Consider the following 141,332-nt stretch of genomic DNA (forward strand, 5'->3'; position numbering starts at 1 on the left):
CAGTGGCCAAAGGGGTTAATTTGAATGCGGGTGCAATATCCCCCAAGCTCCTCATGGTCCATCAGAGCCAGGTGTTGGGCAGTCAGGGCCCGACCCTGATCCCTGCTATGCAGGGGAATCTGTAGGGACTCCCCAGAGGTCCCTGGTGTAAGTGGGAGCTGAATCCAGCCCAGCTTCACACATGCCTCCATTTCCTGGCCTGACTGGAGCCCTGCAGGTGTCCCTGGGAGCTGGCTCTGTGCCCCAAGCCACAGGCCACTTTCCACTGACCTTCTCCCCACCCCTGGGCTCTCCGCTCCAGGTGTCTGTCAGGCAGAAGGTGGCGGCATACGAAGGCCTCAGGACCATGCTGCTGGAGCAGGAGATGGAGGCAGGACTCATCGGCAGCCTCATTGCTGTGGCCTCCCAGCAGATGAGGGCAGCTCCAGAGGTGAGTGACTCTCCCAGGGCAGCTACAGGGGATTCCCGCGGTGAAAGCTTCCCTCCGTGGGTCTGGGGGAGCCAACCCCCAGGCCCCGCGTGGGATACAGGCCTCTAGAGAGGGCTCCCAGCTCCCTCAGCGAGAGTCACCCGTATGGATCCTACCAGGAGATGCGCCATGCTAGGCACGGAGGCCAGAAGAGGGGGCAGCCCACAGCTCCCCCGAGAACCTCCCCTGGGCCAGAGACTCCTTCAGGAGACACAGAGTGAGCGGGTCCACCGCCAGTGGGGTCGTGCCAGGCTCCCATTTGGGCTGAGCGGGTTCAGTGCCATTGGGGTCCGTGGGGTCGTGCCCTGTTACACCAGCTCCGCTCACCCACAGGATCAGGTTCAGGGCAAAGTGCCTCTGCCCAGAGGAAAAGCCCAGGAGTTTGCTTGGAAGAGCCAAACCCCCTGCTCCAAAGAGACATCTGACCAGGACCTCCTGTCTGGGGTGGGGCCTCTCCAGGGCACATGCTGGGCTAGGGCTGAGATTTTCAAAGCCCCCTAGGGGTTTTAGACTCACAAGTCCCATTGAGTTTAGAGGAGCTGTATGTAAATCTCCTTGGTGGCTCTTGGCCTGAGACGCTGCACAAATCCCAATGGTGGCTTCAGACAGGCTGGAAGAAGGGCACTTACAGGGCTGCATGTCGGGGTGCTCTGGCCCAGTGGGCCAGCTTCACTGAAGGGAGAAGGCAAGGTGGGAGGTCACCCAGGAAGAGAAGGGGACCCATCCTAGGCAGAGGCCATGCCAAATATTCTCCACCTTGCGGGGTCAGTACCTCTCATGGTGTTCGGAGAATGCCCCTCTAGTACCTGAGCCCCTGCCACCTCAGCCAGGGCACATCCCCCCTTGGGGCTGGTGCCCTTATGCCCCCACAACTCTGGATGACTAATCGGCTCTGCTGTTCATTCCACAGGAGGCCTTGAGTGAGCTCCAGGCGGCTGCCAGTGACACCTTGGCCGCCCTCGCTGGCTGCTGCTTCAGCCCGGTGATGAGGGAGCTCCAGAAACACCTGAGGCCCTTTGTGCTGCCAGCAGAGTTCACCCTCCTCACCCTGGGCAAGGTCATAGCTGCCAGCGGTACGGGACCGCCCTGTCCCCTGCATGGGCCCAGTGCTTCGGGGATGCTCGCACCCTGCAGTGTCCCTGGGCCTGCGATTGGCTGGGAGCCGGTCCCCTCCATCTCCGATTGGCTGATTGGGTCTTCTCTCTGTGCAGTGTACCGGTGTGTCCCCTTCCTGGGCATCACCCTGACCACCATGCAGACCGTGATGCGAGGGATAGATGACAGCAGGAGACGAGGGGCCTTCTGCACTGGTGAGGGGACCACTTGGGGCAACCCTTTGTTCTAGATGGTGGGTAGAGATGGAGCTGGTCCGGCCCCGGATCCCAGCACCCCATGACCAGGATATGTGTGTTCCCACATCGAAGCCGGAGTGGGACCCCGATTTAGCAGATTGAACCATCTTTATAAAGACCAAACCCTAGGATCTGAACAGCCCTGGACTCTGGGTGTGTAACCCTGATTTAGACCCCAGCGTTGCCTCTTGACCCCGTCTCTAGTCTATGGAGGCGGAGGAAGTGGAGGGAGAATATGGTCTGGATGCCTGGGTTCTTCTCCCTGCCGGGGGAAGGGGGGACTGGCAGGTTAATTCATTAGGCAGGGAGGTGCTTCAGTTACTATGATGGTGGGAGCCATAGAAACGCCTGTACATGGAAGGCAGTTTTTAGCAGAGGTCTTGGTTCCCTCCAGTGTCTTGGGGAAAGGGTGTGTAGGTGCTGGATCTGGGCGCACTGACAGGGCACCATCATTGGCTCCATGGCATCAGGTCCAGGCCTTGTCTCTGTCATGCCTGCTGACTGCAGGGACTCATGTCATGCCCTGAGGACCCTCTTAGGGTTGCCAATTTGGTTGAACATATTCCTGGAGGTTTCATCACATGACATAATCTTTAATTAAAGATTAATCTTTAATTCCTGGAGACTCCAGGGCAATCCTGGAGGGCTGGCAACCCTAGGTCACTATCTGCAGAGACCCATGTGTCCTGGCCCTGCGGCATGAACCCCAGAGGGGGCAGAGTCTGCAGCATGAATCCCACAGGGCAGGAGGCGGAGTCTGCAGCATGAGCCCCGGGGCACAGGGGGCTACGCGGGAATAGACCCCTGCAGAGACTGAAGTTACTGAGTGTAGCAGAGTTTGAGCTGGTCTGTAATGAACCATGTCTCAGCTCTGGACTGAGCTGCCCTTTGCCCCCCACCCCTCATAGCCTTGGAGTGCATGTGTGAGGCAATCAGCACGTACCTGAGGAGCTGGGAGAGGAGCACCTATCCACAAATCACGCTCCAGCGCTTCTCTGCATACCTGCTTCCCATGTACCAGTACCTCATCAGCGTCTGGCTGCCCAGCGAGGACATGCAGGTGAGGGGCTCGGACAGGCGCTGTGACCACGGCTCACTCGCTCTGCATCTCTCCCACAAGCCCTTTTGCCCCGGCCCCTTTGTACGGAGCAGACCCCAGGGTGGAAATCTCTCCTGTCTTGGGGTGGGTAATGTCACTGGATGCTAGGGGCTGTGGGGGTGGAGGACTGAGCAATAGGCTAAGAGCCAGGATTCCTTGGCCAATGTCCATGCAAATCTAGAGGCCAAACCGGTCTCCCCGTGCCTCAGGCTGGTCCCTACCCCTCTCGGTGCCTCAGCCAGTGCTGGGAGGAGAAGTACTGGATCCAGTGAGTAGCGCTGAGTGACTGAGCCGCAGGGGACCGAGCCGGCAGTCACCCCGTACTCGTCTCTTGACAGGTCAAACTGGCTGTCCTCAAGGCCCTGGGGCCAATGCTGAACATCCTGCTGCCCAGGAAGGATCTGCAAAACCAGATCTACGGGGACATCCCCCTGCTCCTGGCTCAGTACAGGGAGAACATTGAGGCCTTTTACATAACCAAGGTGAGGAGGTGGGGGCATTCCCTGCAGGGTCCATGGACTATGGCAGCCCCCTGCAGGCTCCATGGGTCAGCAAGTGAGCTGTCAGATCAGCTGCAGTATGTTGGAGGGGGTTCCCAGGGCTGGGAAGGGGTCCCAGGTCTCCACCACATGCCTTCAGGAAAACACCAACCCCGCTCCTTGGAGTTAACCCCTGGAACAACCACCACAAATAACAACAGCACAACACTGTTCTCTGACCCAGGCAAAACCCGGAGCAGACCCAGGCCAGGACCCCCAGTAGGGGTTACACAGCACAGCTTACAGCAAAGCAGCTGTCCTCCCCTCCGGCACGCCTGGCTTGACACACACAGACTCTCTCCCCCTTGGGTCAGCCCAGCCGGTCTGTGCTCTGGGTGGTGCTGGCAGGCTGGGTGAGCTCAGCGTGGTGGGTCGGTTACTGGTCTCAGCTCCGGTCTGCTGAAGGCTGAGAGTTTACACAAATTCCTTTTTGCCACCAGCCAGTTCTCCTGCCAGCAGCTCCCGCCCTGCCCCAGCTCAGGACTCCTGTCCTGCTGCTGCTTTGTTTTCTAGCCAAATTTCCCAGGCTGCCCCACACCATTCGTTCAACCTCCCTCCCATCCAGTTAATTCTGTGTGTTTGAGTGGCACTCCCCCCAGCCAATCAGGTTTGTGCAAAGTAGCTGGGGCATGGGGAAGGGAAGGAGATCTCTCAAGTGTGCATAGCACACACCTAGCCAGCACCCAGGCTGCAAAGCACTGATGGCTCTTGCTGTGTGGGGAAGGGCTGGCTGAGAGACTGATTCTGGACCAGGATCCAGAACTCCAGCAGTCCATGTGTCAGGGCTGCTCAGATCTGGGGCTCTGGCAGCCCAGGGGCCCAATTCCCCAATCCCACCCATGTCAGGCACAAGTGACTCCATCATGGCCAGTGAGCTGCTGCACCAGGGTCAGCGCAGAATCTGGATCTCTGCACTAAGCAGAATTCCCCTCTTCACCTCCCTCCTTTCTCCCCAGAGCCTTCAGCCAGGGGTGAAGCAGACACCTGTGGCTGATGAGTTGATGTCAGTGCCGTGCTTCACTGTGCCGGCTCGGCCTGACATCTCTCCCTGTCTGTTGCAGGTTCTGGGACAGATCTTGCAGGCCTCTTCCTCCAACAACCCAATCCCAGAGGTGCATGTGAAGGCTATCTCCCATACGCTGAGCTACCAGGTATGGGGAAGTGGGGCTGGCGTGTTTGTGCTGGGGCCAGCAGATCTCAGGGACCCCAGCAGGCATCCGTAGAGTGCACAGTGCTCCCCACCCCCTGTACTGGAGACCTCCCTTTGCCCTCAGCATTCCATACAACGGGAGTTGACAGTGCTCAGCACCTCACAGGATCAGGCCCTTAGTGTCTGTGGGCCCAGTTGTCCTCTCCCGCATGGAGTCTAGGGGCGTTTCTCCTGATTTACCCTGGTAGACGTGAGAGCAGGATCAGGCCCTTTAGTTCCTTCTCAGGGCTCTGGCTGCGTCATACACAGTACGTACTGCAGGGCCTTTGCCATTAATTATTAAGTGTCTGTGATGGTCACATGGCCCAATCCAGTTCTCAGTCCTACTCACAGCCCCATCAGTGTGAATCTGCACTGGAGTCTGAGGAGTTGCAAAATCGGGCCCTGAACCCTTTGGGAGATTCCTGTTTGAGTGAGCAGGCTTCTCCGACCTGTTCCCATATCCCCGCAGGTCACTTCCAAAGCACAGAGGCCCTATCGGCTCTGCAGGGAGAACCACACGGAGATTTCCCACATCTTCCTGCAACTCGGTAAGGGGGTGGTGATGAGAGGCTGCAGCCCAGACCAGCAGTGTATGGGGTGCCTTGAAGCTCCTGCTGCTGGGTCAGGATCCCTGAGTCAGCACAGGAGAGGAGAGCTCATTCCTCACTGCCCATCATTCTGCTTCCTATTCCCTGTAGCCCGTTCCCATCCCTCACAGCTGTTGGGGATTTTCCATCGAAAACTGGAGATGGGCAGGGGAGATACCCGTGTGGGGATCCTGGCCCTGATGTCAGATGTTATCGCAGCTGAAGGTAGGAGCAGGGGGGCAAGAGCTCAGAGACTTCCCCTTATATCCTGTCAGTGCGAGCGCCTGGTGCAACACGGGGCCCACTATGCAGCTTCGGGGCCTGTGGGTCTGCTTGCAGGGCCCTGGGCATGTCCTGTTCCCTGTAGCAATGGACAGTCCCCCCGTGCTCCCATGCTATGCGCCCTAAAGCTCTGCACACTCGACCACTGACAGTGAGTCTGCCTGCACCAGCCATGGCTGGGAACAGGTGTGCGGGTGGTGCCCCTGCCTGGGCCCAGCCTGCAGGGGGCACTCAGGGATGGGGAGGAGGGGAGTGAGGGCAAGTGGGGGAGCCCTCACCAGGCGGCTTTGTTGGGTACATTGCTCCAGTGAGGCAGGAGGACTCTGTGATCCTGCCGCAGGCCACAAAGAGCTAGTCTGTGGCTCTGGTTTAGTGATGCTGGATGTCTGTCTCTTCCAGTTCCGGGGATGCCCAGCTGGAAACATCTGTGCATCAAATCAGTGAAATCAGTTCTTACTGATGGGAGTCCCAGGGTGAGAGAACGACATTGCTGGGCGCGGGAGAGGTGGGCGGCGCTGGGCGCGGGAGAGGCGGGCAGAGAGTGGGCAGCTCAGGGTGAGATTCTCTGACCCAGCATAAACCTCACAGGCCCCATTCCCCTCCCACCCACACCAGCATCTCTCCATTGACTCAGTGAGTTACTCTTGATTCTTGAATGAGAATCTGTCTCTTTGAGCCGAGGGCAGGGTCCTTAGTTAACTCTAGCTCAGTTCCCCCTCCCCATGCATCGGTGTCAGGGTGGGGCTATAAACTGGCCGCTGGCGAGGCAGTGGGGGCAGGAGGCCTGGGGGCAGGCCACAGGGATCCAAGGGGAGGGGAGCCAAGCCTCAGGCAGCGTTGTGTTCTGGTTATTCTCTTTATTTACACAAACCCAAGGAGAGACCCTGCTGAGTCCTGGCCTTTGTGCGGGAGTCACCTGCTGCCTTCCACCTGTTTGCCTTCCAGCCAAACCCGGCACTGTTCCGGTGAGTGAGGGCACCGGGGCAGGGCTGGTGTGCCTGGCTCCCCACTGAGGCTGGCTTTGAGGAGCTGTCTGTGGTGCTGAAGGCAGCTCCTTAATCATGTGCCCAGGACCATGGGACCAGGAGGGGCTTGGATCTGGGCAAAAGGTTCAGGCCCTGATCCCATGGAAATATGCCCATTGATTCTAGTGGGCTGTGGGTCAGGATCTCAGTTGGGTTCCCAGGGAAAATCCTGCTCTAGCCCCCTGGGGCAGGGACGCTCTCTGGACTCCTAGTGGCTCAGTGAGGCAGGGTCTGGACCCAGAGATTCAGGAGTCTCTCCAGTTGACTGCTGTTCTATAAGCTGTCACAGTCCTTTTGGTGCTGTTCTGAAAAGGGAGCCAGCTGAACCCTAGAGTCCCACTGAACCTTTCCACCATCCTGTGAGACTGGGGCTGGGCTGGAGGGAGTTTTGTGGATCCCTAGAATCTCACCAACCTGTTTAAAACTGTGGATTCCAAGTTTCTCCCTTGATCTGTCTGTAGCTCACCCAGGCCCAAACCCAGTAAAGAATCCAGTCAGTAGGACCCCTACTACTGTCCCAGCTTCTTGAGTTCTTATTGGGTAAGCCTCAGGCCATTTGGTGAAACAGTCCATTGCTACCAGCAGAGACTGCCTTGCCTGCCTCTGTCTCCGGCCAGGACCCAGCGCATCAATGGCAATTCATTCCACTGGTGCCACCACGAGATACTGCAGCAAAGGGGCTCTCCCGGTTTTAAAGGGACCCTTCTTTGCTATCCACATTGGTCCTGTCACAGCACAGGGGCTGGATTCAATGCCTTCTTGAGGTCCCTTCCAACCTGAGATTTCCATGGCGATTCCTATGATTTCCTGCACCAATTATCTCCTGTCTGCCTGCATTTTACCCACTAGAAAGTCTCTTTTCACTTGGCTAAGGCTTTTGCAACCCCAGAATGTCCAGCCATTTTGAGACTATGTGTCACGGAGTGTGGGGGAGTCCAGGCCTTGCACCCCTCTTCCTGGGATTCACTGAGACTCTCAGCCAGCCAGTAAAACAGAAGGTTTATTGGACAACAGGAACACAGTCCAAAACAGAGCTTGTGGGTACACCCAGGACCCCTCAGTCAAGTCCTTCTGGGGGAGCAGGGAGCTTGGAGCTTAGACCCCAGCCCTGGGGTTCCCTGTGTTCCTCCACCCAGCCCCAAACTGAAACTAACCCCTCCCCCCAGCAGGTTCTCTCCTGCAGCCTGGCTCAGGTTACAGGCTCTCAGGTCTCCCATCCCCAGGGCACATTCCCAGGTCAACACTCCCCTCTCCCTGCTGCGTCACATCACATCGCCACATCTCTCCCCCCTTCGAGACTGAACTGAGCGGGGTCACTGTGACCAGTGACCTGGGGAAGTTCAGGGCCCCCTCTCTGGGACAGCACATCGGCTATCATGTTGGCACTTCCCTTCACATGGACCACCTCCATGTCGTAATCCTGCAGGAGCAGGCTCCATCTCAGGAGTTTGGTGTTGGCTCCTTTCATCTGGTGCAGCCAGGTCAGGGGAGAGTGGTCGGTGTACATGGTGAAGTGTCGCCCGAAGAGATAGGGCTCTAGTTTCTTGAGGGCCCACACCATGGCCAGGCATTCCTTCTTGATGGCCGCGTAGTGTTGCTCCCGGGGTAGCAACTTCTTGCTCAGGTACACGATGGGGTGTCTCTCCCCAGTCCCGTGTCTGAGGCATCGGTGAACACCACAAAGGGCTTGTCAAAGTCTGGGTTTGCCAGAACTGGGCCACTGACCAGAGCCTCCTTCAGTGCCCGGAAAGCCTCCTGGCACTGCTCGGTCCAGACCACCTTGTCTGGCTTCCCCTTCTTGCATAGCTCAGTGATGGGAGTGGCTATGGCGCTAAAGTGGGGCACAAATCTTCAGTAGTATCCTGCCATCCCAATAAAGGCTTGTACCTGCTTTTTGGTGTGGGGAGCAGGCCAATCTCTGATCACCTCCACCTTGGCTGGTTCCGGCTTTAGGCGGCCGCTCCCCACCCGATGGCCCAGGTAAGATACTTCAGCCATCCCCACCTTGCACTTCTCCACTTTTACAGTCAGCCCAGCCCCCTGGAGTCGGTCCAGCACTTGTCTAACCTGGAACACATGGTCCTCCCAGGTCTGGCTAAAGACACAGATGTCATCAATATACGCCACGGCAAAACTCTCCATCCCCCTCAGTAGCTGGTCCACTAGGCGCTGGAAGGTAGGCGGCGCTCCCTTGAGGCCGAAAGGCAGGGTCAGGAACTCATAGAGCCCCAGAGGGGTGATAAAGGCCGATTTCAGCCGGGCATCTGCATCCAGCAGCACTTGCCAGTAGCCCTTTGTAAGGTCCATGATGGTAAGGTACCGAGCTCCTCCCAGCTGGTTTAGGAGCTCGTCAGGCCTGGGCATGAGGTAGGCATCATAGAATCATAGAATATCAGGGTTGGAAGGGACCTCAGGAGGTCATCTAGTCCAACCCCCTGCTCAAAGCAGGACTGATCCCCGACTAAATCTTTCCAGCCAGGGCTTTGTCAAGCCTGACCTTAAAAACTTCTAGGGAAGGAGATTCCACCACCTCCCTAGGTAACGCATTCCAGTGTTTCACCACCCTCCTAGTGAAAAAGTTTTTCCTAATATCCAATCTAAATCTCCCCCACTGCAACTTGAGACCATTACTCCTCATTCTGTCATCTGCCACCACTGAGAACAGTCTAGAGCCATCCTCTTTAGAACCCCCTTTCAGGTAGTTGAAAGCAGCTATCAAATCCCCCCTCATTCTTCTCTTCTGAAGACTAAACATCCGCAGTTCCGTCAGCCTCTCCTCATAAGTCATGTGTTCCAGTCCCCTAATCATTTGTGTTGCCCTCCGCTGGACTCTTTCCAATTTTTCCACGTCCTTCTTGTAGTGTGGGGCCCAAAACTGGACACAGTACTCCAGATGAGGCCTCACCAATGTCGAATATAGGGGAACAAACACATCCCTCGATCTGCTGGCAATGCCCCTACATATACATCCCAAAATGCCATTTGCCTTCTTGGCAACAAGGGCACACTGTTGACTCATATCCAACTTCTCGTCCACTGTAACCCCGAGGTCCTTTTCTGCAGAACTGCTGCCGAGCCATTCGGTCCCTAGTCTGTAGCGGTGCATGGGATTCTTCCATCCTAAGTGCAGGACTCTGCACTTGTCCTTGTTGAACCTCATCAGATTTCTTTTGGCCCAATCCTCCAACTTGTCTAGGTCCCTCTGTATCCTATCCCTACCCTCCAGCGTATCTACCACTCCTCCCAGTTTAGTATCATCCGCAAATTTGCTGAGGGTGCAATCCACACCATCCTCCAGATTATTTATGAAGATTTTGAACAAAACCGGCCCCAGGACCGACCCCTGGGGCACTCCACTTGATACCGGCTGCCAACTAGACATCAAGCCATTGATCACTACCCGTTGAGCCCGATGATCTAGCCAGCTTTCTATCCACCTTATAGTCCATTCATCCAGCCCATACTTCTTTTAACTTGCTGGCAAGAATACTGTGGGAGACTGTGTCAAAAGCTTTGCTAAAGTCAAGGAACAACACGTCCACTGCTTTCCCTTCATCCACAGAGCCAGTTATCTCGTCAGAGAAGGCAATTAGATTAGTCAGGCATGACTTGCCCTTGGTGAATCCATGCTGACTGTTCCTGATCACTTTCCTCTCCTCTAAGTGCTTCAGAATTGATTCCTTGAGGACCTGCTCCATGATTTTTCCAGGGACTGAGGTGAGGCTGACTGGCCTGTAGTTCCCAGGATCATCCTCCTTCCCTTTTTTAAAGATGGGCACTACATTAGCCTTTTTCCAGTCATCTGGGACCTCCCCCAATCGCCATGAGTTTTCAAAGATAATGGACAATGGCTCTGCAGTCACATCCGCCAACTCCTTTAGCACTCTCAGATGCAACGCATCTGGCCCCATGGACTTGTGCTCATCCAGCTTTTCTAAACAGTCCCAAACCACTTCTTTCTCCACAGAGGGCTGGTCACCTCCTCCCCATGCTGTGCTGCCCAGAGCAGTAGTCTGGGAGCTGACCTTGTTCGTGAAGACAGAGGCAAAAAAAGCATTGAGTACATTAGCTTTTTCCACATCCTCTGTCACGAGGTTGCTTCCCTCATTCAGTAAGGGGCCCACACTTTCCTTGACTTTCTTCTTCTTGCTAACATACCTGAAGAAACCCTTCTTGTTACTCTTAACATCTCTTGCTAGCTGCAACTCCAGGTGTGATTTGGCCTTCCTGATTTCACTCCTGCATGCTCGAGCAATATTTTTATACTCATCCCTGGTCATTTGTCCAATCTTCCACTTCTTGTAAGCTTCTTTTTTGTATTTAAGAGCAGCAAGGATTTCACTGTTAAGCCAAGCTGGTCGCCTGCCATATTTACTATTCTTTCTACACATTGGGATGGTTTGTCCCTGTAACCTCAATAAGGATTCTTTAAAATACAGCCAGCTCTCCTGGACTCCTTTTCCCCTCATGTTATTCTCCCAGGGGGATCTTGCCCATCAGTTCCCTGAGGGAGTCAAAGTCTGCTTTTCTGAAGTCCAGGGTCTGTATTCTGCTTCTCTCCTTTCTTCCTTCTGTTAGAATCCTGAACTCGACCATTTCATGGTCACTGCCTCCCAGGTTCCCATCCACTTTTGCTTCCCCTACTAATTCTCCCCAGTTTGTGAGCAGCAGGTCAAGAAGAGCTCTGCCCCTAGTTGGTTCCTCCAGCACTTGGACCAGGAAATTGGCCTCTACGTTTTCCAAAAACTTCCTGGATTGCCTGTGCACCGCTGTATTGCTCTCCCAGCAGATATCAGGGTGATTGAAGTCTCCCATGAGAACCAGGGCCCACGATCTAGTAACTTCTGCGAGTTGCCGGAAGAAAGCCTCGTCCACCTCATCCCTCTGGTCTGGTGGTCTATAGTAGACTCCCAGCATGACATCACCCTTGTTACTCACACTTCTAAACTTAATCCAGAGACTCTCAGGTTTTTCTGTAGTTTCATACTTGAGCTCTGAGCGGTCATACTGCTCCCTTACATACAGTGCAACTCCCCCACCTTTTCTGGCCTTCCTGTCCTTCCTGAACAGCTTATATCCATCCATGACAGTACTCCAGTTATGTGAGTTATCCCACCAAGTCTCTGTTATTCCAATCACATCACAATTCCTTGACTATGCCAGGACTTCCAGTTCTCCCTGCTTGTTTCCCAGGCTTCATGCATTTGTATATAGGCACTTGAGGTAACCTGCTGATCGCCCCTCTTTCTCAGTATGAGGTAGGAGCCCTCCCCTCTCACACGCTCCTGCTCGTGCCTCCTCCCAGTATCCCACTTCCCCACTTACCTCAGGGCTTTGGTCTCCTTCCCCCGGTGAACCTAGTTTAAAGCCCTTCTCACTAGGTTAGCCAGCCTGCTTGCGAAGATGCTCTTCCCTGTCTTCGTTAGGTGGAGCCCGTCTCTGCCTAGCACTCCTTCTTGGAACACCATCCCATGGTCAAAGAATCCAAAGCCTTCTCTCCGACACTACCTGTGTAGCCATTCGTTGACTTCCACGATTCGACGGTCTCTACCCAGGCCTTTTCCTTCCATGGGGAGGATGGACGAGAACACCACTTGCACCTCAAACTCCTTTATCCTTCTTCCCAGAGCCACGTAGTCTGCAGTGATCCGCTCAAGGTCATTCTTGGCAGTATCATTGGTGCCCACATGAAGAAGCAGGAACGGGTAGCGATCTGAAGGCTTGCTGAGTCTCAGCAGTCTTTCTGTCACATCGCGAATCTTAACTCCTGGCAAGCAGCAGACTTCTTGGTTTTCCCGGTCGGGGCGGCAGATAAATGACTCAGTCCCACTGAGGAGAGAGTCCCCGACCACCACCACCTGCCTCCTTCTCTTGGGAGCGGTGGTTGCACAGATACAGATACAGTGATGGCATTGAGCTTCCGATAGTCCACACAGAACCGGACCGACCCGTCCTTTTTGGAGACCAGCACCACCGGCAAGGCCCAAGGGCTGGCAGATGGCTGGATCACCCCCAAAGCCAGCATGTCCTGGATCTCTCTTTCCAGGTCCTGAGCAGTTTTCCCTGTGACTCAGAAGGGGGAGCATCTTATCGGCAGGTGCGACCCTGTCCGCACCCGGTGGACAGTCAGATTAGTGTGTCCAGGCTGGTTGGAAAACAGCTGTCGGTACGGATGCAGCACCCCCCTGACCTCAGCTTGCTGGGAAGAGGTTAGCTGATCCAAGAGGGGAATTGTTTCCAGGGGGGAACCAGCTCTGGTTCCAGGGAATAGATCTACTAAAAGGTCATCTCCTTGCTCCTCCCACTGTCCACACACAGCCAACACCACATTCCCCTTGGCATAATATGGCTTCATCATATTCACATGGTACACCCGGCGGTGGTGCGCCCGGTTCAACAGCTCCACCACATAGTTTACCTCGTTTAGCTGCTTGACGACATTGAAAGGGCCCTCCCAGTCGGCCTGTAGTTTGTTTTTTGTCACGGGGATGAGAACCATCACCTGATCCCCGGTGGCGTAGGCACGGGCCCGCACCATGCGGTCATACTAGACCTTCTGCTTCTTCTGGGCTCTGGCCAGATTCTCCCTGGCCAGGCCCACGAGTTCAGCCAGTCTCTCTCGGAAGATCAGGACATACTCCACCACTGACTCTCCATTGGGAGTGGCCTTCCCCTTCCATTCGTCTCTCATCAGGTCCAGGGGGCCCCTCACCCTCCTTCCATATAACAGTTCGAAAGGCAAAAATCCGGTAGACTCCTGGGGCACCTCCCTGTATGTGAACAGCAGGTGAGGTAAGTACTTGTCCCAATCCTGCAGGTGTGGGTTCATAAAGGTTTTCAGCATCATCTTTAGCGTCCCGTTGAACCTCTCCACCAGCCCATTGGACTGGGGGTGATAAGCTGAGGCCCAGTTGTGCCGGACCCCACATTTCTCCCAGAAGCACCAGAGCAGGGCCGACATGAAGTTGGACCCTTGGTCTGTCAAGACTTCCTTGGGGAACCCCACTTGGCTGAAAATGGTCAGGAGCGCATCGGCCACGGTGTCTGCTTCAATGGAAGCTAAGGGCACTGCCTCGGGGTAGCGGGTGGCGAAATCTACCACCACTAGAATGTATTTCTTCCCCGACCGGGTCGTCTTGCTGAGAGGCCCCACGATGTCTATGGCCACCTTCTGGAAAGGCTCCTCTATGATGGGCAAAGGTCTCAAAGCCGCTTTCCTCTTGTCCCAGGCCTTCCCCACCCTCTGACAGGGGTCACAGGATCGGCAATATTGCCGGACAGTGGTAAAGACCCCGGGCCAGTAAAAGTTCTGTAGCAACCTCTGCCGAGTGCGCCGGATTCCCTGGTGCCCTGCGAGGGGGATGTCATGGGCCAGGTACAGGAGCTTGCGGCGATACTTCTGGGGGACCACCAGCTGCTTCCTGATCCCACAGGACTCTACTTCCCTTGTGGGATCCCATTCTCGGTACAGGAACCCCTTCTCCCACAGGAACCTCTCCTGACAGCCTCTCCTCATCCGTACCACCCTGAGGTCAGCCAGGTCCCTGAGCTTCCGTAAGGAGGGATCTTTCCTCAACTCGGTCTGGAACTCAGCAGCTGGGGAAGGGATGGGGACTGGTTCCCTCTGATTGGCGGGGTCTGAGGCCACAGCCTCTCTGAGCCGTGCCCCTTGGCGCTCCCTCCCCACCAGTTGCTCCAGTACGATTACGTCAAGCAGGTCCTCTTTAGTTTAGGCCCCAGCTGTCCACTTGCAGGCATATCCCTGCATCCGGTTGACCAGTTGTAGGTAGGTGACCTCAGGCGTTTTACGCTGACTCCGGAACCTTTTCCGGTACATCTCGGGGGTCAGCCCAAACTCACGGAGCAGGGCCTGTTTGAACAGTTCATAGTCCCCTGCCTCCGGCCCTTTCATTTGGCTGTACACCTCCACGTCTTTGGGGTCCAGTAAGGGGGTGAGAAACTGGAGCCTGTCTGCAGGGTCAACCCTGTGCATCTCGCCCAGCACCAAACTGAAACTAAACCCTCCCAGCAGGCTCCCTCCTGCAGCCTGTCTTCACATTCCTGGGCAGAGGTGTTACCTCCCCCTCCTCCTGGCTCAGGTTACAGGCTCTCAGGTCTCCCATCCCCGGGGCACATTCCCAGGTCAACACTCCCCTCTCCCTGCTGTGTCACATCGTCACACCATGACACAAGCTCAGCACCTCCTTTTTCAGTGTGTCTGGTTCAAGCAGCTGATACCTGTACCCATCACCCACTGTCCGATACCATATTTCACCTTTAAACGCCATGTTTTCCCACTGTGACCAGAAAGTTTTTACTGTGGCATTGTGACAGGACACAACGTTCCAGGGTGGCTGTGTTTGCCTGTTGATTTGCCAGTCACACACTATCATGAGATCAGGATCTTGTCTGTCTCTCTCTCTGGTCCAGCGGGGCCTAGTGCTGGTCTGTGGAGGGACCGTGCCCAGCACTGCTGCAGGGACACCCTACCAGCCGTCTCACCCTGTATCTCACCACCACCTGTGACAGTGTCTCCTCCTGGCCTTGCAGGTGAGGGTGGCTGTCCTGCAGGCCATTGGCACGCTGGTCCCAGCAGGGTACCTGGATAAGGTGGAGGGATGGCCTCTCAACTACATTGCCCTGCAGCTTGCTGTGTCGGCCAACTCGCTGGTAAGGGGCAACGTCAGCTCTCTGCCCATCAGACCTGGATTCACCCCCCCCTCACCTCCCACTAGTTGCTCTTCCTGCCGCTCACCTCCATCCCCACGGCATGCGAGTCACACTCCTTTCGGTCCCCCTCCCCGCAATGCCAAATTGGTGCAAATTGCACTTTGCCACTTACAGCCGGTTTCTGGCCAGCTCGTCCCCAGCATGGAACGCACTCACCCCCAGATCCTGGCTAATGGGTTCACCCCAGAGATGCCTGCAGGACCCTCCCCCCACTCCCTGCCGAGTGTCACCCGCCCCCCCACCTCCCAGGCACCCGCATGGGAGCTCCTCCTCCACGCAGAGTGACCTTGTGCTCATCTTTTCCAGGAGCGTCCGGTGCGGAGCCTTCCCCTGGGGGGGCTGCTGGAAAAAATGGTCCAGAAAACCAGCCTGGCCACGTTAGAAATAATCATTGCCTCGGGCAGGGGGATCAGCCAGGTGAGTGACTCCATTGGCTTAAGTGCAGTTACCTGGGGAGGGGCATGGAGGGGCTCTGAGGGGGTGGGGCGGAGGGCAGAGCGGGGCTCTGAGGGAGACGGGGGAGGGGCGTAGAGGGGCTCTGAGGGGGGAGGGGCGTAGAGGGGCTCTGAGCGGGGGAGGGGGAGGGCAGAGCAGGGCTCTGAGGGGGACGGGGGAGGGGCGTAGAGGGGCTCTGAGGGGGGAGGGGCGTAGAGGGGCTCTGAGCGGGGGAGGGGGAGGGCACAGCAGGGCTCTGAGGGGGACGGGGGAGGGGAATAGAGGGGCTCTGAGGGGGACGGGGGAGGGGCGTAGAGGGGCTCTGAGGGGGGGAGGGGGAGGGCAGAGCAGGGCTCTGAGGGGGACGGGGAGGGGAATAGAGGGGCTCTGAGGGGGACGGGGGAGGGGCGTAGAGGGGCTCTGAGAGGGGGAGGGGGAGGGCAGAGCAGGGCTCTGAGGGGGACGGGGAGGGGAATAGAGGGGCTCTGAGGGGGATGGGGGAGGGGCGTAGAGGGGCTCTGAGAGGGGGAGGGGGAGGGCAGAGCAGGGCTCTGAGGGGGACGGGGAGGGGAATAGAGGGGCTCTGAGGGGGGACAGGGGGAGAGGCGTAGAGGGGCTCTGAGGGAGTGGGGCGGAGGACAGAGCGGGGCTCTGAGGGGGATGGGGGAGGGGCATAGAGGGGCTCTGAGGGGGGAGGGGGAGGGGCAGAACGGGGCTCTGAGAGGGGCTCTGAGGGGGAAGGGCAGAGCAGGGCTCTGGGGGGGGGAGGGGCATGGAGGGGCTCTGACAGGAGTGATGCATCAGTCCACCAGCAGGGACACAGGCTAGGACTGGTTGGGGGGAGCTGGAGAGGCAGGATTCACCTAGCCCTGGGCTCTCTCACCCTCGTCTCTGCAGGAGCTGTGGGCACGGCTCCTGGGGTACGTTACCCGCACCCCCTACACTGATTCCATGACCCCCCTGTGCCGCTGCCTGAGGATCCTGGCCGAGAAGCGGCAGCAGCACAGACAAGCAGCCCACGACTGCAGGGAGCCAGGTCAGTGCGGCAGCACTTGGCCCCTGGGATCACAGCCCCAAGCTGCCCCAGTCATGGGCATGGGGGCCCTGGGGTACCAGCGGGGTTCTGCTAGGGGAGGGCAGGCCCCAGGGAGCCCCTAGTGTCCTCTCCCACCGTGCAATGGGAGCTGTTCTCCATGGGATGCAGAGGCGGGGCGGCAGGGGGGTCCTGAGGGCAGTCCCTGGGGGAGAAGGCCACATGTCTGCACCTCTGCATATGCTCTGCAGTGCTGCTGCTGGTCAGATGTGCCCACCCCTACCCCCAGCACAGCTCTGCTAGTGGCTGCCCTGCTGCTCTGCCCCTGTCCAGGTTCCCGGCAATCCCCCTGTGTGGCGTGGGGGTCATGGAGCAGCCTGGGCAGCAGGGGAGATGCAAAACCCTGTCCCACTGATGCAGATGGCCCCACTCCCATCAGGAGGGCACACTGGCTCTGGAAGAGCGGTGCCCCAAACTTGACTGCTCACAGCTTTTTTTCCATCTTTTCCCAGTGGCATCTCCGACTCCCCAGCAGCTGCTGGCCCGGCTCCTGGTGAGTGACTCACTGTGACGTTATTGACATAAGCTGGGACCGTATAGATCATTGTTGCAACCAAAGTCCTGTAGTGGCACCAAATCTTGTATAAAGGGGGTCAAATGAGGTGTCTAAGACCAGGTTATGGTTTGCTGGTTATGATTATGCTGTCTATATATGTATCATTTTTATAGTTAAAAATTATGAATATTGGCTCTATACTGTCTGTATTTCAAACCTGTGCTATGCTTCTGGGGAACACTCCAGACAAGTTGGTGTCAGCTCTGCCTAGCCTGCTTGGTGGCCCATTAAGGACCATCAGCTACACAGCTGACCCAGTGAGAGAAGGCAGACATGCCTTGGGACTCAGCAAGGTGTGCAGGGACCTGCCTAAGGACAGAACTCTGAGGGTTTTCCAGGCCATGGGATGGGCAGCTTGTCTTTGGGACAAAGAAAGAAAGACCACATGGCAAGAGACTATAAAAAGCTGCTGCAGCTCCTCCATCTTGTCTTCAATCCTGCTTCTTACCTCTGGAGGGACTTTGCTACACTGAAGCTTTGAACGAAGGACTGAAAGACCCATCCCAGCTGTGGATGTTCTCCAGAGACTTGATTTGAACCTGCAGTTTATTCTATCACTGCTGCAAGCCTGAACCAAGAACTTGGCCATTACTGTATGTCATTGATTCCACTGAACCAATTCTAGCTCTCATCTCTATTTCTTTCCTTTTATGAATAAACCTTTCAATTTTAGATTCTAAAGGATTGGCAACAGTGTGATTTGTGGGTAAGATCTGATTTGTATATTGACCTGGGTCTGGGGCTTGATCCTTTGGGATTGAGAGAGATCCTTTTTTCTTTTACTGGGGTATTGGTTTTCATAACCGTTTGTCCCCATAACGAATGGCACTGGTGCGGATACTGGGAAACTGGAGCGTCTAAGGGAATTGCTTGTGTGACTTGTGGTTAGCCAGCGGGGTGAGACCAAAGTCTGCTCTGTTGGCTGGTTTGTTTTGCCTTAGAGGTGGAAAAACCCCAGCCTTGGGCTGTAACTGCTCTGCTTTAAGCAATTTGTCCTGAATTGGCACTCTCCGTTGTGTCCCACCAGAACCAGCATTGTTACAGTGGCGTAGTCGTGCTAGGATCCACAGAACTAGGTCAATTAAACTTTGGGTCAGAACCCCACGCTATCCAAATTTGAATTTTGGTATTGAGAGTTTGGTTGGTTAAAGAGCAGTTGCAATGGGTGAGCAAAGAGCATATGAGGGCCTTGGCAAAAAAGCCCTGGAACATTTGTCTTCAGAAAAGGGGATAAGCTTTAGAAAGAAAGCTACGAATCAAGAACTGAGAGATCTGTTAATGGCCAGTGATCAGAAGGCAGGAGCAAGCCCTTACCTGATGCTAAAGAAGCTGCAGAAGCAATGAAACTGCAAGCTCTGAGAGACGGCCTGCAGTTGGAACATGAACAAAAACTGGCAGAAATTCGAATGAGAGAGAAGCAAGCCTTTGCCCATCTGGAGAAGGAGGCTGATGAAAGAAAGGAAAGGGCTCGCAGGGGGCATCTGGAGCTGCTGGCTGCTGAGGAGAAAGCTCAACAAATGCAACAGGAGTCTCACCAGATGCAGCAGGAGACGGCTAGACTCCAGCTCCACATCAAAAAAGCAATGGAAGAACAGCAGAAACTGTATCCTCTTGAAAGTCCAGTTTATAACTATGTTGATATATTGTATTACTCTGAGCAGTTTTCTGTGTTTAAGCAGTTTTCCTATGGCGAGGGAGAGGGGGATTCTAACCTGGTGGGAAATAGCTTTTTGTCTGTGCAAAAAAGCTGTTTGTCTATGAATGAAGTTTCTGAATGTTTGCCTAATGTCTCAGAAGTGAATCTGGAATTAAATCAAGCACAGAAAGATCTCATTGGTCAGGAAAATGTTTCTCAGGAGCAGATTAAAGTGAAGGGTGAGGTTAAAGCCCTAACTGAGGAAGGAAAGGGTAGATTTTTGATGGGTGATGGATTGTTGGCTAGTGCAGCTTGTAAAAGTGAACCTGAAACAGGTAACTGTGATTTGCTGGAAGTAGCTCAGTGTAGTGAAGAGAGCAGCAGTTTATCTGTGCTGAGTGGCAATGTGCCTGGGAAGGAAAGTTTGGATGAGCCTAGGCAGCCTTGTGAGCTGATGGCTTTGTCTAGTCAGCAGTTTCGGAAAGCGAGGATAGTGGAAGATGAGTGTCCCTGTACCTTACCTGTTACCTGTGTGGAGAATTGGGACAGTGAAGGAAATGTGCCTGTGTCTGTCAGGGGTATTGACTTGCCTATGGAGGGAGCTACCCCAGTCTCCAAGCAATTGTCTGCAAACAGCCCTGTGTGCTGGGACAAGGGAAATGAGATCCCAAGCTGTGTGTCTGGTAAAGGAGAATGCGTCTCCCACTCTTCTTTGTCTGTGGAGCAGACAGAAGGGGCCTTTCAGCCTGTGATGGTTGAGAATAGCGCAGTTGTCTGAGTTGTTTCTGGATTCCACTAAAGCCCAGGAAGGGAATGGTCCTAAGTTTGCGTCTGTTAGGGAGACTAGCACTGTAACTAGGTTGCATCCAGTTAGTTTCTTAGCAAAATCCCAGAGACCAGACAAGTCTGGTGCTTGTATTTTGCCTATTGCTAATGTGTGGCTGGGAAAGCAACTTTGTCTGATCAGCGTGATACCCTAGCCAGGGCACAAGGAGAGCATAAAAGTGATTTGATTGTGTTACCTACTGATGGTGTGGAAACTTGTAGCAAGAAGAAAAAGATTCCTGAACTTGTGTATGGCAAAGGGAAGGAGAATGATTCTGATCTTTGACTATGAAATCTAGCAGTTTGCCTGAAAGGGGATTGTGTAGAAATCTGCCTGATGAGTCAAAGGTGATCCTGGATGTAAATAGAAAAGGAGTACTTGTGGCACCTTAGAGACTAACTAATTTGTTAGTCTCTAAGGTGCCTCAAGTACTCCTTTTCTTTTTGCGAATACAGACTAACACGGCTGCTACTCTGAAACCTGGATCTAAATGAGACCCAGAAAGAGTCTGTTGTTGCTCAGGGAAGTGTTCCTTTAGAGCAAGCCCTAGGTGAAGAGGGTAAGGGAAAAATTTCTGTGAGGGGTGAGTTGTTGCTTAAAGAAGTTCCTGAGGAAAGGAATCCTCATGGTAGTCTTTGCAAGCAGTTTGCTGTAGCTAGCTGAAGGCTGTGAAAGTGATTTAATCAAGAAAGTTTCCGTTCCTAATGGCCAGGAATTTTCTGTTGTGAATGGATCCACTGACTTTCCTGTTGAAAGATCCAGTGTGGATAGCTTTGAGAAGGTCTCAGATGGAGTGAAAGCTGTTAAGAAAGTTGAAGAGTCCTATAACCAAGTGGCTGTGTTTGGCCAGCTTGTTGGGGAGACAAGGTTGTTGAGAGAGGAATGTCTCCATGCTGATTCTTTGAGTGAACAGACTGTGTCTCGGGTTCAGAGGGAAAACTGGGTAGCTGAGTCTGCAAAGCAGAACAGTTGTGCAGTTAATATCTCGAGAATGCAGGGGATGGCAGGTATACTCTCATCTCTAGACACTTTTTGGATAAGACCTGTAGTCTCTCAGTGAACTTAACATCTGATTCCATGTGGAAGCAGAGGTTGGTAAGGGAAGGACAACAGAACTTTGAGTCTAGCTTGTTAGTGAAAATGGATGGTTTCTCTTTCAGACAGAGCCCAGCCTTGGAATTGGTAGCAATTAAGGATCTGAAAACTGGTGAACTGGCTCCTGTCTGTGGTAATGCAAATTACTTGGCTGGCAGGGAGAAGGACTTGCTAATAGCTGTTAGCACAGAGAGCACACCCAATCAGCCAGTGAATTATGTTAAGCAAGAGGAATCAGGGTTTGATCCTTCAGGACAGGGAGGAAAGAGAGACCTTAATTTTGCAAAGGGAAGCCACAGGCTAACCCTAAAAGTCCCAAACCCCAATAGTATTGAGCCAAAGGTGTGAATAACAAACATGAATGTAGATGAAAGAAAAGGAGTACTTGTGGCACCTTAGAGACTAACCAATTTATTTGAGCATAAGCTTTCGTGAGCTGTAGCTAATGAAAGCTTATGCTCAAATAAATTGGTTAGTCTCTAAGGTGCCACAAGTACTCCTTTTCTTTTTGCGAATACAGACTAACACGGCTGCTACTCTGAAACATGAATGTAGATGGACACTTGGGATGAATTTGTTATTGCTCATGGTAATTTTGGTAACTAATACAGTGCTATTACCAATAACTGTAAACAATGTGCCTAATCTTTTGGAAAATCCCTTGAACATGGTAAAAGGAATACATGAGAACACGCTTTGTGTTAAGAGGCCTTGCTATACTGATGGTTCACAGTTAATGCCTGTAAACAGTATTGGAACTTTTCGCAGGGGAAAGACATTCCAAACCTGATGTGCTGTATAAAAAGGGAAACTGAGGCACACTACCATATTGCTTTAATGGCTAACTGCCAAGATTCCTGTACTATAAAATACAGTAATATCTACATTAAGATGATGTTAATTGGGTTCCAAACATTTGCTAGAGTTTGTATGGATAAAGTAGTCATGTCCTTTAGCTCTTGGCAAGATCACATGAGACATACAGGAACCATGCTGGAAAAGCAGATCCAATCAGCTATTGTTCTAACCATGTTTTACCTTGAGTTTGTAAAGAGATTCAATCATGTTATTGAACATGACTTTGATAAACCATTTCGGTTATACACCAATACTTGCTGTAGTAAGACAGAACCAAGGATGGGGAGCTCTTGGGATGCAGTCAGTGATGGTTGTGTCATCCTTTCCTGCATCAATTTTGCGTTGGGGGTGTGACGTTATTGACATAAGCTGGGACCGTATAGATCATTGTTGCAACCAAAGTCCTGTAGTGGCACCAAATCTTGTATAAAGGGGGTCAAATGAGGTGTCTAAGACCAGGTTATGGTTTGCTGGTTATGATTATGCTGTCTATATATGTATCATTTTTATAGTTAAAAATTATGAATATTGGCTCTATACTGTCTGTATTTCAAACCTGTGCTATGCTTCTGGGGAACACTCCAGACAAGTTGGTGTCAGTTCTGCCTAGCCTGCTTGGTGGCCCATTAAGGACCATCAGCTACACAACTGACCCAGTGAGAAAAGGCAGACATGCCTTGGGACTCAGCAAGGTGTGCAGGGACCTGCCTAAGGACAGAACTCTGAGGGTTTTCCAGGCCATGGGATGGGCAGCTTGTCTTTGGGACAAAGAAAGAAAGACCACATGGCAAGAGACTATAAAAAGCTGCTGCAGCTCCTCCATCTTGTCTTCAATCCTGCTTCTTACCTCTGGAGGGACTTTGCTACACTGAAGCTTTGAACGAAGGACTGAAAGACTCATCCCAGCTGTGGATGTTCTCCAGAGACTTGATCTGAACCTGCAGTTTATTCTATCACTGCTGCAAGCCTGAACCAAGAACTTGGCCATTACTGTATGTCATTGATTCCATTGAACCAGTTCTAGCTCTCATCTCTATTTCTTTCCTTTTATGAATAAACCTTTCAATTTTAGATTCTAAAGGATTGGCAACAGTGTGATTTGTGGGTAAGATCTGATTTGTATATTGACCTGGGTCTGGGGCTTGATCCTTTGGGATTGAGAGAACCTTTTTTTCTTTTACTGGGGTATTGGTTTTCATAACCGTTTGTCCCCATAACGAATGGCACTGGTGGGGATACTGGGAAACTGGAGTGTCTAAGGGAATTGCTTGTGTGACTTGTGGTTAGCCAGCGGGGTGAGACCAAAGTCTGCTCTGTTGGCTGGTTTGTTTTGCCTTAGAGGTGGAAAAACCCCAGCCTTGGGCTGTAACTGCTCTGCTTTAAGCAATTTGTCCTGAATTGGCACTCTCCGTTGTGTCCCGCCAGAACCAGCATCGTTACACTCACACTGAGGGTGGGCCCCATCACTGGGGAGCAGCCCCTGCAAGTCTCAGGTCCTCATTGCCCTGGAGGGAGGGGCAGCCATGATGGGGTCCCTTATCTAGAGCTGCCCATATGGGGACATCCCTGTGCCCCCTCCCTGACTCCACCTTCTGAGCCCCTTGTTCAGGAGGAAGACGCTCAGCACATGTTTCTTGCACGGGTCCCATGCTGACCAGGGCCCGTTCTCTCCCCTCCCCAGTATGGAGGGGGCTCAGCTGGTGCAAGTCACCTCCTTTTCCTTCTCAGGTGCTGTCAGCATCCCCCTTCAAGGGAGAAGGGCGCGGAGTGGCTGCCCTGCTCCTGCTGAACGCCCTGCGCCCTGAGCTGTATGGGGACGAGGCCGAGCAGTGGTGGATGGAGATTCCAGCCATGGTCCACTATCTTGACGGTAACGGGTGGGGATGGGAGCAGCTGGGATGGGCAAAGGGAGAGCAGCAGACGGAACCGTCCTGCCAATGCCCGTTCCTATCGCAAGCAGTGGAGCCAGGGAGAGCACAAGGCCTCTTGGATTGTCGCACCTGCAGCCTGCTGCTGCGTGGTTAGGTCCCCGGATGTCCCATGGCAGGGGTTGGGATGGATCTGTAGAGAGGGGTCAAGAAAATACTTGGTGAGCAAGCAGAGTGAGGAATGGAGCAGGGAGAATAAGGTGTGAGCAGAGCTGAACTATGGGAGAGAGAGCTGCTGAGCACACAGCCAGCGCCCTGCAACCAGACTGGCTAGGGTTGGCTCCTGGGAAACCCAGATGGGACATGTCTTCCCTATGAGGCCATGCCACGTTGGAATAGGGTACCTCTGTCATGGGAGCAAGGGCAGGAACTCCAGTGTGGATGGGACCCCTGTGTAGAGATCCCCCATGCATGGCTGGAAGGGCAGGAACTCCAGAGCAGATGGGACCCCTGTGTAGGGACCTGCACAGTGTGAAGGGCAGGAGCTCTAGTGTGGATGGGACCCTGGTGTAGGGTCCCCTGGGAAGGACAGGATGCCAATGCAAATGGGATCCCAGTGGAGTCAAGGGGATCCAGAAGGGCATCCGTGGGGTGCTTTGTTAATGGCCAGCTTGGTACCCCTCTCTCTAGGACATAGCAAGTTCTCTCTGGACCAGACCGTGTGGGAGCACAAGCTGTTGGAGGTAACACGAGGACTTCTGTTCATTCTCCCAGCCCCAGAGTGGAGGAGCCCTGGGCTAGTTCCTCATGGAGGGACCTGGGTTAGAGAGTTGGAGTTTGGCCTGGTGTCCTTGGCCAGAATTTCCTGTTGCCCCCACCCACTGTTGGGCTGTTAAGCAGCTGCCATGCTCCACCCCAGAGGGGGTTGCATTTCACTGAAAAGGGGGTTCCCGTGTGTTACTGGAAAGAGCATTGGGACGAGCAGTGCTATGGAAGCGAGCGTTAGATCCTGGGCCAGGGCTGTCTCTGCTGGCACCCCTTGTGGTCAGGAGAGTTGCCCCAGCAGGTGATTTAGCACACTTGCTCTGCCAGTTCTTAAATGCCCAGCTCCTCAGTGCCCAGTGGTGAGAGCCCCCTTGCGTTTATCTGTGGGGGGAGTCCCTGCACTGGGAGTGGGAGCTGGAAGCCCCTGAGCTGGGCTCACTCGATGCTGGCCCCAGTGTCCTCCATCTAGAACCGCAGCTCAGGAGGGCTCTGTGGAGGCTGGAGGCCAGGATCCCTCATGCAGGTGAGAGCAAAGGTGGAGACTCTGCCCCTAAATGACCCCCCTTCGGCTCCTTTCCTCGCAGTTCCTCCGAAAGACCTTGGAGAGGAGCAAAGAGGGTGGCTGGAGCCAGGATCTGAGCCAGGAGCTGGGCCGGCAGATGGGCAGCTATGCCAGTGGCTCTGTGGAGAAGGTCAGTTCCCAGAGAAGGCCTCTCTAGCGCTGGGGGGCTCTGGGGAGGGGCAGGGGGTGCTGGGACAGTCCCACACGAGTGAGACCAAGCCCTGCAGTTCCCCCTGTGCATGTGGGGCCAGCCCCTGCCTGAAGCTACAGGTCCTGATCCTGGCCCAGGCTGGCGTGGCCTTCGCCCCAGCAATGGCACAGACCACCCTCACCGAGACTGGGGCTGGCCCCTCCCCTGCACTCTCTTTCAGGCTTTCCTCTGCAAGGTGCTGGGCACAGCCCTGGCCATGGGCAAGGATGTGGCTGCAGTGACAGGGCAGCTCCGGGAGCTGCTGCGCATGACCGACTATCTGAATGACACAGAGACGGAGGTGAGGGGCTGAGACCGCCTGCACCCCAGAGCACCCAGCAGCTCTGGAGGGCCCTTCCCCCAGGAAGAGGCCTGTGGCCTTGGTGTGCAATTGGAGCTCCTGGGAGTGACTAAGGAGTGACTGGAGCACTGGGCCCGGGGACTGGGGAGACTGGTCGTGGCTGGGAGCCCTGGCCCCGGGGAGGTGCTGATGGGTCTCAACTGACCCCGAGCTCTCACTCCCAGTGCCTTGGCTCCTGCCTGCAGCTCTGTGCCAGGGACCAGCTGGATGCCATCCTGAGAGCTCTGGGCGACTTTGAGGAGGAAATGGCAGAGGGGGAGGATTCCTGGCATCTCAGCCTGTGCAAGGTACAGCACCCCACCTTCTCCTAGCCCCCAACCCTGCCTGCATGGGGCTGTTGGCTGGGGTCCAGGCCAGCAAGGCACAGGCGCGTGGTGCAGAAGGGCTGGGCTGGGTTAGCCAAGTTTCTGATTGTCAGAGCCCACGGCTGGCCCAGCCAGAACCATGGTTCTGACCCTGTCTGGGTTGGGACATGGAGCCACTCTGTCGCCACATGGCTGGGGGGATCACCTGAGGGAACTGGTTAAGTAGGCAGGGATGAGGCTTGGGGTCACCGCCGGGGCATGTGAGGAGTGTATGGGGAGCCAGAGGTTTGTTCTTGGGTGGGGGGGTTGGCGCTGGACAGGGCCAGGGGGACGGGACAATGTTTATAGAATCTAGGGAACAATCTTCCCAGCCCGTGAGCCCCAAGGAAATGCCTGCCCAGGGCCTCTGGAGCTGAGGAGGGAAAGGCCTTTCCCCAGAAACGTTCCTGCTCTTCTCTTCCTTGTCCCAGGGCCTGGCCCCATGGGAGAGGGACAGAGTGAAGAGCGCCCTCCTGCTGTTCTACAGCAGTGCAGCAGCCCAGGCACCCCCCCAGCAGCTGCTCCCTCTGCTGGTGGATGAGATCGTACCCAAAATCCTGCACCATTACAGCACCAGCTCCCAGGTACCTGCCCGCAGCAGTTGGTCCCAACCTCCCTGCCACCTGCCTTCTGAGATTGGGCTCCCAGGACCTCACAGGATCGGGTCTCAGGCCATGGGGTGAGGGCACCATGGATTGAAGGGGCCACTGATGAGTCCAGGGCAGCCACGGGGTGAGGGGAGGGGGGGAGAAATGGATTGATGGGAGGATAGCGGGGATGGAAGGAGACAGCTGGGGCCCTGCTCACCTCTTAGGGCCCTGTGGCTCCCAGCCCAGCCCTCCTCCTTTCCCTGGGCCATATAGCTTTAAACCTGCACAGGGACCAGAGGGAGGTGGGTCTGAGGGCCCCCTGGCACAATGAGCATGGCTCCATGCTGCCCCCCCCCAGGGGGAGGTGGCTCTGGGGGCCCTGGCTTATCCCTGGAGGCTTCAATGCTGATGTCTGACAGCTGCTCCCATTTTGTTTTTCAGGCGCTGGGACTAAACGCCAGGCAGATGGTAACGAGCAGCGAGTATGATCCCAGTGTGTCCCCCAGGGCCCATGCAGCTCGGGCCGGGGCATCTGCATGAATTGTGGGAAGGCTGGGGCTGGGCCAGGCTGTGGGCTGCTGGCAGCCAGGCTCAGTCTCAGCCCTGGGGATGCTGGTGCATGGGACTAGTTTATGCTGCTGTTCCATGAATCTGGTTGAGTGTGCCCACAGCCAGGAAAGTACCGAGGGGCTGCCCCCAGGCCACTCGCTGCTGTGCGGGGGCTGCTGGTTCCATGAATCTGGTTCTGTGGGGTTGGGGTATTCATAAGCTTCTGGGCCCCTCCCCATCCGGGTGCCATATGACTTTGGGCCCTTCCTATGAGGGGCGTGATGGGGTGGCCAGGGTCCTCGCCTGGGTGGGGGGGGCCTCCCTGGATTGGGAGCCTGTACTCACCTCAAAGGGCTGGGGAGGCTGTGTCCAACTCTCATTCCCACTCTCCTCTCTGCGGGGATGTAGGACACGGCCCTTACTCTGCGCTTCATTGAGAGCATCTCCGCAGTCAGCCTGGCCGTCCAGAGGAGCGGGGAATCCCAACCCCACCAGCTTCCCCACAAACAGGTGCTGCTCAGCCAGTTGCTGGTGAGTGCGGGGATCCCCAGTCCTGGGGGAGCAACCTCATGGCCTCGGGGTTGCCCTGAGCTGGGGTCTCATTGCCCTGGCTCCAGCAGGCTAGGGCTCTGGGATAGAACTGGATAACTGTGTCCTTGAGAGTAGCTGGGGAGTGGGCTGCTCTCTGGAGGTCATCCCAACGCTGTCCAAACCTGCCCTGAGGCTGCTGGCAAGACGCAGAGGCTGGCTTGGGGTCAGGGGATGCAGTCCCATGGGCACTGGGAAGTTCCATCAGCCCTCCCCCCCCATCAATTCTGGGCATTATGTCAGTCCCCCGGGGGGGGGGAGTCCCATTGTCGCCCCCAGGGATACCATGGCCTCCCCCCATATTCTTGGTCTCTCTGTGTGTACTTCAGGAGATCATTAAGGCTGAGCCAAGGAGCTCCCTGCTCTCCACAGTTCGTCAGGAGGCAATGGTGGCCATCGGGCACCTGAGGTGGGTATTGCTCTGCCCCTAGCCCCCTCTACACCAGCTGGCACTTTGGTCATCCTTACTCATGGTGACTAGCATGGGCAAGCCCTGACATGGGCTGTTCTGGGCAGTGTATGAAGCAGGAGAGTGACCCCCATGGTGCCACTAGTGTGGGGAGAGCTGCCCAGCCTTCCTAGAGCCAGGGGCTCAGTTCCCAGGGTGGCCTGGGCCCCAGAGCTGAAAAAATCCCGTCGAGATCACTGGCACTCAGATCACTGCAGATTGCTCCTGATCTCCGCAGGAGAGCCCTATTGGGCACAGAGCCCCTGCCTGCTGGCAGATCAACCACTGCACACCCAAGAGAGCAAGGGGAGAACCCTGGGGAGAGGGGGGCAGGGATGGGGGCACTGGGGGAGCCCCAGGGGAAGGGAGGCAGGGAAGGAAGCAGGGGGAAGGGGTGTTGGCCTGGAGAGGTCTGTGGGTCTCTGCCCTGCCTCTAACACCTCCCGCCATGCTCTCTCCTGCCAGTAAAGTGAAGCAGCCACTGAGCCGTGAAAAGAATCAGGAGTTGATGGAGCAGTGCCTTGATAGTGTCTTCTCCCTGCCTCCCCAGGAGTTCACTGCAGATGTGGGGCCCATCCAGGTATGTGAAAGCCCGTCCTCCCTGCCCCTGACCGGGCACCCCCGCAGGGTCATGGTGCCTAGGCATCACTCCCCCGAGGGCTGGGCCTAGGTACCAGCCCCCTCTGCCCCTTGCCAGCCCCACCAGGGCCTCACTCCTCCCTCTGGTTTGTAGACTCTTTATGCCAGCACCATGGCCACCCTGGAGGGGCTAATGGAGATGTTGCTGGAGGAGGATGAGACGCCAGAGCGACTCCAGGGAACCTTCCGGGTGAGTGGGGGCTGGGCAGGGAGGTCTTCTGTCCAGACTCCTTGATGGCTCCTGTCACCTCAGGGTCCCCTGCCCGGAGTCTGGGAGAGTCAGGCTCAGCCTTTGCCCAACATGGGGCTCATTTCAGACAGGAGCTAGAGGGGGGAAGGACCCCACAGAAAAACCTCCTTGTCTGGGCAGAAACACTCCCTGGAGCACTGCACCCCAGAGGGAAGGGTGGTTGGACTGCCCCCACTTTCCTGGTCTCCATTGCTTTGAAGACCTGCACCGCCGGGGGGAGAGGAGCCACAGGCTGTCTGCACAGCCCCTCCCCCTTCAAGGGGCTGGGAGCCAAGCACTGCTCCGGGCATGGCCCAGGAGGTGCCATGCGGAGGCCTCTCCAGGTGCCATTCCCCACCCTCGCTGGGCCCCTCCTCCCCCAGGTGCAATTGGTGGGGGGTTTGCTCATTGCCCTGCTCTGCCCACAGCTCCTGCAGAGATGGCTGGTGTCAGAGCAGGTGTGGGAGCGTGCACGTGCCATGCGGGTCAGCACCCACCTGCTGAGGGCGTATCTCCAGATGGTTACCATCACCGTGAGTACCACCCCACCCGCCTGGCCCAGCGCCTGCCTGCAGCCAGCTCAGGCACTCTGCCTCTGCCCCAGGATATCCCCATGGGTCCCATATGGGGAAGGGCAGAGCAGGATCCCTGGGCCCCAGCAGCCCCCGCACAGCAGCGAGTGGCCTGGGGGCAGCCCCTCGGTACTTTCCTGGCTGTGGGCACACTCAGCCCCTGCGCGGAAAGGGCCTGCTCTCAGGAGCAGTCAGGCTGGTCCCTGGGAGCAGGCAACTGTTGGCAGAGTGAGGTCACTGTCTGGTATGGACCAGATCCTGGGCCGAGGCGAGGCGAGGGGCTGGTTGCACCCAGATGAAGCCCATTTGTTGTTCTCTTTCTTTTCCCAACCAGACACAGATACCTCCTGGCCAGTTCAGCGCCCTGGCTGGGACGCTGGGCCCCTACACCTGTGACTCACTGGGCAGCATCCGCCAGGGTGCAGGGGATGCCATCAGGTGCCTGCTAGACATACAAGGTGCGGAGGCCTCAGGGGCAGCGGGTGCCCTGGGGCAAATAGAGGGCATGGCCCGGGGGTGGCATGGGGCATCGCCCAGAGGTGCCCTGGGGCAAATAGAGGGCATGGCCCAGGGGTGTCCCGGGGTGAATAGAGGGCCCATTCAGGGTATGGCATTGCAGATGCCTTGGGGTGAATAGAGGGCCAGACACAAGCATGTGCCAGGCTCAATGCCATGAGGGGCTGGGCCCCCAGCCTCAGCAGCTCCGGGTGCACTAATAATGGCACCCAAGGGGCAGTGGCTCGGGCCCACAGGCCAGGCTAAGCATCTTCCCCTGGTTGATTCCTGCAGTTATCAAGCAGCCTTGGACCCTGAGGGGCCAAGATAAGGAGTGGGTGCTGCGGTGCATGTGTCAGGAGCTGCAGAGTGCAGATCCCGGCAAGGTGTGGGATGCATCTATCAAACTGGCCAAAGTAAGGACTCCAAGAGCTGAGTCAGGCAGCTACTGGACTGGGCCACCTGGGGAGGGGGCTACTGGGCTGAGCTGCTTGTAGGAGGCCGGGCGGCTGGGGCAATAAGCTGGCAACTGGGAGGCTCCTTGTCAGTAACCAGGAGGGGATTCACAGGGGCATGCTGGGTGACAGCGTGGATCTCTCATGGGCAAAAGCAAGGGGCAGAACCAGGAACTCCACTATCTGGATGCGGGATGCCCCAGCACTGAGCAGACTTCCCACGCCCCTCCCAGCACACAGGCTCTGGCTGGATCTCTGGGGCAGGGATTCTCCCCAGAGGGGCCAGCAGCCTGAAGGGGAGAGCAGCCAGGGACAGCCCTACTCCCTGCTCATGGCCAAACTCTCCCTGGGGCCCTGCCTGGCTGAGGAGTGAGCAGAAACCCCAGGCCATGGCTGTGCCCCTCTCTTTGCAGATCGTCAGCAGGGCCCTGCCCAAGGCGGAGATCCTGCCCTTCACCCAGACCCTGCTGGAGAGCCTGGGGGCCGTGAGCCAGGCCTGTGACCAGGCCAGTGTCCTGTGGTTTCTCACGCTCCTGACAGACCGCGCCAGTGACCTGAAGGACACAGTAAAGCTGGGCTGGCCGTGGGTGTTTGGGGCTGGGTTTGTGGCAGCGGGGCTCCCTGAGACTGTCTGTCAGGGGCTCTGATCAAGAGCTGCAGGGAAGCAGCAGCCCCTTCCCCCAGGCACGGGGAGGGGAGGGGACAGGGGCTGGGTGAGCAGAGGATGATATGTGATGGGGAGGAGCTGGCTGGGGGGCCAAGTGAGTGGCAGAAGATATGTGGTAGGGAGGCTTCTCCGCTGCTGGCGTTCCCGAGGAGTGGGCCAGGGTAACCTCTCTGTCACGGCCAGGTCCAGGCCATCCTGAGCATCACCAGCACCTACCTGCGCTGCACGGAGGACCCTGAGCCGAGAGGGCTCCTGGCCCAGGCAGTCTCACTGCTGGCTCAGCACCACCAGGAGACTGTGGTCACCTACCTCCTACAGCGCCCCCTGCCAATGGATAGGTGAGTGCAGCACCTGGCCCAGCACAGGCCTCCTAGCGGTGGGGTGAGCCACATGCCACATGTACCAGGGAGCAACCCAGGAGGTGCCCTTTGCCCCACATCCCTGGTCCAAGGGCTGATGTGATTCCACAGCTTGGGCAAGGTTCCTCAGCTCTTTCCTAGCGAGGGTTACCCCTCGCCCACCCCCACCCCTCCGATCTCTGGGGCAACAGCAGGGGGAACAGGTGCAGGCTGGCCCTAAACACAAGCCAGGGGTACGCCCACATCTAGCCCAACACTTTTGGGGTCCTGCTGAGTCAGCCTCACTTCCTGCTCCACATGCGCTTCAAGGTCACGGGTCCAAGTTTAGACCCCCAAACTCCTCCAGCCACTGGGGGCGCAGGGCTGGGAGAGGTCTGACCCGCTCTGGCCTGGGACTCCGGAGAAGCTGAGTCCCCTAAGCTGGGCCCTGACTGCCAAAGGAGCATGAGAGGGGCAATAAAGCCAGAGACTGGTCTCTCTGACCTCCTCTTTGAGCTGCCCACAGCCTTTCACCCCAGGGCATTAGAGTGGGCCCTGCCCACACAAAGGTCCCCAGCCGCAGCGAGGTGGTGTCTGGGCCTGGAGCGGGGGCTCCCACTGACAGATGTCTCTGGGTCTGCTATGCTCTAGGGACAGCAAGGAGCTCTGGGCAGCTCTGGCTGCTGAGGATTTCTTCCAGGATATCCTAAAGGATTTGCTAGACCGGATCCCCAGGGGGCCAGCAGCAGAGCAAGGGGCTGAGACCCAGGAGGTAGCAGTTGCCAGTCCCCTCTCGGTGAGTGCAGGGGGGCTGTGGGTATGGCAATTACAGGGAGGGGACAGCCAGCCCCCATCCTCCACCAGCACTGGGCTCTGGGACAACTACCTGAAGGGGGGTTCCAAAGAGGATGGATCCTGGTCTCAGTGGTAGCTGATGACAGAACAAGGAGCAATGGTCTCAAGCTGCAGTGGGGGAGGTCTAGGTTGGATATTAGGAAACACTATTTCACCTGGAGGGTGGTGAAGCACTGGAATGGGTTCCCTAGGGAGGTGGTGGAATCTCCATCCCTTAGAGGTTTTTAAGTCCCGGTTTGACAAATCCCTGACTGGAAGGATTTAGTTGGGGTTGGTCCTGCTTTGAGCCCCCTGGCCTCCTGAGGTCTCTTCCAACCCTAATCTTCTATGACCCAGTCCATGGGCTGCTGGATCCCGTTGCTGGCTGGGCAGGGAGTTGCTAGGTCCTTCCAGGGCAGATTTCATGGAAGGAAGAAGGCCCTGGATTGGCATAAGGCACAGACCCCTCTGGGGCAGGCTTGCCCCCTCCTCTCTCCACAGACCCTTCTGGGGCAGAGAAGGGCCCATGGGCCATGTCAGCCAGGGGAGTGGAGCTGGGGGAGGGTAGCTCCTGTTAACGCTGTGTGGGCCTGTCCCACAGGTGGTCTGTGCCATCGGCGAGGTGGTGATGGGGGCAGCGGTCGGGAATGCGCTGGGCTGGCTGCTCCCTGAGCTCTGCTGTGCCCTCCTGTACCAGCTCAGCCGCACCCTGGACAGCGACACGCCATTGCCCTCCAGGGCTGGGAGACCCCTGGCCGGCCCAAAGGGAGCTGCACCCCCACCCTCCACCCCCCGCAGGTAATGTCTGGGGCAAGGGCACCCCTCTCCCACCCCTGCAGGTAGCATCTGGGGCAAGGGCACCCCTCTCCCACCCCTGCAGGTAGCATCTGGGGCAAGGGCACCCCATCCCCACTCCTCACAGGTTAAGCCTGGGGCAAGGGCACTCCACCCTCTGTCCCCCACAGGTAGCGTTTGGGGCAAGGCATCCCTATCGACCCCAGCCCCCCACCCCTAACCAGCAATTAGGGTGACCCTATGTCCCAATTTTATAGGGACAGTCCTGATTTTGGGGGCTTTTTTCTATATAGGCACCTATTCCCCCCACCCCCCACTCCCTGTCCCGATTTTTTACACTTGGTATCTGGTCACCCTACCAGCAATGCCCAAGGACAAGGCCGCCCCCACCCGTCATAGGTGTTGTCTGAGAACAAGGACACCCCTTCCCATTCTGCACCGGCATCCCCTCAGAGGAAACACCCAGGGGCAAGAACACCCCCCAGGTCCCCATCTGTCCCATCCTGCAGTCAGTGCCCGGGAAGGATCTGGTGCCGCTAGCCCCATGGTCTGCCGCTGACAGGATCCCTCTGGCCTCTGCCCTCCCCCATCTCTGCTCTGCTCCCCCGCTTCAGCTGTGCCCCTTAGCCTGGGCAGTGGGGCTGAGCCCTGGGATTCAGCCAGCTGGGTTCTGATTTCAGTCTTGCCTCATTCTCTAGGCATTTCTGGCCAAGTCCCAGGCCCTCTCTGGGCCTCATTTTCCCCCTCTGTCCATGGGGGTTAGTGACACATGGGGGGCACAGGGCTGAGGATAGCCAGGCAGCTGGATCCTGCATCCCCGTTCACCAGAGCAGCCCTGCTGTCTCCCCAGCCTGATGGTGGTGGCACTCAGAGCCGTGCTCGCTAAGGGCCTGCAGGATGTGTCCAGGACCCTGGACAAGGAGCAAGGCTGGCGCCTTCTGGAGGATCCCCGCAGCTTCCCCGAAGGTGTCTCCCTGCTGGCGAGGTGAGGAGTGGGCCTCCAGCCCTTCTGCTGTCTCTCTGCAGAGTCCCCAGTGGTGTGCTAGACCCTGGGCCTCCACTTTCTGCAAGGCAGACTGCTCCAAGACTGGGCCCTCCCCATGCCGCTGAGTTCAGGCCCCTGTGAAGTGAGGCAGCGATGCAGGGCAGTGACTAGTGGCCAGGGATACAGGAATTCATGGCAAAGCAGAGCTCCTCTGTGGGTCTGTGCTGGACAGCACCTCTCTCTCGGGGGCCAAGACTCCTGGACTCATCTGTCCCTGCCTGGCTAGAGCTCCCAAACCCCGGTCTGCCGCATGGCAGCCCCTCATCTCCCAGCCCCGTCCCACTGTGATCACTACTCCCTTTGGCTGCCAGGCCTTATGGTGGGTCTTCCACTGCATCTCCCAGGCAGCATCTCTCTGAGAGCTCATTCCTACGCTGCAGTCTATGGGCCATTTACCCAACTCTTGCTGCTCCCCGGTCCAGAGGGGAAGGGAACCCCTTCACACCAGTGGGTAGCAATCCAGAGAGAGGGGAAACAGAGTCACACATCCTTTGCAGAAAAATATTCCAAACCTTTCTGCCTCCTCCACAGTGACTCTGCGGCCCTTGGGCGGAGGAGCTGGTTTGGGCCCACTCACCCCACGAGGTGCTCAGAGCCCCTGCAGTTGGCTCTTGCTTAGCTCTGCCAGCCCAGACACTGCCCAGACTCACCCCCACTGCTCTGTACACAGGGCTCTGGTGCAGGTGGGCGAGGCACCACTGGAGAGGATCCTGCAGCTCCTGTTCCCGTCCCTGAGCTCCCCATGTGAGGACTGGAGAGTCACTGGCACAGCCTTCTACTCTGAGGTGAGACGGGCCCCAGATGGGCTCTCCCCAGGGTGCTGCCTGGGCGGGTAATGGGGTGGGCACGGGGTGGGGAGGCAGCTGGGCAGGCAATGGGATGGGCCCAGGGGTTGTGTTCTCCCTCCATTTTACATAGAACCCCCTGAGAGCCATCACCCCCTGGCACTTCTGCTGTGCCCCTTGTTCTCTAACAGTGGCACATTGAGGGCGCGTTCTGCCCCTTCTTTCAGGGGAGCAGGGCCCCACTGCCCTGCACATGGGGGGCAGGATTTTGGGAGGCTGGGCAGAGGCTGAGCAACCCCGCTCTAGGCCCTTGCACCCCAGGGTCCCTTGCTGCACCCCTGCTTCGTTCCAGCTGGGAGTAGCCCCCGTCCATTGTGCTGGGAATCAGAACCAACACCAGGGCAGGCCCTGCTCTCCCTTCTCTGGCTGCACCCTGCTTGACACCCCGTTGGGGAGAGCAGAGTCCAGCCCAAAGGAGTTCGCCCTCCAGCCCAGGCTGCCTGGCTCGCCCTCCTCCTCGCTGGGTGGATGAGCAGCCAGACAGCACCCTGAAGTCACAGGCTGGCACTGGCCGTGGACCCAAATGGCTGCCCTGAGCCAAAGCCCCACGGACTGTGGGAAAGGAGGATCCCAGCTGTAGGACTGGCCCATTCAGTGCACTCCGCCCCTCCCATCAGGCCAGGCCAGGCCTTGGCAGACCCCGGGCAGCAGCAGAGGCAGGTTATCCTGGGAGCCAGAGAGAGCTACAGGGTCTGGCCTGGAGAAACTCCCTGGAGAGCCAGCCCAGCCACGCCCATCTCCTCTCCAGCTAGGCTGGGACAGGGGAGTGAGACTGGAGGGCTGGGTCCTGTGCCCACTCTGCCACTGGCCCCTCAGTGAGTCACTTCCCCGCTCGCTGCCTCAGTTTTCCCAGCTGCTAAGAGGACAGTGAGACACACGCACCCCCTGTGTGCAATGCGCTGAGCCCGGGGGAGAGTCACCCCACCCCATGAGAGTGCCGAGAGGCACTGTGGTGCCTGTCAGAGCTGAACCCCCCAGCCCAGAGCCGGAGGGAGCTGGGGCTGTGCTCTGCTGCCAAACTGCCCGATGAGTGACTCCGCGTCCCTGGCCATGATCGTGGTCTCTTGTCCCTCAGCTAATGAGTCACCCCGTGCTGCGGCAGAGGAAGCTGCTAAAACCTGTCTTGAAGCACCTGGTGGCAGGGGCCAGTGATGAGAGTGACACCATCCGTTGGCTGGCAGCCCGTGGGCTGGGGAACATGCCCCAGGGGGCGCCGCAGAAGGTGGGCACAGGGCAGTGTGGCCAGAGGTGGGGCAAGGGGAGCACCGCGGTCGGCGGGAGGGAGTGAGTCCAGGGGCTGCATTTTTTATTTCCAGCAACCCCCCTTGCCCTGGGCTCTAACAGTAGAGGCAGTCAGGTCTGGGGGATGTTCCCAATATGGCTGGTGCCACCCCTCCTGCACCTGGGGCAGAGACTGAAGCAGGAGGATCCCCAGCCGGCCCCTCCCCATCATATACCACCCTTAACTCACCAGGACCCCCAACCGGCCCCTCCCGACTGCACATTCCTCCCGCACTCCCCCGGCCCCCCAGCTGGCCCCTCCCCACTGCATATCCCTCTGTCACAGAGTCACCAGGCGATGCTCTGGAACTACTCCCTACAAAGCCAGTCAGGAATCTGGGGAAGCCTCCTCTCCAAGGCAAAATAGCTCACACAGCTTCCACCTTCCTGGCTCTGACCTCGGAGCATTCAGCATCCTCTGCCCCTCCGTGCGCTTCCCACCGCAAGTCCGCCCAGGCGGGGTCCTGGGGAAGCCAGAGGGCCCTGCACCCCAATTCCATAGTCAGACATGACTCTCAGCCAGCCAGTAAAACAGAAGGTTTATTAGACGACAGGAACATGGTCTAAAACAGAGCTGGTAGGTACAGAGACCAGGACCCCTCAGTCAGGTCCATCTTGGGGGGCAGGGAGGCCAGAGCCCCATCTGGCCCTCTCTCCATTTCCCCAGCCAGCTCCAAACTGAAATTCTCCAGCCCCTTCTCTCGCCTTTGTCTCTTTCCCGGGCCAGGAGGCCACCTGATCTCCTTGTTCTCCAACACCTTTAGTTGGTAACTTTGCAGAGGAGGGGCCCAGGCCACCAGTTGCCAGGAGACAGGGTGTCAGCCATTCTCTGCCTAGACAGCCTCACGCTGCCCTCTAAGGCTCTGCAACAATCACACAGCTTATCCCACCACCTAGATACTTAAGAAATGCCTAGGGGAAACTGAGGCACCCACACAGTATTCAGAGAGAAGTTTAAGAACAGTCCCACTTCGTCACATCGAACAGTTCCACTTCGTCACACTTTGTCTCTCTCCTGGGCCAGGAGGGCACCTGATCTCTTTGTTCTCCAACACCTTCAGTTGGCACCTTTGCAGAGGAGGGGCCCAGGAGAGGCTCAGGCCATCAGTTGCCAGGAGACAGGGTGTCGGCCATTCTTTGTGCAGATCCCTGCACGCACCTGCCCACTAGGGCTTTGCAGCAATCATACACCCTTATCCCACCACCTAGATACTTAAGAACTGCATGGGAGAAACTGAGGCACCCATACATTATTCAGAGAAAACATTAAGAACATTTCCACTTCGTCACACCCTCCCACTCACCCAGACCCCCAGCCAGCCCCCTCCCTCACCTGGGCCCCCAGCTGGCCCCTCCCCATCACATTCTGCGCTCCACTCACCTGGATCCTGGGGGGCACTGGGGTATGTCTGATTGTCGGGTTCCATTCAGGTGAAGAAGCACAGGCAGCTCCTGCTGGACACCCTGCGCCACCCCTTGGCTGAGCCCAGCAGCCCCCAGGTCGTGGGCGAGAGCATGCGGGCCCTATGCAAGATGCTGGGGCAGCTGAGCGAGCGTGACATGGGCCGCCTCTCCCAGCCCATGGCTGCGCAGGCCCGGGCACACTTCCCACACGTGAGTCGCCCCAGTGCACGGACAGAGCTCTCCCCCTGCGCCCCCTAGAGCAGGGGCTCAGAGTGCCGGCTCTCAGGGACACCCCCATTGCCTGGGTTCCCCAGACCAGCTCCAGCTCTCCAGGCATAGGACCTGGGAGCAGGACAGAAAATGGGGTGGATGCTTGCTGCCCCTCCGTTGGGGCATTGCCCACTCTCAGGCATGCCCACTGACTCTGCCCTCTGCTCTCTGCGGCAGGAGGACGGCGCCGTGCGCGTGGCAGCATTTGGCCTGTTTGGGGCCCTGGCCAGCTCGGCCCACCACAAGCACCGGCAGCTCTTCACAGGGGAAGTGAGGAGCAGCTGGGCCGCTCTCATGCTCCATGTGCGGGACCCAAGCCCTGAGGCAGCCACGGTGAGACGCAGGGAGAGCCCCCCCGCCGGTCCTGATCCTGAGATGCGGGCGCAGACCGTGAGAGAGCCCCCCTGCTGGGCCTAATCCTGAGACGTGGGTGCAGAGTCACTGACAGGGAGAGAGCCCCCTGCTGGGCCTGATCCTGAGACACAGGCACAGACAGGGAGAGAGCCCCATCTCAACCTGCTCGCACTGCTTTTGCCAAGGAGGGAGGCTGACAAGTGATGGGTGATCCTGGGCCAAGTGCTGCCCTCAGAGTAACCCCAGTGAGATGGGGGTCATAGGGAGCAGAACTGAGGGTGCATTGAGGGGGTATAACCCACTGGGAGGGGCTGGATCGGGCTTTGGGGGTACCTGGGTGTATCCCATTGGAGGGGTATCACAAATCTGTCTGTGGTGGGGCACCCCCTTTAGGCTACATGGGGGTGCAGATGTGGGAGTCCAGTTACTTCATGTATGAGGTGCCACTGTGGGGGCTGGGCCTCTCCAGCCCAGGGCAGCTCCTTAACCCTTCCATGCTAGGGCAGGGTTAGTGACCTCTTCACAAGGGGGTTGCACAGGGGTCACTGTGTAGCGGACACCCCTTGTGTACCTGATCTCTGTCCCAGCAGAGTCCCCACCCCCACTGTCTGCAATAGTCTGGACAGTGGAGAGCTTTGTCCCTGTGCATGGGGCCCCGACTCACCACTTCTCTGCTTCCAGGCCTGCTACGCTGCCTTCCAGGTGTGCGCCCCGTTCATAGGCCTCACGGGGCTCGCGGGAGCCTTTGACAGTAGGCTCCTGACAGGCGCCTCCGGGGAGAGGCACGAACACTTGATGGGACACGTCTGCAAACAGCTGGTGAGAGAGCTGCCGAGAATGGGCCATTCTCTGTGACTGTGCTTTAGACCCAACAGCAGGGTAGCCCTTCCTCCCTCCTGCTCCTTCCCTTGCTAAGGCCCCAGGAGCAGCTCTGAGAGGCAGGCTGTGAGCACATCCGTGTGTCCAAAGCACCTGTGTCATGGGAGCTCAGGGCTCTACAGCTCTGTTGTTTAGGATTTAGCCTCCCCAGCCCCAGGCAGGGTTTGGTCTGATTCCTCCATCCCCCTCCCCACCCCTCATTTCCAGGATCAGGCTGTGGTGAGCAGGGGGGCTGACCTGTCTCTAGGTCAGGAGGAACTCATGCCGTCTCTGTCGCTGGTCCCTCCTAGGCCCAGAAGGACCCTGTGCTGCTGGACAGTCTCGTCATTGAGACCTGCCTGCACCTCCACAGCCCCTGGGAGGGGATCAGACTGGCAGCAGCCAAGCTGGCAGGTGAGACAGTGCCCAGTGATCAGCACCCAGATGGCAACGGGGAACAGGGTGGAGTGACCCTGCCTTCGCGGCCAGGTTGCAGCTCCGGAGCCAGGCCCACGAGGGCAGTGGTGTGACTCCAGGGAAAGCCAGGAGATAGGCCCAAGACAGAGCCATTAATCTGACCTCTTTTGAATGCGGTGGGAGGGTCCAGTTTGAACCCTGGCTCTGAATCGGCCCCTGTGGCTTGGGCCCAGATTGGCTCCAGCCCAGGAGGTGCCATGTTGTGGTTCTGGTCCAGACAAGGCCAGAATCTCATGAGAACAGCCATTCTTGTGAGATCCTGGCCCAAAACCTGGGGCCATGGGTTCAAGGTGTCAGGAACCCACCCTGCCTTGCAGCACCCTGGGACAACATGCTCCTCTTGTGTCTCCAGGGATCCTGGCAGAGAACATGGAGGCCCAGCATGTCCAGCAGCTGGATCTGGGAAAGCTGCTGTGCTGTAAGTTCCCCAGACCACCCCACCCCCACCCCAGCTCCTGCCCAAGGAGCCACCCTCCAGGGCCCATCCAGATGGCACAGAGCAGAAGGGGCAAACATGAGAACTGCTGATGCCGAGGGCCACGTTTTGCTCTTGCTTGCAGCAGAGCAAATGGGGAGCAATGCCCTTGGGGTCACTGGGGTGGCTGTGCATTGACATCAGGGCAGCTGGCAGGTGAGTGTGGCTGGAAGCTCACGGGCTGGACGGTGGGGGCCAAACACCCCCTCCCAGCAGGACGCTGGATCCAGCCTCGGCAGGCAATGCCACTGCTCGCACAAACAAGCCCAGGACTGCAGGGAATGCACCTGGTGCTGTCAGTGCCTGGTCCGCATGCTGGGGGCTCTGACCTTGAGGATGCAGCCCATGGTCATTGTAGGGCTTGGCCAGTGTGGTTCTTGCCCCAGGGATCTGTGTTTATGCACAGGTATCTCATCCCAAAGGGGTTTCTCTTCCTCCCCACAGCCCTCCAGGCACTGCATGGTGACCCCAGCACTGCTGTCGAGATTGCTGTGGCAGAAGCCATCAGCACCATCAGCCAGAAGCAGCGGGTAGCCCTGCAGGAGCCAGGTCCCAGCCACACAGGTCCCAGAGTCCGAGGGAGGCTGCTCTTTGTGAGGAAGCTCTTCAGGAGGAAGGGGAAGGGGAGACCCCTGGCTGGGCCCCTAGATGCCGCAGAGTCCGATAGCATCTCCAGCAGCTGATGTTGGAAGGAGATGGATGCTGCTGCCAGTGCAGAGGATTGGGGCCTTTGGAACCGAGTGTTCCCCGCACTCAAGGGACTCTGGATATTGATGTGTGTATATATGTGTATATATTCTGTGCCTTTCCAGCCGTGGTCTGGGCTTTGCTATCTCGTCGGAGTCTGAGTCCAGGACCCCAGTCAGTCCCAGCCCTGAGTCAGCAGGAGCTGGGAGCGTGGGCATCTCACAGACTGGGCTGCTAAAGGTGCAGGGGCCATAAATATGGGAACCAATTGAATGCCCATGGGGTGAGATGGCAGCTGGGTGGGGCTATTGGCCAGGTGAGTCGCAGGCCGGCGTGTGCCAGGAAAGGAGGTTGTGATTTAGCCATGGCTTTTTATCTAGAGTGTCCTCCCCTACCTTTCCCTGCTCTCCTGGGTGAAGTCCAGCTCCTGCCATTGACTCTGAAATGCTGCTCCAGGTAGGACAGTGCTGTTGCATGGGGGAGAGCAATGCAATTCTACCGGGCGATTCTCTGCTACTTCCAGGCTCCAGGGTTTGCTTATTTGACCTGATAAAAGCTCCTTTGGGGCTGTTCTTTTAAACCCCAAACCCCTCTAAAGAGACTCTCTCAGCCTCCCTTCCCCCACACCGTCTCCCAGCCTACTCCCACCCTATCAGGCTACCAGAGGTTAGCAGAGGCTCAAGAAATGGCCACCAGCACTGCCTTGCTCTGCTGTGATGGAGAGAGAAGCAAGCTTCACGGACCTTAGGGCCTAGGGGACATTTTGACCTGGTAAAGGCTAGTGTTAGGTGCTGTGTGTAACACTGGCTCTCCGTGCACATCTGTCCCTGTGGCTGTCTCAGTGAGAGCAGCAGCCTGCTCCTTCCAGCTAAGGAATCATAGAAGGGTAGGACTGGAAGGGACCTCGAGAGGTCGTCTAGTCCAGTCCCCTGCACTCAAGACAGGACTAAGTATTATCTAGACCATCCCTGACAGGTGTTTGTCCAACATGCTCTTAAACATCTCCGGTGACGAGATTCCACAACCTCCCTAGGCAATTTGTTCCAGTGCTTAACTACCCAGACAGGAAGTTATTCCTAGGAAGTCCAACCTAAACTTCCCTTGCTGCAATTTCAGCCCAATGCTTCGTGTCCTATCCTCAAAATTTAACAAGAACAATTTTTCTCCCTCCTCCTTGTAACAACTTTTATGTATTTGAAAACTGTTATCATGTCCCCTCTCAGTCTTCTCTTCTCCAGACTAAACAAACCCAATTTTTCAATCTTCCCTCATAGATCATATGTTTTCTAGCACTTTAATCATTTGTGTTGGTGTCCTCTGGACTCTCTCCAATTTGTCCACAACTTTCCTGAAATGTGGCGCCCAGAACTGGACACAAGACTCCAGCTGAGGCCATATCAGCGCCGACTAGAGCGGAAGAATGACTTCTCGTGTCTTGCTTACAACACTCCTGCTAACACATCCCAGGAGGATGTTTGATTTTTTTGTGACAGTGTTACACAGCTGACTCATATTTAGCTTGTGATCCACTATGACCCCCAGATCCCTTTCCACAGTACTCTTTCCTAGGCAGTCACTTCCGGGGAGACCTTGTATTCTAGGTCCCAGCCTCGGGCGGTCTGTGCATGTTATTCTTCTGCAGAGACATTAAACTTCCGAGAACACACGAGAGTCTGGCCTTGGTTTGCCCCAACAGCAGGGCTTTGCTGATCTTTAACTTTAAAAACAATAAGCTAAAAAGCCATTGTGTGGTGCCTCTCTAATGGGCTCACGGGACTCTGTGATGGTCTGTACTATTATGACAGGTTTCAGAGTAACAGCCGTGTTAGTCTGTATTCGCAAAAAGAAAAGGAGTACTTGTGGCACCTTAGAGACTAACCAATTTATTTGAGCATGAGCTTTCGTGAGCTGTAGCTCACGAAAGCTCATGCTCAAATAAATTGGTTAGTCTCTAAGGTGCCACAAGTACTCCTTTTCTTTGTACTATTATGGTCACCACTTTTACAAGACTATGGTAAATTTTGTGCAAAGTAAGCCTTGTGAGGTATCATTTGAAAACTCATAATCTGATGAACATTATTGTCCTGGTAAAATATGTGACGAGGGAGATGTAAATAGGAAACAGGGGAGATGTAGACAGGAACAGCTATTCTGACAGCACAGCAGTGTAAAAGGCCCCCCAGGCTAGAGGATTAAGGAACCACAGCTGTTCAACAGGCCAGATTGTACCCTGAGGCCTGTCGCACTATAGACGGTTCAGTGCAGCAGAGGAGGGAGTCTGGAAAAGGAACCACCCCAGAATATTGCGTCTGGATTGTGAAGCGAGGCTGTAGGGATGTGGGTAGTCACTCCCCACGTGAGACGGGGCTCTGCTCAGGTTCAAAGCTTTGGCAGACAGTGCTTTCCCCTTACAGGGTGTTACCTGCACAATCATTGGTTCAGCCAAGCTCTGGGGCGGCAGCCCTGTGAGAGTTTATTGCAGGTGTCTGGGAGGAGTCTGCTCATTGAGTGGGACTGGAAAGGACCTTCCTGCAGACAGATAATATATGTGCTCCAAGATGTGCCCTGAGCCCCGGCCTCCCATCCAAGGCTACAGAAAAGTCTGGTTAAAAATAAAGGTACATGCAGTTACCCTGCTGGGGGGAGGGACAGGCAGTGCCACAATCTCTGCACTCAGGAACAATATGGGTTGGATGCTTCAGCTGTTGAGAAAGCAATTTACTGCAAATCAGTAGGTCTAAGCTGTTCTCCAGTGTGGTTAGATGTTTGGCTGTGTGTGTGTGTGTGTTCCCTCTGTGTGCCGCCCCAGCCCTGAGCAGACAGCTGGCATGGCAGACCTCGAGGGAATCACCCAATAACCACAAGATCCATTAAGGTATGAAGGCATCCAGCCAGGTTTATTGTCGACAAAGGCTGGTACTAGTATCCCGCAGACTCTATCGGACCACTAATACATGTATGCCCGTAACAATGGACCAGCTCAGTGAGCGGCAGGACTTTCCATTCCTCCCTAAGGCCAGACAAAGATACTCCCTCTGATATACATCTTTATACCCCAATACAAATAAGTTAGTACTGCCCCTTTGACATAGTTAGTTAGTTACCACCCGCGATGTGACTAGTTATTACCCATTACCTTGTACTTGTTGGTTTGATCAAAACATCCTTCTTATCTGCTGTCATCCTGACCTCATCTTTTAGGAGGGTCAGTGTGTTCCTGTTATCCTTGGGGAATGTTTTTGTACCATCCTTGATATCGGGATGTTCTGGTATCACTTGATATTGGGATGTGTTTGCGTGAGCACTTCTTAGGAATGTGTATTTCTGCAATATCAGCCCTGTTCTTGCCAAATTCTGTGAGCAGGTCCTGCCTCATACCAGGCCTCTAATATAAGGTCTTATGTCTCAGGCTCTCTTCCTACTACATCCAGGACTTAGGCCAAAGCAAACGAGCGCGTGAGCCACTAAGTCAGGCTGGCCCTGCTGACCCATGTTCCAGGTCTGTGCACAGGGCTGGGGCTGGGGTTTAAATGGGGACTTGTTCCTTTTCCAGGTCCCCTACCTTCCTCCTTAGGGAGTGTGCCTTGATCAGGTTTGGAATCCAGGCTGGTCACATACTGTGAGCTCCTGTTGTCGCAATGCTTCACCCTTTGCCCTGGCTCTAGTCTCACGGGCTCTGAGGCAGGGTGGAATGTGCCGGCTGGATCTCGGGGCGCTCTTTAGGGTATTGACTCTGTCCTGGGCATTGCTGAGTTGATCCCACCGTGGCAGAATGACATTTTGGCACCTGGTCGTGCTGCCTCATTGCTGTAGAATTTTGATGCCACCTCCTCCCCACTATGTGGTGATGACATCATGACACCTCCCATGCGGCATCGCGCTGGGTTTCGAGGACGTTTCATCTTGTGCCATGACAGCAATAGTTTGACGCTGCCACATGAAAACGTTTTGGGGATCACATCTGTGGTCACCCTGGGACTGAAACAGGGGTGCCCCAGCTCTGCCCCATGGAGCCAGTAAGTACAATGCTGGCTGGGCCTGGCCTTACCGCTCCCCATGTGTCTGAAGCCGGAACACGGCAGCAGCTGCAGGAGCAGTGAAAGCTTGCATTGATTCAATGGATATTCTGTGCCTGTGTTTGTCAGGAACGAGTCTGGGAGCCAGGCTCAGAGGCAGGAAAGCAGGAAATAGGGGAACGAAAGAATGAGCCACAACAGGGCACCTGTGATGCTGGGTCACTGGTGCCCCCTGGAGGAGAGAGTGCAGTGGTCTTGCCACACCAAGGGCTGCGGGACGAGGCGTCAGCAGGGCGTTGAGGGAAGGATGGGCTACCGTTGCAGCCATTAACGGAGCAGCGCTGCCAGTGTTTGCCCTATTCTTGTGTTGTGATTTGAGTCCATTTTTTCCAGGCTCCTTATGATGAGGTGAGACGCTGCAGCTGGCTCAGTTACTCTGGCTCAGCTGTTGGCCCCTGGACCGAGGTGAAATCCCTCTCCCTGCAGAAGCAAGCAGCCATGGTCTCCTGCCCCATCAGGGTGGTAAGGGGGTGGGATATATAATCCAGGCAGTCCCCAGGGAAGTGGAAAGGCAGGGGAAGGAAGGCGGGAGCTTGCCTGGGGAAGGGGTAGGAGAGGTGCAGGGAGCGGATGGAGAGGATGGGACATCGTGGGCTAGAAGGAGAGAGCGGGAAGGCCTGCTGCCAGGGTCTGGGAGGTGAGGATGGAAAGCTGCTGGGGGCTGATGTTTTGCTGGGGGGCTAGGAGGGGGACTGCTGTGTGGCAGAGGGCATGAGGGGGAGCCTGGGCTCAGCTAGGGGCAGAAGGTCAGGAGGAGACAGGCTTTGCCACCAGGGGAAAGTACCTGCCTGCCCCCGCCCCAGCATGTCATTTAGTAAAGCAAAGCCCCCGTTCCCTTGGGAAACATGACAAAGGAGTTGGAGTTAACTAGGTGTCCGCAAATGCTCTCGTGAGCGTGAAAATGGCATGGGCAGGGTGCCCTGCAGCATGTGCCCAGGGAGAATTCGGGAGGTGCGGGGGAGGGGCTGAGGGGAGCGGGGAAGGGGAAGCTGCTGGGTGGGCTGGAGCGGCCGGTGGATAGTGGTGGGGATGTGAATGGGGCAGGGGCTCATGAGTGGGGAATGGAATAGGTAGGGGAGGGGCGAAGGGGAGCAGCAGGGCAGGTGTCAGGGGCTGGGGGAAGCAGGGAGTGGGGAGTCCCTGGTGTGGGGGCTGGGAGAGATGGGAGGGAATGGGGGAGGCCAAGGCAGGAGCCCTAGGGAGGGGGAGGGAATGAGTCCCAGGTTGGAACATTTCAACGAACAAGAAGCTTCCCTGAGTGAACGACAGGAACCTCCTCCAATGGGAGGCTTCCCAGGGAGCAGGCGGGGAGGTGGGGAGAAGCTGTGCTGGGGGTGTCACTGTGAGAGGGGCAGTGACACCCCCACACACAGTGCCCAGAGCCATGGGGTGGGGGCAGGAGGCTGCAGCCAGGGAGGGGGAAACAGGGCTCTCTGAGCTGCCCGGGCAGGGAGGGAGATTAGAGCCCCCTGGGGCTGTGCCCCTGCCCCATGCTCAGGGTTGGGGCAGGGGTAGGATCTTGGGAGCAGTCGCTGCCCTGAGGAGGAAGGGCTGGGTTAGTCAGGACCCCCCACCCCTCAGTGCTGGGCAGGCCCAGGTACCCGGGGATGGTGGTTGGGGTCTGGTACCCAGGCGGGTTGCTATTCCTCAGTATTCGGCAGGCCTAGGTACCCAGAGGAGATTGGGGTTCCTCAGTGTTGGGGAGGCCCAGATACCCGGGGCGGGGAGGTGTTGGTGTCCCTCAATGCTGGGCAGGTCTAGGTACCCCAGGGGGGTGGGTTGGGGTCCCTCAGTGCTGCCAGGCCCAAGTACCTGAGGTGGTGGTAGTTTGGGGTTTGGTACCCTGGGAGGTTGGTATTTCTCAGTATTGGGCAGGCCCAGGTACCCAGGGAGGGGTTAGGGTCCCTCAGGGCTGGTCAGGCCCAGATACCCGGGCAGGGGGTTGGGGTTTGCTAGCCAGGAGCTTGGTATTCCTCAGTGTTGGGCAGGCCCAGGTACCCAGATGGAATTGGGATCCCCCAGTGCTCGGCTGGCCCAGGTACCCAGGAGAAGTGTGTGGGGTGGGGTCAGATTTAATTCCACCAGCCCCACTGCGAACATGCTTCACACACACTAGCAGCCTCAATTTAGACAGCAGAAGTGGGGGCTAATGCTTCTCCCCTCCCTCCAGCAACACCTGAGGGGTGACGGTGGCTACTAGAACAGTAGGCAGAGGTCCCCACCTCCTTCCCACCTCCCAAGACACCTTTGAGGTAAGTCACACAGCAAGGATGGAGGAGGAGGCAAAGAGGACAGAGGGGTTAATTAGCTTCTCTCCAAACACTAATCCCCTTTGGCTCTCTCTCAGCTCTCCAGACAAACTCCCTTCTACAGGACGAATAGACACGGTAGCTGTGCTGGGCCGAGTTAACCCACTAACCTGCACGTCTCAGTCTCAAGGTTGGTCTCTGCCTAGCCTCACAGCCTCAGCTGGTGACACTTACTGTGTCAGAGAGAATAAATGCTTATAGCTTGGCTATGCCACAAATGAGAAATAGGATCGTCCTCTGAAAGGATTTGAAGTCCAAACACCAAAGATGGAGAGTGGCACAAGGCCCTGTATGTAGAAAGGATGGGACAAAACTAAGGAAAGGAGAATTGAGGCTTACTATCACAAAACCCTTCCTGACAGTGAGATGTATCTAGCATGAAACAGCTTCTTCCAGGGAAGTTGTGGCACTCCATCATTTACACATTAATGGTTGGGTAAAAGCACTTGTGAATGTTCTGTAAAAGCAGTTCTATGTCAGGCCTCGGGCTGGGACCGAAATAGGTGACAAGCTTGTTACCATAGAAGTCAGAGGTGAAAACAAAACTAGGATGGGATATTCCCATCACCACCGCCTGATTTCTATGATAAACTTGTGACATATTTCATCCTCTGGCTGAGCGGGGCCACACTGCTGATTATGTCATTCACTATGCCCTTGCATCTTCCATTTGTCCCCCTGATGTTGTTGCATGTTCCCCGAGTTCCTCTGAAGTTGGGGACTCTGTGGATGACTGTTTCGCTCTTCAGGAACTATGTGACAGTGAACACAAGGGACACAAAGGAATTTCTAAATCAATCACCCTTTATTCACAGATAAAGCACTAGAGAGCTACAGATCTATGGAAACTAACAAAAACCCACAAGCAGAATTTTTTTTCCAGTGTTCACACCACTCACAGAGCCCTTTGGGTTTTGATAATTCCTTTCAGGGTCCCAGGACCCTCCTTTCCTTCGCTCCCCTACCTGCCACCCACTGTACAGCCTTGCCTTCTGGGCCTGATAGCCTCTCTCAGAAATTGCTGATGGGAGAGGCTTCCTTTTCTAATGTCCCAGTGCCCCCCCATCAGGTGACTCTCAGTGGCTTCAAGTCCCTTGTCAGCTGATACATTACTTGATTACAAGCCCACCTGGGAGCTCTGGTTCCCCTAGGAAGTAGGCTGCTTGCTGTCCTAGGGTGCTTCCATTTGATGGGAGAACCACCAGGTTAACCACTCTTGTTGCTCTGCATTGCTAGCCATGTGCTAACACTTCCAGGACTCCCAGTCCAAGATGCAGATAAAAAGACAACAGTGAAGAACTGCTGAATTGGAATTCATTTGCAAATTGGATACTATTAATTTAGGCTTAAATAGAGACTTGGAGTGGCTAAGTCATTATGCAAGGTAGCCTGTTTCCTCTTGTTTTTTCCTACCCCCCCCCCCCCAGATGTTCTGGTTTAACTTGGATTTAAACTTGAAGAGTGGTCAGTCTGGATGAGCTATTACCAGCAGGAGAGTGAGTTTGTGTGTGTATGGGGGTGGGGGGGATGTGAGAAAACCTGGATTTGTGCAGGAAATAGCCCAACTTGATTGTCATGCACATTGTGTAAAGAGTTGTCACTTTGGATGGGCTATCACCAGCAGGAGAGTGAATTTGTGTGGGGGGGTGGAGGGTGAGAAAACCTGGATTTGTGCTGGAAATGGCCCACCTGATGATCACTTTAGATAAGCTATTACCAGCAGGACAGTGGGGTGGGAGGAGGTATTGGTTCATATTCTCTGTGTATATATAAAGTCTGCAGCAGTTTCCACGATATGCATCTGAGGAAGTGAGCTGTAGCTCACGAAAGCTTATGCTCTAATAAATTGGTTAGTCTCTAAGGTGCCACAAGTACTCCTTTTCTTTTTGCGAATACAGACTAACACGGCTGTTACTCTGAAACCAGTGAAGATACAGTGCAGTTTACACTCAAAATGGTGTTCATAAAATGGTGTTTGTAGTTTCATTTAGACATGTACCGACTTAACTAATCTGTCACACCGGGTTAACTCCCTGCGGACACAGAGGGGGATCAGCCCCACTGTGGATTTCTCACGTTTGGGGAAAGTCTCCCTAGCTAGCACATAGGCAACCCACACTAATGCTAGATGGCTGTTTAATTCCAGCCAGCCACTAAACAGTGTGCAGTGATGCCCCACGTCAGGTCACCTGGGACAGAATGAACTCTGGGCTCTTGATTTGAAAGCATGAGCTAAAGGGAGCCAGGGTTGAGTTGTGGAATTGGGAGATCCTAGGGGCTATACAAGGACATATGCATGTGGGCCTTGGTTCACTGTGTTAAGTGGAACAGTCGGGTTGGGGAGGGAGAACAGGATTGTTTAAGGAGCAGCTGACACTCCATGCAAAGCTCTGACCACAGACTGAGACAATCCTGTCTTGGTTGGTTGGATTCTGTCTTCATCCTCTCTGATTGGGGGATTGGCCCTGCTTTGAGCAGGGGGTTGGACTAGATGACCTCCTGAGGGCCCTTCCAACCCTGATAGTCTATGATTCTATGACTTCTGCACAGCTGGGGCCATGTGCGTGGGGGCAGGATACTTCTCTCTCTGCCTGCTGCTCCGGCATGATCCTTAGCCTGGGACACAATCATCAGTCCCTAGCAGTCATTACGGTGCCCCACACAGGAGTCTGGGCAGGGAATAGGCGGCAGAGACAGGTGGAACACAGCAGTGGGGATGGGTCCAAACGGCAGCAATCAGGTCCGAATTCCCCCCAGGGTGGGGGTGGGAGGCTGGTTTGGTTCATGCCCATCTCTGCTCTTAAGGGATAAAGATCCTGTTTTCCCCACCCTGAGGCTTGAATGGCAGAGAACGATACCAGCTATAAGCCCTCCCCAGCTGGGCATCACAGCTCAGAGAGGTCTGACAATCCCCAAACAGTGGGTAGGGTGTGGGGCTCTGGGTGGAGATCTATAGCTTTGTGGGCTCCGGTGGGTCCAGGCTGCTGTCAGGAGCTTGTGTGTGTCGAATCATGGTGGCCGTGGGCAGCACAATGGGCAGGGCGTTGGTGCCCCGCTCGTGCCAACACATGTCTAGGATGGGGTAGAGCTTGCCCTGGAACTCCGCCCGGAAGGTGTAAATGGGGATGAGCTCATCGGGGCTGTCGGCATTGTAGAAGGTCAGCTCACCCTTCTCGTAGTGCAGGTAGATGCCGATGCGCTGGGGCCGGGCCGTAAGCGGCAGCGTGGTGCGGGGGTTGTTGAAGGCCTCGTAGACCTTTCCTTCCTTCAGGCCAATGAGCCACACGCCATGCTCGGGAGACTTGTTCAGCTTGCCCTTGCGGCTAGCTGTGCCCTTGATGATGCCCAGGCGCCAGTGGCTCTTGGTGCCTACGATCACCTCCCAGTAGTGCTTGCCCCAGGAGAAGCCCTTGTTGGTGAGGATGCAGTTGCTGGAGTCAAAGCGCTCAGGATTGCTGCCCCGGCCCTGGTAGAGCAGCCTGCTCTGCACCACAGTGTTGTCCTTGGTCAGCTCCAGCAGAGGATGTCCTGTCACCGGGTCCAGCTTCAGTGTCTCTGGGGCTAAGGAAACACATGGCAAGCAGAGGAACCTCAGGGCGGGAGACCCAAGCGGCTAGGCCCAGGTGAACCCTGAGCAGCTTTGGGGGTTGGACCAGGACCAGGAGAGCCCTGAGCAGAGAGGCAGGCCTGGCCAGGTGCAAGGAACCCTGGGAGAGCCCCGAGTAGCCTAATGGGCCGGATCCAGTAGAGCTTGTCCACAGGCAGCACCCCTATCTGAGCTCTTGCATAGCCAGGAGAGTGACCCATGTAAAGCTTCACCTGGCACATGCCTGAGCAGCCCTGCGTGGGTCGGACAGCGTGGTGCATGCCAGAGGGAGCATATGCACTTGACCATAGGTACACGCATACTCTGAGCACACTGCAGGGGACTTACTATGTGTGGTGCAGTACCTGGCAGGACTCTGCGGAGCAGACGTTTCCATACTGTCATCTTGATGTCATCTTGGTGGAAACCTGGCTTAAAGGAGATGGCGCTGAAAGTCCCTTCAGGTGGGTGCTGGGGGAGAAACTCTGACCTGGAGGGAAAGACACTCCCAGGCAGTGGGGTTTAGTGAGAACATTTAAGGGCCCTGCTTCCCACCCCATTGCCCACATCTGGCAGAACTCAGAGTCTCCCTGGCTGCTCTAGCCTCCATCTGTGAGCTGAAGGCCGGGCAGTGGGTGCTCAGCAGCCCCCAGGCCATGGGCACTAAGCTGTGCCAGGTGGAGGGGGCATGGGCACTACGTCACTCCCCTCTAGGAAAGTAAGCCATGGGAGCAGAAAGCCTGGTGCCTCGCTGCCAGGCTGCTCCCAGCAGCACTGGCATGGAGAAGGAGTGCAAACCGCAGCTGGCATGGGCACAGCCCTTGCTCACCACTAGAGTTGGGGCCAAGCCCTCAGTGCCTCCTGCTACTCCCATGAAAGGGCCCTCGCAGTAACCACTCCTAGGAAACATTTCCCCTTCCTGGGTTCTAGCCATCCTGGCTGCCCCATGGCTCGAAGGAGGGTCCCAAGGGTGGAGGGTAAGTGCTCACCTGGAGGGGAATGAGCCGTAGTTCTGTAAAACACAACACACACACACAAAGGCAGAGTTAGCGCTGACAGCCTCAGCCCCATGGCCGGGGAACGCTGCAGAGGATTCCTGGCCAGCACTCTCACCGACTCTCCATCTGACCCTGGCACCAGCAAATGGCGCCTCTCACTGCCACCTCCGCTTCCCGCCTGTGCAGGGAAGGTCAATGGAAGCTGCACAGACTGGGGGCAGGGGGTCTCCGGCAGCCAGGATGGGGCTGAGGGACACAGGGATGGGAGGAATCAATTGCCAGATGGAGAGAGGCTGGAGAGGGTGCGATAGAACCATAGTTGTCTAGGCTCCTCCGCCATAGACAGGCATGGCACGGTGCCTGTCTCTTGGCTCTCCCAAGGAGGCTGTGTGGAGGTACCTGGCTCTCCCCTCTCCTGGGGGGAGATCTGGCTTTCTACTTCCCAGGGAGGAAGCATGGAGATATCTGTCTGTCTGCTCCCCCCGCAGGGTGCATGGGGTGCATCTGGCTGTTTCCCAGGTTGCATTGTGGGGTGTAGGGCAGTCTCCTCTCCAGAGTTTCCATGGTCATTCCCCTGGCAGACAGACTCACCCGGATGAAATCCAGCTGACTTTCATTATTGAGTTTCTCCAGCGAGCTCTCCATTTCCTGCAGCTTGTGCAGGGTGTCTGATGTCTGCGTGACCTGGGACTCAATGGAGGCAATGAGGTGGCCAGCCTTCCTCTCAATGCTCTCCAGGAAGCTGGCCTTCTCCTCGTCAATGTATCGGTGCAACTCCTGGAACTCCTTCCGGATCACCCACTTGAAGACGTCTGACTCATTCTGCAGGGGGACAGTATGTTCTAGGAGCCAGAGGAAAATACCCGGGACAAGACGTGGGGTGGCCCTGCCCGCTCCCTGCTCAGCACAACTCAGTCATTCCACCCGCTTACAGCGAGTTATGCTCGATGCAGACCATAGGCCAACTGCAGACCACCTGCCTTCTACAGCAGGGCACACACCCTCCAGAATATCTTAGTGGTTAGATCTCTCACCCGCATGTGGGAGATCCAGGCGAGTGGCTATTGGCTATTCTGGGTTCAGTGGATCTCTCTTTCTTTGTGACATTTTTTAGAAGGTCCTTGCCTTGGTTTTGTCCCGAAACAGAATGAAACCAAATGCAGAAACCTCCACTTATTTTTTCACAAAATGGAGCTCTTGTTTTGTGGCCACTGCTGCTGCTTAAGACATGGAAATCGCCCGAAGCTGACTTCCCCTGGCAGGGCAAACATGCCCTGAAGCTATCAGTATTGATCTTGTTGGAGAGCTAGCTCTGGCCAGGATATTTTACACTGGTTATCTCACTTTCAAGGACACTGGGTCAAACCAGCTCTGAACAACGAATTGCCCAGCCTGTCTGTACGCTTGCCAGGAAGTTCAGTGCCACAAGAGATGGCTCCCTCACCCCTTCGAAAAGCAGGGCTATTTTTAGTCCACACTTTGTGAAGAACAACAACCCCTCTCCTCTGCTAGCAACAGAAAGCAAGCGTAAAACAGTAGGGCTGGAAGGGATCTCAGGAGGTCATCTACTCCTTCCCCCTGGGCTGGGGCTGGGCCAGATAACCTTAGCCCAGCCCTGGGAAGCAAGACACTTATTCACCTGCCTCTCGCTCAGCAGGTGGAGGACATGGGACCAAGGAGACTCTGATATGGTGTGGGTTGGTAGGGTGGGACTCTGGGAGGGATGGGAGAACCATTCCCGATGTGGGGCAGAGGGCACTCTGGGATTTTATTATTATTATTATTTTATTTTATTTATTTAACATTGATATGGCTGGAGTGCCTAATGGCCAATCAGGTCAGGGTCCACTGTGCAGGGCACTGTACAAACAGTTAGCAGTGACCGTCCCTGCCCGGAGGAGCTTACAGGCTAAAACAAGACATTGCAGGGGTTGAGAAACAAGCTAGCCAGGGTAGGAAAGACAGGGTAAGACAACTAAAAGGATGTGTGCAGTCCTTAGCCAATCGGGAGCAGTAATCAGAACTGGGGCTGCTCCCAGGTTGGGACCCAGGAGATTCATGGTCATGGGCTCCTCTCACAGCTCCCTGCACTTACTGCGATCCGGGTTTTATTGTTAACCAGCTTGCTGATGTGCTCATCCAGCTTCCTCTTGTGTTGCTGGACCTCTGTTATTAGCACTGAAAGCTCCTCCTGCAAAGGCAGAACATACTCCTGTTAGACTGGAGTCTCTAGTCTAGGATATTGCACCGAAGGGAATAGCCAGGTGGCAGTCACCTGGCAGGGGTTTGGCTCTGGGCCCCACACTCCCCCATGTGTGCAGGCCAGCCTGGCCCTGAATGGAACCAGTTCTCCTGGGGTCAGTCAGACTTCCCTTGATCACTGGCTTCCCCCCATGGAATACAGGGCATGATGAGACCACGTTCTCCTAGGCTTCATGGGAAATTCATTTATCATTCCTTTTCCATCCTGCCTGAGTTCACCTCTAGGCCTCTTTAATGTTAAGTTACCTCGATATTGTTAACCCTAGCAGCTGGGCCAAATTGAGAACTGGGCAATTCTGTTCTGTCCATCTAAGATTCTCCCTGTGGGCTCATTTGACATCTAAATTGCTCTGCACTGTTAAACAGTTGCTGAATCCCACCCTAGAGGTGGCTGCATTTGAGTGGTGAGCGAACTGGTGTTGTATAGCAAATGCAAAAACCACAGAACTCTTGCAATGTTATGTTTGCACAAAAACTCTTAAGAGTCTGGAAATGCGAAAGTTGATATTCCAAGGGCTACATTCCTTGGGCTATGTAGCATGTTCTGTATGTTATATGGGATACAATTACAACCTAAACAGAAATATGTTAAGCTACATGTTTAAAAGGACATTGTCAGCTTGAAACCTCATCAGTTTAAAAAACTGAGTTAAAAGCAGTTTCAGGTATGACACCTGCCCCCGAGTCCCCCAGCCAGTGGTTCTGGTTGAACAATCACATTTTCTTTTCTTTTTTTTTTTTTTTTGGGTGGACACCAGAGTTAACCATGACCAACTGACATGCTGTGAAACAGGACAGTACTTATCTACACAGAGTCTGTCTAGACTAGGAAAAGATTCTAGGTTACAATACGGCCAGCTAACACGATAGTAAGATACTAATAACCTGTGTCTACGCTTGGTGGTAAGTGGTGTTTCAAGTCACGTTAGCCAACTCAATTTTAAAAGCACCCTTTTTCCTGGCAGTGAGAAACCCTGCACATTTAACATGGTTTTCGTTGGCAAGTGTCCTCTCTAGCACAGTAATGGGGAATAACTGGTGAGGTGGTGGCACGGCAGAAAAGGATGGGGGGTTACAGTGGGCCAATATGGTGCAGTTGGAAAAAAAAGGCTAGAATAAATCTGGGGTGTATTAACAGAAATGTCCTATGTAAAACATTGAAGGTAATTATTCTGCTCCACTTGGCACTGCTGAGTCATCGTCTGGAGTCCTGTGTCCAGGTTTGGGAGCCACACTTCAAGAAAGATGTGGAGACAGTCCAGAGGAGAGCTGTGGCGGTTCAATACAAGACAGGACACGGCTTTAGGCAAGCAAGCAGGCTGGTCTGCTGATGGGATTGCCCCTGTCAGCTTTTCCACCTCTTTTATTTCTCTCCCCCCTGCGCATCACATACCCCAACCGACCGCAAAAGGCATCAACAAAGGAAATAATATGACTTTGATTAATATTCCTATTTACTAGCCTCTATCTACTACAATCTTTATTCTCAAGCCTTGAGCTTCGGCCGAGGAAGCTTCCCACGGCTGATGTCCTTATTTTGACTTCCCAGATGGTCCATGTTTTCATGGTCCATGTCCTTGGATAGAACAGAGCAATGTGTGCATTGCTCCTACGCAACAGTCGGGGTGTGCCCTGACTGTTTCCAGGTGCATGAACGCTACATGAACCCTTCAGAGAGCAACAAAAATTATTTGAGATTTGGAAAACCTGACCTATGAGGAAAGGTTAAAAAGATTGGGTGTGTTCAGTCTGGAGAAAAGTAGACTGACAGGGGACCTGACAAGAGTCTTCAGATATTTTAAGGGCTGTTATAGAGGACAGTGATCAGCTATTCTCTGTGTCCACTGAAGGCAGGACAAGAAGCAATGAGCTTAATCTGCGGCAAGGGAGACTTAAGTTAGCTATTAGGAAAAACTTTCTAGCTATAAGGATAGTTAGCTCTGGAATTGGCTTCCAAAGGAGGTTGTGGAATCCCTGTCAGTGGAGGTTCTGAAGAAGAAGTCTGGCAAACAGCTGTCAGGGCTGGTCTAGGTTTACTTGGTCCTGCCTCAGAGCAGGGGGAAGGACTAGATGACCTCCTGAGGCCGCTTCCAGTCCTACAGTTTTATGATTGTATCATAGTAGGCAGGCCCATTATCTCACTCTGATTTGCAATTGACAGCCTGGGAATTTGTTTAGTGTGAGTGTTCCAGACTATTAATAATGTTAAAAACAAGCATAGCATGAATCACCACTGTGTCCTTCCTCTAACCTGATCTATGGACATTGGTCACTGCCCTTTCTGTGTGATCTGGTGGAGAAAGATTTGGGGGTGTAGCCAGATTGAACAGTATCTCACTAATTCAAATGCCACCAGTGAGTGGGTTCTTTTGCAGTAACTCCTCCCCTGCGCTCTGCACCGATGCTGCCTCAGTGGCGTTATTATTCCTCATTTACACTGGGGTGAGCAGCCAGGATCCAGAAGAGCCTTCAAGCATGTATTCCGGTTCAGGACAGCAGTTAAGCACATTCAGGTTCCTGAACTGGAGCCTCTAACAGAGTAAGAGAGAGGAGAGTTGGCCCTAGAGGTTCTAGTTCTGTCGCAGCCCAGATATACCCCACTTCTGAACAGGGCCCCAAGGCCCAAACTGTGGGCAGGATGCACTTCTCTTGCCTCACACACCCTATCTGGTGTCAGGAGCAGAAGGGAGCTGGGGCTGAGTCTGTGCTTTTCCATTTACTGGCTGTCACATGGTCTGCTGGAAGGGACCCTTGCTGGTTACATCAACAGGTCAGAGCCTGTGTAGCCGAGTGCTCTGTCTCCCAACCTCCCTGCGCGGTATCTCAGTCTTATCAGCCCACTCTTTTCCAGAGGTGTTTGAGCACTGGAGATGAAAGGACCCTGGAGTAAACAGGGAACAAGACTGCCTCTCCCTCCAGCAGTCCCCCGCCCAATGTCTCCTGCACTCCCTCCTTGGACAAACATTAACCCTTGCAGCCCCCAGGGAGCTGGGTCCATGTTGTTATCCGTGTTTTACAGAGCGGGAAAGCAAGCCAAGCAGATTGAAGGATTTGCTCGAGGTGACAGATAGAGCCAGTCACTGTCTGCAATGGAGCTGGAACAGAGGAGCTTGTAACTCCCAGCCCTGTGATCAGATCACTAGGCCATCAGGTGAGCACATCTGCACTGGAGTCAGGGAGACACAGCAGGCACAGACCCTGCAAGGCCCTTTCCAGGCTGGGCTCTGAGATGTTTAATTGATGCCAGAGACGGGCCCAAGCTGTGATCAGGGTCTTGCTTTCCCCAAAGTCTAGGGCATCCAGAACAGGATGGTAGGTTCTAGTCCAGTTCAGGGCTGCACAGAGATTCTGTTAATAAATTAGGGGCCGAAGCAATTGGTTTGCAGATGCTTTTCCCTGGCCTATTGATCCTTCCAATCAGTAGTGTCAATGGTCGGAGTCTCTGCCCTGATGCTACTGCAGGGGTGGCCAACCCGTGGCTCCGGAGCCGCATGCGGCTCTTCAGAGGTTACTATGCAGCTCCCTGTACAGGCACCGACTCCGGGGCTGGAGTGACAGGCGCCAACTTTCCAATGTGCCGGGGGGCTCACTGCTCTGCCCCTGGCTCTGCCCCAGGCCCTGCCCCCACTCCACCCCTTCCCGCCCCCTCCCCTGAGCCTGCCGTGCCCTCGCTCCTCCCCCTCCCCCTCACCCCCAGAGCCTCCTGCACGCCAAGATACAGCTGATGGTGGGGGGGGGCAGTGCTGGCTGGGAGAAAACTGGGAGTGGGTGGGGGGAGCTGACGGGGGGCTGCTGACGTGTTACTGTGGCTCTTTGGCCCTGTAGATTGGTAAATTCTGGCTCCTTCTCAGACTCAGGCTGGCCACCCCTGTGCTACTGGGTCAAGGCTCACTTGAGCCTCAGAGGAGCATGGGTCCAGTGACACACTGACGATGGGCTGTGAGCCCTTACCCCAAGAGCAGGCGTGGGACTGCCGCACGCCGGCCAGCTCAGCTCTGGCTCGGTCACAGCCAGTTTGAGTGAGAGCAGCAGTGAAGCCTGGCAGCCCAGATGGGCCCTGCACGGGGAGGCCTCACCCACGTGACTGTCTGTGTTGCCACAGCTTCGCTGCGATGGTTATCCCAGGTCTGGTGCTGCGATCACACCTCCTGCCTGCAGTGTGCGGACCCCTGGGTTACTGTGGCCACGGGACAAAGCCCAGCAAGCCCGATACCCCGTCTTGGTACGCTCCCAGTTCCCGCACACCGGGATCCAGGGTTTGTGTCAACTACCAGCCTGTGCCAGACCCTTGTCCCGCTCTCACTCCCACACCAGGTCCGGAAATCCAATCAGGGATGGTCCACTGGCTGTGCTTTTATCACCTGAAACCCGCCCAGCTCCTCCCTTCTCACCCTCCAAGGAGCCCAGTCGCAGGCCTGTGTCTTTCCCCAGCAGCTGCCATGGGGCAGGCAGTGCCCAGGGCCAGCTGTTAGCTCCCCAGGCACTTACCTTCATCCGGCTGTATACGGTAGAGACAGGCAGGATCTTATGCTGACGGTGAGCCCCAATGATGCCGCAAAGCCCACAGATCACCTCTTGGTCCTGCTCGCAGAAGAGGCTGAGGGGGTTGTGGTGGACAGGGCAGGACTCCTGGTTGGGATCTGAATCGCCCATGGTCCGCAGCGCCTCGATGACGCAGGCCAGCGTGACGTTGGGCAGCAAGGTGCTGCAGTCCACAGCTTGGCGGCACACGGGGCACAGGAGCTGCTGGTCCAGGTTGCACATGAGGGACCCCACGCAGGACTTGCAGAAGGAGTGCCCGCACTGGAGCATCAGGGGCTCCTTTAAGACCTCCAGGCAAATGGGGCAGAGCAACTGGTCCTCCAGCTCACAGACACTCATCTTCCGAGCCATGCTGCAACAGGCGCCTGTCCCGGCACGGTGGCTTGGTCCAGTCTTGGAGGAAGAGCCCCTGGGCTGGAAAACATGGAGTTAATGAGAACAGTTCCTAATGTAACAAGCAGGATGCCTCCAGTGGAAATCTGTCACCCACCGGCTGAGGAGCTTAGGAGGAGCACATCCCTTTGGGGTGTTTAACTGAATAAACCTCCAAACACATCTATCCACCTAGGATGGGAGATACCTCCACAGGGAGCACATTCCAATGGTGCTTGTGATCCACACCGGCTGCCCGCTTGCTTCTGTGTGAGGTGTTAGGTGTTGGTTTAACCTATGAAACTGGGAATGGTTTGGGCTCTGCTGACCTCTGAGACCCTGCCCCGCTGCTGGTGTGCTCGCAGGACAGCGGTGCTCAGCTCCCGTTGGGGGCTGCCCCGTTTACACAAAATAGGGCTGTTCTTGATAAGAGGGCATAGACTGAGCTTATTTCCCCTCTGGGCTGGCCAGAGCCCATGTTTGATCACCAGCTGCAAGGCTGATCTGTTTCCCCGGCCTTCTGCACGGGATAGCGGGGGAGTGGAGTGGGGTGTTCCCTGATGGCGGGGACACGTCTTCATCGGCACTGGGCTCATTTCTGTTTCTAAAAGTCTCTGTTGAATCCTTCTCTCAAATACTGTACATAGAATCATAGAAGGGTAGGACTGGCAGGACTGAAGTAACATGAGTTAGGAGCATGGGTGGCAAGTGAACTGGCAGTTGGTGGAGGCTAGCCCCTCCCCTTTCTCCCCCTCCCCCACTGGAGCCCAGAGCGGCAGAGCCCCATCACAGCCACTGCCCTACCACCTCAGGCCAGCGCCCCCAACCCCTACTCTGACCCATGGAGTGGGCGGCACGGCCGCATGGCCCCCGACCCCAGCCACGGAGCACCAGGCGGGCACCAGCCCTCGCCTCCCCAAGTCCCGGCAGCAGGCCATCAAGCTCAGCCCCAGCCTGGGCCACGAAAGAGCAGAAACTCACAGGCACTCCTGGGGGCGGAGCGTGGGTGGGGCCACACAAGGCTGTTTGGGGAGGCTCAGCCTCCCCCAGCCTATGATATCCGCTGCCCATGGTTAGGAGGCCTGGAATTAATGCATGTGAAATATCAAAATGAATGGAGGAATAAATCAAATAAAGAGTCAATGCTCAAAAGACAGGACTATAGAACAACCACCCACAGAAATCTGCTGAGAAAAAAAATCACTGATTCAGAACTTCTACAGCCACAAGCAACCATTGTGATCATCTAGTCTGACCTCCTGTGGAGCACAGGCCAGAGACCTGCCCCACAATCATTCCTAGAGCACATCTGTTAGAAAAACATCCATTCTTGATTTACAAATCCATCAGGACCCTGGGTAAATTGTTCCAATCCGATACTGAAGCAAAGCTGTGAAATCCAGGTTTGAGACTCACACCCACTCCCTTCTTGAGTCAGGCCTTGGTGGAGGATTTCCCCTTAGATGTTGTGACATTTCAGGGTATTTAAGGGGTATACACATGCACCATCTTGCTGGAAAATGTCTAATAAATCTACAGGCAATTGACTTTAGTTTAACAATAATAATTGCATGTACAGAGTTCCCTGAGGAATTCCCACTGTCCCTCTGGCCCATGAATGCTCCCCTCTTCACTTCCATACATTTCTACGATTCTCCCATGACCTGCAACAGAAGCAGCTGGAGGGAAAGAAACTTAACATGTGAGTAAACGCAGAGACTCAGGTGCATGGAATTCTTACAAGCAGTGCCTTGGCCACGAAAAAGGCCAAGAGGCCTGTGACGAAGTGGGGAATTTTCTGTAATATTTTTATGAATCTTGTATGTGCTGCAGTGTCCTCCGTACTTTGCATTTCTATCCAAAGGTCGCTACCAGGTTAAATCTGCTCCTGGGTCAGTGCAGGAGACATGAGGTGTGTGTCACCTTCTCACCGGGATAGACTTAGTGGATCATTAAAGGGCTGGCTGAGGCTGATCCGTATTAATGGAAAATCTGAGAAGACAATGGGAAACCTCCATTCACACCTAGCAACCAGTGACCAAGAGGAAGGAGGTTTCCCACCCACCTCTCAGCAGGGAAGCTGAGCAGAGGCCAGCTCCAGAACAAAGGACTGAGAGGTACCAGGCAGGGGATAAAGAGTAGCTTTTGGAGAGGCTGGGCTGGTCCTCCCATGGACACGGACAGGCACGGGGACCGAGAGCCTGAAATGAAGTCTGGAGCAGTTGGCCTGGCCAGATGGACAATGTCTTAACCTTGATTTCTCTGTGCTAACCTAAGCCCAATGCTGCTTTCCAGGTGACTAATAAACCCTTCTCTGTTTTGAAAATGCTGCCTGGTGTCACTGCAAATACCTGCTGAAGTGCAGTAGTCCTTGAAGAGCACAAAAGTCTCTGACCAAGAGTATATCTCAGTAGGGCTTGCTGGACACAGCTCATGGAGTGAAACAGCAGTTCTGGATCCCAGGGGCTCGGTCTTGGAGGTGGTGAGGCTGCGAGGCCAACCCTGAAGGATGAGTGGGACCCTTTGGGCTGAAGAGGTTCCTTCAAGAGACTGTTTAAAAGCTGGGTCATGTGGATTCGTGACAATATCCTACATCTCCTCTGCCATGGCAGCCCTGCCCCTAAGCTAAACCCCAATGAACTTTTCTGGAGCAAGAATCACTCTGCCAACCCAGAACGTCTCCAGGGCTCCTGGCAGCAAGAGATTCTGGGCTGCAGGATGCAATCAGCCTGTTTTCAGAAAAGATTCCCCCACATCTGGGGTGGCCTCTCCAGACGTAGACATCGAAGCAATAACATAACATCCTCCCTCCGAGTTTGGCCCATCCCTCATCTGGAAGTCCTAGAAACACTGCAGAAAATCCATTCACCACCTATGATTGATCCTTCTCCTTGGCTAGTGAAAGAATGGAGAGCTCACGGGGCCCCTTCCAACTGAGACTGACAGCACCTCCTTTAAGCATGTCCTAGTCCAGCCTGAACTTGGGAAACACTCCATGCTGCCAGCGTTTCCTGCACCACCCACTAGCTATGCTTTCACTTCTGAGCAAGCTAAGTGAGAAGCTCATCAAGGCTCTCTGTTAATTCCACCTGGATACTTCCAATATTCTGAGCCTTCCCAATCAGGCTTCAGGTCAGGAGAAGGAACAGAAATGGCCATGAACACGAGCCATATATCGATTCTCATAGTGCAGGATCTCTTCATGTCATTCAATGTCAATCAATGAAATGCTGATGTCCTGCCTTAGGGGCATAAGCTGAGGTTTGTGGGAAAGCACTGAGGTAGCTACAATCATTCCTCTTGGACCAGAGCCAGAGAGCTGTGATGGGCACCAGCTTCTCCGCCTCCCCTGTAAAGTTCCACAGTGATCCATCCTCTCTCCCATCCTGCTTAACCACTGTAGGAGGCAGCTAGGGAAGATTATGTCAATTGGGTTTCTCTGTTGTGCTCCTGGCCACAGTAACTGGGGATTGTGAATCACATGGGCTCAGATGCCAGCACTACACACACAACACGAAGCACAGAGCTTTCCAGCTAATGTGAACAGCACCCTTTCCCAGATCTCTCAGTGCTTGGAGGACCTCAGCACTTAGACAAAAAGCAGCAGGCTCAAGCCAAACCCAGCCAAGCTGGAGGTAATGTTGGTAAGGAGATGGGAGCTTTGCAAGGGACTAGCCACTACCATGAAGTCATTCTCATTGAGGGCATGCTCACTAAGGAAGGTCATTGCCTAAAGAAACCAGGAGGACCACAACCCTCCTTCAGATCTAAGTGGGACTGTCAGACCCATTTCCATGATCTCATCTTCCCACAACAAATCATGCAGACCAAAGGGGAAATGGGGAGACATATACAGAAACCTTTCCCTGTACTGGCTTTTAAAACTTGCAACATGACTCAAACCCCAATGCAAAGAGTTCAGGACAAATGCCCAGAGAGATTGTGCTTCAGACAGTGCCCAAAGAATTAGAATATAATCACAGCCCAAAACAAAAACTAAACACATAATTACAAGATAGTAAAAGACTAAAAACACAGATAAAAAGGACCAGTCTTGGCTGATTTATTAAAGTGGGGAGAGAGGCTGGAGAAGACACTTCAGAAGAAGCAAGTTCAGTACCTGATGGCTCCACAGTGCATAGATTGGGGAGGGTTTTCAAAATGAACTCCTCTATATAAACTTTACAGCCCTCAGTGAGCCCCAGAACTACTCACCTTCCACTGCTCAGTCTTTCTTTCCTTCCCCTGCTCGCCCCTTCAAAGCTGCAGGGTGCTTGGCAAGAGATCAAACCCTGAGGGGTATTATTCAGCCTGTCTGTGACTGACAGAAACGTTCAGTCCCCTTAGGCAGACAGAATCCAGCTAACTGTGACAAATGATGGACACGCAGCTCCCACAGCAGCAAAGCAAGAGCGCCCTGTCACACCCACTTCTTTTTCCCTTTTCTTTAAATCCTACTGAGAGCTCTCCCCCTTGTCTTCTTAAACCTGGCCCACAAATGTAAGGAAAGATGGGACCCACCACAGCCCGCAGACATGGAGAGAACAAGTACTAAGAACAAGAGCCTAGCTATCTTCCTGCACCAATCCATGGTGCTTACCTCATGACAACACCCTACCACACCCCTTATTCCACTCCCCCCCACCCTGCTCACTGTAAATCAGGTGTAAACACACACATCATATGACTGAATAGCCAGCCACCGAGAGCTCCACACTTGATAAGAAAGATTCAGATGGTTATTTCAGTCAGCATGCGGCTTCCAAGGAAGTCCTTTAGGCAGTGGTTCTCAGCCAGGGGTACGCGTACCACTGGGGGTACACAGAGGTCTTCCCAGGGGTACGTCAACTCCTCTAGAGAGTTACCTAGTTTTACAACAGGCTACATACAAAGCACTAGCGAAGTCAGTAAAAACTAAAATTTCATACAGACAATAACTTGTTTATACTGCTCTATGTCAGTGTTTCCCAACCTGGGGGGGGGGGTCGTGATTTATTTCATAGTCATATGGTAAAAAGGAGAAAGTACGCAATTTTTCCATACTAGTGTGGCTGTGACACTTCTCTATTTTTATGTCTGATTTTGTAAGCATGAAGTTTTTAAGTGAGATGAAACTTGGGGGACACAAGACAAATCAGCCTCCTGAAAGGGATATAGTAGTCTCGAACAGTTGAGTACCATTGCTTTTGGGGTTTTACATGGATCCAGTCCAACTGGCAGAGTTGATGGAAACATTTTTTCAATGAAAAAAACATTTTCACTTGGGTTGAAATTTTCTGGGTTTTCTACAAAAACAGAAACCATTTTTTTTTTTTTCAATTTTTGGTCACCTATTTAACCAAAAATTGAAACTTTTACTGAAAACAGTTTAGAGAAACATTTTCATGAGAATTTTTTTTTGGGGGGGAAACTTTTATGGTAGTTAATGAGAATATTTTGGATGGCATATTAAACCTCATGCTTCAGGGTTTAAGCCAATTTCTAACAAAAAAGGATTAGGAGACCCAATGTGTGGGTCAGATTATCCCATATCTGCTACTGTGTGGTTCTTCCAACATCCTCTGAAGCAGATAGTTCTGGCCACTGTCAGAGAGGGACTGCTTAGCTCTGATCCAGTCTTGCAATTGCTACGTTTCTGTGTGACCTTCAGCGAATCATTTGGGTCTCTCTGGAAAATGGGGTTGATAATATTTCCCATCCACAGGGCTGTTATAAGGATAGAGTTTGTTAATGTTTGTGAAGTGCTCAGATGCAACAGTGAGAGGGGCTATATAGACCAAACAGATCTAGGCTCTCCACCTGCAGTTTGGTGGTGCAGCGCTAGGTTTTCCTTTTGTACAGAATTATGTTGAGAAACATTTGGTTATTATTTATTAATCTAACAAGCGTGTATCGAGTGCCATAGATAAAACCACATAAACCCTTTCCCAGTTAGAACAGGTGCCCCAAATGAGAGGGTCTGGGCCTTTTTGGGGGGTCAGAAATGAAGCTATTCTATACCTAGATTCAGTGGGCACCAAACAGCAGCAGATTAGATCGATACATTCTTATACTCTCGCAGCTGTTTGTGGAATATAAATAAATTTACAAGAAAGAAAATGTGCCATCTGCTTCCCTCCTAAAATTATCCCATCCTACTGTTACTATTCTCTTCCAGGTTTCAGAGTAGCAGCCGTGTTAGTCTGTATTCGCAAAAGGAGTACTTGAGTCACCTTAGAGACTAACAAATTTATTTGAGCATAAGCTTGCATGAACTACAGCTCACTTCATCGGATGCATTCAGTGGAAAATACAGTGGGGAGATTTATATACACGCAGAACATGAAACAATGGGTATTACCATACAGTGATCACTTAAGGTGAGCTATTACCAGCGGGGGGGGGGGGGCTTTTGTAGTGATAATCAAGGTGGGCCATTTCCAGCAGTTGACAAGAACGTGTGAGGAACAGTGGGGGGTGGGGGTGGGGAAATAAACAAGAGGAAATAGTTTTACTTTGTGTAATGACCCATCTACTCCCAGTCTCTATTCAAAACTAAGTTAATTGTATCCAGTTTGCAAATTAATTCCAATTCAGCAGTGTCTCGTTGGAGTCTGTTTTTTATTTTTTTTGTTGAAGAATTGCAACTTTTAGGTCTGTAATCGAGTGACCAAAGAGATTGAAATGTTCTCCAACTGGTTTTTGAATGTTATAATTCTTGACGTCTGATTTGTGTCCATTTATTCTTTTACGTAGAGGCTGTCCAGTTTGACCAATGTACATGGCAGAGGGGCATTGCTGGCACATGATGGCATATATCACATTGGTAGATGTGCAGGTGAACGAGCCTCTGATAGGGCCTAATCACATCAGCCACACTATGATGGTGTCCCCTGAATAGATATGTGGACACAGTTGGCAACGGGCTTTGTTGCAAGGATAGGTTCCTGGGTTAGTGGTTCTCTTGTGTGGTTGCTGGTGAGTATTTGCTTCAGGTTGGGGGGCTGTCTGTAAGCAAGGACTGGCCTGTCTCCCAAGATCTGTGAGAGTGATGGGTCGTCCTTCAGGATAGGTTGTAGATCCTTGATGATGTGTTGGAGAGGTTTTAGTTGGGGACTGAAGGTGATGGCTAGTGGCATTCTATTATTTTCTTTGTTGGGCCTGTCCTGTAGTAGGTGACTTCTGGGTACTCTTCTGGTTCTGTCAACCTGTTTCTTCACTTCTGCAGGTGGGTATTGTAGTTGTAAGAATGCTTGATAGAGATCTTGTAGGTGTTTGTCTCTGTCTGAGGGGTTGGAGCAAATGCGGTTGTATCATAGAGCTTGGCTGTAGACAATGGATCGTGTGGTGTGGTCTGGATGAAAGCTGGAGGCATGCAGGTAAGCATAGCGGTCAGTAGGTTTCTGGTATAGGGTGGTGTTTATGTGACCATCGCTTATTAGCACCGTAGTGTCCAGGAAGTGGATCTCTTGTGTGGACTGGTCCAGGCTGAGGTTGATGGTGGGATGGAAATTGTTGAAATCATGGTGGAATTCCTCAAGGGCTTCTTTTCCATGGGTCCAGATGAGGACGATGTCATCAATGTAGCACAAGTAGAGTAGGGACATTAGGGGACGAGAGCTGAGGAAGCGTTGTTCTAAGTCAGCCATAAAAATGTTGGCATACTGTGGGGCCATGCGGGTACCCATAGCAGTGCCGCTGATCTGAAGGTATACATTGTCCCCAAATGTGAAATAGTTATGGGTGAGGACAAAGTCACAAAGTTCAGCCACCAGGTTTGCCATGACATTATTGGGGATAGTGTTCCTGACGGCTTGTAGTCCATCTTTGTGTGGAATGTTGGTGTAGAGGGCTTCTACATCCATAGTGGCCAGGATGGTGTTTTCAGAAAGATCACCGATGTTTTCTCAGTTTTCTCAGGAAGTCAGTGGTGTCTCGAAGATAGCTGGGAGTGCTGGTAGCATAGGGCCTGAGGAGAGAGTCTACATAGCCAGACAATCCTGCTGTTAGGGTGCCAATGCTTGAGATGATGGGGTGTCCAGGATTTCCAGGTTTATGGATCTTGGGTAGCAGATAGAATACCCCAGGTCGGGGTTCCAGGGGTGTGTCTGTGCGGATTTGTTCTTGTGCTTTTTCAGGGAGTTTCTTGAGCAAATGCTGTAGTTTCTTTTGGTAACCCTCAGTTGGATCAGAGGGTAATGGCTTGTAGAAAGTGGTGTTGGAGAGCTGCCTAGCAGCCTCTTGTTCATATTCCGACCTATTCATGATTACGACAGCACCTCCTTTGTCAGCCTTTTTGATTATGATGTCAGAGCTGTTTCTGAGGCTGTGGATGGCATTGTGTTCTGCACGGCTGAGGTTATGGGGCAAGTGATCCTGCTTTTCCACAATTTCAGCCCATGCACGTCGGCGGAAGCACTCTATGTAGAAGTCCAGTCTGTTGTTTTGACATTCAGGAGGAGTCCACCCAGAATCCTTCTTTTTGTAGTCTTGGTAGGAAGGTCTCTGTGAGTTAGTATGTTGTTCAGAGGTGTGTTGGAAATATTCCTTGAGTCGGAGACATCAAAAATAGGATTCTAGGTCACTACAGAACTATATCATGTTTGTGGGGGTGGAGGGGCAGAAGGAGAGGCGCCGAGATAGGACAGCTGCTTCTGCTGGGCTGAGAATATAGTTGGATAGATTAACAATATTGCTGGGTGGGTTAAGGGAACCACTGTTGTGACTCCTTGTGTCATGTAGTAGTTTAGAGAGTTTAGTGTCCTTTTATTGAGTAATGACAATGAGTTTCCTGTCCAGTTTTGATGGTAACTTCCTTGGGACCGGGACCTCGTTTTACATGCCTGTAAAGCACCACGAGCTTAAAACTTGTAATGAGTAGAAAATGAGGAAATCTTTGCAGGAGAAACAGAGTCCTGGAAGAAGAGGCTTCCAAAGAGGGATTTGAAAAGGCTTGGGAGAGAATGCCAGGAAGACAGAGATTGCAAAGAGTGGGACAAGGAGCTAACGGAAGCAGTGAGGAGAAAGGATGGGGAGACAGATATGGAGCAGGAGGGAGAGAGGAGGAAACAAGAACTGAGGTGTAGGTGGGGGCAATATTACATACAGCCTTGAAGGTGAGAATGGAGAGCATAGGTGTGATGCAAAAGGAGACAGGAAGCCAGCGACGGGATTCAAGGGTGGAGGCAAGTGAAGAGAGAGTTCACAGTCCTGAGTCAGAGTCCTGGTGGCACAGCCTCTTGGGGGTCAGGGGACCAGCACAGGAATGGGGAGGCAGGCTGAGCCTTTTCTAGTTGCAAATAAGCAGCAACTGCAAGGCCCTGACTGGAATTCATCAGGGCATCACAGATGCGGCGCCCCACACCCCGGCCATGGCCCCTGGCAGTGTCAGATAGCAAGTATATAGGTGCCGATTCAGTGGGTGCTCCGAGGCTGAAGCATCCAGGTGGAAAAAATGGCGGGTGCTCGGCAGCCCCCCATCAGCACCTCCCCTGCCCCACCCAGCACCTCCTGCAGGGGTGGGAAGAGGTGGGGAGGGGCAGGGCGGGGGTGGGGCCTTGAGGGAATGGCTGGAGTGGGGGTGGGAAGAGGTGGGGAGGGGCAGGGCGGGGGTAGGGCTGTGAGGGAAGGGCTGGAGCCGGGGCGGGAAGAGATGGGGAGGGGCAGGGCGGGGGTGGGCTTTGAGGGAAGGGTTGGAGTGGCGGGGGGAAGAGGTGGGGAGGGGCAGGGCGGGGGTAGGGCTGTGAGGGAAGGGCTGGAGCCGGGGCGGGAAGAGATGGGGAGGGGCAGGGCAGGGGTGGGGCTTTGAGGGAAGGGCTGGAGCTGGGCCGGGAAGAGGTGGGGAGGGGCAGGGTGGGGGTGGGGCTGTGAGGGAAGAGGTGGGGCAGGGGTGGGAAGAGGTGGGGAGGGGCAGGGCGGGGCTTTGAGGGAAGGGCTGGAGCTGGGGCGGGAAGAGATGGGGAGGGGCAGGGTGGGGGTGGGGCTTTGAGGGAATGGCTGGAGTGGGGGTGGGAAGAGGTGGGGAGGGGCAGGGTGGGGGTGGGGCTGTGAGGGAAGAGGTGGGGCAGGGGTGGGAAGAGGTGGGGAGGGGCAGGGCGGGGGTGGGGCCTTGAGGGAATGGCTGGAGTGGGGGTGGGAAGAGGTGGGGAGGGGCAGGGTGGGGGTGGGGCTGTGAGGGAAGAGGTGGGGCAGGGGTGGGAAGAGGTGGGGAGGGGCAGGGCGGGGCTTTGAGGGAAGGTATGGAGCGGGGGTGGGGAGGGGCAGGGCGGGGGCGGGGCGCTAAGGAAACCACATGTCCCAGCATGCCTCACTCTTCGGTGGGCGGTGCACGGGTGGGGCAGGGTCGTCGCCACGCTTCCTCTGTGTGATTGGTTGAGACTGGGGACGCGGCGAGCTTTGATTGGCAGCCGGGGAGCCCGGGGGGGCCTGAGGCTCAGGAGAGCGGGCACGTGCTCGGGCGGGGGAGGGCTCTCGGAGCGTGATTGGCTGGAGCGGGAAGGGCGGGCTCGGATTGGAGCGCGCGGGGGCGGGGCCCGCCGAGGCGGGCGCTGAGGCGGCGGAGCCGGCGCGAGGCGGAGGCGGGAGATGGCGGGGCGCGGCCGCGGGTGGCAGCGGGAGCAGCTCAACGGGCTGCACGCGCGGGCCGGGGCCGGCGCGGTGAGGCGAGGCTGGAGATCGGGCGGGGCAGCCGCGGCCTGGGGCCCCTCAGCGGCCGCGGCTTGGGGGGGGGCGCCGGGAGCGGCCGCGGGGGGGGGGCGCGGCAGCCTGGCGCCCCCTGCTGGCGGCGAAGCGACTCGGCCTCCCCCCAGCGCCATGTGGTGCCGGGCCCGGCCGCTCCGTCCCGTCCCGTCCCGGGGGCCGCAGTGCTGAGCCCCGCCGCGAGCCGGCCGGTGCGGCTGCCTGTTTCGGCAGCGCGTGTATTTCCCCTTCTCTCCCTGGCGGGGCCCACCCCGAAGTCTGGAGGGGACGAGCCCGTTTTAATAAGCGCAGGTCGCCCGGGTGCCCTGGCAGGAAACTAGCTGCAGGTGTCAGCGGGGCTGGGCTCGTCCCTGGGGCGGCTCTTGCGCTCGGGAGCTCGCAGGGCGCTCCTCGGACCCGAGAGGTTACAGTCAACGCTCTGTTCAATTATTTAACCTGCACTCTACACCCTGCGCGTTAGAAAGCTAAGCCCTGGTTTTTGCCTTAAATTTTAGGCAGTGAATAAAGTTTGTTGCAGTGCAAGAAATCCAAGAGCATCACAGCTGCCTAACCTCTGCACGCTATCTGGAGCATGAGATGCTTCTGTCACAGTTTGGAGGCAGGATTGTTCCTGTCCTGCAGTATTTCAGCACAGTGCTTAGGGTCCTTCAGAGCGGAAACCCTCTAATTACAGCCGCAACATCTTCATTTAATAATGTAGAAGTGTACTGTTAAGTTCCGATGGCTAAGTGGCCTCATTCTTTTCCCACCATTCATAGTCTCCTTACCAACGGTTGGGCCAACGCATGCGGGATATTACTGGTGATAGAGGGGTGTTAAAGGAGGTTATCCGTGCTGGTGCTGGAGAAATGGTGCCCCAGGATGCTTCTGTATTAGGTAAAACCAGTTTCTTGGTTGGAGGCCTTTTATTGGGATTATCCGCCAAAGAGCATGTCTGTGTTTTGTTTTTGTTTTTATACTAAGTGAACTAAGTGTCCACATCCACTTTATAATTTTGACTTTTGCTTAGTGGCTGGTATTCTAGACCAGTGGTTTTCAACCTGTGGTGTCTGCAGGCTATGCCTGAGATTTCCAAAGGGGTCTGCACCTCCATTTGAAATTTTTTAGGGGTCCACAAATGAAAAAAGGTTGAAAACTACTGTTCTAGACCACTGGTTCTCCGCCATTTTGGGTTCAGGACCCATTTGTAGTTGTTGATGGCCTGTTGCAATCCAGTAAATGGGTGGTGTGGGGGGTGTTGGATCCTGCCCCCAGGGGAAGGGGGAAGCCCTGGGGGTGGGGTTCCAGAGCCCACCCTGCATTCATCTTGCAGTGATGGCTCTTGCAGCTCTGGTCCCGCAGGGCTGGCTGGGTTCAGCTCCCTGCTTTGGACATTACAGCCTCCAGGCTCGGCCCTGGCTGGCTGGGCCATGTTTGTGTGAGTGGTGGTGCGACCTGGTACATGGGGTTGTAGTGCCACTCAAACTTGTCCCAGCCAGTCTCTTATGATGGAGGGGCATCTGGATCAAACCAGAGTGGCACTGCAATCCCGGAGGTCACAATGCCCAGAGCGGAGAGCTGAGCAGCCACAACAGTTGCCGCACGACTCTTTGAAACGTTCTGGTAACCCAAGTTTGAGTTAAAAGAAAAGGAGGACTTGTGGCACCTTAGAGACTAACACATTTATTTGAGCACAACCGTTCATGAGCTACAGCTCACTTCATTGGATGCAATTTTGGGTTGCAGCCCACTGGTTGAGAAACCTTGCCCTAGCCCTAGGTGACTGTGCTTCTCTGCAGCACATGTGAATAAATGGAGATAGTTGTTGATGCATCCAGTTTGTTCTAGGATTCTCTAGGCCCCTTCATGTCTTTGAACACTTACACTATACAAATCTGAATTCAGTTTTATCACAGACTCCCCGCCCAGGAGACGCCAAAGATGTTGCAAAAAAGAGCTTTAACCATAATTTGCTATAGAGAGCAATATGCCCTGCCCTATGTGCTTGATTTTTATTTAAGAATGTCTTGTTCAGGACTGCTGGTTTAGGCTGTTCTTAAACTGCTTGCTTCAAAAAATCAGTCTCGGTAAAATATGGGTTGTATTGCTCAAGGAAATCTGTAAAAGGAATCGCACCTCTTTCGTGAAAGCTGTAGGTTTCAATTAGGTTCATGTTCAGTCAGCTGATCCCAGCCTTGCAATGAGATCTGCACATGTTGGTCTTGCTCTTATTGCAGGATCTGTGCCTTCGGTGAGTATTTTTGGCTGTCCAGAAGTACTACTCTTGTGAACCTGAGGTGACTACTCTTTATAAAGTACGTTGTTGAAGAGTTTAGACTCAAATTTGACTGAAAGCTGAAATGTCGATTGGCTGGAGAGTATCTTCCAGTATTGCAATGGCTTGTACAGCTTTTCTTCCTTGGTGTCATAAAGACACTAACATATCTTTATAGCTTTTTTGTTTGCTGTCCCGGAAGCTGACAATCAGAGGGAGTTACAAGTTAACAGATTCTGTTCCAAGTGCTGGCATCAAAGTGCAGTGTACAATAGATTAAATGAAGAGGCATGTCGATTTTTAAGAAATGCAGGAAGCATTTCACCACTAGATTGAGCCTAGGTCAGTACTGGCTGAAAGCTGTTTGTTTGATGGTGGTTTGCCTTTTGTGACATGACTCATAGATTGAAAACCAGAGGGGACCATCCTTATCATCAAGTCTGATCTCCTGCATGTTGCAGGCCACACAACCTCACCCACCCACTCCTGTAATAGACCCATAAGCTCCTGCTGAGTTACTGAAGTCCTCAAATCATGATTAAAGACTTCAGGTTACAGAGAACCCACCGTTTACACTAGTTTAAACCAGCAACTGAGCTGTGCCCCAGGCTTCAGAGGAAGGCGAAAACCCCCTGGGGTCTCTGCCAATCTGACTTGGGGGAAAATTCCTTCCCAACCCCAAGTATGGCAATCAGTTAGACCCTGAGCATGTAAGTGACACCCACCAGCCAATGCTATAAAAACCCCACCTCCACGAGTGGAGTAGCTACCAGTGCTGGTGCACTGTCTACGCTGCCACTTCACGGCGCTGAAACTTGCAGCGCTCGGGGGGGTGCTTTCTTGAGAAAGTTGCAGTCTTGAAGCCAGTTAGGTTTTTTTGCTCCCACTGCTCCTCTTGGAAGGCTGTTCCAGAACTTCACTCCTCTGATGGTTAGAAACCTTCATCTAATTTCAAACCTGAACTTGCTGATGGCCAGTTTATAGAATCATAGAAGGGTAGTACTGGAAGGGACCTTAGTAGGTCATCTAGTCCAATCCCCTGCACTCAAGACAGGACTAAGTAATAACTAGAGCATCCCTGACAGGTGTTTGTCTAACCTGTTCTTAAAAATCTCCAATGACGGAGATTCCACAACCACCTTAGGCCAATTTGTACTATTGCTCAAATATCCTGGCAGTTGGGAAGTTTTTCCTAATGTCCAACCTAAACCACCCAAGAAGCTGAAGTTTAAGCTCTTTGCTTCTTGTCCTATCCTCGGAGTTTAACAAGAACAATTTTTCAGCCTTCTCCTTGTAACAACTTTTATGTACTTAAACTGTTATGTCCCCCGTCAGTCTTCTCTTCTCCAGACTAAACAAACCCAATTCAATCTTTCTTCATAGGTCAGGTTTTCTGGACCTTTAATCATTTTTTGTTGCCTTTCTCTGGATGTCACCAGTTTGTCCGCATATTTCTTGAAATGTGGTGCCCTGAACTGGACACAATACTCCAGCTGAGGCTTTACCAGTGTGTAATAGAATCGAAGAATTACTTCTTGCTTACAACACTCCTGCTAATACATCCCAGAATGTTCACCTTTTTTTGCAGCAGTGTTACACTGTTGACTCATATTTAGCTTGTGATCCACCATAACTCCCAGATCCCTTTCCACAGTACTCCTTCCCAGGCAGACATTTCCCATTTTTATGTGTGCAATTGATTGTTCCTTCCCAAGTGGAGTACTTCACGTTTCTCCTTATTGAATTTCAACCTGTTTACTTCAGACTTTCTCCAGTTTGTCAAGATCATTTTGAATTTTAATCCTATCCTCCAAAGCAGTGGTTGTCAACCTTTCAAGATTACTGAAGCCCAAGCCCTGCTGCCCAGGCCTGAAGCCCGAGCCCCACCACTTGGGGCTGAAGCATGTAACTTAGCTCTGTGTGGCCCCAGGCAGTTGCCCTGCTTGCCACCCCCTAATGCTGTCCCTGTACTTGCGACCCTGCTAAACCTGTCCCATGACCCACCAGGGGGTTGCACTCCCCAGGTAGAGAAACACTGATCTAGATGATCTAGATCTGGAAGACCTCTGCATATCCCCAGGTGTACGCGTACCTCTGGTTGAGAACCACTGCTCCAAAGCACTTGCAACCCTTCCGAACTTCGTGTCATCCGCAAACTTTATAAGTGTACTTTCTATGCCATTATCTAAATCCTAGATGAAGATATTGAACAGGAGCAATCCCTGCAGGACCCCACTTGATATGCCTTTCCAGCTTGACTGTGAACCACTGATAACTACTCCCTGGGAACGGTTTTCCAACTCGTTATGCAACCATCTTACAGTGGCTGCATCTAGGTTGTATTTCCCTAGTTTGTTTATGAGAAGAAGGTCATGCAAGACCGCATCAAAGCTTACTAGAGTCAAGATACCACATTTATTACTCCCCCGCCCCCCCATCCACAATGCTTGTTACCCTGTCAAAGAAAGCTATTAGCTTGGTTTGACATGATTTGTTCTTGACAAATCCATGTTGACTGTTACTTATCTTATTATCTTCTAGGTGTTTGCAAATTAATTGTTTGCTCTTTTATCTTTTCTGGTACTGAAGTTAAGCTGACTGGTCTGTAATTCCCTGTGTTATCCTTATTCTCCTTTTTATAGATGGGCACTATATGTGCCTTCTTCCTCTCCCCTGGGATCTCTTCTGTCTTCCATGATTTTTTGAAGATAATTGCTAATGACTCGGATATTTCCAGAGTCAGCTCCTTGAGTATTCTAGGATGTATTTCATCAGGACCTGCTGACTTGAAGACCTCTAACTTGTCTAAGTAGCTTTTAACTTGTTCTTTCTCTATTTTAGCCTCAGATCCTGTTTACTGGCATTCACTAATGTTAGATGTCCAATTGCTAATAACCTTTTTGGTGAAAATAAACAAAAAAAGTAATTTAGCGCTTCTGCCATTTCCACGTTTTCTGTTATTGTGTTCGCCCCTCATTGAGTAATGGACCTACCCTGTCCCTGGTTTTCCTTTTGCTTCTAACGAATTTGTAGAATGTTTTCTTGTTACCCTTTGTCTCTAGCTAGTTTAATTTCATTTTATGCCTTGGCCTTTCTAATTTTATCTCTACATGCTTGTGTGTTTATATTCATCCTTCATAATTTGACTTAGTTTCCACTTTGTGTGGGACTCTTTTGAGTTTCAGGTTACTGAAGATCTCCTGGTTAAGCCAGGGTGGTCTCTTGCCATGCTTCCTATTTTTCCTGTGCAGTGGGATAGTTTGCTCTTGTATCCTTAATAACATCTCTTCTAAAAAACTGCCAACTCTCTTCAACTGTTTTTCTCCTTAGACTTGCTTCCCATGGGATCTTACCTACCAACTTCCTGAGTTGGCTAAAGTCAGCCTTCTTGAAATCCATTATCTTTGTTCTGCTGTTTTCCCTCCTACTGTTCCTTAGAATAATGAACTCTGTCATTTCATGATCACTTTCACTTGAGCTGCCTTCCACTTTCATATTTTCAACCAGTTCCTCCCTATTTGTCAAAATCAAATCTAGAACAGCCTCTCCCCAAGAGCTTTCTCCACCTTCTGATATAAAAAATTGACTCCAGTGCATTCCAGTAATCTGTGCACTGCTGTATTTTTGCCCAACAGATGTCGGAGTAGTTGAAGTCCCCCATCAGCACCAAGTCCTATTCTTGTGTCAGCATTGGTGCTTAACTTAACTCCTCTCTGTCCCTGGTATTTATCTCTCTGTTGTATTTATAGAGAGCAATCATATCTTTCCTCAGCTTTAGTCTGGATAGGCTAAACAAGCCAAGCTCCTAGAGTCTCCTCTTGTAAGGTCGGTTTTCCATTTCTCTGGTCATCCTAGTAGCCCTTCTCTGCACTAGTTCCAGTTTGAGTTCATCTCTCTTAAACATGGGAGACCAGACATGAGATTGGCTTTAGTCCTATGCTAATGGTCTTTGTTGTATGTTTGCGAATAGGAGATTGTCTGCTGGGAACGTTGTTGGCAATCGCAGCAGTGCTCTGAGTAAGGGGCCCACCCCTGAGCGTTGGTTCCTTTGTGTCAGCATTCAAGCACGTTGGTGAGCTTGTGTGCTCTTGCTGTACGTGCGGTATGTATTCTGCAGATAGATCAAGGATTTTGTTTCTAGGACTCTCCATCTGCCCATCTTTCCCCAGTACTAAATTCACACACATTTTTTAAATCAATGTTTTTTGCTAGATAGAAAATGACAAACTGGTAGACAGAGTTGTGTTGTATCGTAAAAAGTTGCAGGCAGCGTTGAGTGAAATCAACACTGTCCTACTTATTTGATGGCAGAGAGATCCTGGAGTGAGTAGCCTGTGCTCCCTCTGCTGTTTGGCAGCCCATGGAAAAGCAGATCAAAAGAACTGTACAGTACAATGAGAGAGTGAGTGGTTAGCAGGTGTATCACCAAAGAAGTGATCAGTTTTCTTGAGTATTTTGTAACGTAAGTTCTCTAACATCTCCTGCCCTTCTCCCTTTGTATTCAAACTCTTGCAGTGAAATATTCTGGGTACCTGGAATACATGGATAAGCCCTTTGACACAAACTGGTACAGGAGGAATCCTAGGCTGATGAAACTTGGAGAAGGTAAATCCAGACTGAAGAACTAGTACTGAAGGTACAAGGCTATAAGGACCCTGCCCCTTCTATAGCCCTCTGGCTATGTTAATACCTTAAAGCCTGGTATAGGTTTTGTGCTTTCATAATGTCATATGTTCTAAGTAATGTTGGCATTACTGTTTGTGGGATTACAAGCTACTACTGTGCCTTTGCCTCCTGTTTCCAGGTGTGGGGGAAGGGATGATTGAGAGCTTTTTTTCCCTCCTGGAAATGAGTCCAGAGGGGACAATGTAAGCTACTTGTGAGTTGTAGAATTTGGCTGTATTTTGTGGCTCAAAGTGGATACTTGCTTTGATTGCTTAACACATGAGCCTTGCAACTTATGCTGTATTTTAAACACTCTTTACATTCCAAAGCTGGAGGCAGAGAACGTAAGAACGGCCATACTGGGTTAGACCAGAGGTCCATTTAGCCCAATATCCTGTCTTCCAACAGCAGCCAATGCCAGGTGCCCCAGAGGAAAAGAACAGAACAGGTAATCATCAAGTGAGCCAACCCCTGTCGCCCATTCCCAGCTTCTGGCAAACAGAGGCTAGGGGCACCATCCCTGCCCATCCTGGCTAATAGCCATTCATGGACCTATCCTCCATGAATTTATCTAGTTCTTTTTTGAACCCTGTTATAGTCTTGGCCTTCACAACATCCTCTGACAAGGCATTCCACAGGTTGACTGTGTGTTGTGTGGAAAAAATACTTTCTTTTGTTTGTTTTAAACCTGCTGCCTATTAATTTCATTTAGTGACCTCTATTTCTTGTGCTATGAGAAGGAGTGAATAACACTTCCTTATTTACTTTCTCCACACTAGTCATGATTTTATAGACCTCTATCATATCCCCCCTTAGTCGTCTCTTTTCCAAGCTGAAAAGTCCCAGTCTTATTTATCGCTCCTCATATGGAAGCCATTCCAAACCCCTAATCATTTTTGTTGCCCTTTTCTGAACCTTTTCCAATTTCAGTATATGTTTTTTGAGATGGGGAACCACATTTGCACACAGTATTCAAGATGTGGGCGTACTGTGGGTTTATATAGAGGCAATATGATATTTTCTGTCTTATTATCTATCCCTTTTCTAATGATTCCCAACGTTCTGTTCGATTTCTTTTGACTGCCGCTGCACATTGAGTGGCTGTTTTGAGAGAACTATCCACAATGACTCCAAGATCTCTTCCTTGAGTGGTAACAGCTAATTTAGACTCCATCATTTTATAAGTATAGTTGGATTGTTTTCCAATGAGCATTACTTTGCATTTATCAACATGAGACTGAATACTGGTGTCTGCCAGGCTACTGGAATATGGGTGGATCATTTTTGTGATCCAGGGTGCATGCTGTGCTGCTGGATGTGTATAAAATTACCATTGCTGGTTAAGAATTGGCAGTCAAAAATGCTGAAAGTTGGAAAAGCGAAGGCTTGAAAACCAGGTTTTAAGACACATCAGTCCTTCAAGTTGAGGATTTTGAGGGCCGCATCAAAAGTTCCACTTCTTGTTTTGCCAGAGATTACGCTACAGGGAATGGAGGTTGGCCTACTGACAATGAAGAAGGGAGAGTTGGCAAGATTTCTCTTCACACCAAGTTATGCCTATGGGGCATTGGGCTGTCCTCCTTTGATTCCACCTAATGCCACAGTCTTGTTTGAGATGGAGCTGCTGGACTTTCTAGACTCAGCTGAATCTGACAAATTCTTTGTTTTGACTACTGTGAGTTAGTTATACAAGTAGCTTTGAGCCATAAACACTGAATTTTAAGTCTTTGTTCTTTGCTGTCTTCCCTGTTATGTATGCCTATTGCTGCCGTAATAGGATGATGTCAGATACTCTTGTTCAAAATAGCTTCCAGCTAGTAGCATCTGTAGTATGTTTGTGTGAAGGGGCTTGATGTCCATGTTCATGCCTCTATTTATGTACTTCTAAAATGACAGCACGGTTATGCTTGCACCATACTGTCCATATCTCACTCATCGCAGTGCCCCATGTTCCAGGCCCTGTAGCTAGCAAAGAAAATAAAGCATGCTGAGATGCTTAATGTGACTTAAAAAATCGCTGTTCCAGCCCAGTGAAAGTCAGTGGGGCTACATCTGTTTACGACCAGTTGAAGGTTTGGCCCTAAAATCTTCCAGATTTCCCTCACAGTTGAAACTTCTCTCCTTCCCAGCCTACATCAAGAGCATTTCAAAGTGTAAATTAAAGAAAATAGACTCTTGGGAGTAGCATTAAAACAAACTGAAGCTGTAGTTCTTAAAACTGCTTTGCATGTTTGCAAATAAACATGTTTGCATATTCACAGCTCAGAGTGTAATCCAGGGGAGAAGCTAGTCAGGGTGGCATTTTGTTGTTTCTAGTGAGTCCTACAAGAACCCTGGCATGTAGCTCCCTCCTGTGAAACTGCTCAAGGATGTAACTTGTGGTCCACGTAGGAAATTCTTATCAATGTTTGTTAGGTTGGGGAGGGCATTTTCTTTGCTCCTGAGCTGACCTTTCCAAGCATCGCTCTTTGGTTGGGTGGCTTCCACTCCTACAGGCCTGTTGTCGCCACAGGTCTCCTGTGTCCTTTGTGAAGCTGTTCTTATACCAACTCTGGATGTGTTACTCTCTGGTCTGACCACTTGGAAGTGCTATAGGTACTTACTATTGTCTCAGCATTCCTATTTTGTGTCTACTAAACAGCTGAATTTTGGCTTCTGTACACAGGAGCAGCAGGATACGTTCCCACTACAGAAGGTGTTGAAAGTGGCAAATACAGAGAGGGAGTTTGGCAATTACCTCTTCCGCCAGAAGCGCTTCATGGATGCCAGAGAGAGATACAAGCGGGTAATAAAACCAGGATAACAGGGTTATGCACTCTGTAGAAGATAGTAAGTCACGACTAAGCATTAGCTGAAAGCGCAAAGTGGAATACAGTTTAGAGAACAATTACCCTCTAGCATAATACACCTGGGAGACACAGTTAAGCTAACGTTTTAAATTCTGGTAGATGTTGATAATTTAAGAACAGTATATTAAGCAGCTGTCTTCGTATGCTCAGCCAAGGTATGTGTTGAGCTGCAATGAAAGGAAATACAGGTCGATACTAGTATGTGAACTCGCTTCCCCCATATTTACACCTTGCTGGTCCTGATTAGTATAGGCAAGGAAATGTACAGATGGGTTTGTGTACTTGGAATACATCTCAAGTTCTAGAAATGGCTTGCAGGCTTTGAACATATTTACTTCAATTGCAACAATCACCTAGCTGGAATCTGCCAGCACAGCTTTCAACAGAAAGAGGAGAGTCTATCCATAGAGCATGGCCTTGGGCAGTGAGAGAGCTCTGAGATAAAATTTTCAGAAGTGACTTAGGCACTTGGAAAAAAGAAAAGGAGTATTTGTGGCACCTTAGAGACTAACCAGTACTCCTTTTTTTGCGAATACAGACTAACATGGCTGCTACTCTGAAACCTGTCATTAGGCACTTGGAACACCAAGACTTATTAAAGTCTAATCCCTCTAAATCACTTAAGTGCTTTTGAAAATTTTACTCGTAGTCTCCCAGCAAGGAAATGTTACCCCATCACTTGTTTCTGGGAGACTTTATCTTTTTGTTTTTAATGCTACAACATGCACTCCACACTCCTAGTCTTTAGTTAGGACATGAATGTTTGTGTCTTATGGAAATTTTGTTCCTGTTTGAGGATACCTTCTCTACCGCCACTTTTTTGCCTGTGAATGGATGTATTTACGTGAAATTTCTGTGGATGGTTTCCTCTTCCCACCCACACTTCTAAAATTTGTGCGATTTTTCCTTTCTGCAGTGTGTGTGTGTGTGTGTGTGTGTATATATATATATATATATATATATAATGTTCGAAAAAACAGCAACTCCAAACAAACACTGAGCAACCTCTGTAGCATTCACAATGAGATAGGCACTTTAAAATCAAAAACAGAAATGAGGTCCCTGGTCTAATCTCAATCAGCAAGGAGGGAAGAGGTATGCTGTGCCACACTGCGAATGACTGAGCTGATTGGTCACGTTCAGGATGCATCCTGCTAATGCGATTCTGTTTTTTTGCTTTTTATCTGAAACGTTTCAAAGGTGGCTAAGTTGATGTCTCTCTCTAGATCAGTGGTCAGATAAAGTCCTCAATTTTCCACAAACATATGCACTGTGCATTATTTCTGTTTTTTTTTTTTTTTTTTTTTAAACCCCATCTGTCCAGGCCTCCTTGATCCTGTGTCGCAGGCCTTCCAATGGGGATGAGCAGTGCCAGATTGATGCTGCCAAACTGCTGGTGTTCCTGAATCTGTCATTTACTTACTTGAAGCTGGAGCGTCCTGTCCGAGCTCTGACATATGGAGAAAAGGCGCTGGAGATTGACGAGAGAAATGCGAAAGCATTATTCAGGTGTGGCCAGGTGAGCAAAAGTAGATTCCTCTGTTGGGTTAAGAGGTTGCATCAAGCTAAACCCCAGCCTTGCTAGTCTGTGGGGAGGACCTGCAATAGAATAAAATGAGCCGCTCAGAAAATCTGTTAGAAATACTGGGCCAGGCTTTCAGATGTGCTGTGTGCCCACAGCTACCATAATAGTTGGTGGGAGTTATACTGAATGCTCATGTCTGAAAACCTGGCCCTTTGTAGATACATTGCATTGCTCTGTTTTTTTCATGCTGTGATGTTATTGACTTGAACTGGGACCATATAGATCATTGTTGCAACCAAGGTCCTGTAGTGGCACCAACTCTTGTATAAAGGCGGTCAAATGAGGTGTCTAAGACAAGGTTATGGTTTGCTGGTTATGATTATGCTGTCTATATGTGTATATCATTTTTGTAGTTGAAGTTATGCATATTGGCTCTATACTGTCTGTATTTCAAACTTATGCTGTACTTCTGAGTGACACCCCAGACAAGCTGGTGTCAGCTCTGCCTAGCCTGCTTGATGGCCCATTAAGGACCATCAGCTGTACAATTGACCCATTGAGAGAAGGCAGACACACCATAGCAAGGTATGCAGGGACGGGCCTATGGACAGAACCCTGAGGTTTTTCCAGGCCATGTGTTGGACAGCTTGTCTTTGGGACAAAGAAAGCAGAGACCACATGGCAGGAGACTATAAAAAGCTGCTGCAGCTCCTCCATCTTGTCTTCAATCCTTCTTACCTCTGGAGGGACTTTGCTGCACTGAAGCTTTGAACAAAGGACTGAAAGACCTATCCCAGCTGTGGATGTTCTCCAGAGACTTGATTTGAACCTGCAGTTTATTCTATCACTGCTGCAAGCCTGAACCAAGAACTTGGCCATTACTGTATGTCATTGATTCCATTGAACCAATTCTAGCTCTCATCTCTATCTTTTTCCTTTTATGAATAAACCTTTAGATTTTTAGATTCTAAAGGATTGGCAACAGCGTGATTTGTGGGTAAGATCTGATTGCCGTCTATGACGAGATAACTGGCTCTGTGGGTGAGGGAAAAGTGGTAGATGTGTTGTTCCTTGACTTGAGCAAAGCTTTTGACACGGTCTCCCACAGTATTCTTGCCAGCAAGGTAAAGAAGTATGGGCTGGATGAATGGACTATAAGGTGGATAGAAAGTTGGCTAGATTGTTGGGCTCAACGGGTAGTGATCAATGGTTCCATGTCTAGTTGGCAGCCGGTATCAAGTGGAGTGCCCCAAGGGTCGGTCCTGGGGCTGGTTTTGTTCAATATCTTCATAAATGATCTGGAGGATGGTGTGAATTGCACCTTCAGCAAGTTTGCAGATGACACTAAACTGGGAGGAGAGGTAGATACACTGGAGGGTAGGGCTAGGATCCAGAGGGCCCTAGACAAATTAGAGGATTGGGCCAAAAGAAATCTGATGAGGTTCAACAAGGACAAGTGCAGAGTCCTGCACTTAGGATGGAAGAATCCCATGCACCGCTACAGAGTAGGGATCGAATGGCTAGGCAGCAGTTCTGCAGAAAAGGACCTAGGGGTTACAGTGGACAAGAAGCTGGATATGAGTCAACAGTGTGCCCTTGTTGCCAAGAAGGCCAATGGCATTTTGGTATGTATACGTAGGGGCATAGCGAGCAGATAGAGGGACGTGATCGTTCCCCTCTATTTGGCATTGGTGAGGCCTCATCTGGAGTACTGTGTCCAGTTTTGGTCCCCACACTACAAGAAGGATGTGGAAAAATTGGAAAGAGTCCAGCAGAGGGCAACAAAAATGATTAGGGGACTGGAACACATGACTTATGAGGAGAGGCTGAGGGAACTGGGATTGTTTAGTCTGCGGAAGAGAAGAATGAGGGGGGATTCGATAGCTACTTTCAACTACCTGAAAGGGGGTTCCAAAGAGGATGGATCTAGACTGTTCTCATTGGTAGCAGATGACAGAACGAGGAGTAATGGTCTCAAGTTGCAGTGGGGGAGGTTTAGGTTGGATATTAGGAAAAACTTTTTCACTAGGAGGGTGGTGAAACACTGGAATGTGTTACCTAGGGAGGTGGTGGAATCTCCTTCCTTAGATATTTTTAAGGTCCGGCTTGACAAAGCCCTGGCTGGTATGATTTAATTGGGGATTGGTCCGTCTTTCAGCAGGGGTTGGACTAGATGACCTCCTAAGGTCCCTTCCAACCCTGATGTTCTATGATTCTATGATTTGTATATAGACCTGGGTCTGGGGCTTGATCCTTTGGGATCAAGAGAACCTTTTTTCTTTTACTGGGGTATTGGTTTTCATAACCATTTATCCTCATAATGAGTGGCACTGGTGGAGATACTGGGAAACTGGAGTGTCTAAGGGAATTGCTTGTGTGACTTGTGGTTAGCCAGCGGGGTGAGACCAAAGTCTGCTCTGGTTTGTTTTGCCTTAGAGGTGGAAAAACCCCAGCCTTGGGCTGTAACTGCCTTGCTTTAAGCAGTTTGTCCTGAATTGGCACTCTCAGTTGGGTCCTGCCAGAACCAGCATCGTTACACATGCATCCAGAGAGTTGTTTAGGAATTACCTATTTCCAAAACTTGAAACATATATTCCCATAAAGTAATCCTGAAGAGCTACTGTGAGTAGATGTTTGTTCTCTAATTCTTGTCCTTCTTTCAATGACAGGCTTGTCTCTCTCTGACAGAGTATGAAAAAGCTCGGGATTTCCTTGTCAGAGCTCAAAAAGAACAGCCCTTTAACCATGATATTAACAATGAGCTGAAAAAGCTGGCCAGGTGAGAGAACTCCTTTTAGCTTCTTGTGAGAGGTGCGGGAGAGAATGCTTAGGTGGACAAAAAAATACACACTTCACTTCCACGAGGCAAATAACTGTCTAGAAATTCTCTTTATAATGTGTTAAAAGAAAGAGCCAGCAGACTAGCTTTTGTAAGGATTAAATCAGCAAATGGTTGAACTGTGGGAATACCAGTCTTTTAAATAAAAAAAAAAAAAGGTGGGGGAGATTTAGTTTGATTAATTTGCGGATGCAGTACTTAAGAGTGACAGTTGAGTAGATGACAGAGATCCACTGTTTCCATACAGTTGCTCTGGGGGGGGATATCTCTGTTGCAGCTGCTATACACTTCACTTGAGTAGGTAGGGCAGGCTGTTGATGACAGGCTAGACTGAGAGTGCTGAAGTATCTTGACATCAATAAAATATTGTACAATAGAGTTCACTGCGATCAGGTTCTGTTTCCTTTGAGACGTGTTGGTTGACTTCCCCTGCTTTTCCACTTACAACTTACAGCACTCTGCAAACACTAATTTGCGGGCAGATTTGAAAGTGAATTTCATGCTGTCTTGGAGATAATAAATCAACAGTATTGGAGAAATAAACTTTGTTTGCCCACAGAATAAGAACACCACAAGCAGTTGCAGCAGTCTTCCCTACCAATGTGCTTGGTCATGTTTTCATGAGACCAACTCTAGTGTCCCCATCTCATTCTGTTCTTTGCGTCTTGGGAAAGTACCAACAGAGGAGCTATTAGTGCCTGTTATGTTGCAAACACTTGTGGGAACTATGCAGTGAGGGCCTCAGAGCTACAGCGGGGTCACCAACTCACTTTAGGTAGGCATCAGAACATCTGTTGGATCAAACTAACCAGTTTCATACTGGTCAGCCCAGATTAACTCCAGGCCAAGTCTGCAATGGAAGAGGTGAAAGCATACCTCTTCGCTGTCCTGTATATGTCAGGACATTCCACTCTTCAGCTCTCTGGCATGACAACATCTTGCCTTGGTTGAAGCACTTGCAGTGTGGCAGACTGCTCACTTTGCTCTGGTATTGCCTGGCCATTTTGCAATCCTCTAGTTCTTTGCTCTGCCCGTGAATTAGACTAGAGAAAATGCAGAACAGAGGAAGTGAAATGGACCTGGTGTTTGAGAGACCAGGAGCATTATTTCTGTGCCCTTAGAGAGAAGGCAGAAGAAAAGAGAAATAAAGGGATGGAAAATGATGTCCCAATTGAGGCATGGGCTTGTTTGTTCCTTTCTCCATTTGTGGAAAATTGCATTACCAGTGTGGGTGAAAGGCTCTATTTCTCAGAACTCAGTTTTGTGCTGTTAATCTGTTTGTAAATTGTAATCAAGTTGTAAGTAGCAGCCTGCCTTACAGAGGACAGTGGATGTTGATGAGGGACTATGAAATATGATGTTTCAGCATCTTAATCTGTCAATTACATATTTAAATCCCAAGGCACAAAGTGCATTACAAACACATCTAAACAAGCAGTAATTATAAAATGATTCTGGATTACTAGGTAGTTAGCCTATTAGATTCAGGACTAGATTTTGGATCCAGTCTTATATCTTGTGGACTGATCTGTACTGTACTAGGATGCCCAAGAAGTAATTAATTCTGGGTAGCTTCACGTAAAATCTTATGTTAAGTTTAGACCATCTAAATTTTTGTCAAGACTTTTGATGATAGATATAGGGTCTCATTCTGACCAGTACAAGGTGTGTGTCGTTCTCTTGACTTTTATGGGCTAATCCTAATCTTTTTCTTGAGTGTGAGTTGAGCAAAATAAAACCCATCAGATTAAAATATTTCTAAACCACAGACAACTAACAAGGTGCTATAGACTCTCTAGAGGCCAGGTTGAATTCAGGTTTGTCGTTTTCTCCCCCTTTTGACTTTGGGTGCTGCAGCATGTGTAATTTTAAAAGCACCCTGGAACTTGAGCACAATGGAGGAGCTGGCTAAGGGAATGTCAGCTTGGAGTTTCTGCTTCTTTGAGTTGGTGTCAGAAGTTAAAATTAGCGGGTTTTTTTTGCAATTTACTACTCTAAAAAGAAAGTTAATGTAAAATAGAAGAAAACTGTTTTTAGGCTGAACTGTGAGGTAACTGGCTAAACCTGTTTAGCTTTGTCAGATTGGCACACCTCTAAGGCTCCTTGATGTGATCTGAGAAAAACTACAAAAGATGGAGTATAATCCAAAACAATCCACACCAGCCGAAGGAGAATTTCTCTATTTAGAACAGGGGTCTCAAACTCAAGTGACCACCAGGGCCACATAAGGACTAGTACGTTGGCCCGAGGGCCGCACCACTGACCACCCCCTGCTGCCCCAGCCCCACCCCTACCCCCACTCCACCCCTTCCATGAGGCTCTGCCCCCTCCCGGCCTGCAGCCAATGGCAGCTTTAGGGGAGGTACCTGGAGGAGCAGCCAGGGCAACACACAGACCCCTGTGGCCCCCCTCCCCCAGGTCCTGGCCGCTCTAGAGCGGCGTGGGGGCAGGGCAGGCAGGCGTGCAGGTAGGGAGCCTGCCATGTCCCTGGTGCACGCCCGGCTGGAGCTGCTCTAGGTAAATGGCGGGCGGGGGGGGGGCCACGGGGAGCTGGCGGGCCACAGAAAATAACCCCACAGGCCGCATGTTTGAGACCCCTGATTTTGAAGATCAGGGTTGGAAGAGACCTTGAGAGGTCATCTAGTCCAACCCCCTGCTCAAAGCACGGTACCAACCCCAACTAAATCATTCCATCATTTGGTGGAGCTCTGTTCTCCAGCACTTCTTAAAATAATACCTAGCTCTCAAAAGGCTTTCTACTTGCCTATTTAAGTCCTTTTTCAAAAACAACAGAGTATGTTGATTAGTAATAATATCCAGCTCTTATATAGCTCTTTTCATCAGTAGAGCTCATTCAATAACTGGATGTCACTTGTTAACAGAGTATTGAAAAACCACAGCTAAAACCATAATTCAACTGTCTCAAAAGTCAAACGGTGATGGAAAACCCAAACTTGTTCTCAGTGGGGATAATGTAGGCAAGATCCCATCAAAGCATGATTTTTTGGAGGTTACAGAACCATTAGAAATGCTTCCAGATGCATTTGGTGCTTATGAGCACAGCTTTTGTTAGCTGTGGTAGATTCCCCATTTTGTTGGGTTGTGATGGCTTTCATGATGTGAACAGGTGTCATCTAGACTGACTTTTGCTTTCGCATGGACTCTGCTTGGATTTCCAAAGATAAAATGTTTGAACCTGCTATGCCACCTACATGTATCCTCCCTGTTTCACCTATGTTTCCAAAACTGAAAGAATAAGGTTGTGTTTTATGGTGAGATTTGTGTCTGGAGCGTAGTGATGTATTTCACTTGGTGGTAGTGATGGCTCAAAAAAGAGTTGGTCTCGGACACCTCCAACTCTGCAACATACTTCTGTTTGTATAGAATCAAAAATAAAGTTTTTAGTACAGTCAAAAAGGTGATAAGTCTGTCATTTACACCTAAAAAGAAAAGGAGTACTTGTGGCACCTTAGAGACTAACCAATTTATTTGAGCATAAGCTTTCGTGAGCTACAGCTCACTTCATCGGATACATACTGTGGAAAGTGTAGAAGATCTTTTTATACACACAAAGCATGAAAAAAACCTCCCCCCACCCCACTCTCACTGGAGAGTGGGTTTGTGTGTTGTGGGGAAGAAAACCTGGATTTGTGCTGGAAATGGCCCAACTTGATTATCATACACATTGTAAGGAGAGTGATCACTTTAGATAAGCTATTACCAGCAGGAGAGTGAGGTGGGGGGAGGTATTTTTTCATGCTTTGTGTGTATAAAAAGATCTTCTACACTTTCCACAGTATGTATCCGATGAAGTGAGCTGTAGCTCACGAAAGCTTATGCTCAAATAAATTGGTTAGTCTCTAAGGTGCCACAAGTACTCCTTTTCTTTTTGCGAATACAGACTAACATGGCTGTTACTCTGAAACCTGTCATTTACACCTGTGATCCTGTCCTGGTACAGCCCTGTTCAGAGTGGTTCTTCCCTCAGTGTATATATTAGTCTAGCGGGAGAAGTAGCCATCCTATAACAATGTGCTCTATTTTGCAGCTGCTACAGGGACTATATGGATAAAGAGAAGGAAATGTGCTGCAGAATGTTTGCTCCTCTCAGCTTTTCTCCTGTGGAACCAGAAGTAAAGGTAACAAAGAACACTCAAGAGTAACACGTGGGTTGAAATGGGTGGCAACGCTAACTTCTGGACCTGTAAAATGTTGTCTAAACTTTGTAAAGTGACCATATTTCCCTATGCTGAATACGGGACACCTGGTAAAATTACTCATATTCAAGCGAGTTCAATGGCAATCTCTCAGAACTATGCAGCACAAAAGTTGAAATTAACATCAAGTTGACTGAGCCCCTATTAAAAAGAATACTGCGTAGTTGGATTCTTCTTATTTACCTTCTTATCTTTAAGGCTTTAGGGATCACATGGGGAGGGGTCACAACATGGGGATGACCGACTGAGCCAACCCTCCCTGCCCGGTTGGGGGGGGTGCATGCAGGGTCACATGCTGCTTCTCCCCTCCCCCCCCAAATTCTGCAAGGTTCATACCAGAATGTGGCCAGCAGCAGCCTTTCGGCACTGTGTGGGAGGGATAGGAGCTGCTTCCAGCTGCAGGGGAGGAGCGCGGGATGACCTGGCCCATGTCTTTGCAGAGCTCATCTCTTTTCCTCCTCCCGTGTGGCTGGAAGCAGCTTGTCCCTTCCTGTCTGCACAGTGTCAAAAGGCAGTGAACTCCAGGCTGCTGCTGGCCACTGACATCATCCCGGCTACAGCGTGGGCAGGAAGGGCTTAAGTCCTGAAGATGCATTATGCACCAGGGCCCAGAGAACCTGACTGCAGAGGCTTCAACGAACCCAGCCAGAGAGGTGTCTCAGTATGGGAGGGTGCCTGGGGGACGGAGCAGCCTCACGCTCCCTGAGGGAAGGACCCAGGGTGAAGAAGGTGCTAAGCCCCTGCCCCGGGGGCTGCTGTGGAGCCTGCAGGTTCAGGGTGTGAATAGACTGGAAATCGCTCTCCCCTCCCCCGCCCAGCACCCCAGAGCTTAGCTGAGGGGCGGAGATGCCAGCGCTTTGTGGGGCTTTGGCACATGCAGCGCTTGACTCCCCCTGGCTAGTGCCCCAGGCTGGAGGGTCTTGGGCTTTCGCGGGGCGCCAGCCCAGCCAGGCAGTTGGTGAGCTGAGCACTCCGACCAGAGGCTGGTTCTCCGCACAGCGCTGGGAGCGGGACATGCCTTGCCGAGGGAGATATGGAGGAGCATCGGGGCTGGGTGCGGGGAGGAAGGGGCAAAGCAGGGAGAGGACAGCAAGGTTGGGAGCACATAAAGGGCTGATGGGTGGGCAGCAGAGGCGACTGGCCACCTGGTGCCTGCCCCCACTCATCAGCCAGCGCCTGCCAGAAATGAGACGAACAGCGGGGCCCTGCTGGCTGAGAGTCGGCATGCAGCTGGGCCTGTGCTAATGGACTAGCTAAGGGAGTAGCCGGCCCTGCATGCTGCATCTTCATTCCGCCACCAGCCTTTCACACCCACCCCCATTGTCAGTCACTGGACCCTTCCCACCCCCACCACGGGCGGGCGGGCATCTGACTAGCAGGGATCCAGCCAGCAGCAGGACCCACCAGTACTGATCGAGGGGAGACAGAAAATACAGGACAATTTGTCCGTTTAAGAAAAAGGACACCTGCAGGAGGGCTTAAATATGGGACTGTCCCTTTAAAAACGGGACATTTAGTCACCCTAACGCTATGAGGAAAGATGTGTTGTTCTTCGAGCGCTGTCCCTGTGGGTGCTCCACTCCAGGTGATGGTGCGTCCCGGCGCCGTTGATCGGAGATCTTCAGTAGCAGTGCCTGGTCGGGATGCATGCGCTCAGCTGCTGTCTCGCAGCATTGTTAGGGTCTGCCTGGGCGTGTGCATCCTGCACCCCCCCCTCAGTTCCTTCTCAAACGTCCTCGGCTGAAGACGGGATTCGGGGCAGTGCTGAACCTCTTCCCTGGTCACTGAAGGAAATAAGTACAAAGACATAGAAATAGTTAGAAATATTTCCTTTCCCTTAGAATAGTTACCTAATTTAAAAAAAACAAACAAACAAAAAAAGCCAAACTTTTTTCCTCACGTTCGTCTCCCATTGAAACGCCCTCTCCAAACATTCCTAGTTCAATAATGCCAGGGTCCCCAGGATTTAAGAAATGTAACTCCTGCAAGGAGCCTATGCTGTGGTCTGACGGACACTTACACTGTGTGAAGTGCCTCAGTGAGACACACGTCCCTGCTAAGTGCATTCATTGTACCAGCCTGAAAACCAGGGCTTGTCGTGACAGGGACTTGTGGCTAAAAATGCTCCTGATGGAGAAATCCCTACAGCCGCCTATGGAGATGGGCAATAGTAAGCTCTCTCCCACACGCTCCCTGGCTAGGTCAGAACCGATTGGGAGCGTGGCTTCACCGTCTCAAGCGAAGAGGCAGGAAGCCCCAATGTCACCTCACAGAGGGTAAAGGGTCTCATGTGAGATCTTTACACTTGGTGCTGACAGCACCAAAGGCAGGCGCCTCCGACTGCCCCAACACTTCAGCCACGGCTCATGTGGAGTGCAAAGCTAAAGCAGGGATCCAACTTCCCGTAGTGGGAAGCTCTAATTGGCAACGAAGACAGACCTGGTGCTGACAGTGCATTCTACCCCAGCCCCAACAAGAATGTCAGCACCAAACCTGCCCATCACTCCCGCAGCAGATGCGGACCCCCTGCAGGGTGCCCATAGATGGCCCACAGCACCTGCAAAAGCAAAGCAAAAGTCGCTGAGGGCTTCTGCTCACACTTCGCACTCTGCAGGATCACACCCCATGGAGTAGCAGCAATTTTTACATCAAAAGGACATCTCAGTGACCCCTGAGCCTGACTCTTCGCGCCGTGACACACAGCGCTCACTGTTTGACCAGCTGCTCTTGCCACCCGACCTGGCTACCCTCACTGTCAGCGAGACCAACATGCAGCAGCAGGCAGAGCTCTCCCCACCTGCTTCTCCTCCTCCACCAGAACCATATATACCTCAAGGCACGGTGCCTCACAAGCACCAGCCTCAGTTTCCCTACTTTGTTCCCCCATGAGTGGGACCTCACTTCTTTTACCCCATGTCTTGGCCTCAGTGGTACCCTTGGTTGGCTTCTGCTGCCACTCATCCTTGTGACTCTTCCACCAGACCACAAGCTTGTTCTGCACCTCTGTCTCCAGCTCCATGTACATCTAGAGCTCCTGAACCCCTCCCCCTCCCGGAAGAGGTGGGCTATGAACCATACCCTAATTCACCGATTCTTAACTTTCCATCAGCTCCTCATGCCTCCACCTCCACAGAATGTGGACGATTTTAAGCAATTCCAAGAACTTTTCAAGGGGGTGGCACTCAGCCAGGACACTCCTTTTAGAGGAGGTCCAGGAGACACAACACAGGCGCCTCAAAATCCTCCAACCCTCTGCGCACTCAAAGATCGCGCTACCCATAAATGAAGCACTGCTAGAACCAATTGACACCCTCTGGCAGACCCCTGCCTCCATCCCACCAACATGCGGAAAGGCTGAACGTAAATATTATGTTCCCGCTAAGGATGTAGATTTCTTATTTTCTCATCCACAACCAAATTCTCTTGTAGTGGATGCAGCGACACACAGGACAAAACAGCCACAATATTGGCCCACCCCGCAGGACAAGGACCTCAGACGGCTTGACCTCCTGGGCCACAAAATTTATACCTCTTCTACTTTGCAATTCAGAATTCCAAATTACTCCGCCCTACTTGCAAGCTATGACTTGGACAACTACAACAAGCTGTTTGATTTTATCTCCCATATCCCAGAGGACAGGAGAGCAGACTTTCAGTCCTTGTTGAGGGTCAGTTGGTGTCCAGGACAGCGCTACAAGCATCCCTGGACATGGCAGACACAGCAGCCCACACTACCGCAGCTGCGGTGGTCATGTGCAGGTCTTCCTGGCTGTCTGCATCTGGTTTCCCCCAAAAATCTGCAGACCAAAGTGGAGGACCTCCCTTTTGATAAAGATAAGATTTTTTTCTAAAAAAAATCCGATGAAGTCCGTCACACTATGAAAGACTCTAGAGCAACCCTGTGCACACTGGGCATGTCTCCTGGGGAGGGATGTGTATAATGGTATCAACCTTATCCGAGGCGCCGCACACAACAATATCACCAGCCCCAGCCCAGACCATATGATCTAGGGAGGAATCACCTCCTAGGCGCAGACAAAACCATGCACAACCAGCTACCTCCCACCCTTCGGGAAACAAACAGCAATTTTGAAGTGTTGGTCGGGGGTTTGCGTGACCACCCTTTGACTCTGCCACCTATTTGCCCATTTGGCCACCACCTCCAGGTTTTCCACCATACCAGGCAAATAGTTCGTTTAGGTTACTCCATTCCTTTCATATCCTCCCCACCCACCCTTCCCCGTCCCTCTTCAGGGCCCCTCTCAGGAGCACCTACTTCGCGTAGAAGTGGCTCATCTTCTACAGCTCAGTGCAGTGGAGTCTGTACCAACGCCACGTTGGGGAAAGGTTCTATTCGCTACTGTCCCACTGCGTTCTGACCCAGAAGGAAGGCGGGGGATGGAGACCTGTACTAGACCTACGCCGGCTGAACAAATTTGTATGTGTACAGAAGTTCGAGATGGTCACACTGGTCACAATCATACCCACACTGGAACAAGGGGACTGGTTCACAGCCCTCAACCTACAAGACACCTATTTTCACATATCCATTCATCCAGCACAGAGGTGTTTCCTGCAATTCACACTGGGACATGACCATTTCCAATATAGAGTATTCCCATTCTCCACAGCACCGAGAGTATTCTCCAAGACCCTAGCCGTAGTCGTGGCCCATCTCCACAAACATTGGATGATACTTTTCCCCTACCTAGACGATTGCCTCATACGACGAGACATTAAAAGGGACCCGTTTTGCCATCTCCTTCTTCCACATTCTAGGTCTGCAAATAAATGTCTAAAAATCCACCCTGACACCCACACAGCAGATCAAATTCATCAGAGCCCATCTGGACTCAATTGGAACTAGAGCCTCGCTCCCACACAACAGATTCCTCACTGTTACACATTTCATACGCATGCTCTCCGTTTGCCCCAGAATACAGGCAAGAACCTGCCTACAGCTTCTTGGCCACATTGCAGCCACCACCTTCGTGGTCAAGTGTGCCAGGCTGCACATGAGAGGTCTTCAGGGTTGGCTCAACTCCAACTACAAACCCAGCAGACACAACTTCTGCATGACGCTAACTCCTCCAGCGAGCGTATTGGCCTCCCTACATTGGTGGACAAAACCAGAGAACAGATGCTAGGGCGTTCCCTTCCATCAACACTCCCCAGTGCTTAGGCTTACCACGGACGCTTCCCTGATAGGTTGGGGAGCGCACCTGGGGGAACACCCGACAGAGGGCCACTGGTCCCTGTCCGAGACACGTGTGCACATAAATCTCCTAGAGCTCAGAGCAGTCAGACACCTGCCTTCGCTTTCTCTCCATCATAAAGAACAAATCCATTTGGATCCTGACAGACAGTATAGCATGTATGTTTTACATCAGCAGGAAAGGGGAAGCACTACTGCACTCCCTATGCACAGAAGTCATCTGGTTATGGAATCGGTGCGTACAACATCACATAGAAATCACCGCTTCCTTCCTGTCCGGGTGTGTCAACACTACCGCCAACACACTCAGCAGACACTTCTCCGAGGAACACGAATGGGAATTGCATCCCACGATACTAGGACAGCTCTTCTCCCACTGGGGCACCCTGTCGATAGACCTCTTTGCCACAACCCAGTACTGCAGATGCCATCTATTTTGCTCCAGAGCGGGACTCAGGACCACATACCTAGGAGATGCATTCCTCATTCCATGGAACAACTCCCTCATGTATGCTTTTCCACTGATCCCACTGATATACAGGGTTCTACACAAGATCAGAGGGGACAAGACCAGGGTCATACTTATTGCCCTGGCTTGGCCCAGACAGACATGGTATCCTTACCTGCTGCACATGTCCATCCGTCCTCCAAGGACTCTCCCCAGCAGACCAGATCTGCTCTCTCTCTCAGGACAACGGCTGGCTTCTTCATCCGCAGCTCCAGAAACTCCATCTGACGGCATGATTCCTTCATGGTTTCAAACCCACGAACTAGCCTGTTCTGAGCAGGTCCAGTATGTCCTCCTGCACAGTAGAAGAGACTCCACTCATAAGACTTGCCTGCAAAAGTGGAAATGCTTCTCTGTATGGTGCTCCCATAGACGCTTGACGCCCCACGCCGTGACCCTCCCTGACATCCTAGATTACCTTTTGAAATTAAAACAGGGCGGGCTCTTGCTCAGCTGCATCAGAGTACACCTTGCAGTTCTCACCACCTTCCATGATTTGCTGGACAGATATTCACTTTTTGCCCACCCCACAATAAAACGCTTCCTCACAGGCCTGCAAAATCTCTACCCTGAGATTCATCCACCAGTGGCCGCCTGGAATCTCAACCTAATCCTCCGAGGTCTTATGAAACCTCCCTTCAAGCCCTTAGCTACCTCATCCCTGCTCCACATGTCTATGAAAGTAGCTTTCTTGGTTGCCATAATGTCAGCGAGAAGAATAGGGGAAATAAGCGCCCTGATGACCTACCCTCCCTACACGACCTTCTCTAAAGACAAGGTTACCTTGCGAACCCACCCTACATTTCTCCCCAAAGTGGTGTCTACCTTCCACATTAACCAGCCAATATACATATCTGCATCCGGTTTTGTTCAATATCTTCATAAATGATCGGGAGGATGGTGTGGATTGCACTCTCAGCAAATTTGCGGATGATACTAAACTGGGAGGAGTGGTAGATACGCTGGAGGGGAGGGATAGGATACAGAAGGACCTAGACAAATTGGAGGATTGGGCCAAAAGAAATCTGATGAGGTTCAATAAGGATAAGTGCAGGGTCCTGCACTTAGGACGGAAGAACCCAATGCACAGCTACAGACTAGGGACCGAATGGCTAGGCAGCAGTTCTGCGGAAAAGGACCTAGGGGTGACAGTGGACGAGAAGCTGGATATGAGTCAGCAGTGTGCCCTTGTTGCCAAGAAGGCCAATGGCATTTTGGGATGTATAAGTAGGGGCATAGCGAGCAGATCGAGGGACGTGATCGTTCCCCTCTATTCGACATTGGTGAGGCCTCATCTGGAGTACTGTGTCCAGTTTTGGTCCCCACACTACAAGAAGGATGTGGATAAATTGGAGAGAGTCCAGCGAAGGGCAACAAAAATGATTAGGAGACTGGAACACATGAGTTATGAGGAGAGGCTGAGGGAGCTGGGATTGTTTAGCCTGCAGAAGAGAAGAATGAGGGGGGATTTGATAGCTGCTTTCAACTACCTGAAAGGGGGTTCCAAAGAGGATGGCTCTAGACTGTTCTCAATGGTAGCAGATGACAGAACGAGGAGTAATGGTCTCAAGTTGCAGTGGGGGAGGTTTAGATTGGATATTAGGAAAAACTTTTTCACTAAGAGGGTGGTGAAACACTGGAATGCGTTACCTAGGGAGGTGGTAGAATCTAGTTCCTTAGAGGTTTTTAAGGTCCGGCTTGACAAAGCCCTGGCTGGGATGATTTAACTGGGAATTGGTCCTGCTTCGAGCAGGGGGTTGGACTAGATGACCTTCTGGGGTCCCTTCCAACCCTGATATTCTATGATTCTATCCCAAACTTCATAGGACTCCACAGGAAGCAGCATTACATACCCTTGACATCAGACTGGCAATCGCATTTTATGTAGATGGACTAAGCCATTTCGTAAATCCCCTAGGCTGTCTCCACTTCGGAGAGATTGAAGGGTGCGGCTATCTCTAAGCAACGATTCTCCAAGTGGATCTCTGACTGCATCAGATCCTGTTACCAGATTCAGAATGCTCAACCGCGCCAGGGCATTAGAACTCATTCTACTTGGGCGATGTCAACATCAGTTGCATTCCTCCATAACTTACCTATTACTGACGTCTGCAAGGCAGCCATGTGGGCATCTGACCACACTTTCGCCAAACATTATGCTATCGCATAGGATACTACAGCAGATACCATAGTAGGTCACACACTATTGTCTACAGTGGTCACTGCAGCAACTCTAAAATCCCACCAACCATAGTGGGTACTGCTTCACATTCACCTGGAGTGGAGTACCCACAGGGACAGCACTCAAAGAAGAAGAGAAGGTTACTCACCTTGCCGTAACTGAGGTTCTTCAAAATGTGTGTCCCTATGGGTGCTCCACTACCTACCCTCCTTCCCTCTACTTTGGAGTACTACTCTCTCATCTCTATGGTAGAGAAGAAACTGAGGGGGGTGCGGGACATGCGTGCTTAGGCAGACCCTAACTATGCCACGAGATAGCAGCTGAGCACATGCATCCCAACCAGGCACTGCTACCAAAGATCTCTGATCAATGGCACTGGTCCGCACCATCACCTGGAGTGGAGCACCCACAGGGGGACACATCTTGAAGAACCTCAGTTACTGCAAGGTGAGTAACCTTCTGCTCTCAGAGAGGAGAGTTATCAGGTGGGCAGTCTAGCAGCAGATCAGTGGGTTAGGAAATCGCTAAATTGGCAACAAGAACATCTTCAGCAACTCATTCTTCCCCTCACAACCCCCACGTCTCCTGCCTGATCACCACAGCAACGGCAAGTTCCAGAGAAAGCTATGTGTGGCCAGCCTTATAAGAGAAAATTGCTTCAGAGGGTCAATCTGGAGTTCTGCTTCATGGTATTGAGGTGCTGGGTAATCTTAATATGCATTTTAAACGGGACTGCAGGCCTCCAGAGAAGGCCATATGTCTTATCACAGTGGCTGAGGACAGAATGCAGGAGTACATTGGCAGGGACATGGCTTCAGAATGTTGGGATTGGCTCTCCCTAGACTGTGGTGCATTAGTGATATGTGCTTTAGCTAAAGTGGACTTTGGGAGGCTTTCAGAATTCTGAGATTGGCCTTTTGCTTTATAGGTGGGTAATTCTGCTCTTTGAGTTGGATGTGTATCCCAATTGCAATATCTGAACTGGCGCTAAGAACTTGGAACTGGGTGGGGTTTTTTGTTTTTTTGTTTTGATACCACTAAATCTTTGTTGTGAGCAAATCCATAAACTACTTCCAGTCACACGTGCTTCTACTCTAAGGCCATGGAAAGATTGGCCTGCAGGAAATAAAGGGGTATATCAGTCAAGTGACTATATCAAGGTCGTAAAAACAAAAACCTTCATATATGATCTGATCTTGGTTGAGATACCCTGACCTGCGTATCTCCAAAATGTGGCTGGAGAACTCTGCCAGCCCTGTGCTCTCACCTCAGATATGCTCCAAGGCTGGTAAATAAGGCATGTCTCCAGAGTTTGCGTCCGAGGCCATGCAAGAGAGCCACACTCTTAAATCAAAATCCTTCTTAGTGTATGTGCTGGAGTACCATTCCCAAATGACAACAGTCTTGATAGGCACATTTCCTAACTACCAACTCCCATCTGAAACTGAAGGAGCTTAAGTCAGATTCAACAGTGGAGTCCACTGCGCTCAAAATAACTAGCTCCACCCTTGTAAAGCCGGATGAATCGGCTGGCCAATAATCTCAGCTTCCCAGGAGCAATCATGGCTTACATCCAGGCTAGTAGTGTCTGAGAGTCACACACTGGATCTAGTCTGCAGTGAGTAGAGATGTAGCAGGCACCTTCTTATCCTAATCCATAAATCAACTTCAGGTTCAATTTAGAAACTTCTCCAGCCCCACTCCCAATCTTGTCTATTAGCAGCTAAACAAATAGACCTGTTCGCAAAGACTGATGGACCTCATACACTTCCAAAACTGCACATCAGGGAAGCCATCCTCCCTCAGGATCAATGGCCCTGTTCCATTTCACTGCCTGCACAGGTCACTTATGGTTCTCTGATCAATTCTGCTGAGGTTGAAGTGTCAGTACGGAGACCTTCTATGCAGGTAGTGAATGCTACAGATCTTCTTCTCTGTGACCATAGCATCTGCCAGACACCAACCAGAGGAACTGTTCTGACTTATATGCCTAATAAATCCAGACTGCCTACTGATAAGCACAGGAGCTCTCTTCTCTTGCTGACAGAACTGTGAGAATCTGATAACTTTTGGGTCATGAGAGAAACATATTGGAGCAGAAAGCAGCATTCCACCATCTGCTTTGAGAACTGAGCTTAGTTCCACACATGGGACTGACAAGTCCATGCCACTGTTGTGGTGGTTAGGGGGCATCTCAGGCCCAGCAAGGGAAAAGATGTTGATAAAAAACCTGGCATGCTTCTATAACATTTAAGCAATTAAGTGTGGTCTGGAGTTTTGTGTCTGCACTGGCATTATTCCCATTGTAATCATCCTAAATCTTCTCAACCCCTTATTAAGCACACAGAAAAAGGAAAACAGTTAAATGCTTTAAAACATAAAGAGTAAAGGCATTTATTTTAACTCTTTTCCTTATTCATTTTTGCTGTACAGAGTCTCTCTTGGGGGGAAGTCACTGCTTGACGGTCTCTTTAAATGATTTGATCTGTTCTTTTTTTGCGGGGTTGAAGAAAGTTATTTTAAATGTTGTTGCTGTTGAAGTCCAAACCTGTTTCTATTAAGTCCAACACAGGGAGAAAGAAAGGTTCTTCTTCGAGTGATTGCTCATGTGTATTCCCCAATAGGCGTGCGTACTCGCCACATGCACTGGTGCTGGAAGTTTTTCCCCTAGCAGTACCGTAGGGTGGGAGCGTCCCCCGCAACCCCTGGAGTGGTGCCTGCATGGCGCAGTTTAAGGGGAGCTGCGCCCTCCCCCCACCCTCAGTTCCTTCTTGCCGCCAGTGAAGGTGTGTCAGAACTACTGTGCTCCAGCTTTGCTGTAGCTCGATCCCCAGTACTGTTAATTTGTTCAGTGTTAGTACCTGTAGTTAGTTAGCTGTTTAGTTAGTCAGCGAGCCTGGGCCCACCCCGGGATTTAAGTCGTGCGGCTCTTGTAAGTGTTCTATGCCAAGAAGTGACCCGCACGCAGACTGTTTGTGCTGTTTGGGAGAAACCCATATCAGCAAAAGGTGCAAGATTTGCAAGTCATTTAAGCCTCAGACCAAAAGAGAAAGGGACATTAGGTTCTGGGCCATCCTGATGGAGTCAACGCTGACCCTGACTCCGGCACGCTGCTCCGAACAGGTACCGCAGCGTCAGTATGCGGCAACCCTCCCGTGCCATCGACCAGTCGGCATCACTCCCCGTTCACGGGGCATGCCAAGAGGGCCAGGAAGATTCCCTCTTGGCAGCGGCACCAAGGGAAATCTGGGACAGAGGCTAGACCCATGTTGGGCAGTCCTCACTCCCCACTCCCCAGGCCTCCGACTCACGTTGAGCAGAGTAGCCTGGATGCCTTCCACTCCTGAAGCCCTTCATGTGGCCCGGCCTGTTGGTGAACAGCACCAAATCCACTTTAAACTCTATGCGTTGGACCAAGACTATCGGGATGCTCCTGGACGCAGTGTCGGCCACAGCCTCTCTCCCACCAAACAGATTCAAGACCCTTGAAAGGTCTCATGGACTCGGTTTCAAAGTTCCCGGTGACAACAGCCAGGGTTTGCCTGCAGCTCTTGGGTCACATGTGGGCATGCATGTACGTGCTCCATCACGCCAGACTCAGGATGAGGCCCCTCCAACTCTGGTTGGCCTTGAAGTTCTCCCAGGCCGCGGACAGGATGGACAAGATCCTCACTGTGCCTGACAGATAGAATATCAGGGTTGGAAGGGACCTCAGGAGGTCATCTAGTCCAACCCCCTGCTCAAAGCAGGACCAATCCCCAACTAAATAAACTCTGATCACCTCCCTACGGTGATGGTCTGCCTCAAACAACATGCTTCAAGGGATCCCATTCAGGTACAGGTCCCCGTCGTTGGAGCTGGTGTCCGATGCGTTGGACCTGGGTTGGGGGGCCCGTGCCGGGAACCTTCAGACCCAAGGCCTGTGGCCGGCCCAAGACCTGACCCTACATATAAACGTCAAGGAGCTCTGGGCGGCGTGGCTGGTGTGTATGGCCTTCCACTCGCACCTGGAGGGCAAGGTAGTCAGGGTTCTCGTGGACAACACAGCCTCAATGTTCTATATCAACGGGCAGGGCAGAGCCCGATACTCTGCCACGAAGCCCTCAGGTTGTGGGACTTCTGTACAGCCTACAACATCCACCGGAAGGCTTTCCACCTACCGGGCGCCCAGAACAAGAGAGCGGATTGCTTGAGCAGGGACGTTTCCTCGCAATACGAGTGGTCCCTCCACCCGGAAGTAACCCACTGGCTCTTCTGAAGGTGGGGAACTCCCCAGGTGGACCTGTTCGCAGCTCGGCAGAACCAGCGATGTCCCCGGTTCTGGTCCGGGGGGTGGGGGGGTCTGGGGAGAGGCGCAATCTCTGATGCCATTATCCTGTCCTGGTCAGGCCGGATTCTCTATGCCTTCTACCTGTTCCCTCTAATCAGCAGGGTCCTGGAGAAGATAAAGACGGACAAGGCCCGGGTCATCCTGATTGTCCCAGCGTGGCCCAGGCAACATTGGTACGGGATCCTCACGGGCCTGGCGGTAGCTCTGCCGTGGCCATTGCCGCTCCACCCGGACCTCCTCTCAGGACCAGAGCTGCCTCCTCCATCCTACCCTAGTGGTTCTTCACCTCACGGCGTGGCTGCTCAGTGGTTAGGCGGAGAGGAGAGGACGTGCTCAGAACAGGTTCAGTGTGTCCTCCTTGAAAGTACACTGCCCTCCACTCGCCGTGCTTATTTGGCGAAGTGGTCCCATTTTTCTAGATGGGCGGCAGACCACAGTGTATCTCCCACGACCGCTCCAATCCAGCTTATTCTTGACTACCTCCTCCACCTGAGAGCCCAGGGCCTGGTGCTTTCGTCAGTCAAGGTACACCTGGCAGCCATATCAGCCTTCCATCCGCTGGTGCAGGGGCATGTGGTATTTTCCCATGCTATGACTGGCCAGTTCCTCAGGGGGTTGGACTGTCTTTTCCCATATTCTAGACCCCCAGTCCTGCAGTGGGACCTGGACTTGGTGTTGGCTTGTCTCACTGGGTCCCCTTTTGAACCACTGGCCATGTGCTCCTGGTCTCGCCTCTCGTGGAAGGTGGCCTTCCTGGTTGCAATCACATCAGCCAGGCAAGTCTTGGAGCTCGGGGTCCTGACCTCCAAGCCGCTGTACACGGTTTTTCATAAAGATAAGGTCCAGCTCCGCCCACAACCCACATTCCTCCCAAAGGTGGTCTCCGCCAACCACATGGGTCAGGACATTTTTCTACCAGTCCTCTGCCCCAAGCCCCAGGCGTCCAGTGAGGAGTGCCGTCTCCAAACGCTCGATGTGCAACGGGCTCTGGCTTTCTACCTTGAGTGGACCAAGCCATTCAGAAAGTCCTCGCAACTGTTTGTTGCTTCGGCTGAGTGTGCGAGGGGCCAGCTGATTTCCACTCAGCGGCTTTCCAATCGGATCACTTCGTGCATCCGTATCTGTTATGAGCTGGCAGGTGTTCCCCCCACCGCCCATTGTGAGGGCACACTTGACTCGGACGCAGGCCTCGTCAGCTGCCTTCATGGCCCATGTCCCCATTCAGGACATCTGTAGGGCTGCCGCGTGGTCTTCGGTTCACACATTCACCTCGCACTATGCAATCGTCTCCCAAAGCAGGGATGACGCTGGGTTTGGCAGGACTGTCCTCTGTCCTGGGAACTTGTGAACTCCTACCCACCTCCAACAGACATAGCTTGGAATCACGTATTGTGGAATACACATGAGCAATCACTCGAAGAAGAAAAGACCGTTATCTTTTCCATAACTGGTGTTCTTCGAGATGTGTTGCTTATATCTATTCCACACCCCACCCTCCTTGCCCTCTGTTGAGTTGTCTGGCAAGAAGGAACTGAGGGTGGGGGGAGCGCGCAGCTCCCCTTATATTGCGCCAGGCAGGCGCCATTCCAGGGGTCGTGGGGGGCACTCTTCCCCCCCCCCCCCACGGGTACTGCTAGGGGAAAAACTTTCCGCACCAGTGCACGTGGTGAGCACGCACGCCTATTGTGGAATAGACATGAGCAACACATCTCAAAGAACACCAGTTATAGAAAAAGTAACTGTCTGTCTTTTAACAAAAGATACGTTATCTGTCGTCTTCTCTGCTTATTTTCACTTGCAACCGAGCTTTCTGGAGAGAAAGGCCCAATACACACTGCTGTTAGCTTTTCTGAGATCTGGCAAACTTAACCAACATTGGGAGGTGTTGCTTTCTGGTCACAGGCACATAGCAGTGTTGCAAAAGGTGGAGTTGTCTTAGCCAGTTAAGCCAGGCTCTTGTTAGATGGGGCAAAAAGAGACATCCTTTTCCTTCCTCATCTAGGGGGAGGGTTTAACAACAGAACCATAAGTTCACATTTCAGATGTTCAGGATTTTGCCAAACAGGTTGGGATGTCATCTGGTTCCCTTTTTGGCTTTCTGGCTTGCAGTGGAAGCCCACTGGTTCTGTGGTGGATCCCAGGAGACAGGAGGGGCAGCAGCAGCCATGATGTGGTGACACTTCCTCCTTCCTGTCCTGCTGCCCCCCCAGGGTCTTTCCCTGATCTCCAGATACACAGTGCCCAAAAGGGGGAGGCAGACTCTTCCCATTGTGATTAACCAATCAAAGTATTCTGATTTCAACCTAACTACCTTCTCCCATTTACAGAATCTTTCCGATTGTTGTCCTGTCTACCTGTGACTTAACCTGAAGCTTGTCCTTTTAACATTAACAATCCAGTTTGTACCTGCATTGGTCTCCAGCTTTGGCTTGTTTTTATAAACAGTTTTATATCGCTGACTAAGCTGCTTTGTAACCGTGGATATCTTAGAATACAGGCCTCTGCTCACCACCCACCTGCAGTTTGGCTATGTGCCCCTACTAGCTGGTGAGAACTGTTAGGGAGATCACTGTCTCCCTGGGGGCAGTCTAGCACTTGCCTTGAGACATGCTATAGTCTGACTGTCTTCTAAGTGTCTTATGCCAACAATCTTCATTATGAGACGCGGTAGCGAATGAACCTCAGCAGCATGTGATTCTTGCTGATCCCCTCAATCCCTCCCTTCCCAATCAGGGTTCAAACCAGCTCATGGCACAAACAATGCTGCAGGTAGTGAAGGATGAACTCACTGCAACCCACAGATAAAATGTGCCATGTACTGTAGTTATTGATCCCCACTCTTGTGTCTTCATGTGCCTTAAACACTGAGGTTTTAACCCTTTGGAAAGTAGTGGCTGGGGCAATCCTCCCTTAGTTCAGCACCTGCAGTCCTATTCTTGCAGAGCAATGACAGGGTTAGCCAAGGACGAGCCAACGTCCATAAAGCAGAGTTGTATCTATTTATTTAGGAAAAAAAGCATTACAAAAACAGGACTTAACAACAGTAGAGAGTTAGGATTATGTGAGAGTGATCTTTCCCCTTATGCTAAGGTGGTCACTTCATACAGTTTTCTGTTCCTTGTTTACCAGTTTCTCTTTAACGAGGTCAAACCAGTCTGTGCAACTTTCCGCAAGGTGCAAAGCTTCTCCAGGCTGGTGATCAGCCTGGGGATTTGAGTTAATTACCATGCAATGATTTTAGTTCCCACAGGAAAGTCCTGTAATTCCCCTATGGAGCTAGAATACAATACCTCGACCATGCAGGTACATGTAACTTTTATAAAGTTGATGCTGTAGTCCTTGGATATTCCATGCATCCGTAATATGTCACAAGTGTTATTCAAAGTAAGCCAGGGTGGCAGAATGGGGCCATGAGTAATGAGGTCTAACAAATATAATTCTAAATTTGTCTGGCTGGCTTTCAGGGCCTTTCTGCTTGACACAAAGGGGAGAGTGATCCAGGTTCTACCATGTGTTCCGTCAGTTTGCTCATTCTAATGGCCACTGTTAGCAATTTCCATCCATCAGTGTGTCCGTCACCATGTTTTCCATGTTGGTGGTGGTGTTCCGGGTAAGAACGTCTCGGTGGATTGATCTCAAGTGAGGTTTGCTGTGTGAAAACAGCATATTTAAGAATTCTGTATTCTGTATGCCTTTGCAGAGAGAGAACTCAAAGATCTATTTGCAGGGGGGTGTCAACACTTCTTTTACACAGTGGAAAGGAAAAGAGTGGGTTTTTGTTTTTCTGACAGGTGGCTTTTTACTGGACTGTAGCAAGGGGGTTCTTTTGTACAATTCAACACTTTACTTCCCAAAGTATCCAGGAAGATAAAACACCGAGTCCAGCATTGTGGAGGGCTCCCTACAGGGCCTGTTAGTGCAGGTACTGGGAGCCCATCTAGCCTTGGCAAAAGCATCGGTAGTTCAACTCCCCACACTTCCCTATCATCTTGCATAGAAACAAGGTCAGATCTTCCATCTGGACACACAGGGTGGTTGTCTGGACCATGGAACCATAGCAGACTGTGACTGACTATTCTTTGTGACTTTTTCCTAACAACAATAATATTGCTGTACTTCCAAAGTACCCACAAGACAAACATATGTAGCAAAATGGCAGAGTCCTGTGGCATCTTATAGACTAACAGACGTATTGGAGCATAAACTTTTGTGGGTGAATACCCACTTCGTCGGATGCATGTAGTGGAAATTTCCAGAGGCCGGTATAAATATTCAAGCAAGAATTAGGCTAGGGAAAACAAGGTTGGTTCCATCAGGGAGGATGAGGCCCTCTTTGAGCAGATGAGGTGTGAACACCACGAGGAGACGCTGCTTTTGTCGTTGGCGAGCCAGTCACAGTCTGTGTTTAATCCTGGGCTGATGGTGTCCAATTTGCAAATGAACTGAAGCTCAGCAGTTTCTCTTTGAAGTCTGGTCCTGAAGTTTTTCTGCTGCAGAATGGCTGCCTTTACATCTGCTACTGCGTGTCCAGGGAGGTTGAAGTGTTCTCCTACAGGTTTTTGTATATTGCCATTCCTAATATCTGATTTGTGTCCATTTGTCCTTTTACGTAGGGACTGTCCAGTTTGGCCGATGTACATAGCAAAGGGGCATTGCTGGCACATGATGGCGTAGATTACATTGGTGGACATGCAGGTGAATGAACCGGTGATGGTGTGGCTGATCTGGTTAGGTCCTGTGATGGTGTCGCTGGTGTAGATATGTGGGCAGAGTTGATATTTCGATACCAGGCAGTGAAAAACTGTTACCGTGGAACCACCTCCAACATTCCCAGAATCTACAAAAATCATGATCCATGTTCTGGGTCCTAACTACAGTCGGTAGGAAACCAGAATTAACTTTTTGTAGTTTTAGTGTGCATGCTTAAGTAGTCAGTCCAAATGTTCTGTTGCACTTTGGGCCCATTGCTGTTTGTCCTGGCATGTTTGCCTCCTTTAACCTATTAATTACATGATAGTGCCACAGTGGAAAATCATGATGGGGTGTTAACACAGTAGTACTGATGGCAATGCATTCAGCTACGCCAAGAACCTCATTCTTTCTTCAGGTGGTGATCAGCCTTGGATCTGGCTCCCACGAGTTACTGCAGCCTAGGTGTTGGAGGAGGAGTACGAAGCTGGGTGAGAGGTTTTTTTGCTGTTGTGATCGAGCTATTAATGCGTAATTTTCTGAGTAATAGAGTGGTGAGCCAGACCTCTGTTTTCCTTCCTCAACAGTTCTTTCCCAGAAGCAGCAGTAGGGGAAGGTTACCTTTCTACTTAGGTGTAAGCTTACATGCTCCTTTTTAAAATAGTCCTTCCTGAGTCTGGGCTGGAAAAATGAAAGGTCCCTGTTTCAGTGTGGTTTGTTAATTCTGTGCACACTTAGTGTGGCAGGGAAAGAGCGGCTCTAAAACAACATTCTAAAAAGACCAGTAGAGGCTGAAGAGTGATGTAACCCTTTAATTGAGAACACCCCAGGGGAGAAATTACTACTAGTAGATTCATAGGTTCTGTGGCCAGAAGGGGCCAGTGATGTGATATCTGGTCTGATCCCCCATATAGCCCAGGCCATAGAACTGCTCCATAATAATGGCTAGAGCAGGTCTCTTAGAAAAACATCCAGACTTGATTTAAAAATGGTCAGTGATGTCAAATCCCCTACAACCCTTGTTTTAATGGCGAAGTACTCACTGTTAAATTTATGCCTTATTTCCAGTCTGACACTGCCAATTAATGCGTTGAGAAATTGGACTAATGTCTAGCTAAATTCAGCACTCAAGCCTACAATTTTACCATGTTGTTGGATTTTTCTTAAAACTATCTGATTCACACACACAACCTCTGTGTAGGTGTTCCCTGTCAATAATCATTTAACGCTGACCAATTTTTGAATTGCTTATTTGATTTTTTTTTACCTCCATTTGTTCTTGTAACAATTTCCCTGCATTGGTCCAGGAACCTGGAGGCATGAACCTTACCTATTGACAAGTCAAGCTAGACGTGATTAAGCATACCCAGCCTCTCTCTAATGCTCAGTACATGCTACTTGGCATCTCCAACTCGTCAGGGACGAGTGGCCTGGATCATCATCTTTTTTTTTTTTTCTGTTTTGGAATATCAATTGGCCTGTCTCTAACAGCAAGCCTGTTTATGGGGTGTTGCCACAGATCAGGCTTACAGATTGATCCTTTCCTGTCAGATAGGAATTGTAAAGTGGGGCATGCCTTTAGCTACCACAAGCAGTGTGTTGCTCCGAATAGACTTTCTTTGTGGAGATTCTGGTTGGCATAAATCTCTCCTCTCTCCCCTTCCATCCCCTTCTCCCCCCGATCAGACGTGTGTCCCAAGGTGTGAAGAATGCTTCAGAAGTGATCATTTCAGTTTATTTAGCATGGCCAGAATATACAGTACCTGACTTCTGGACATGCAAAAATACAGACTGAACGGTGTTGCAACTGTTGCAAGGTAGCTCAGACATTGACAGCTGTTCATGGGAGCTGAAAACTCTCAGTACATTCTCACCTCAAGAATTCTGATAGGGTCAGCGGCTGGGATCAGCAAAATTCTGGGCACCATCTTCAATTCAGTTAGTCAACACCAAGACTCCTAGGCTCTTTAAATAGCATTTTAAAATTCTTGTTCATCCCACATGCATGTTTCAGCTCAGGCAAAGTGCAGATAAGTGTACGGAATGGAAAATAAAAGCTGTAAAACTGACTTCCTGGGACTTGCTTCTTGAATTGCAAATGGTGGTGGGATTTGCCCATCTCCAGGATTTTTTTAGGGTTGCAGGGAAAGCAGAGAAACTGAACATGTGCGCTCGTGTCTACTGCCTCTTTCTAGCACAACCCTGAATTCCACACTGGGAGAAAGGGAGGAGACGGATGATGAACATTTCAGAGAGCAAGAATTGTTAAGTGGGGTGCCTGTTTTCCATAGTGGGTTAACTTCTGGCAAAGAAAGACAGGGCCTGACTCTTTGCCCACTAAAAGTAGGTGGACTCCAATTGTTTGCTTTATCCTACTTCAGGGCACTACAATTGTACAATCAAAACTTTCACATTCTCTCCCCCGCCCCCCCCAATCACCTACATACCTCAAGTGAGGGGATTTATTGTGTGCATATGATCAGTGCACATGCATGGTGTGTGTGTGTGGGGGGTGGGGGTGGGGGGTTGTACATAGATGAGGGGCCATTATCTGAAAACTTGAGGTAGGAAGGGAATGCTGGGTTACCAGAGTTCACTGTTGTATTGTGAAGCCTGGACTGTTAGCATGGAAAGATTTCTGCTCCTTCACATGGCTGGGATGGAATTTTGTATCCATGCCTTGCCCTACAGAGCCTCGTGTAGGCAACGGGGAACTAAAGAAATCCTTGTTTCATATGCTGCTCTGTGAAGTGTGGAGCAGGCTCCCTAGAAATGTCTGTGCACTCAGGGAGGAGGATAGTTTCATTCCAGAAGGATGAGTCTCCTTGTACTAAGGTGGGCCAAAGTTGAAAGCTTGCCTCTAATATACGCTCTAATTGTCATACACCAGAGAGAGAGAGAGGCTCAGCACTTAGAGCTGTTCCAATGACAACAAGCGCTGCTGAAATTATAGCAGGAAACTGTGACTCCTAAGGTCAAACGTCTAGATTTTAGGAATGGCATCCAGATTGCTAGGCCTGCTATTAATTGGTGAGACTTGGCTGCTGCGCTGGGATTGGGTCACCAGGTAGAAATGACTATAACTGGGCTTAGAACCAGCGGCTGCTGCCAATTAAACTGACCTAATGAGCTAAAAGACTTGCGAATAAACTGAGGAGTATGAGCATAATACAGTCAAAACCCCTGACTTGGGATAACTCCAGGCTTCAAATAAACAGTGACTTCCTGCTCCCCTCCCACCCCACCCATTTGTAGCTGAGGTATAGACTTTAAAAATGCCTCATGCCCGTGCTATGTGGACTCATGGTACAGAGCTGCACATCTAAAACACTACCAAGTTCACATACATTTGTGCATGTTCCTTCAGCAGGTTCAAAATACCCTACCTGTGGGGGTTTCCCAGGTAAGGAAGTTCTGTGAAGTAGCTGAGTGCTGCTATAAATAACAAGAAGGCTTCATGCGTAACTTAACTAGACACCACCCCTGCTGGGAAAAGCCTCCGTAAGAAGAAGGAAAAAAGATTTATTAGGGTTGTTTTGCAACTCTTGTCTCTTCAGATCCCAGCCCTTCCTTCTGGTTTGCAGGCCAGTGCTTCAAGGCAGGCCAGTCCTTCTCCTGAGGCATTCTCAGTATACAAACAAATGGACAGATAGGAATTAGGGGAAGAACACCACCAAAGTAGGGTTTTTTTAGATAAGTGAACTAGAGTCTTGAAGAATGAGGATGAGGCAGGGGCCTTGTGGATCAGTTCAGGGCGAGAGCATGCTTAGGGGGCCGTGTGGAAGAAGGCATAGAGGAGATGGTGTTAACAAGGACGTGAATAAGAGCATTAGGCATTAGCGTGTGCTCCAGTAACATTACTGCTCTGTGTAAGCGTTGGTGTTTTGCTCTATTGGAATGTGATCACTTTGTTGCCAAAAAAAACCCCAAACAAGTTTGTGTTACGCTGATTCACATCAATATTTGTGCAAGGAGATGAGTCCCCACAGAGTGGTACAAATGACGGAGCTGTAGCACCAGAGAAATTCAAATACAATGTGCTGGTGAAAGGTCCAAGTCCTCTTCACCTTCCTTCCTCCCTCCCCTCTCTCCCTCTAAAAGGGGACTGTGGTAAGGAGGAGGTTCTGCGATTCCTATCAGGATACTGTCCCTGGACCGTGCTCAGGGTGCCATCTTTAATATAGACACCTAGCTAGTAGGTGCCTGAAACATAGTCGCAGAACTTTGCTGTTTGGAAGGGACCTCGAGACTTCCTCATGTCCAGCCCCTTGTGCTAAGGCAGGACCAAGTGAACCTATCCCAGACCTGACAGCTGTTTGTCCAATCTGTTCTTAAAATCTCCCGTGATAGGGATTCCACAACCTCCCTTGGAAGCCTATTTCAGAGCTCAACTACCCTTAGAGTTAGAAAGTTTTTGCTAATATCAAACCTAAGTCTCCCTTGCCACAGTTTAAGCCCATTACTTCTTGTCCTTTCTTCAGTGGACATGGAGAATAATTGATCACTGTCCTCCTTTATAACAGCCCTTAACATATTTGAAGACTGTTATCAGGTCCCCACCTCAGTCTGCTTTTCTCAAGACTAGACGTGTCCAGTGTTTTTAACCCTCCCTCATAGGTCAGGTTCTCTAAACCTTTGTCACTTTTGTTGCTCACCTCTGGACTCTCTCCAATTTATTCATATCTTTCCTAAAGCACATAGGCCAGAATTGGACACAGGATTCCAGCTGAGGCCTCCCCAGTGCCAAGTAGAGCAGGACAAACTACTTCCTGTGTCATACATGGGACACTCTTGTTTATACACCCCAGAACATTTAGTCTTTTTTGCCTGTGTATCAATTACATTTTTGGCTCATCTTCAGTGTGTGATCCATGATAATCCCCAGATCCCTTTCAGCAGAACTACCACCTAGTCAGTTAATGCCCGATTTTATAATTGTGCATTTGAATTTTCCTTCCTAAGAGTAGTACTTCGCACTTGTCTTTATTGAATTTCATCTAATTCATTTCAGATTAATTCTCCAATTTGTCAAGGTCATTTTGAATTCTGATCCTGTCCTCCAGAGTGCTTGCAACCCCACCCAGCTTGGCCTCATCTGCAAATGTTAGCAGCACACTCTCCATCCATTATCCAAGTAATTAATGAAAGCATTTACTAGTACCAGACCTAGGACTGACCCCTGCAGAACTCCATTAGATAGGACCTTCCAGCTTGACAGTGAGCCGTTGATAACTACTCTTTGAGTTTGGTCTCTCAACATGAGGCCTCCCTACCCTGCACTCCTGATGGAGGTGGGAGGGGGTCTCTGCTACACTTCTTCCCCGCCCTCCTGCTTGGCTGCTGCGAAGGGCTCTCTCTTACCCTGTTCTGATCTCAACCTCTGTTTTAGGGGAGATAGGAGGGGGGGACTCCATAAACAGAGCCTGCTTTTGGGACTTGGAGCTCTGTCTAGCAGCACTGCTGCTGTTATGAATCATTTGGCAGTAGTGGAAAAGTTGTTTGTCTCTTCAGTTTCGCTCTGCTGGCTGCAGGCTCTGGAATGCCAGACTTGGACTGGTTAACGTTCAGTTTTGTGTGGGAGCAGCTGACCTTACAACCGTAAGAGCTAGAAACTTAATTTTTAATGAGAGCTTGAGCCAATGGCAAGCATTTCCGGTCCTGCCATATGGTACCATGTAAAATCCATGCGCAATTCCTTTCCTTCTGACTTAACTCTTCCTGATACAATATATTCTGATAATAGCAAATTACATATTTTTAGCTGATGTGATTTTTAGATTGATCTCACCAGGAAGAGACAAATTTGTTAAACAGCTTTCTTCTCTTTCTAATATCCTGCTCCTACTGTGTTGGAAAATATACGAGCCAGTCATGCCAGAATTGCACATTCCTGGAGTGGGGTTTGGTGTGGTGAGCATATAAATAGTTCTTCCTCAAGGGGAACATGTTCAGATTAAACAGACTTGATCAGGAAAAAAATAACTTTGTATGCAAACAGCAAATGGCAGTAAAAATCTAAATTGCCACCTTGAACCTTGTCTCGTATATTTCCTGAGGGCCTGCCCTAAAGGATAGGTCTGAAACTTAAAGGAGTTGCAGCCTTGTCAACTGTAGCTGCCTCAGGCCAGTAATTGCAGGGATCTTGCATCCCAGGCCTCCAGCTGTGAGTGCCTTTTCTGTATTTAGAGCAGAGCCCCCTGGCCAATTAAATTACTCAGTCAGATTAAATCAATAAGAGCATTAAACCGCATGGCAATTGGACAATCAGCTTCTAATATTTTAGACTGAGCTATTGCACATTTCGTTGCCTACTCTCAAGCATACCGATTTTCCAGAAGTAGCTAACTTTAGATACACACACTGAGGAGCTCAGACAGTGGAATTCAAAAGGAGTGAGAAGGAGCAAAGAGAACTCCTGCTAACTGTAGACCAGCCAGCTGTGTTCCTTTTTAAATCTGGCTGGTCTGGAGATCTGGGACATAAACGTCTTGAATAGTACAGCACACCACTGGTGTTACCAAGCTTTGGTTTTACCTTACAGAGGGCTCCTCTATAGCTGGAGCATGGAAGGCGCCATATTGACCTGAAGGCCAGCCTTGAAAACAAACACATACCCTAACACTCTTGGGCTGTGGTATATCATCAGACTTTAAACTGAAATCCCGATTGAAATTGGAGGCATCCTGTGTAAAACTGATGGCTCATTCTCTTTGTAAAAGTAGCTTTAGTCTTACCCTTCTGGAGAGCTGCTTTTCTTTCATTTAAAAGCTCAAGCTCGTCTTCTGTTTAAGGCTGCATCTTATTCACAGAAGTCACAAATTCCATTACCGGTTTTTATTTAACAATCTCCATGACTTTTTGACCCGATGGATGTTTCCATGTGGATGGATGGGTGTGATGCCAAGCAGATGGACCTGTTTCAGTGAGTCGCTTGAGAGCAGCCCGTGTGGATTTAATGAGAGGGTTAAAGGGCAGGGACTCTCCTCATTGGATTGGTGCCTTGTCAAGAAGTGTGCAGTGCTTATTTTCCAGATTCCACACGCCTGCATATTTTTGGCAGAGCCTGAGCTCTGGTGTAAGTGATGTCTGTTCAGCACTGCTCTTCCCACTGCCTTAGGAGAGGCTGGCAGGGAAGCAGAGCTAGAAGACCAACCTCTGTTCTCTCTTAGCAGCCCTGCTGCAGGGCTGCTGATCTGACTCTGCAGGCACCAGTGTCCAGGCTGCTTAAAATAATTAAAAGTATTAGTTAAATGCTGCCTGTTAACTGTTGTTTTAAATGCAGAATAAAGGCAATTGTGATTTTTAAATGACCCGTGAAATGGCATTTCCTAACTATAAATTCATGACTGACTTTTGTCTTCCTGAAGCCTGTGAATAACAGACTTCTCTCTGAGCTTGAAAGCATATGTTTGTGTTGATTTTTGTGTAGTTCTTGCCAAACCACTTTTAAAGAAAGGAGAGAAACACTGGAGGGATGGCCTGGTTGGGGCACGTAGTTCTCCTATCTGCCAGAGCAGCAGCCCCTTGAACAAAGTCCAGGTCTTCTCAGCTTCAAGGCCACAGAGTCCCCCTCCGCTTCCTCGGTGATTGTGTAGCCATTAGGTGGAAATGAAAGAGATGAACTGATCAGACACGCCTTGAAATGCCTTTAGGGTTTCAGCTTGAATATTTTTAATTAGCTCCATGTAAAGACTTTATTACTTCAAATAACCATGATCATAGAAGATTCTTAGTTTGATCCTTTTTCTCCCCTTATGGTGCACAAGAAGTCTCAGTAGATGCAGTTTTTACACCCAGCTAGACACCCCAAGCACGACTAACAGCCAGTGGAAACATCAAGTGATTATCTTTAAATACACCTGTCAGGAACCTATAAAAAGAGCTATGTATGTCCATAACATGGAAGGTGGCTCAGCATTAGCGTGGTCGAGAGATGCTTTGCTCTAATATAGTATGGAGTACCTTATCTAAAAACATCTGTCATACTTTGTCATAGCTGATAGGAATTTTGGGCTGCAGGTTCGGTAAATGACTGATTGGCATTCACAGCCAGTGGATTAGCAGTCAAGAGAGTGATATATAAAGATTTTCTCCTTCCCATCCTAATTCCTTGTTTCCGCCACCTCCTTTCAGGGTGAACCCTTGGCAGTGGTATGACACAGCCGAGAGCTGTACCACCCTCCTGAACCCAGGAGTGTTTAAAGTTTGGCTTCAAAATGTTGCATATTTCAATCCCATATCAAAGCCCCATGATGATTCAGTCTGAACTAGGACAGTGTCACAGTAGTGAGGGATGTGCTAACCTAGTTTGAAGGGAGGGTGGTCTAGTGATGTAAAGTGCCCGAATAGACATCTGGAAACTCCCCGTCCAGCTACTGGCTTGCTTGTGTGATTTTCTTTCCATGATTTCACTTTCTGACCTGCAAAATGGGGATAGCTACCTCACAGACAGACCCGTCTGAATTCATGAATGGCCTCACCCCAATCTTACTGAGGTGGTTTAGAGTCAAAGCAGGCCCTAAGTGCCTTTCATAGCCTTGAAATGGAACTAGACTTACAAGTGAAACGTTTGTAGAGTGCTTTACGACCATGTGACAGAAGAGGGTTTAAAAGTGCAAAATACTTTGTGTCCTGATAGAATATTGCAAAAAAGATATCTTTCCTGCCCCCTGCTGTACATTGGCCTTTTCCACTGTCTGCCTGTGAGGGATCTGCTTTTCTCCCAGTTCTTGGGCTTTGTGTTTTGGTTAGTGAGTTGGAAATTGTGGCCTGTTCTCCTTCGTATCATTGCAGATAAGTAAATACTGGGAAGTTAATTTTTAAAAGCTTGCAGAGTGGGGTGATGACCCAAGAGCTATGTAACTGGCTTGATAAACAGACTGAAGTGGATCTAGCTGTTGAAACTGTAACAAGTGAAACATGGATACGATGAACTAAGAGAAGATAAAACAGCCATTGCATATACACTACTTTTTGTTTTTTGACTACCTTTCACTCTGCATGAACTACATGAACAGATTTGGATTAACTCCTAGCGAATTTGACAATGGCTTTTCTTTTAAGCCTGAATTTCATGGGTAAGGGTACATATACACAGCAGAAAGATACCCTCTCCCCCCTGGCAGCAAGTCTCAGAGCCTGGCTTGACTGACTCAGGTTTGCGCTGCAGGGTTAAAAATAGCCGTGTAGACATTCAGGATTGGGCTGGAGCCCAAGGTCATAAACCCAGCAAGGTGGGGAGGGTCTGGGAGGCTAGGCTCTAGCCTGAGCCCAAATGCCTACACTGCTATTTTTAGCCCAGTAGCGTGAGCCCCATGAGGCAGCGTATGTTGAGCTGGGCTTGGAGATTCACTGCCGTTGGGGTTTTTTGTTGCGTAGACGTACCCTAAATGGGATTAGGGCCTGAGTACTTCTAAATCTGGGTTAGTCCTATCTGAGACACTGTGTGGGGCAAATGGGTAGAACATCTTCTTGGTCCTTAGTGCATCTTAGTGAACATTTCCAATGCTACCACTTGTAACTGCGAACAATTCAGTATGTTGTGGCATCATGAGCAGTAGGATATTGAAATGGGGGGGCAGGGCTTCATAGAATCATGAGCAACAAGCAGCATGGGTTAATCTAAAGAACAAATCCTGCCTGACACACTTGATGGCTTTTTAGGTAGAATTATAAAACTAGAGAATAAGTGTTGTAGTATGTGTGATATAACTGGGTTTTAGTGGCACATTTGTAATGTCTGTCCAAAGTTTACAAAAATAATTCAAATAGACTTGGAGAAGAACAGTATCATCTGGAGTGAAAACTAGCTGAAAGACTACAAACAAAAGAGAGACAAGGTGGGTGAGGTAATATCCTTTATTGAACCATTGTCTGTTGGTAAAAGACAAGCTTTTGAGCTACACAGAGCTCTTCTTCAGGTCTTGTTAAATGAGAATGTAGTGTTGAAGGAAGAATCCAATGGCTGGTATAGAGTTCAAATAAAATAATGAAGACTGAACCATGTTAATCTAGAATAAGATGATAACCTAGGTGATGTGAGGATCAATAAAGACCACAAAAGGACTCTGATTGGAAAAACAGACAAAAAATGACAAACAGATTAGAAAAATGCCAACTAATGCTTTAAACCCAAATATTCAGTGAGCAGAAGAAAGCAAAGAAGCCGTAATGCTGAAGAGACCTGTGTGTGATGGGAGACAGCAAATTAGGTAGGGGTTTGTAGTACATTGTGGGGGCTTCTTGTATAACTATGTCACCGAGTAAGGAGGTGACACTCAGGTGTACCTGCGTTCATTTCTGGACACCTCGATCCCAAAAAGATATTGACAAATTTAGAAGGGAGTAAATAAGAGGAACAGAAATGATCATAGGGCTGGGAGTATTGACTGTTTTTGAATAGAGTTGAATCATTTGTTTCTTGGCAGACTAAGGTGGGAACCATCTACAAGTATATATGATGGGTATAAATGCTAGTGAAGGGAAAGTTACTCAGTGGTCTACGAGGGTAAATAAAGGCTAGATTGGAGTCCATAATATTTAGAGATGGCATTCCCTTTCAGGCAACAGGTGAGCTGTTGAAGGAATATTGTGGGAACTTCACTCTTACTGTGTTCTGTGTATTGGGCTGTGAATAAATACAGCATTCTTTCAGAGCCAGTAATGTCAATCATAAATCACAAGTGTCTGAGAATAAACTAGGCTTTAAGCAGTTACAGCCAATCAGATCTAATCAGACTGTATTCATGATTAGTGTTTGAATGTTGCTGATTGTGGTTTTTGTTCTAGAATCCTCTGCAGATGAAAGGAACGGTTCCATAACTGAAGGAAGCCTACCTCTAGCCCGCAAACATTGCTTCCATGTTTTAGGAGGAAGGAACGTTGTTTCATCTGGAGAGCTTAGAATTGAGGATGCTGCAAGCCTGTTCTCGGTTTTATGTGTACAACGTATTTTTCCAGATATTAATTCCTGTTTGTGAAATCTTGAGTCTCAATCTTCGAAAATAAGATTAGACTCTGCTGTAGAAAAGGAGAGACTGCCCCTCGGGCTTTACTCTCTCTCATTACTGGAGCCCTGGATTATTCCCAGAAGCTGATATTTACTTTATTTTGAAGCAGACTTTCTCAATCTTCTCCGACCTCTTCCAAGTTTTGGGCTGCTCAGAGGAAATACGTAAATAAAAGTAGGATGCCATGGAATTTGTATTTACGCAGATTGTTCGTAGAATAATTATGTTTGAAATTTGGTTTTGTTTTGAAAAAATAAACAGATCTATGGGAAATAATCCTAGCAGGACTGGCCCCAGTTTGTCCAAGGGTGATTTTTTTTTTTTTTTTAAAGAAGCTAAAGTGAGGAATCAGAATTTGAAAACATGATTTGGTTTGTCTTGCCAACTTGCAGCTTCACTTGTTAGATAATACAAGATGTTCTGCTTTATGAACATTCTCGTGCATATTGATGCTAAATCCCAAGTTACTTCAGAATATACCCCTTACCTTTTCCTCTTTCCCCCAAGTATCAGATCTCCCCACTTAGTTCATATAGATTTCCCTTTGGAGAAAAACATGCACATTCCCTGAATTGTTTTTGAATGGTTATGCCTTGCAGAGTGACTGAGTTGTTAAATGTAGATTTGAATGCATGCTAATGAACAACATACAGCAAATACAAAATCAGTAAGAAACCTTACAAAGATTCCATGGAAGGGGAAACTGGCAAAGCAGAACGTACTGCTCCCACCCTGTACGTCCCAGCTCATGCCCTCTAGACATTGCACATCAGTGGTAAGGAAATGAGCAGGGTGTAAAGGAGAATCACCTCTGGTGAATGCACATTCCAGAGACTGCTTGCCAAGAAAGAAACCACTTGAGCTTTCTCAACCTGTTTTTCTCCACCTTCTGGCTCTTGTATTCCACATGAGCAACAAACTTAACTGTTGTTATTGACTGACTTAAAAATCAGCAAGCAAAGATAGTACAACTGGTAAGTTACGGTGCCGAAAGACTTAATCTGTCAGTGTCTTGTAAACACAGTACTAAATATTTAATTTACAGCATGATTAATTTATGCTAGACTTTGTTGCTTATGGAGAAAGTACGTCCCACATGCCTATTTAGCTAGGCAGAGGGTCAAATTCTCCTCTGTGTCATGATGTAATTCTCCCGTTGACCTCCAGTGACAGTTGGACCTGTCTAACTCAGAGTAAAACTGGGCCCAAAATGAAAGTGTGTGTGGACTTGGTGGATATTAGCACATTAGGAAAAAAGTTAAACTAAGCAGAACAGTTCAGACTTTCGTATCTGCTCCTTTTAAAGGATCAGAGGAGCTTAAAACTCTCTCTTTGGGGAGAAGGAAAATGCATCTATATAGTAGCTTAGGCTAATAACTCTCCTAGTTTGTAATAGATTTAGGGACTTGGCTCATGTTAGGTCTTGATTAATAGCACATTGCAGTAATCCACAACTTAACTCCGTACAGTGCATGCCAGGAAGGCTTAGCTGGGTCATTAGGTGTGAGTTACGAAGCCAACACACAAGTAGATAAAATTGTAAACATGAACTATCATTTCTGTTTTGTGCATGTATCTAATCTTGCTTCACTTGACAGATTTTTCTACAGGCCTCAGTAATGGTTGAGACCTGATCTTACTCCTTGTCCTAACTGTTCTTTTGTCAGATGTAATGTGCAGCCAGCTTCTCAAGCAAGTTATATTTTAGCTCTGTGTGCTGTTTTTCTTTCAGGATGATAAATATTAGGGGCTCATGTCTCTTTTAGGCACTGATAGGTTTGAAGAAACAAGTTGATACTGAAGATGTTAAAATGAGTCTTGTAGATTTTATTGACTAGACACTAGGTGGCAATATATCCCCTCTTCTTCATAAATACAAGCAACTTTTATGGGTTAGTGTCTGTCTGACTTTATATTGCTGAATATTAATAATCTTTTCTACAAATTGTTCTGATTACTTCCTTGATCAGAAGCTGATGGCAGTTCCCTGCCAGAATCAGAGAGCTTTCGTATCTCACGACTCCACATGAGGACGAGAGAAATTCTTGAAGAAGGCACATGTATAATGGAGTTAGAATCATAGAATCATAGAATATCAGGGTTGGAAGGGACCCCAGAAGGTCATCTAGTCCAACCCCCTGCTCAAAGCAGGACCAATTCCCAGTTAAATCATCCCAGCCAGGGCTTTGTCAAGCCTGACCTTAAAAACCTCTAAGGAAGGAGATTCTACCACCTCCCTAGGTAACGCATTCCAGTGTTTCACCACCCTCTTAGTGAAAAAGTTTTTCCTAATATCCAATCTAAACCTCCCCCACTGCAACTTGAGACCATTACTCCTCGTTCTGTCATCTGCTACCATTGAGAACAGTCTAGAGCCATCCTCTTTGGAACCCCCTTTCAGGTAGTTGAAAGCAGCTATCAAATCCCCCCTCATTCTTCTCTTCTGCAGGCTAAACAATCCCAGCTCCCTCAGCCTCTCTTCATAACTCATGTGTTCCAGTCCCCTAATCATTTTTGTTGCCCTTCGCTGGACTCTCTCCAATTTATCCACATCCTTCTTGAAGTGTGGGGCCCAAAACTGGACACACTACTCCAGATGAGGCCTCACCAATGTCGAATAGAGGGGAACGATCATGTCCCTCGATCTGCTGGCTATGCCCCTACTTATACATCCCAAAATGCCATTGGCCTTCTTGGCAACAAGGGCACACTGCTGACTCATATCCAGCTTCTCGTCCACTGTCACCCCTAGGTCCTTTTCCGCAGAACTGCTGCCTAGCCATTCGGTCCCTAGTCTGTAGCTGTGCATTGGGTTCTTCCGTCCTAAGTGCAGGACCCTGCACTTATCCTTATTGAACCTCATCAGATTCCTTTTGGCCCAATCTTCCAATTGGTCTAGGTCCTTCTGTATCCTATCCCTCCCCTCCAGCGTATCTACCACTCCTCCCAGTTTAGTATCATCCGCAAATTTGCTGAGAGTGCAATCCACACCATCCTCCAGATCATTTATGAAGATATTGAATAAAACCGGCCCCAGGACCGACCCTTGGGGCACTCCACTTGATACCGGCTGCCAACTAGACATGGAGCCATTGATCACTACCCGTTGAGCCCGACAATCTAGCCAGCTTTCTACCCACCTTATAGTGCATTCATCCAGCCCATACTTCCTTAACTTGCTGACAAGAATACTATGGGAGACCGTGTCAAAAGCTTTGCTAAAGTCAAGAAACAATACATCCACTGCTTTCCCTTCATCCACAGAACCAGTAATCTCATTGTAAAAGGCGATTAGATTAGTCAGGCATGACCTTCCCTTGGTGAATCCATGCTGGCTGTTCCTGATCACTTTCCTCTCATGCAAGTGCTTCAGGATTGATTCTTTGAGGACCTGCTCCATGATTTTTCCAGGGACTGAGGTGAGGCTGACTGGCCTGTAGTTCCCAGGATCTTCCTTCTTCCCTTTTTTAAAGATTGGCACTACATTAGCCTTTTTCCAGTCATCCGGGACTTCCCCAGTTCGCCACGAGTTTTCAAAGATAATGGCCAGTGGCTCTGTAGTTCTACTACATAGCTACCCATGTCTTCAGCAGCAGGAGCTTTCCACTACACTTCCAGACCTTATCCAGCAGCCAGCTTTGTCCAGCATGGTCACTGTAGGAGAGCTAGCATGCTGTCATTCGTGGTTAATGAACACAGGTGCTGTACAGTTAGGGATGGAAACCTATAGAATCTATGTCAGTATTTGACTCCATCTTATGCAAAGGCTGAATCTGCCAGCTACTAACCTTATACACTGTGATTCGCAGAGTCTAAGGCCCAGATCCCACAGAAATCTCAAGCCTCTGCTTAACATTATGCATGTGAATAGTGTTGTTCAATGGGACTTGCTCAGAGTGTATAAAGTTAAGCAGTGGTGTAAGGTTGCAGGATTGGGCCCTGGGTCCAGAAGGGGACCTTTGTGATCATTTGCTGCCTGGCACAGGCCATAGAATTTCACACCGTAATTCCTGCAGTGAAGGAGTTATCCTTTTAATTTGGGGGGGCTAAATTCACAAGGGGATGTAGAGTAGCAGCCGTGTTAGTCTGTATTCGCAAAAAGAAAAGGAGTGCTTGTGGCACCTTAAAGACTAACAAATCGGAGGAAGAGGCAGAGGTATTCCTTACACCCAGTGATTAGGGCACCCACCTGGAGCATGGACTTGAACCCAGGTCTCCCTATCACAGGTGAGTGCTCTGGGCGCTACACTATTGGTTATTTTGGGGTGGGGGGTCTGTCTCTCCTGTAGGAGTTGTTTCACTTGGTGTAAATTAAACATTCACCAGAACAGGACCTGGAACCCAAGTGTCTCCTGACCCAGGCGAGTGCCCTAACCACCAGACTACGCTCCTCCTCACTCGGTGGCTTAATGAATATTTATTGGAGATTCATCCCAGAATAGCAAAGAGCCTGGTGGTTAGGAAGGGGGGGATGAACCTGGGTCTTCCAAATGCCAGGTGAGGGCCCTAATTACTGGGGTGGGGGGTGAGTTTCCGTCTCCTGCTGCGTGAAACACTTTTTGACTCCAAACTGTTTTGTGTCTGAATTTTCAATTAATCAAAAATAGTGGAAAAATTTCAGTTTTCAGTTGACCTGAAACAAAACAAAAACTTTTTTTTTTTAAACTGCAGGAAACCAATAAAAGAGTTTCTCCCCTCTCTACCTGTGGATTACCTTGAGCACATCCCTAGGAAGACAGCCAATCCACGTGATTTAACTAGAGCTTGTCCAAAAATACCAGTTATTTCCTGCAGGAAATGTGGATAATTTCTCTTCTGAAATTTACCATGAAAATTTTTCAGCTTCTCCACAAAAAACAAAACAAAAAAGATGAAGAAAAATGGAAATTTTTACCAAAATCCAAACAATTTTACTGAGAATTTTAGGGGTTTTTTTACTCATGAACCTAGAAAACTAACCAAAATGAAAAATATCCATGAAAATTTAATTTTGATCAAAAAGCTATCTTTCATCGAAAGAAAATGTTTTTGATGAAAAACTTCAACCAGCTGTAGAACTAACCACATCCCTTGGTATGCTATTCCAAGAGTTTGTTACCTTCACCATTCAAAAGTTGTCCTAGTTCCAGTTCGGATTTTTCAAATGTCAACATCTGGCCCTGGGATCTGGTTATGCCTTTGTCTGCTAAATTAAGAGACACATAATATCAGCTATATTTTCCCTATGTAGGTACTTGACCTTAGCCAAAAGACCAGGACATAGTTTGCTCCCACTTCTACCCTGCCGTCTGTGAAGCTAAGATGAAACATATTAATTCTAAAAAATAAACTAACACATTGGCTCTTATGTGCCTGAGAGATGAGTCAGTATTTCCTGGTTATTGCCAGCTCTTACAAATTGCTTCTTTGCTAGTAACCACACAAGAAATATAATGCAAATGTAAATACAACTGAAATTACTAGAGCGTGAATACCATGGTATCTTGGTTTTCAACAGCTAGGCATCCAGGGTAAGCTAAGGTACCAGCTGCATGGTACCTCACATTGTCTTCCATTTCTGAGGTGGGTTCAGCGGGCTCTGTCTTCTGGATGGAGTCACGGTAAGCTAGATCTGTAGGTAGGTAAGCAAAAGCTTCGGGATGGCAATGACCCCACTGCCTTCCATACTTAGAAGGTTGCATTCTTCTCCGCTCACCACCACTGTGACTGCTTGGCCATGGAAGCTTTAGGCACCCACACAAGTTGGTTGACTACCAGCATTGTAACTACTTGGTCGATGAGGGTGAGAGCTCCTTCCTTTCCAAACAGTGGGTCAAATACATCGGGGGATGCATGAGTGGGTGACAGTCTAAGCTTGGCATGAACATACTCAGTAGGGGGCTGGAAAACCATGAGAGTTTCCCCAGCACCTGTTCATCTTTGTCTATGGCCCCCAGACTCTGAGCTGAGATCTCCTCCACACATACTGTCAGGAGATGCAGACACCTAGCTAAGAACAGATGGCGGGAGAGACGGAGGGCCACCAGGACCCCGACTGGCTTCTGGCTCCCTGGGACTCTGAATTGTCCATTTGTTAAATATTCTAAGTTGCTCCACTCGGTGAAGCCTGTGACCATCTGAGGAGACCATATCATCTAGCGGCTAGGGCACTGGCATGGCAATCTGAAGCCCTGGGTTCTAGTCCTGCCTCTGCCCCTGGTGTCCTGCATGACCTTACACAAGCGATGTTGCCTCACTGAGGTTCTTTTCCCCTCCCACCATTCATCCATCTTGTTTATTTGGAGTAGAATTTCTGTGCAACACCTAGCATATCGAGACCTCTCGGCACTGCTGTCATATAAATCACACTGCTCTGTGCCTGTTTGCATATATGACCGTAGGGACTCTAATAGCTAATGATCATCTTCCCTTGTGGCCGTGGTCAGGGCTGGAGTGCTCAGTGCCACAGGAGCCAGGCCAAGGGTTCTGCTGGAGGGAGAGGACGTGAACCAAAGGGGTTTTGTTTTTAAAGCAGTTTTCCAGTATAATTTTACACTGGAGCAGATGCCCAGGAATAACAGCCCAGTGCCCCTGTGGGGCCCTCAGAAGCAAGGTGTGTATCTCCGGAGGTTATCACAGTGCATCTCCCCTCTCTGCTCACTTTCATCTGGAGCTGGAGGGATGCAGGAATTCAGTCACTTCTTGCTTGATGCAACCTGTCACTTTCCCAAATTCGTTATAGTCGCCTCTCACTGCTTCCTTTTCTCAGAGCTGGTGAAATCTATTTCACTGCAGGGATTTCCCAGGCTGCCTGAGCGGCGGCCCGGCTGTAACACAGGCTGCTTGAGAAGCCTTTTACTCCCGGCTGCTGTTTCTGAAACTCAGTGAGCGGAAACTGCCCGCTGGCGCCAGCTGACTCGCAGCCGTGAACCCCAGAACTGGCGCCTTGAGCGCTACTATTTTTGCATGTTCTGTTCTCCTCCTCCCCTCGTTTGCGTTGGCAGTTGCTGGAGAATGGAGCTGATTTAATTGGCAGTTGTGTTTGTGGCCAGGGTGTTATGAAAAGGTTTTCTGTCTCTCTCTGTAAGTTACACTGACTGTGTTTTCATTCTTAATATAATATTCACTTCATTATTAGCTGAAAGAGGTTCTTTTGCAGAAAAAAGTCCCTCTTCCAAAAATATCTATAAAAGTTTCTTCATGCAGCACTATTCTGAGGGCTGGGTTTTTCTGGTGGAAGGGAAGTGAGAAACCTGATGGTATCTGGGATTTAAACAGAAATTCCTTTCTTTCCCAGGGTGGTGGAACACTGCCCCAGTGTGCTGGTACCGCTCCTGGCTGCAAAATCGAGCCACCCTCGTTCCTTCTCCCAAACGGCGATGGAGCGGGTTTTTTTGTATGTGAGGAATGAGGTTCTCTGAGGGCAAATTCAGAGGAGATCTGTGCAGTCCAGTTTTGGGGTTCATTTGCTTTTTTCTGTCACAGGATTTCCCTGTTATTTTATGTTGGTTTAAGGGGGATTTTTCTCTTTGGAGCAGAGACGCAAGTGGTTGTCTGCTGCCAGCTTTGTCCAGTGGACTGAAAACTGGCATTTCCTGACACAACTTGATCACGCATCATAGAGGCTCAATCTCAGGAAATCCTGTGTGTGCTTCACAGGGTTACTCAACTCATTCCTTTAGTAGGTGGTAAAAGACTTTTCCTGCATCAGTCGGGTTTAGGGGGATGGAGCTACATTACATGTATTTTATTTAAATCCATTCTCCTTTGAAAGGGGACTGATGCAGCGAGGGCTTTCCTGCCTTGGAGAATGCAGCTGCAAGGTGATGTGAGGTGGCGTTTCCAGCTCAGTAGCTAGTTCTAACCCATTCCCTAGGAAAGCCACAAACCCCATGCCCTAGGTCTGGGGAGTGAAAAGGGCTGGAGAACCTTTCAGGCATGCTGTGGGGCTTCAGGTGGTTCGTCATCCACAGAGCATCCAGTCTTGCACAGCCCAGGAGAAACATTGAGGTCTCAGGCACACACACAGGCTGGAGGCCTTGCTTAGTCCAGGGGTTAACAGGTTTGTTTTCATCTCTTGTGTTCTTGCTGAAGTGCAGGGCAGTGGGGGGAAGGAGAGAGCACTCGCATCCTGAGACGGTTTTGTTTGTTGAATTAGTCACAGCGCTTGACACATTCAGGTCATTTTGCATGGTCTGATAAACTTGAGGCTCCAGCCTCAGAAATGCCTCCTCATCCAGGCCACCTGGAAAAGGAGCTAGGCTCCTGGCCGTCGCCCTGAGAGCAGCAGGCTAACACTAGGGAAACCATTGTGTGTTTGCTGTAAATAATACACAGCAGCTGGCAGTTCACCTTTGGAGGGGCGGAAACTACTTGAATGCATCACGCTTATCAACAGCTTTCTTCTGGGCGCTGCCGTTTCACTCATGCCATTTGCATGGAGACCTTGATGTCAGTGTAGGGCTGTGTCTGGAGAAATAAGTTGTAGGACAGCATGAATGTAAAATGTGCCACCAGTGGAAACTGGCCGAGACAGCTCAGCACAAGGTGCGACTGATGGGGGACCTGGCTTCCGTGAAAGCCCTGTTCTCTGGGGCCCATGGAGGTCCCTGGTTTTGTGTTGGTTTTGGGAATGGGCAGGGAGTGCAAACAGTGAATGTGGCTACCTAGGGGGTTACATGTCCGATGTAGGGTTTGGCCACAAGCCGGAAGTCAGAGTAATGTCACTCTCTGCTCACTGTTCAAATCCAGCCCGTGGCAGTAACGAACGAAATGCTGATCAGGTAGAGATCCTTCACTGGTCTCCAGTCGGCTTTTATCAGAAACTTCCCTCATAGCTGGACATGGCCATGGGCAGGCTGAGGAGTGAACGGGACATGGACCTGAACCCTTTTCTCATGCACGTAGGTGACCTGGCCATGGTTATGGGCAGCTGCTCCAGCTGCTGAGCCCCAGAGAGATCTCCCTTCCCCCTCCTGCCATTCCCCCCCCCCCCCCCCCCCGGGAAGGGCCAGCATGATTGCTCATGAGCTTGTCTCAGCTTGATGGTCTCTCTGTACATGTCTGACACGAACATGATTTTAGTATACATTGCCCTGTAAATTGAGTAGGATACTGTAACCTTAGAGAAGGGTCTGGGATGTGGCCTCTCGATGCTCCAGTGATAAGTGCATTAGAAATACCATGGCGAGAGATTTCTTTCACAAAGCCCTTAATAGACTAGACTCTCAAACAAAAGCAGACCCTGCAAAAAGGAATCAAAGGCTGATCCACACAGTTGCTGGGGCACAGCTCCTCTGACAGGCCTTCTGCCACCGGGGTTATGCTAGGGCAGCTCACAAGGGGCTGCGAACTTGCATCTGAGTTAATCATTCAGAGCTTTGCTTTCCAAGGATTTTTAGAACTCAGCTGCAAATAAAATTGCACTGCTGGCTGTCACCCAGCTGCACAGGATCCCGTGAAGAGGAAGCTAGACAGAACTCCTCTTCCTTTAAATGTTGAAACAAGAAAATGGCGTGGCCTCGTTTGAGTTATGGAATTGAAAGGGAGCAAATTGAACACGCCTTTGGATCGGTACAACTCACCCCTGCTGTGATTTATGAAATGAAATTTATGATTCAACTATTTTTTTTAAAAAGTACTTTGGGCTAACCACCCCCCAGCCCCGTAAAGCCTCCAAGACATTTGTCTTTGAAAGGTGGTTACTGCACACAGACAGGAATTAGTACAAGACCCCTATGCCTATCAGTAGAACTCAATCAGTATGAATAACAGGTGTAGCTTTCGTTACAGCAGCTGGGATTGGATGCGGGAAGGATGGCTGTCATGATCCAGGACCCAAACCAAGCATTGATTCTGGCCTTAAGGAAGAAATTTCTCCTTGGGGCACTTTATTGCAGAATTCGGCGGCAGCAACTAGTTCTGGCCACTCTGAGACAAGAGTCCAGCCCTGACCCACTGTTAGAATCATAGAATATCAGGGTTGGAAGGGACCCCAGAAGGTCATCTAGTCCAACCCCCTGCTCGAAGCAGGACCAATTCCCAGTTAAATCATCCCAGCCAGGGCTTTGTCAAGCCTGACCTTAAAAACCTCTAAGGAAGGAGATTCTACCACCTCCCTAGGTAACGCATTCCAGTGTTTCACCACCCTCTTAGTGAAAAAGTTTTTCCTAATATCCAATCTAAACCTCCCCCACTGCAACTTGAGACCATTACTCCTCGTTCTGTCATCTGCTACCATTGAGAACAGTCTAGAGCCATCCTCTTTGGAACCCCCTTTCAGGTAGTTGAAAGCAGCTATCAAATCCCCCCTCATTCTTCTCTTCTACAGGCTAAACAATCCCAGCTCCCTCAGCCTCTCCTCATAACTCATGTGTTCCAGTCCCCTAATCATTTTTGTTGCCCTTCGCTGGACTCTCTCCAATTTATCCACATCCTTCTTGAAGTGTGGGGCCCAAAACTGGACACAGTACTCCAGATGAGGCCTCACCAATGTCGAATAGAGGGGAACGATCACGTCCCTCGATCTGCTGGCTATGCCCCTACTTATACATCCCAAAATGCCATTGGCCTTCTTGGCAACAAGGGCACACTGCTGACTCATATCCAGCTTCTCGTCCACTGTCACCCCTAGGTCCTTTTCCGCAGAACTGCTGCCTAGCCATTCGGTCCCTAGTCTGTAGCTGTGCATTGGGTTCTTCCGTCCTGTCCTGTTCTGAGCCTGCTCTGGAATTCCTACATTGTTCCCTGTGCCTTGGGCAAGGAGAGGCCTCTAGGGGGCCATGTAGGCCAGGCCCACCTCACTCTGCATGATATGCTTATTGATTCTGTGTTCTCAAACCCCTTCCCTGGGAGGTCATGCTCTCAATGTGTCCTAATGCAGTCGTCCTGTGCAGTAACCGGTGTTTGGTCTAACCCGTATCAAGTATCGAACTGTTCCTGCATCCATGACTCTTTCCACACTCATCCCATCAGGTCTCGCAAGCTCAACAGGGTTGATCCAGACCAGTACTTGGATGGCAGGCTTCCCAGGAACACCGAGGTACCCCATTAGAATATTCCCTCCTCCCCGAGTCTGTACGAAGCATTACCTGGTCATGCCATGGTGCTGCTGGAGATCCTGCCTTTTGAGTGAGACTTTAAAACAAATCTAAAAAACGAGTCTGAAGATTTATGCTCATTAAAGCTCTCATGGCACTTTCCACAAGCTGAGTGAGGGTGGTTTTAACACTCAGTCCATGATCTAGTTCTAGTTCCCCTACAGTCTGAGTCCTGTCTCGTTTTCATTCCTGTAGAATCATAGAATATCAGGGTTGGAAGGGACCTCAGGAGGTCATCTAGTCCAACCCCCTGCTCAAAGCAGGACCAATCCCCAACTAAATCATCCCAGCCAGGGCTTTGTCAAGCCTGACCTTAAAAACTTCTAAGGAAGGAGATTCCACCACCTCCCTATGTAACCCATTCCAGTGCTTCACCACCCTCCTAGTGAAATAGTGTTTCCTAATATCCAATGTAAACCTCCCCCACTGCAACTTGAGACCATTATTCCTCGTTCTCTCATCTGGTATCACTGAGAACAGTCTAGATCCATCCTCTTTGGAACCCCCTTTCAGGTAGTTGGAAGCAGCTATCAAATCCCACCTCATTCTTCTCTTCTGCAGACTAAATAATCCCAGTTCCCTCAGCCTCTCCTCATAAGTCATGTGCTCCAGCCCCCTAATCATTTTTGTTGCCCTCCGCTGGACTCTTTCCAATTTTTCCACATCCTTCTTGTAGGGTGGGGCCCAAAACTGGACACAGTACTCCAGATGTGGCCTCACCAATGCTGAATAGAGGGGAATGATCACGTCCCTCAATCTGCTGGAAATGTTCCTACTTATACAGCCCAAAATGCCGTTAGCCTTCTTGGCAACAAGGACTCACTGTTGACTCATATCCAGCTTCTCATCCACTGTAACCCCTAGGTCCTTTTCTGCAGAACTGCTGCCTAGCCATTCGGTCCCTAGTCTTTAGCAGTTCATGGGGTTCTTCCGTCCTAAATGCAGGACTCTGCGCTTGTCCTTGTTGAACCTAATCAGATTTCTTTTGGCCCAATCCTCTAAATTGTCTAAGTCCCTCTGTATCCTATCCCTACCCTCCAGCATATCTACCAGTTTAGTTTATCTACATCTCCTAGTTTAGTGTCATCTGCAAACTTGCTGAAGATGTAATCCACACCATCCTCCGGATCATTTATGAAGATATTGAACAAAACCGGCCTCAGGACCAACTCTTGTGGCACTCTGCTTGATACCGGCTGCCAACTGGACATGGAGCCATTGATCACTACCCATTGAGCCCGACGATCTAGCCAGCTTTCTATCCACCTTATAGTCCATTCATCCAGCCCATACCTCTTTAACTTGCTGGCAAGAATACTGTGGGAGACCGTATCAAAAGCTTTGTTAACATCAAGGATAACATGTCCACTGCTTTCCCCTCATCCACAGAGCCAGTTATCTCCTCATAGAGCACTGAGCTGCACAAACGTCCCCTCACAACCTCCCTGTCAGGCAGGGACAGACTAGTTCCATTTTACAGACAGACAGACTGAGGCACAGAGAGACTACTGCCCAGATCCTCCAGGCTCCGAACCTCCACTGATTGCAGGATCTGGGCCTAAATGACTCTCCCACCGTCATGCAGACAGTCTGTGGCAGAGCAGGGAATTGACCCTAGGTGTCCTCCAGGGCCTTTATGACACAACTACCTTGACCGTGCTTTTCCTTCACTTTCTGTCCTCAAGTATTGTGCAGTGTTGCTGTGTGCTGTTAAATCAGCTGCCACATTCCCCTTGAGAAGTGGCTGCATTTCAGTAGTGGGTAAAGCCGTCCCCCTAGATCTTCATTATCTACCTCATAACCACGATGAGACATAATTAATGTTTTATACATGCTTTGAACTCCTCAAACGAAAGGCACGGAGAAGCATATAGCAGTAGTATTGCACAAGTACATATTTCTTCTTCTTTTAAAGGAACGTAAACACACACAACCCCCCATTGTGTCTGGCTTCAAAATGCAGAAGCCAAGTGAATGTATTTCTTTTCCCTGTTGTCAGCTATGATCATTCTTTACAGTCCTGGGAAATACATTAGGGACGGTCCCGTGTAATTATGATCATTCAAGAATGAGACATAATTGGTAAAAATTAGCAGTTGTTTCAGTGAATGTCTGTTTGCTTTTGCTACTGATGCCGGTTTCTGTGGCACGGATGACACGGTCGTCTCCCTCCCCGTGCAGGGAAAACTCTCTTGAGTGTACCAGTACAAAAGCTCTTTAAGGACAGAGTTAAAGCTAGTTATTTATAGGCCATGCACAGAAAAAACCTCCTCAGAATGTTATGCTTTAAAAAGAGCTTTAACATCTAAAACTCAGAAAACTGAGTTAACTTGCCAAGCCAGTCTGGACAGACTCCATATTCGTGACCCGTATCCTGGCCTACTGTCCCCCTCACGGGCATCTATGAAGTATTATAGCAGCTCACAAACTCGGGGTCCTTGGCATTAAACTGGGTTGAACTTGGTCCTGTATGTTGTGGATGAAAATGCATCTATGTGGCCCATGGATGAAGAATAGCATCTAAGGGCTTGTCTTCACTGCAGCGTGAGTTAGTACACAAAGGGGTTACTCCGCTTGACAGTTAACGCAAGTTATAACTCGAGTGTTGCCCCTAATTTGAATCCTGGCTGTGCACACAAACCCTTCACTTGAGTGCGTTGGTGCTTTTAACTCCAGCTGCTGGCCTGAGAGAGGGTAGAAGCTAAAATCCAAGTGAAGCGCAACTCATCAGCTGTTAGCACGACCACTCTGTAGTGTGAATGCAGGTTGGTGCCACTCAAGTCATGCTAGGTCTCCACTTCCTTCCCACAATTCCCCCATGTGCCCAGAAGGGACAGGCATGTTCCCCCACAATTCACTTGGCAGGAATCCCCAGAGCAGCTCAGCCTGCTGCAGTGCTAAGAACCCTGGGATATGCCCCACAAGGCTGAGCACCTGTGAGTGAGTGCAGCGCCAGTCTGAATGCAACAGCTCGATATTCTTCTGCCGTGTGGGCATGCTCACTCGAACCAGGCTAACTGGAGAGGAGTAACCTGAGCATTGATAACTCAAGTTAACCCTGCCATGGAGACAGACCCTCAGGGTAATATCAGGAGGGTGAGTGAAGAGGATCCAGGGGGTTTCTCATCTGTTTGTTGGCTTCTCTGGCTCCTAGTGCAGTGGGGCTGGGAAGGAATGTCTCTGGGAGCAGTGTGGAGAGTAAAGGAAGGTATGGTGATATTGGCTCATAGTATGAGAATAACCTTTGAGAGGATTGGGACTCCAGTCCGCATGTGGAAGGTATAGATGAGGTGGTGGTGGGTCAGGTCTGTGGTGACTGATACTTACCTGCAATCTGGGGTAGCACAGTCTGGAAATGTAGATGTGAAGGGTGAGCTTGGTAGGGGTTTTTCTAGTCTCAGGTGGAGTCTCAGCAGGGTTAGTGGCTCAGAGGTAAGGAAAGGTGTGAAGCCCTAGCCTGGAACTTCCTGACTTTCACATATTTTGTTTTCTTGTGCTTCAGCATTCTAATGGGACCCTCCTTTACAAGGTGTCTCTTATCTCCAGCATTCTGGCCTGACTCTCCTGCTTGGCAGCCTCCTTACCGCTTGGTCATTCTGCCTGTTAACACTCGAGGGAATTTTATTAAATGGTGAATGTGTAACAGAAAAGTTAATGGGGGTTAGTAGCCTCCACTCGCCTACAGTTACCCCAAGTTAAATGTTCCAATACTCCTCTGCCAACCAATTCCCCCTTGCTTGAGGCTTCTCTGCAGACCCTTCAACTTCTCTGTTGTTCTTTGCAGAATGACTGTTGTATACAATGTTCTGTGGGCTGTGCAGAGTCTGTGGCCCATGGATAGTTATTGGGCCAAGGTACAAGCTGATGGCCAGTTTGGTCAGACAAGAAGCAGTGTGCGTAAGTCCAGTTATTAATCTGGATAAAATGAAGTCCCTCACCATTACCATCAAGCAGTCTCCACCTCCAGATTTACAGCCAGCTCGACTAATGTTAACTAATGTCCAGACAAGGAGGACTTGTTGGCACCTTAGAGACTAACCAATTTATTTGAGCACAAGCTTTCGTGAGCTACAGCTCACTACATTGGATGCATTCAGTAGAAAACTGATGAAGTGAGCTGTAGCTCACGAAAGCTCGTGCTCAAATGAATTGGTTCGTCTCTAAGGTGCCACACGTCCTCCTGTTCTTTTTGCAGATACAGACGAACACGGCTGCTCCTCTGAGACCAAATGTCCAGACCGGACGTTGAGTAGGCAGATATTTGGGCAGCATCACAGGAGTTGCTGGAGGACGGGATGTGAATGCTCCCACAGCAGCACTGTTTGGGCGGCCTTTGTGGGGATGTCCTGCCGTCAAGCTTGCTCCAAAGCTGCGGATCTATAGAACCACAGCTGTACTAGCTCTGCTGTACGGAAGTGAAAGGTGGGTGCTCAGCAAGGCTGAAGAACTCTGGAGTGATGTTCTCGAGTCTTGTCTTCATCAGCTGCTCCATGTCACGTGGCAGGACAAGGTCAGCAATGAGGATATTCAAAGCTGAACCCAGCAGCTGCCTTAATCAGCGCTGGTTTGGTGTCAGCAGCGTGGTGTGACATATGATAGGAATGGAAGACCAGCTAAGTCCGAAGTGTGTGTACCAAGGCGTGCTGCCACATGGCCAGTGATCAGGTAGGCACCAAAAGCTTCGGTGGAATGATAAGATTGCCCGTGATGGTCATAAACTGAATATACGATCAGACCCCCTTACACACCTTGCCAGAGATCAGTCTGGGTGGCCCTCCTTTTGCAAGGAGGCCAGTCCCTTTGGCATTTGCTGTGATGGTGATGGGTGGTTTACAAGTTCTACCGTATTTGCCAGCAGAGATTGAAAACTCCTTGAACTAGTGGGAGGACTCATGGAATTTAAGAGCTTTGGGGCTTGTAAGCTCCTTGACATGAGTAATCTGATTCATTGACCTGACCAGCTCTTCTGGCTGTCTCTGAAGCATGAGAGGTCTGCAAGGCCAAGCAATATGCTCTGTAATATCCACTGAGACCTCATGTAGCCTTGGGCTTTGCATCTGCATAGCAAATCACTCCAATTATTTACCCACTCTTATTCAAAATAGTTCTCTGCACTAGTTCTTGTGGAAGGATTTGAAGACACATTTGAAGTTTCTAGACAGAGCAGGATTTTTTTTTCTTTGAAACATGACTTTGTGTGTGTGTAAAGATTGGATTTTTCCAGGAGTGGAAATCAATCTGTGTTTTCCAAAGCCCCACATCTCAAAAACGCCTTGTCCAATTAACCTCAAACTTTTCCCCCAAAAATTCTCCTCTGGCAGGAGACCACACATGAAAAGCTTCAGGCAGAAAGGAGCTTTTCTGTGAGCATGCAGTGAAGACAGGGCTCGGGATCAGAGGGCTGAGAATTGGGCTTAAAATGGAAAATGGGGTCTAAGCTTAAAACTGAAGTCCCTGCCCTGGAGTGAGTGTTTGACTCAGTCAGTCTAAGGGGAGAAGAGAGGGTACAGTGGTGATTCCCAGCAATGGGATAGTAAATGGGAGGGGGGGGGGGAGGAGGGAGGAAGGAACAGAACCTCCCAAGTATTCAGTGGTCAGAGCCAACCACTTCTCCCGGGTTAGGTTTCAGATGCTTCCCCATTCATAGTGACTGATTGGTTGTTCTCTCTGGGAATTGCTCGCTTTAGCCAATAACGCAGAGGCAGTTATGGCTGGACACTATGTTTCTGCTCAGGGCTTGGTGTGAGAGCAGCACATGGCAGGGCTGGTGTGGGAGCCGAGAGGCTCTTTCCTAGGTGGAACTGGTGGAGAAGTGCAGAATGTGAGAAGTAATATCAGGGCAAATTGCAGGGACTTTTCCAAATGCTAGTGACTTTGCTTCTGGTTCTTTTCCCAAGAGGCTGTGTTGGTCCCGTACATGACAGCGCGGTTACTTACCTGCCTCAGGTCCTGCTGCTTTTACTGTTTCCCTCATAACCCTCAGCCAGTGAAATCAGCTCTGCCAAGTGGGGGAGTGCTCCTGGCTTTGGAGGCCCATAGAGCTTGGAGGGAGGGGGAGCATCCCAGCAGCAGAGCAGGACAACAAGACACCTGGCACAGAGTGATGGACCTTCCTGGTCCAGTGCTGTCCCTGGGACCCAGCTATCATGAGACCCAGGAGTCAACAGGATGCCCATCACATTGCACCTAGCATCTGGAGATCAGGAGTGACTGATCTAATCAGGACCTAGTCAGAACATTATGGTTGTGAAGGGGCGGGGAAGGAGGTGGAATGGCTGCTCCTGGAATAGGCTGGCTTTCCAAGCTGTTGCTTTTCCCTCTGTGGTTGAAGCAGATGCAGTGAAGATGAAAAATGTGGATGCCAGAGGGGGCTGGAGCAGGAAGCAAGAAAGAACCTTTGCTTGTGGAGGATGCTCAGGGCAATTGCGATTAGCCTGTCAGACTCAGGGCAGAACGTAGTCAGCCCAGCCCTCGCTGGTAGCAGAAGGCATCTGGATGTTGGGCCCCACCTGGGCCTTTGGCCTCAGCCTTTCTTGTAGCAAATCAAGTGTGGTCGTGAAGTCCCACCTTCTCCACAGCCTTGCCCAGAGCTCTGCACAGCCTTGCAAGGGAGAGGTGAGGCTGCCCTGGTGCCTGGTGTGCAGCCATATCATCTGGGCGTGCTGAATGGCTGGGGCGCCATGTGTGCTTAGGGCTGCTCAAGAAATAGAGAAAAAAGGCAAAGGAATGGGACTGAAAGAGAGACTGGAACCTGCAGACAGTGGGCTGGGGGCCTCTGTCCTGTAGACCCAGGGGAATTAGACCCACAATATCTGATTTTACCCTGAAGGACTCACTGGCAGCAGTATGGCCTCTCCCTACACATATAGGGTCTGCCTCAGTCCCTGCCCCCTGCAGACGATGGGTTGGAGCCGGGAGCTCTTTCCTCCCTCTCTCCTGGGATTCCCTGGGGGTAGCGTGGGCCAGTGAGCAGGACTCTGGCCTGGGAGACCTGTGCTCCCTTCCTGACTCTGCCCCTCACCTGCTGGGTGACCACAGGCAAGTCACTCCCCTCACCCCCGGGTCTCGGGTTCCCCGCGCCCTGTCTTGTCTATGTAGATGGTGAACTCTAGTGGGCACAAAGTGGCAAGCACTGCACTGGCATCGGGAGTGCAGCTGCTACAGATGGGCCGCTGACGGCTGCCGACCAGCCAGCCAGGTGTTCTCAGCAGTGACCACAGCAGAGGAGCTTGGCCGTGCGACAAGAGAACTTCTTGGCTCGGCAACTAGGGGGCCAGATTCGTCTGCTGCCTCCCATAGAGCCCCGCCAGGGATGATTCGGCTCTGGGTGTCAAAAGCAGGGGGAGAATCTTTGTTATGGTCCTGCCCCTCCTGGAGTCGGTAGGGACTGAACTGGGCCCCAGGAGGTCTGGGCCCCACCCTATGAAGGCTCAGCCCTGGGAACCAAGGTGATTAGCACCACTGGATGTAGATATCTATGGCAGGAGAAGACTCTTTGGGCCCAGCCTGATTGAGTGCTTAGACTGAACCCCCAAAATACCTACTTTAGGCACCAAAATCCCTACTCAGGCGTCTGCTTTTGGTTTCTCGTTGTTTTCCCCTCCGCTGTGCTGTTTTGGGTCCGCCTGTGGCTTTACCAGAACCGGCCCCTCTGTCATGAACGAGAGCCTGGGGACAGAAGAGCTTCTACAGAGCATTCCGCTCAGAGGGTGGCCATGTGCTTTACAGACCCCCGAGGTCCCTGGCTGGTGTCGGGGCTGCTTGAACCGCCCGGGTTGTTAGCTAATGCAGACGAGGCTCACACAACTTTTTCCGAGTGTGCCTGGCTGGTTGCGTTACCTCTGCAGCAGGAGGTGTAACTTCTAGCTGGCGTAGACGTACACACGCTAGCTTTGACTGAGCTAGTGTGCTAAAAATAGCATGGCCTTGAGAGCACCAGTGGTGGCTTGGGCTAGTCACCCAAGTGCAGTCCCGTCTGAGGTCCCCAGTCCATGCCCACGTGGCCAGCCCGAACCGCCGCCAGCACCCTGTGGCCGCATGGTAGCTCGATCAAAGGCAGCAAGGGTGTGTCTGCCTGAGCTGAGACTCACGCTTACAGCTGCAGCGTCCCCATAGGGAGGAGTCCAGGCTTTCACGTAGCCAACTTACCCCATGTTGGGGACAACATGGCCTTGTCCACCCTGGTCTTTCTACAGGAGGTTTTCAGCAAATGCGCCCTAACCACACACTTCTGTCCTCGTCCAGACGAGGTCCAGACAGCGGCAGGTACATGAAACCATCTTGCAGGTGGCAAGTCAGGCAGGGAGCAGAAGCCAGGAGTCCAGCCTCCTGGTCTCTTGCTGCTACACTGCACTGCTTCCTCAATAAGCACTGAATGCTGGCAGCTTCCATGGACTTCAGCTGGTGTGGTTTGGTTCTGGCACACCTGCAAGTCAGGCCCCATGTCCCTGCCCCTCCTCCTCCCCCCGGGGAGCCAGGTGTTTTCAGGACTAGCCGGAGATCTTCCTTAGCCAGAGCACAGCTTGTTGAGTAACGTGGAGCCAATGTACAAGCAACCTCCTGAGAAGAGGTGCTCAGAGAGCTCTGGGGGGAGTGCTGCTGCACCATGTGTCCGTGTACGCTGCGTGGTGGATGTGAGCGGCTCTGGAAGAATTTATGGTGCTGAGATTCATTGGGCTGTTTGCAGTATGTGGATATTGGGTTAGGGCAACAGGGCGAGCAGGAAAGAGAAACAATGGCTCAAGAAGAGCCACACCCCAGTAAACACTTGGGGGTTGTTATAGGACAACGTTGCTGTTGCCTCTGGAGATGGTGGCTCAGCCCCCGGCAGAGCCGCCAACTGGCTCTGGACAAGCAGGGCCAAAAGCTGGGACCTGGAGAAAGAGAAAGGAACTCGGCTTGTTCAAAAAGGAGCAGCTGCTGGGGTTGCTGTTCAGACTGACCCAGGCCCTGCCGGGGTGTCTGAAGACACTCAGCTGCCATAGGCTGACACTGGGATGGGGGAGCACTCTGGGCAAGACAGACGTGGGTCGAGGCTGTTGTTTTAAAAGCCTTTTTCTAATCGTGTTGCTCCTACTGCTGAAATTGAACAATGCGTTTGGTGTAAAGCTGTTTGATCACTTTATCCCCTGGTCACAGACTCCCAAAGGAAAGAACCGCAGGTGTCAGAACCCTGTCGGACCTTTAGGGTAAGAACAGGGGATCCATGGGGCTCTGTAGCCCGGGGCCTGGTCTAGGAGTGGGGGGATGGTGGAATTCCACCCCAGGAGAGGTAAAGGCACTCCTGAGATGTCAGAGAGACCAGAGAGGAGTCAGAGGTAAAGCTAGCCCTGCAACCCTGACACACAGGTCTTCTAGGGACACACACACAGCTCTGGGGAGAGAGGCTGTGGCCAGGCCCGAGGGAGCGGTTTGATCTCTGCTCTCAGGGTAGGTGTCCGAGTGGGGAGGGCCCACCCAATCGCTCCACAGACCCAATGCTCTTCTCGAGGGGAGGCAGCGGCAATGTGTTAGTTGAACACGTCGCTGGGTTTTGTTTTGGCTGAGCTGTGCCGCTGTGAGATGGAAAATATTAGATGTGCACAGTCTGGGCCCAGAGAGAAAGAAAGAAAAAGGGGAAAGGTACGTACAACGGTATGTTTGGGCATAAGCCACGCATGCCTTCGTGCTATTTATACCCATGCCCAGGAAACAGCGTGAGCCATGCATGTACCCTTCGTGAATGCAATATAAATACCCCCAGCCCCATTCACCTCGACATAAATACAGCAGCCCTCTGTGTGTGTGTATTTATAGCCCGTTCCCCCTCCCCCATCAATCAGCAATCCGCCCTTCTGGAGCCCTTCTATTGTGTTAACAGGCTTGTCTCCTGAAGCTATCGAGTGCTGTGTGGTGGGCCTGCCCGAGAAACTAGAGCCCTCCTGCCCTGGGTGCACCAGCGGCAGGCTGGTTTTGCTCTGATATTCGTGTGTGTGGAGGAGATGGGGAGAAGTGGGTATTATGGAGGGTCAGCCTGTCTCAGGATTAACAATAGAGTATAGAGCCTTTCAGCTTGGTGGTTCATACCCAGCCCGGGCCACCTCTCATGGATGTTTGGTGTCAGGCTTATTCCGAATGATCTTGGGGCTAATTGGGCCCCCGCATTGGTAGCCTCTGCAGGATTGAATGGGCCGTGCAGGCTGAGCTGCCGTCTTGCCCCTCAAAGGCTCTCCAGGTCAGAGCTGACTCGGTCACCTTGGACGCACAGACTGGCGAGCAGTATTCCCAACCCCACAAGCTCAAGAAACAGGAGTCGGGTCCCAAGAATTCATGAGATTAAAAATATAACAGCTGTTGGGTTCTTCTATTTGCATCTGGTTTGTGAGTCTTTCGGGTGCCCTCGCGTCACCTTGTCAAGCTTTTCTCTGTAGATTTAAAAAACCACCAAATATCTCGAGACTCATGATAAAATTGTGAGAGTTGGCAACACTGCCCTGGCTGCTGGACCAGCTCTGTCAACTCCATCTCCAGAGCCATCCAGCCAGCAGCTTTCACGAGCAGGACGTTTATGCCTACACCCAAATAGAAATTGCTAGAATGTGACCTCTGAGGGGAATAACAAGAATAATCTAGAGCCAATGTCCTGACTTTGCTTTGACTCCTCAGGGTCAGTTGCTTACCCCAGGGAGAGCTCTTCATGAATATAAGGAAGCAGGCATCATAACAGCAGACATATGACTGGCTGGCCATGTCCCTGGCTTTGAAATCGAGCATGACCACACAGAGTGGAAGTAGCTAGCCAGTTTGCCCTCCAAAGTGCCATGATTTAGGGTGAGATACTAAGGTTTTACATAGGACTGATGGGACAAAATTAAGGAAATAAATGTTTAGGTTGAATGTCAAGAAAAACATCTCTTTTTAGGTAGAATACATACATTTTTCACCCTGTATAAATATTTCCATTAACTTTTCTCTCTAAAGTTCTTCTCTTTAGGATGTTCGTTCTCAAATTTACCCCTTTTCCACCCATCCATTTTACCGTCGCTGTTGTCTCTGCCTCTCCGTTCTATCAACCCACTGCTCTCTATTCCTACCTCCCTGCCCCCCTCTGTTTCTTCATCCCAGGGGCTCTTCTGGGATGACGCCAGCGAATGTGTCCTGCACACCCAGGTTATGAGTGATTCAGTGAGTGAAAGGCTGATGGACCCTGCTGTGAGCAACTGGTACAAAATGCAGCAGCTGGGATTCTGCCTGAGGATCGGCGGATCACTCAGTGTTATTAGGCATCAGTTTATAAACCATTGCTCCCATGTACTGTCGCACTTCCCAGTGATAAGCACAACATTAAACAACAAAGAGAGGAGTAAAGCAACGGAGATGCAGAATTCTGGGAGAATTATGCGAACTCCTGCCCAGGGCGAATAGCCACTGTCAAAACAAACATCTCTTCCAGGCTATCTTTCTCATTTCAAAATCTCCCTGCAGACGTTCCAGATCAAGCAGTGGTAGTTACAGCATGAACGCTGGTAGAATGTACAAGGGAAAAGAAGAGACTCTGAGGCCTTATCTCCACTACAGAGTTTTGTCAGCAAAAGGCAGCTTTTGGTAGCAAACCAGTGAAGATGGACACACTGCAATGCCACTCTTGGCGACAAAACTGCCCTGCCCAAATAATGAACCAAAGAGTTTTCCAGGGGTGGAGAGCCATGGAATACACATGGCTGGTCAATTGTTTGCCAAAGAGACTTTTCTAATTTTTTTAGAAATCAAAACCATCCATAATCGTCCCACTTTCTCATGGGACTGTTAGATTAGGCTTTATTTTTGTCAGCTTTCTAGAAAAGCTGTTTCGTACAGAAAGCTACTTTATTAAAAGGGATGGCTTCTGGACAAATAGGAAGCAATTCAGTGATAACTAATTTTGATCAGTCTCTACTGGTAAGGAAATGCCCATATGTGATACAATGGGAACAGGATTTGGGTAGACAAATTATGCCAGAGGAACAAGAAGATAATAATTAATAATAATACCAAGCTCTTATATACTGCTTTTGATCAGCAACCTGGATTTGCAGTGTGATAAAAGAATATTTCTTTAAAACAAGGCTTCAATTCTACATTACTGCAGTAAGGCTACCATTATACAAATGGGGTGGGGACAGATAACTGCAGAAGCTGGGGGGAGGGGGAATTTGATTTCAGGGTGGATATGTCTGACTGTTTAAGAGTATTGGGATGCGATTTGTAGCCCATTATTACTAATGTTGGATATTTATTACTGTGACGCATGGTCAGAAAGGGTTAAACATCCCATAAAATAAATAATCCTCAAAAGAAATGTGGAGGGATAATGTTTGTGTATTTACATACATATGAGTAGGGTCAACGATGTAATCAACAGTCCCTGTCTATGCTGTATTCTGATAATTCAGAGGTCAAAAGAATTGTAAACACGGGATATCTCAGTATTCATCTCTCTTTGAAATATATAGCAAATAATTTGTGAATGGTGGAGGAACAAGCAAATTGCTTTATGTTAATTCTGTAGCTAAGTTCCGGTGATGGACCTCCTTCAAAGTCATGCTAATAACCTTTTGAACTCCAACTTGTCAAAAAGGACATGAAATTGGATAAAAGATCCTTGGGGCCTGATTCTTTCATCTCAGATCTGCTTAGGCTTCATCAGGGGAAGTTTGAGTCGCAAGACAGGTCCCAGTTATGCTGGTACGCCCTGAATATATTTGGACATTGGACTATAACCTATGAACTATTTCTGAAAGAACTCTGTGCAAGTACAAAGCTCACCATCTCTGTTATGAATCTGAATCTTAAGAATTGAACTCATGTCTGTATGGATATTGATCTTTTAACCACGCTCTCTTTTCTTTTTAGTACATTTTAGTTTAGTTAATAAGAACTGGCTGTAGCGTGTATCTGGGTAAGATCTGGAACATTCATGAACCTGGGAGGTGACGTGTCCGATCCTTTGGGATTGGTAGAACCTTTTCTTTTATATGATTAAATAAGATTTACAGAAATTTTCATCATATTTGATGTGGATACCTGCATGGGGGCCTGAGGCTGGATCACTTTAAGGGAACTGTGTTGTTTGGACTTCTGAGTAACTAGTAAGGTAATAAAGAAGCTGTTCTGTGCTGGTTTGGTGAATCTAGGTATTGGAATATCCACCAGTGTTTGGGGATTGTCTGCCCCATTCTTTGCAGTTCACCCTAATTGAGTGACCATAGCTGGCTTGCCTGGGATTACAATGGACAAGAAGCTGGATATGAGTCAGCAGTGTGCCCTTGTTGCCAAGAAGGCTAATGGCATATTGGGCTGTATTAGTAGGAGCATTGCCAGCAGATCGAGGGAAGTGATTATTCCCCTCTCTTCAGCACTGGTGAGGCCACATCTAGAGTATTGTGTCCAGTTTTGGGCCCCCCACTACAGAAAGGATGTAGACAAAATGGAGGGAGTCCAGTGGAGGGCAGTGATTAGGGGGCTGGGGCACTTAATTTACGAGGAGAGGCTGAGGGAACTGGGATTATGTAGTCTGCAGAAGAGAAGAATGAAGGGGGATTTGACAGCAGCCTTCAACTACCTGAAGGGGGGTTCCAAAGAGGATGGAGCTCGGTTGTTCTTTGTGGTGGCAGATGACAGAACAAGGAGTAATGGTCTCAAGTTGCAGTGGGGGAGGTTTAGGTTGGATACTAGGAAAAACTATTTCACCAGGATGGTGGTGAAGCACTGGAATGGGTTACCTAGGGAGGTGGTGGAGTCTCCATCCTTAGAGGTTTTAAAGGCCTGGCTTGAGAAAGCCCTGGCTGGGATGATTTAGTTGGGGATTGATCCTGCTTTGAGCAGGGGGTTGGACTAGATGACCTCCTGAGGTCTCTTCCAACCCTAATTTCCTATGATTCTAAAGCAATGCTTAGTCCAATACTATAATAAGCTGATTTAGGCTTTATTAATTAAATGGAAAGGAAGCAAGAGATATTTGCACAGTGCTAAGAATGCTAAAGACCCAGAAAAGTGTAGGTTATTATCTTACAAAACTTCTGTTCAAAGTAACAAAGTCTGATAGGTTCAGCTTCTGACGCATATCCCAGCTGTGACAGCTGGGGGCCCTTTGCCTGGCAGATGAAGTCCTTACCTCCTTGGATCCAGTTGGCTAAAAAGAACCCAGTTTTCTACTAGGCAGCTTTTATCTGAAACCCCTGCCCTCTGTCTGTTCCAATCCCCGGGCTCATGGATGCAAAAGGTGATGGGTGGAATTCATGAGGGCTGCTGATAACCTTCCCAGGGCTCCACTTGGAAATCAGCTGCTGAAGAGCAACACTTAGCCTCCCCTGCCCCTTCCAGACAGTCAGGCTCAGCTGAGCCCGGTTGCCCTGGAACGTGGCCTGGTGACAG

The 141,332-nt window shown here is 50.9% G+C and overlaps 4 protein-coding genes across 6 annotated transcripts; 3 read left to right on the forward strand and 1 right to left on the reverse strand.

The window, feature by feature from the left end:
• Positions 1-346: 346 nt before the first annotated feature.
• Positions 347-36,118, forward strand: LOC311532600 (maestro heat-like repeat-containing protein family member 2A; the record flags this gene model as incomplete). The annotated part of the gene is made up of 34 exons (XM_084651172.1): positions 347-430; positions 1,380-1,542; positions 1,681-1,779; positions 2,730-2,881; positions 3,259-3,402; positions 4,521-4,610; positions 5,121-5,199; positions 5,350-5,463; positions 5,920-5,993; positions 15,096-15,215; positions 15,582-15,692; positions 16,608-16,746; positions 17,256-17,296; positions 23,503-23,644; positions 24,333-24,496; positions 24,992-25,099; positions 25,341-25,467; positions 25,760-25,807; positions 26,436-26,543; positions 26,896-26,936; positions 27,412-27,534; positions 27,921-28,000; positions 28,505-28,619; positions 28,773-28,868; positions 29,336-29,440; positions 29,814-29,937; positions 30,269-30,390; positions 30,843-30,995; positions 31,280-31,434; positions 32,086-32,230; positions 32,870-33,066; positions 33,914-34,048; positions 34,779-34,893; positions 36,029-36,118. Coding segments are annotated over 34 exons (3,903 nt in total), but the record flags the coding sequence as incomplete, so codon positions are not given.
• Positions 36,085-41,986, forward strand: LOC311532645 (maestro heat-like repeat-containing protein family member 2A). Its single transcript, XM_084651284.1, has 7 exons — positions 36,085-36,175; positions 37,666-37,848; positions 38,086-38,241; positions 38,944-39,081; positions 39,432-39,534; positions 39,950-40,015; positions 40,517-41,986. The coding sequence occupies exons 1-7, from the start codon at positions 36,152-36,154 to the stop codon at positions 40,753-40,755; spliced, it is 909 nt and encodes a 302-aa protein (XP_084507410.1). The 5' UTR covers positions 36,085-36,151; the 3' UTR covers positions 40,756-41,986.
• An 8,108-nt stretch (positions 41,987-50,094) lies between these two features.
• TRIM50 (tripartite motif containing 50) lies at positions 50,095-58,883 on the reverse strand (the record flags this gene model as incomplete). Its single annotated transcript, XM_084651187.1, has 6 exons — positions 50,095-50,705; positions 51,096-51,235; positions 51,720-51,742; positions 52,320-52,550; positions 53,824-53,919; positions 58,479-58,883. The coding sequence occupies 6 exons, from the start codon at positions 58,881-58,883 to the stop codon at positions 50,095-50,097; spliced, it is 1,506 nt and encodes a 501-aa protein (XP_084507313.1).
• A 10,529-nt stretch (positions 58,884-69,412) lies between these two features.
• FKBP6 (FKBP prolyl isomerase family member 6 (inactive)) lies at positions 69,413-116,102 on the forward strand. 3 transcript variants are annotated; one of them, XM_084651286.1, is made up of 11 exons: positions 69,413-69,539; positions 70,340-70,457; positions 76,351-76,440; positions 77,973-78,175; positions 79,166-79,285; positions 80,674-80,868; positions 83,544-83,653; positions 87,762-87,852; positions 104,779-104,860; positions 105,273-105,345; positions 115,643-115,728. In XM_084651286.1, the coding sequence occupies exons 1-10, from the start codon at positions 69,468-69,470 to the stop codon at positions 105,317-105,319; spliced, it is 1,128 nt and encodes a 375-aa protein (XP_084507412.1). In that variant the 5' UTR covers positions 69,413-69,467; the 3' UTR covers positions 105,320-105,345; positions 115,643-115,728. The 3 variants fall into 3 exon arrangements, with proteins under 3 accessions (XP_084507412.1, XP_084507411.1, XP_084507413.1); XM_084651285.1 differs by lacking the exon at positions 104,779-104,860 and having other exon boundaries at positions 115,643-116,102; XM_084651287.1 differs by lacking the exons at positions 104,779-104,860; positions 105,273-105,345 and having other exon boundaries at positions 115,643-115,820.
• The last annotated feature ends 25,230 nt before the right edge of the window (positions 116,103-141,332 follow it).

Source organism: Lepidochelys olivacea (genome assembly GCF_965140295.1).
Source record: "Lepidochelys olivacea isolate rLepOli2 genome assembly, chromosome: 17".
In the NCBI taxonomy this organism is placed as follows: domain Eukaryota; kingdom Metazoa; phylum Chordata; order Testudines; family Cheloniidae; genus Lepidochelys; species Lepidochelys olivacea.

Excerpts from the sequence above, each read along its gene's own strand:
- LOC311532645 (XM_084651284.1), top strand. The coding sequence starts at position 36,152 with ATGCCCCAGGGGGCGCCGCAGAAG. Across the intron at positions 36,176-37,665 it reads CCCAGGGGGCGCCGCAGAAG|GTGAAGAAGCACAGGCAGCT; the intron begins GTGGGCACAGGG and ends GGTTCCATTCAG. Across the intron at positions 39,535-39,949 it reads GGCAGCAGCCAAGCTGGCAG|GGATCCTGGCAGAGAACATG; the intron begins GTGAGACAGTGC and ends TTGTGTCTCCAG.
- FKBP6 (XM_084651285.1), top strand. The coding sequence starts at position 69,468 with ATGGCGGGGCGCGGCCGCGGGTGGCAGCGGGAGCAGCTCAACGGGCTG. Across the intron at positions 76,441-77,972 it reads GCTGATGAAACTTGGAGAAG|AGATTACGCTACAGGGAATG; the intron begins GTAAATCCAGAC and ends TTGTTTTGCCAG. Across the intron at positions 78,176-79,165 it reads AATTCTTTGTTTTGACTACT|GAGCAGCAGGATACGTTCCC; the intron begins GTGAGTTAGTTA and ends TTCTGTACACAG.